This window comes from Rana temporaria, chromosome 5 (genome assembly GCF_905171775.1).
Source record: "Rana temporaria chromosome 5, aRanTem1.1, whole genome shotgun sequence".
In the NCBI taxonomy this organism is placed as follows: domain Eukaryota; kingdom Metazoa; phylum Chordata; class Amphibia; order Anura; family Ranidae; genus Rana; species Rana temporaria.
The window spans coordinates 329,836,037-329,980,215 of record NC_053493.1 but is presented as its reverse complement, the minus strand read 5'-3'; the positions used below and the strand labels follow the sequence as shown (position 1 = coordinate 329,980,215).

The 144,179-nt window shown below is 43.4% G+C and overlaps 1 protein-coding gene and 1 long non-coding RNA gene across 6 annotated transcripts; both read right to left on the bottom strand.

Moving 5' to 3' along the window:
• Nucleotides 1–51,802: 51,802 nt before the first annotated feature.
• On the bottom strand, nucleotides 51,803–52,660 carry LOC120939667. Its single transcript, XR_005749345.1, has 3 exons — nucleotides 52,444–52,660; nucleotides 52,099–52,237; nucleotides 51,803–52,010 (listed from the first exon to the last, which is right to left on the bottom strand). It is a non-coding gene; the product is annotated as an uncharacterized LOC120939667 (long non-coding RNA).
• A 26,530-nt stretch (nucleotides 52,661–79,190) lies between these two features.
• Nucleotides 79,191–138,324, bottom strand: YTHDF3 (YTH N6-methyladenosine RNA binding protein 3). Of its 5 annotated transcripts, XM_040354273.1 has the most exons (7): nucleotides 138,242–138,294; nucleotides 123,515–123,604; nucleotides 123,300–123,379; nucleotides 119,887–119,911; nucleotides 108,873–108,958; nucleotides 103,682–105,262; nucleotides 79,191–80,299 (listed from the first exon to the last, which is right to left on the bottom strand). In XM_040354273.1, exons 3-7 carry the CDS (start codon nucleotides 123,306–123,308, stop codon nucleotides 80,276–80,278), a joined length of 1,725 nt encoding a protein of 574 aa, XP_040210207.1. In that variant the 5' UTR covers nucleotides 123,309–123,379; nucleotides 123,515–123,604; nucleotides 138,242–138,294; the 3' UTR covers nucleotides 79,191–80,275. The 5 variants fall into 5 exon arrangements, with proteins under 5 accessions (XP_040210207.1, XP_040210208.1, XP_040210206.1 ...); XM_040354274.1 differs by lacking the exon at nucleotides 123,515–123,604 and having other exon boundaries at nucleotides 119,887–119,945; nucleotides 138,242–138,324; XM_040354272.1 differs by lacking the exon at nucleotides 123,515–123,604 and having other exon boundaries at nucleotides 138,242–138,324.
• Nucleotides 138,325–144,179: the final 5,855 nt, after the last annotated feature.

Sequence of the window (144,179 nt, the reverse complement as noted above, 5' to 3'; positions counted from 1 at the left end):
TGCCGAGGAAACCGGCCGTGTGTACATTTTCATAGAGGAAACTGTCGAGAAACTCGACGAGCCAAAAAGAGAGCAAGTTCTCTATTTCCTTGACGGGAATGGAGAAAATTGGCTTGTCGAGTTTCTCGACAGCCTAACAAGGAACTCGACGAGCAAAACGATGTGTTTCGCCCGTCAAGTTCCTCGGCCGTGTGTACGAGACTTCATCTTTCATAAAATGTTGTTTTTTTTGGGGTTTTTTTTCTATCCCAGGTCAACATGAATCAATTGTAGGTATTTTTTGAATATTCCAGCATATGCACAGCATAACTTTTAGATTTGGCAACTTGGAAATCTGTACATTGAGTTTGACAACCGCAGCCAAATGAAACAAAATATTCTGCCTATATTATTGCATATGGTTCCATGAACATATGGCACCAGATGCAAATGCTAAGCCCACCACTGTGCAGTGGCTTCTGTTGTTTGAAGAGATATGCTCTAAAACCACAAAATACCCAATACTTGCCATTCTGTAGAAGACCATTGCTGTACACACTGCATACTTTCCAATGTTGCAATTTGCAAATGAGGGCCCCTGAAGACTCATCCCTTCAAATTTTAGTTGCTATAAAATACATTTTCTAAAACAAAAACAACCTTTAACATGTTTTACAATGAAACATGAATTTTCCTATGATTTTCCTATGATTAGGGAAAACTTGAGTGATTGCATAGCCAATTTTGTATCCTCTCTACAGCAAGCTCAAACTTTAAAAATCAAATGCAAAAAATGTATGCAACATTGCTATAAAAATAAACCATTTCCCCCCACGGGTTCTCTATATCAGTTTAAGAATGAGACAATTCAGATCACAGATACAAAATCAGCCTTATATAACAACATAAACCGCATCCCAGAGTGAAAATAGGGCACTGGACTTAAGATGCACCTCAAAGAAGGATATCAGTGTAACATACAATATACTGATAAAAACATGTAGTTATCATTTAAAAGACACATATTTGTCATTAAAATTCCATACACAGAGATACCCAGTTTGTTATTTTGTACACCACTTAAAATGTATGCGTTTCCTGATTTAAAATGTCTTGCCAGGCTCTACAGAGAGAAAAAAGTTCATCCACTATATCAAATCTGAAAACAAAATGATATCCATAAATGATCAAACTATGCAATACAAATATAATGTACATAAAATGGCTATGGATAGGCACCAGTGGGGAGCAGGCAGAGTTCTATGGTATACATGGCAGGCGTTTTACATTGGACGCCTGGTTGCCATTTTTTGTAGAGTGATAGATCTTTTTTATTTCTTTCTACATCATCTAGCGATGAGTTAGATTGGTCTTCCATGAAATGTATAATCCTTTAGTGTGTGTACTCTGATTCCACAGTCAATAACTACCTGTGGTTCTTTACATTTATTTTTCAGGACTATGGCCTAGATTCACGTACGGCCGATCTACGTCGCGCGGGCGTAGCGTACCATATTTACACTACGCCGCCGCAACTTAGAGAGGCAAGTGCTGTATTCACAAAGCACTTGCCTCCTAAGTTACGGCGGCGTAGCGTAAATAGGCCGGCGTAAGCGCGAGTAATTCAAAGTAGGCTGTAGGGGGCGTGTTGTATTTAAATGAGGCTTGACCCCATGTAGATGCATGGCCGAACGAACGGCGCATGCGTGCGCATGCTCAGTATCACGTCGTATTTACTCCCAAAGATACGTCGGCTCAATGCCTGTGACGTGAACGTAATTTACGCACAGCCCTATTTGCGTACGACTTACGCAAATGACATAAAAAGATACGCTTGTTCCGACGTCCATACTTTGCATGGGATGCTTTATCTTTACGCCGGCATATCTATAACGTAAACGGCGTAACTAATTGCGACAGGCGCACGTACGTTCGTGAATCGGCGTATCTAGTCATTTGCATATTCTACGCCAAACTCAACGGAAGCGCCACCTAGCGGCCAGCGTAAATATGCACCCTAAGATACGACGGCGTAGGAGACTTACGCCTCTCGTATCTTAGCCTAATTTAAGCGTATCTGGTTTCCAGAATACACTTAAATTTACGATGGCGCAAATTCGGACTTACGACGGCGTATCTACTGATACGCAGACGTAAGTCTCTGAGAATCTGGCCCTATGTCTTGGGCATTCAATTTTAAGAAAATCATCCATGGCTTGAGTTATATCTCTTGGTAACCCCTTTACCCCCTTCCTACCAAGGCCAATTTTCAGCTTTCAGAGCAGTCACACTTTGAATGACAATTGCACGGTCATGCAACACTGTTCCCAAGCTAAATTTTTACCATTTTGTTCACACAAATGAAGCTTTCGTTTGGTGGTATTTAACCACTTCAGCCCCGGAAGATTTGGCAGCTCAGTGACCAGGCCATTTTTTGCGATACAGCACTGCGTCGATTTAACTGACAATTGCGCGGTCGTACAAGGCTGTACCCAAACAAAATTGATGTCCTTTTTTTCCCACAAATAGAGATTTCTTTTGGTGGTGCTATAAACAAAAAAATACGACAATTGTGAAAAAAAACACAATATTTTGTACTTTTTGCTATAATAAATATCTCCAATTTTTTCCCCTCAGTTTAGGCTCATATGTATTCTTCTACATATTTTTGGTAAAAAAAAATGCAATAAGCGTATATTGATTGGTTTGCGCAAAAGTTAAAGCGCCTACAAAATAGGGGATAGATTTATGGCATTTTTAATGACGGCGATCTGCAATTTTTATCGACTGCGATATTGCAGTGGACACATCGGACACTTTTCACACATTTTTGGGACCATTGACAATTATTGATATAAAAATGCACTGATTACTGTATAAATGTCACTGACAGGGAAGGGATTAACACTGGGGGGGCAATCAATGGGTTAACTGTGTTCCCTCACTGTGTTTTAACTGTAGAGGGATCGGACTAACTAGGGGAAGAGAGAGATCGGTGTTCATATATTGTATACATTGGTCAGTCTCCTCTCCCCTAAAAAAACTGGGATCCGTGTGTTTACACACACGGATCCCGGTTCTCGCTCTGTCACCATCAATCGCATCAGCTCTGGCGGCGAGCGCGCCCCTAGTGGCCAATAGGTAAAGCAACGTAAGGTAATGTCGCTTCGCCCAGACCTGCCATTCTGCCGCAATAAAACTGCGGCGGCTGGCCGGCAAGCAGTTTATCACCCCTGTTTTTTTTATATTTTGATAAATCAATTTAAAAAGTCTAAAAAAAAAAAAAAATTGTTTTTCTTCAGTTCTGTTATAAAATGTTGCAAATAAATAGTTGTTTTTCATAATTTTAGGCCAAAATGTATTTTGCTAAATTTCATTGGTGAAAATAACCCAAATCAGTGTATATTATTTAGTTTGTAGGAAAGTTATACAGTCCACAATTAATGGTATATATATCAGACAATTTAGTAATCCTGATGTACTGACAGCCTATCTCATTTCTCGAGGCCCTAAAATGCCAGGACAGTACCAATATTTCCAAATAAGCCCTTTTTGGAAAGTAGACAGTCCAAGGTATTTAGTAAGAGGCATATCAGGTTTTTTAAGTTATGGCAGGTTTTTGAAGTTGTAATTATTTGTCATATACATACAGTCTGAATTACATTGCTCCCCTTATTTCTGATGTTTATATAAAACTGAAAGGCTATGTTCTGAAAGTGTGCTTTGGCCCTTACCCTGCTGGGGAGAGGTTGTAGGTAAGAGGTCCCCTATTGGGAAGGTTGTATGTCTGGTTTTGAGGCTCCAGGGCTGTAACCTAAGCTTAAAGGGTATCACCCTCTGTGTGAGTAGCTACAGCCATCACTGGTCAACAGAAACACACACCTGAATCCCCTGGTTAGTAGCTGCTGCACTTTGAAAACGTTCTGTGTGATTCTCAAAGATGCAGAAACCCAACCTGTGAATGCTAGCCAGGGAGTTGTAGAAGCCCTCTGTGATTTTTGATATTCCACCTCCTTAGTCCTTTTGTCCTATTTATTAAAGTAACTTATTTCCCTCAAGGTTAAGTAAGCACAACATGTGCAATTTGTCCTGGGGATTAGAAATGTTCTAAGAGGAAGTCCCACCTTTTCTTTACAAGACATAGAAGGAGGCACTAGAGAGTTAAAATATTGGGACAGTTTTTGTAAACTCCCAATTAACAAAGGCTCCTTTAAAAGTGGTTGTAAACCCTTACAAACCACTTTTCACTAAAGGTAACCCTTTAATAAGGCTTACCTGTAGGTACCGTGAATATCTCATAAACCTGCACGGCTTAGGAGATGTATCAGCATGTGCCGACTTTACCGGCACATGGGCATTAAAGTAACGGCTCATTCGTGCCCTAGCATTTTGGCATTTAGATTGAAAATATATCAGATCATGCCAAAAAACTGTTTTACTGTGGTTACCTGTGGGTTTTTCTTTGTATCCCGAACAATTGCAGTGGCAGTTGCAGTTGTGGCTGAAATCTTTCTTGATCTACCTGACCTTGGCTTGGTATCAAGAGATCCCCAAATTGTCCACTTCTTATTAAATGATTGAACAGCACTGACCGGCATATTCAAGGATTTGGATATCTTTTTATATCCTTTTCCATCTTTATAAAGCAGGTCTTTTGATTGTTCTTTTCTGTACACACCATCAAACCGAAATCCGCGCAGACAGAGAACGCGGTGACGTAGACGACACCGATGTTCTCTATCGCGTGAGTTCAATGCTTTCACGCATGCGTCGACTCAATTAGACGTACTAACCAGCGGACATGTCTGCCGGACAGCTTCCCAGCGGACATGTTTCTTAGCATGCTAAGAAACATTTGTCCGCTGGAAATCTGTCCGCTAGCCTGTACACACGATCGGATCTGTCCGCTGACACTGGTCGGCGGACCAGTTTCAGCGGACATATCCGGTCGTGTGTACGAGGCCTCTTTCACACTGGGGGCGGCGTCGGCCGTAAAACGCTGCTATTTTTAGTGGCGCTTTACCGCCGTTTTTGTGAAGGTTTTCGGCCGCTAGCGGGACGCTTTTAACCCCCGCTAGTGGACGAAAAAGTGTTAAAACCACCCTGCAAAGCGCCCCCGTATTGGCTCTTTGCCGGTGGTATAGCTGCAGTGCCCCATTGATTTCAGTGGCCAGGAGTGGTGGAGGAGCGGTATACACACCGCTCCTTCACCGCACCAAAGATGCTGCCAGTAGGACTTGTTTTACTGTCCTGCTAGCGCACCGCTCCAGTGTGAAAGCCCTTGTAGATTCAGGTTGGTTTGCAGGCACTATTTTTAGCACTATAGCGCATGCAAAGCGACCAAGTGGGAAAGAGGTCTAAGATGATTATTAACATACCGTACACACAACTGATGAAAATATATTAATTACTGAAAACTTTTAAGAAAACATTTGCCATGTTTTGAAACAACATTAATTCTTTTTTTAAAACGGCAGTTTGCCATCTTCGACCCTGGGCACCAAATGGCCTTGTCCCTGCACTGGGTGCTAACATTTAATATAAGCAGACTTATAGGATACTGTCATTCACAAGTTGTAGGATATTGTGCAAAATGCAGTAACCTATGGCAGCCAATCAAATGTAACCTTTTTCTTAATTTTCACTTAATCTTTTCCACTGTATAACCTTATTTAAAAAAATCCCTTAAGGCCTCGTACTCACGACCAAACATGTCTGCTGAAACTGGTCCGCGGACCAGTTTCAGTGGACATGTTCGTTCGTGTGTAGGCAGTAACGTACAGAATTCCAGCAAACAATCGTCGGCCAGACCGTTTTCCAACGAACAACTGTTTCCTGGTCTTGCTTTAAAACAGTCTGCTGGAATCGTGTCCGTCAGACATGTTCGGTCGTCTGTACACAAAAGCAGCGTACAAAAACCCCGCGCATGCTCAGTCCAAATGAGGAGACGGGAGCGCTCGTTCAGGTAAAACTCGCGTTTCTTTGGGATATGGCACATTCGTCATTAGAAACCTTTTATTCTAGCAAGAGAACAATGTCTTAAAAAGGCGCACTAAACCACATTTTAAAGCCTCGTTTTATTAATTCTTCTCTTGCTAGAATAACCCCGTTCTCTTGCTGATGCAATTTCAATAGAGTTGTCCCATACTGAAATGTCACATTTCTTGCTTGTGATGTAATCCTTTAATAATGTTTTCTATGCCAGACGTGTGTTTTGGTTGGTGGTCCTCCATAATTTAGAGTAGTCATTTTTGTAAAGGAATGTGCATTTTTTTAATTTCTTTTTTTGTTTCTAGTTATGTCACCATTTAAACTTTTTTTTTTTTACATGTTTTTTTAAATTTTTTTTTTTTTGTTGGTGTTTCATTAGAGAATATTAAACCATGTTGGCACACCAAATGTCCCCCCCCCCCCAAGGAGTGTGTCCTTTGTAAATTACCCATTGTATATTTATTAAAGGTTTGCTGCCTAATAATCCCCACAGTATATCAAACAATAGACATGTTTTCAAATGAAAGCAAAAGGCCTTTTATTCAGGCAAATGTCATCACAAAAAATAAAAAGAACAGCAGCACTAGAATAGATAGCAAACTATATGCAAACTTGCATTTCCAACATGGTGAAGGATAAACTTCCAAGCCTCAGGAGCCAAACACAAAAATATGAAGCAGCAGCACACAAACAAAGGAACCCAAACTGTGGTAGTACAAACAAGATGTCCTTTATGTGGAAGGAAATGGAAGGCAGAAAATCAACGTTTCCTCCTCTTTCCAGCCTTCCCTCCAGGCAGCCTTCCAGCGGATCGAACACGGGGTCTTGCAGGTGGGGTTGATGTGGCAGCAGGAGGATGGTGTTCCGCAAGCCGGGCCGGGTCACATAGCCCAGTGTCTGGGGTCAGCAGGCCCCTCTGCATCCACCAAAGGACCTGGTTCATCAGGGCCTTTGCCAGTCTTCTCTGGTCCTCCTCCCCTTCATTTAAATCATGGGCCAATGAAGCACTGAAGGCCTCTGTGGGGTTGAGGGGGGCCCTCATGATGGCGCTTGCCTCCTGGATCATGCGGAGGCTTGCCTCCTCCACAGGCCTCAACTGCCTCCTTCGGCCTGATGGCCTCACCTGGGGGGGAGAAGACTGGCTGGTGGTGGTTCTCCTGGCCGGGTGGACCTGCTGCAGGCCACTGGGCCCAGCCTCCTCCTGGCTGCCACTGACCCCGGCCTCCTCCTGGCTGCCACTGACCCCGGCCTCCTCCTGGCTGCCACTGACCCCGGCCTCCTCCTGGCTGCCACTGACCCCGGCCTCCTCCTGGCTGACAGACACCTGAGGATCTGCCACCTCCTGGCTGATCTCTTCTTCCTGTGTGGAAAAAAAAAGAATTTTTTTACAATTTCGCTAAATAAAACCACACTCATTTTCATGTTTTTCGTTCAGTATTTTCTGTTCATTATTACTTGAATACACTCTACTTCTGACCCCTGCAGTTGTCATCCCTGACACCTATTTGTCTGTACACCTTTTTGTTTGCTTTTTTCCAGCTTGGTTTTTTTTTTACAATATCTAATCATTAATCCACCAAGAATTATTTACGCCATAAATATAGAGGAAACTACTATACCTCCTCATCGAAGGGTGGCAGATCTGCATCTCTGTCAGCCAGGCCCTCTTCCTCCGACTCTGCAGGGCTGTGGTCATCTGGGGAATGTCCGCTGGAAGGTAGCATGGAGGAAAGGTTGGAAGAAAGACTGGACATCGTTTTCCTGCCTTCCATTTCGTCCCGCAAAAAAGCCATCTGTTTATAATACCACAGTTTGGGTTCCTTTGCTTGTCTTGCTGCTGCTCCCGATTTTTTGATTTTATTAGCTTTGTATGCTCTCCTGTATGTGCTTCTGAGGTTGGCAAGTTTATCCTTCACCATGTTGGCAGTGCATCCTGGCACCCAAGTTTGCATATAATTTGCTAGCTCTTCTAGTGCTGCCGCTCGTACCTCTTTATTGCAATATAACGAGTGTTTTGAATTCCACAGGATGGGCGTGTCCTGGTATTTTTGAAGTAAGGCCTCTATAGATTCCTTGCTTTGTAGGAGGTCCATTGCAATTTTTGCAAAATTATATTTCTTTTTGAGTCTAGATTACAAAAACATAAACCACAGAAAAATAAATATTCCAAAGGATCAGCGTTGACCTTGATCTAATATGTGTCTTCAAATTTATTACCTATATCTAATTCCAAACACAGTCTCTCTTGTTTAAACAATGATTGGCAGCTCGGCCGCATTGCTTGTACCAAACATTGATTTGCTAGATGCAGAGCCATTGTTCACATTGCAGTAAATATTTTAAATATATTAAATTAAACAATGCTTACAAATGACAGTTTTCATCTAGGCACTCTTTCATGTGTAAATCTCATACCCCTGACAATGGATGACATAAAAGACACTTCCTAATGACCTCTGTACAACCAACACTTGAACAATACTTTGCCTGATCTGAATACACCATTCAAAAACTTGTCAATGAGGTACAGCATTGTTCACATCTCTATTTTGTGAGGTGTCCAAAAGCATTTGGATACCAAAATAACATTGTGGTACCCCATAGACAGAATAGCTTAAAAAGGGTGCAACCAACAGCCCAAACCCCCATCCCATGTGTCTACATTTTCAAGGCCTCTGCTGATCACATTTTTAATTTCCTTACCTTCCTGTCTCTCGCTCCTCGTTTCTCACGCTCGCCTAATTACCGCGTAAGATGCGTAATCACGGCGTAAACCTTTTAAACACTCCGCGTATTTATGAAACCCCGCCCTCGTCACCTTTGCGAGGCCCCTAATCAATGAGTTTAGGAAATATGGCGTTAACTGTGTATGTTCTGGATGCGCTCGAAGATTCTCCGCGTAACGGACGTAAACACGTTGTTTGCATTCTCTACACTCCGCGTATGTATTAAACGCCGCCCTCTTCTCCGCCCATGGCGTAAGAATTCATCTTTTCCACGCCCATAATCTCTGTGGGAAAGGAAAGATGGCGATGTCACACGAGCGGGCACGATGCTCTCATGCCACAAGTGAAGGGACAGAGGCAGGGACGTCCCGATCAAGGAAAAGAAGATATAAAGCCACTAATATGCGGTTCCAGGAAATGGTGGAGTTAGTTTACATCATGCGAAAAAAGGACTATGATGGTGAATTAGGGCCATACAAGACCCCTAACCGCCGAAAGGCACATATTATGGACAAGGTGGCGAGGAGAATGCAGAGGATGTTTGGGATCACCAGGTCCAAGGAACAGCTGAGGAAACGCTGGTCAGACTTAAAATTGAGGGAGCCACATCAGATGAAGAAAATACTTAAAATTCTGCGTAAAAGTAAGTAAATATATATTGGGGTTGGGGGGGGGGGGGTGGTGATTGTCTGCAATAATGTGTTGCCATGTATATTTCACCATCTGCCTCCTTGGCCTGCTTGTAATTTTAAAGACATGTTGTTATTTATTTTTTAGAACATAAATAACTACATATTTACAAACAGTGTTCTTAGTAAACAACGTAACATCACATAGTTTATCAGAAAGGCTCGGTTATTCCAGGAACAACACACCTGGACATGGCTCACTGGCCAAAAACTTTGTTTGTAAACATTGTGTAAAAGCTAGTTCTAGAAATAATATGGTAATAAAGCAGATGTTTTCACATCTGCAATGCAGAGCACCTGTGTCTCCCCAAATCAAAAATGGGTTTTGGTAGGGTCTCCCAGAAATACAGTTTAGGGGGGACATCCATGTGTGTCACTTTGCTAAAAAGGGGCAGGATCAGAGCTTGCCATATAGAAGTAATTGCAAAATGTAGGTTTGGTGAAAGATAAAAGTAACTAAATGAAAGCATCTTCTAAGCAATGTGTGCGATTTATGCTCTCCAATATCTGTGTGCTGATGAGTCTACATTTTTTTTGGTTTATTTCAGGGGAAAGAAGTCGCCAGCATTTGGAGGAGGCAGAGAGGGCCAGACAAGGCCAAAATCTGCCATCTCAACATGTGGAGGAGGAGGAGGATGTGGAAGGAGAAGAGGATGTGGAAGGAGAGGAGGATGTGGAAGGAGAGGAGGATGTGGAAGGAGAGGAGGATGTGGAAGGAGAGGAGAATGTGGAAGGAGAAGAGGATGTGGAAGGAGAGGAGGATGTGGAAGGAGAGGAGGATGTGGAAGGAGAGGAGGAAGGAAGAAAGGAGGAAGGAAGAGAGGAGGAAGAAGTAATTTTGGACTTAGAAGTCATAGCAGATGAAGGGCAAGTGGCGGAAGAACAATTTGGCGAATTGAAAGAAGGTGGATTGATGGATGAAGGAGGAGTCCAAGATGATGGGGAAGTGGTGGAAGAAGGAGGAGTGATTGAAGATGATGGGGAGGTGGTGGAAGAAGGAGGAGTGATAGAAGATGTCGAAGAGGTGGAAAGGAGAAGCCCATCAGGTCAGTGTCACCCTAGCTTGATTCAAAAAAACATATGTAGATAGGCCTCATTGAAAAATAATATTGTAAATGCCATTTTTTTTTTTTGTTTTAGGGGAGGAGGATGGTGTGCCAATATTTTCACGTGCAAGTGCTGCTATAATTATTCAGCAGGTAATGGAGTGCAGCACTGAAATGCACAATATGCGTGAAAGGATGTTTCTCATGGAACAGAATGTAACAAATGTCCTTTTGGAATGCAGCACGGAAATGGACAATATGCGGCAAAGAATGATGGTCATCGAATCTAATTTTAAGAACATTATTGACATGATGGGCCGTGTCAAAGACTGAAACACCCCCCGCCCATCCCCCGCCCCCACAAACATTTTTACAGTTTGAATAATGAATACGCCAAAATTTGAAGATACACACACAGTGTGCCAACATGTGCTATCTGCCATCACAGAATATCTAATGTCTGTGCTTTGTGGGTCCAACCCCCTCCTCCATCCTCAAGTAGTTGAGAGGAAGGGTTTGCTCCCACAAAACACAGACATTGATCACCCATGATGTCAGATAGCACATGTGGCCATTTGTCTGTTGAACCAATGACATTTGGCGAGTTTGCACTGAATGTGTGTATCTTCCAATTTTGGCGTGTTCCAGTGTGAAAGCACACCATGACTGACTGCTGTTGTGAGTTTTTATATTTTTGGAATTGGATTTTGTTACTTTTTGACCATGTTGAACATTTTGGGATACTATAAAGTTTAGACCATAAAGAATAAACAACGCCAAAAATTTTTAAAAATATATATATAGAATTATAAATCTCTCTAATCACTGAATTTAGTGAAGTAGAGATTTGACTCCAAATTCTCACCTAAAAATTTTCTTTTAGAAAAACACACCAAAAACAAAAAAAATGGTTAAAAAATTATTGTTTTTTGTGCCTAAAAAATATGGCCAAAAAAAAATTTAAGGCGGTAAACACCCCACCAAATATAATCTATATATATATATATATGTAAACAATAAATCTAACTATATTTGAGTAAAAAAAAAGTGAACTTGTTAATAAATGTATAATCTGCATAATATTTTTGGTTGAATTACCTGAAAAAAAAAAAAAAGTTTAAAAAATTTTTGAAGACTCCTAAGTACAAAAGCAGGGAGTAATGAAAAAAATATAAAATTATTTTTGGGGTCATGAACAAGCAAAAATTAAAAAAACTTGACCTCAACATTTACAAATGGAGTTGCTTCTTATTTCTAGACTCAATACCCTGTTTGTAGATGAGTGAATACTGTGCAAAATGTGGTTAGTTACTAAAAGTGGAGAAATCAATTATGCATTACAATTGAAGAAGTTAGTTAGAGAACCAGGAAGACAGAAAAAGAGAAAAAGCATTAATGACAAACAACTGTATAAAGTCCAATGGTCTAATTATTTATTATTTTTTAGAATATTCCTTTCTTTGGGGGCCGAATTAGAAAGAAATATGATCTGGCATAGCAATGGCCCCCCGACCCATGAAGTACTCAACATATTTGTCGCGTACCTCACGAGCTGATTGGGGGGCCAAGCCAGCGCGACCAGTGTCCAGCCCGGGAAGGGGATCTGAGGGTAGTCTTGCCTCAGAACCGATGTCGGGTAGGTACGTCTGGGAGTGCCTGCGTAAAAAGTTGTGCAAAATGCAGCAGGCAAATACAACGGTGTCCAATTTATATTCCGCCAGATGTATCGATGTCCTGAACAGGCGGAACCGGTTGGTGAGTATCCCAAAGGCATTCTCGACTACCCTCCGAGCCCTGGCCAACCGAAAATTAAACACACTCCTCTCTGAGGTGAGGGTCCTCTGGGGAAAAGGCCGCATGAGGTGAGGACCAAGCCCGAAAGCCTCGTCCGCTAGGAACACAAACGGAAGTCCTTCCACATTATCTTCATCTGGTGGCAATGCCAGACCACCAGCTTGGAGACGATCATAGAAATCAGTCCGTGCGAACACTCCCCCATCAGACATCCGGCCGTTCTTCCCCACGTCCACATATAGAAACTCATACTGTGCCGACACCACCGCCATCAACACAATACTATGATAACCCTTGTAATTATAATAGTAGGACCCCGAGCGGGGTGGGGGCACAATGCGGACGTGTTTCCCATCTATTGCTCCACCGCAGTTTGGAAAATCACACCGCTGGGCAAATTGGGAAGCCACAGACTGCCATTCCTGTGGTGTGGAGGGTAGCTGTGGGGACAAACAAAATTAGAGATTTAGTACTTTGTAACAAATACATCCTACAAGCATCCTTGTGACAGTTCACAGTATTAAAATTGCATTAGAAAAATGTGCATGGAGAATTTGGGAAATGAAATATATAGGGCCACTTCATTAAGAGACTCCACAGCCCTCTGATGGGGACAATAAAAGTTTGAAGGGGGGGACACAAAAACCAAAAAGTCCTGTTTGAAAAAATGGCAAGGTGGGTTTGTCCCTAGGATAGCATGCTGGACAGGTTAATATTGGGTAAGGGACAAATATGCAGGTAGGCCAAGAATAAAACATGTAAAGCTGATATCAACATGCATAGGGAGAAAAGGTAACGTTAGTTAAACACACAGCATATCTGGGAAAATAAAAATAAAGTTAGTTGGCCACATTATTAGAGCCAGGAAACTTACCTTAATATACTCCTCATGCATAACTTTGATGATGGCAGCACACGTGTCCGGTATGATGACCCCAAGCGCCTGCGGAGAGATGCCTGTCGAGAACTTGAGGTCCTGCAGGCTCCTCCCAGTCGCCAGGTACCGCAACGTGGCAATAAGCCTCTGCTCGGCCGTGATGGCTTGGCGCATCACAGTGTCCTGCCTCGTGATATAGGGGGACAGAAGATCCAGCAGACGGTTGAATACGGGGTCCGTCATGCGGAGAAAATTCCTAAAGTCATTAGGATTATTCTCCTGGAGTTCCCTAAGCAGAGGCATATGTGAGAACTGGTCACGCTGGCGCAACCAATTCTTGGTCCAGAAACGCCTCCGCCCCCTGTTTCTGGCCAAAGTACTGGACAAATGAACATATCCAGCAGCCATCCCATAAACAGCACCAACTCGCGAAAATTGACGCTGCTGCTCCATCATGGCTTCAAACCGGCCGGCTGGTCAGTCAAGAACACACTGAAACAGAAAGCACTCGCAAATCCAGCACTACCTGCGACAAACGCGTGACAAACAGATACGAGCGCACAGGATGCAACTGCTAAAGCAGAAACAACCTGCTTGCCTATAGCCGAATGACAACTACGTTACCGCAAGCACACGCACTGAACCCGTGAATACACGCTGTCAAAGCCTGGAGACCGAGAAGCGCGAATCAGCTCTAACCAAACCTTCACTAACACGAGCAAACACGTAACTAGCAAAAGAGGAACAGAGGGCGGCGCCATTAACTTTGGTCTTCCCCTTTATAGTGACGTCGTACGTAGTTTACGTGCACGCGTTCCGGTACGACGGGAATTTGGTCCGCTGGTGTGTACACGCCAGCGGAACAAAACACAAATCAGCCTTGTACGCCGGAAACTGTCGGGCAGACAGTTTCCAGCGCACAGATCCGGTCGTGAGTACAAGGCCTAAGACTCATGGCGAATTATTCAGCAAGAGATGATAATTTTGTGCTGCTGTCTTTCACATGCTGGCTGATCCAGGACAGCTGCATGCCCAGCTCCAATATGCTGTAGGCGGCTGTCTTTTCTCTTTTGGAATTGTTCAGGCCTTCTGTACTATTGTAATGCATTAACAAAGTCAATCTGCCCTGTCAGACCTCCTCAGCAGTCCTGAGAGGAGAGAATGAAATCACTTCTATTGACCTGCTGACATATTTATGTGATCACTCTTTTTGCTGAGCACACTAGTTATCACTTTCGATCTCAGGACTGTGTTTATTCAGCAGCAAAGTAAATCACATCTGTGCTTATGTGCAACATTAATCAGCGAGAGTAAGCCGCAAATAAAGGCTGCCAAACCTATATAATTGTTCCATGCGTGGGGAAAACTCATTTGAATTCAGACAGGACTGTTTGGCTCTTCACTGAGATAATGGGCTCCTTATTATAATTGTCTATTTCTCACTGATGGTCTAAGTTATCAGATAGATACACATTTAACATCTATATATTTCTTTAAATTACAGACATTTTAACACTACAGATAATTTAAATATAGAAAAACTAGTAACGATTACCGATATGACAGAAAGGTGCCAAGAAAACATGTATGGATATTTAGCATCTTGGGCCTTCAGCCTGGATGTTTTGAAGATTTATTTTTCTTTTTGTATTTAGCTTGTATTGATTGTCTTGATTGTTGTTTCTAATTAACCTTAAAAAAATAAAAAACACAATAAATGAAACTATAATGGTTTTATGTCTATTTTATTTTAACTTTTTTTTTTTTTTGTAACATTGTTGTATATTGTTGTAATATTGTATATCATTAATATATAAGATAACAAAAGGTGTCCCCAGCACACTTTCAACCTAGCCAGCAAACCCTAACCAATCTGTTAAAAACAGAGGGCCAGATTCATGTAGAATTACGGCGGCGTAACGTATCCCGTTTACGTTACGCCGCCGCAAGTTTTCAGCGTAAGTGCTTGATTCACAAAGCACTTGCCTGTAAACTTGCGGCGGCGTAGCGTAAAGCCCCATCCGGCGCAAGCCTGCCTAATTCAAATGGGGCGTGTACCATTTAAATTAGGCGCGTTCCCACGCCGAACGTTCTGCGCATGCTCCGTTAGGAAATTTCCCGCCGTGCTTTACGGCGCCCCGATGTGTTTTTTGAACGGCGACGTGTGTTACGTCCTTTCGTATTCCCGACCGTCTTACGTAAAAAAAAAAAAAAATTGAAATTCGACGCAGGATGACGGCTATACTTTAACATGGGCTGTCTAATATTACACCACCTAAATAGCAAGTGCAACTTTACGATGGGAAAAACCGACTAGCGACGACGTAAGAGAATGCGACGAACGCGCGTACCTTCGTGGATCGCCGTAAACAGCTAATTTGCATACCCGACGCGGAAAACGACGCAAACTCCACCCAGCGGTCGCCGAAGTATTGCATCCTAAGATCCGAAGGCGTAAGAAGCCGTACGCCTGTCGGATCTTAGTCAAATGCCGTTGTATCTTGGTTTGTGAATTACAAATAAAGATACGACGCAGCAAATTTGAAAGTACGTCGGAGTATCAGCAGATACTCCGGCGTACTTTTTCTGTGAATCTGGCCCAGAGGTTTTAGTAGCATACATTTTCAGATACAGGCATACTCCAATTTTAAGTACACAATGGGCTTTATTTACTAAAGCTGAAGAGTGCAAAATCAGTCTCACTTCTGCATAGAAACCAATGAGCTTCTAACACCAGCTTGTTAAATTAAGCTTTGGTAATAAAACCTGGAAGTGGAAGCTCATTGTTTTTTATGCAGAAGTGAGCCTGATTTTGCACTTTCCAGCAATAGTAAATGATCCCCATTGTGTACTAGGGATGAGCTTCGTATTCGAGTAGAACTCATGTTCGACTTGAACATCGTATGTTTGATCGTTCGTCGAAATACGAACAAAACGGGTCGTTCGCGCCAAATTCGAGTTACGTTTCACAGACCATAATTCACTGCGGCATCGCTGGCTGATGATTGGCCAAGCATGCAGGGCGGCCTTGTGTAGTGTGTTGCGGCAGTTAACAGAGAACAGAGAGAGAGACAGAGAGAGTGTCATTTTTTGCAGGTAGATAGAGCAGGCAGGCCAGTTAATGTTACAGTGTGTAGAGGATATATATATATACATCCCAGGTGTTGTACATAAATTTATACACTGTATAGTTTAGCTAGATCAGTTATTCCTAATTTACTGGCAGGCAGGTGATTGTGCTATTTAAAGACGTTATCACAGGCAAACTATAGACACCCAGCAGGTACAATATTTAAAGGAATTTTTCATTTTTTTTTTTTTTATTATTTAAGCATCATTAAAATCGCTGCTCCAGAAAAAACGACCGTTCTTAAAACTTTTTTTCCATTGATACATGTTCCCAGGGGCAAGACCCGGGTTCTCAAAGACGTTTTTCGACAATAACTTGCATATTAGGCTTTAAAATGAGCACTTTTGAATTCGAACGTTCGAGTCCCATAGACGTCAATGGGGTTCTAAATGTTCGCGCAAACGTTCGGTCCGTTCGAAGGTTTTGGTGTGAACCGAACGGGGGGGTGTTCGGCTCATCACTATTGTGTACTTAAACGTGGTGTATGCCTGTGTATATGTGGTAGCTACTGTATCTCTCTCTCTCTCTATATATATATATATATATATATATATATATATATATATATATACAGCCCTCAAAATTTCCACTCGCCTACTAGTATTTGGCGAGTGGATTTAAGCTGGGCGCGAGTGATGACAGGGCTGCATGACCAATCTCCCTCCAATCTGTGCCTACACTTAGAGTCCCGATGAGATTGGCGGCCCAAGAGGTGCATGCTCGGGAAAAGTAGTCTGTTAAGCCGCGCACAGGCAGAGCAGTACACAGGTGCTCTTCTTACAATTCTCATTAAGCCATGGGACCTAACAGTATGACCTCTCTGAGCCTGCCCCCCTCCCCCGCGCCCCGACCAATGTAGCTGGAGAGCAAAAAGTAATGAGTGAGGTGGAGGATTGCAAAAATTACCACTCCGGTGCAGCGTTCACTGAAAGTTGCCCTGACATGAGAGCGTCAGCCTTCCAGTTTGTGCAGTTTTCTTCTCCTTGTGCTCTATGTATTTGTCCAACAGTTTAGCCTGAGCACTGTGAACAGACTGGTCTCAATGTGTGCTGTGCGCTGTCAGTGTGCACTGTGCTATGGTGTCAATCGCTGTGCAGTTGTGTGGATCTCAGCGCTGGATTGTACTCCCTCCCGCTGTGCTGCAGCTCCTCTCCTCTCTGCCAGCCTGAATAAAAGGGGGAAGTGGGGACATGCAAGCGTGGAGCCGGATACACAAACTCCTGATGATGAGATGAATGGGGGAGAGGATGGATGGGAGTTGCAGAGGAGACAGCAAGAGAATGGGGAAGAGACCCAGTTCTAGTGCCCTGTCCCTCTGGTCTGCCCCCAGTGCCCTGTCCCTCTGGTCTGCCCCCAGTGCCCTGTCCCTCTGGTCTACCCCCAGTGCCCTGTCCCTCTGGTCTACCCCCAGTGCCTTGTCCCGTTTTGTTAAAGTTGTTGTTGGTAATATTTAATTGTGTTACTTGATTCTGCATAAAACATTGTCATTCCATGAGATAATCTACAAGGGCGTAATTATGGGTGCAATTAGGCGCAGGGCAGTGTATGAATTAGGTGGGGCAACTGGTGGCGAGTAACTCTTGAGGCCTGGCTAGTGGCTCAGGACTTGAAATTGTGAGCCCTGTATATATATATATATATATATATATATATATATATAATTAGGGCTGTGGAAATTAAAGATTAATTCCTCGATTAATCGTTAATTTTTTTGATCGATCAAAATTCTTTTGATCCGTACTTGTGGTGCAACGGATCGTAAATGAAAGGAAATAGGAAAGGCCAAAGGAAAGGCAATAGACCATAGGAAAGACCATAGGCCATAGGTGATTGTGGATTACAGTGAGGAGATGTCTGTGCTGTGGATATTACAGTGGGGGGAGATGTCTGTGGATATTACAGTGGGGGAGATGTCTGTGGATATTACAGTGGGGCAGATGTCTGTGGATATTACAGTGGGGGAGATGTCTGTGGAAATTACAGTGGGGACTATATATGGTGGTGATCTGAAAAATGTATGTGCACACATGCGCGGGAGTGACATCATCGAGGCTCCAGCCAATCACAGCGCCGCAGCCCGCAAACCCAGAAGTAACACCAGTGAAAGATGTCTGTCGTGGGAGCAGAGTGTGGTAAGTAAGTATCTCATAATGAGCTAGTATGTGATGCATACTAGCTCATTATGCCTTTGTCTTACAGTTTTTTTTTTAGGTTTACAACCTGTTTAACCTCTTCAGCCTCGGAAGGTTAACCCTCCTTCATGACTAGGCCATTTTTTGCAATATGGCACTGCGTTACTTTGACAATTGTGACGCTGTACCCAAATAAAAGTGATGCCCTTTTTTTCCCATAAATAGAGCTTTCTTTTGGTGGTATTTGATCACCTCTGCGGTTTTTATTTTTTGCACTATAAACAAAAAATGTCAATTTTGAAAAAAAAAACTCAATAAGCATATATTGATTGGTTTGCGCAAAAGTTATAGCATCTACAAACTATGGGATTTATTTATAGATTTTTTTTTATTTTTTTTTATACACAGTATATAAAAACCTTTCATATAAGGAACTTTCATGATTAAAGATTTGTCATGTCACTATTTGCATTTTTACAGAAACAGGTAGTGCTTCTGTCACACTATACTATACAGTATATACATTATACAGTGGGTATAGAAAGTAATCACCCACCTTTAACCTCTTCAGCCCCGGAAGGTTTACCCCCTTCATGACCAGGCCATTTTTTTGCAATATGGCACTGCGTTATTTTACCTTTACAATTGCACAGTCATGTGACTCTGTACCCAAATAAAATTTATGTCCCCTTTTCCCACAAATAGAGCTTATTTTGGGGGTATTTGATCACCTCTGCGGTTTTTACTTTTTGCGCTATAAACAAAAAACGTAAATTTTGAAAAAAGTGTATATTGATTGGTTTGCGCAAAAGTTATAACATCTATAAACTATGGGATATATTTATGGATTTATTTTTCTTATTGTTCTTACTAGGAATAGCAGCGATCCACAATATTTAGCGGGACTGATATTGCAGCGGACAGATCTGACACTAAGTGACACTTTTTGGGGACCAGTGATACAATACAATGATCAGTGCCAAAAAAAATGCACTGTCACTGTACTAATGACACTGGAAGGGAAGGGATTAACATATGGGGAAATCAAAGGGTTAAATGTGCTCCTAGGGAGTGCTTTCTAACTGTTTGGGGGATGCTTTGCCTGGGTGAAGAGAGAGATCTGTGTTTCTGTTTTGCACAGAATCTCGATCTTCCCCTCTCACAGAATAGCAGTCTGCCTTGTTTACATAGACAGAATGCCATTCTGCCTCTCCCGAAAACGATCGAGAGGTGCCAGTGAATATCGGGTCCGCTGGACCCGCTGATTGGCTCACAATCAGTGGTTCGAATCTCGGCCTGTTACTGCTGAGGTGGCCCATATTCAAACCATCTATGGTCGGCTTGCAAAGTTTCTTTTTACAATGCTTAGAAGCCGACTCTGAAATGTACAATCACAACTGAATGAGTCACAGTCAGATAATAACACATCCTCCCTCCCTCTCCCTATTTAGAAGGTGCACATGAAGAAAAGGTCAGCTAACAAAAAACTTGAGAGGTGCCTGCCCGGCACTGGGACTGTGTGCGTGTTAAATCCTCAGTGGAGAACCTCGCTCAGCAGCGTGGGGCTGGCGTCTTGTTGTCCTGGACTGTGACTAGCTTGTCGGGTGCCAGGATCAGCTGGAGCAGGCACCTCTCAAGTAAGAGGCCAATCAGCTGTATGTTTTTAATGTCTTTTAATTAAACGGTATCACGCTATGGGTTCCCATTTGTTTTTTCTGGTTTGGCAAATGCCATTGGAGTCCTTGTTCCAGTCCATGCCGCAGAGTGTGCAGGCACTAATCCTGCCCAGCGTACATGACCTACTTTTTCATTAAAGGGGTCTATGTGTTGTGGTAAGCGCAATATTATTCCAAGAGCACTTCGGGTGAAACTGATTAGATGGTAAAGGCTGTTACTACCACCTGGGAGTGAGACTGCATGACAAGCTCCAGAAGATTAATCTATATATGTTATTTCATCAAGAATTGATTGCTGGACTTTTTATTTATATTTCTTTTATTATTGGGACTTTCACTTAATTCACAGCTGTTATTTAATTGTTGGTTTTATCCACCCAATTTTTTATTGCATCTGTCATTGGATTCACCTATCCAGGCGAATCGCACCCACAAGTGTAAATCACTTTGTGATCACTACTGGTCCCCCTATAGGGACCCTAGCGCCCTCACCCCCCTTTTCTTATTACGAATTACACAGCTCACCCCTGTAATTTTGAGGAGCAGCTATTGGTTAAATATTTGTATTGTGCTAGATTCATATAGAGCGCCGCAACTTTAAGGCGACGTAGCATATCGTATTTACGCTACGCCGCCTTAAGTCAGAGAGGCAAGTACTGTATTCACAAAGTACTTGCCTCCTAACTTACGGCGGCATAGCATAAATAGGGCCGGCGTAAGCGCGCCTAATTCAAATTAGGATGAGGGGGCGTGTTTTATGCTAATGTGGTGTGACCTGACGTGATTGACTGTTTTTACGAACGGCGCATGCGCCGTCCGTGTACATATCCCAGTGTGCATTGTGCCAAAGTACGCCGCAAGGACGTATTGGTTTCGCCGTGAACGTAAATTACGTCCAGCCCTATTCACGGACGACTTACACAAACAACGTAAAATTTTCAAATTTCGACGCGGGAACGACGGCCATACTTAACATTGACTAGTCCAGCTATTTGATGGAATAACTTTATGCCTGAAAACGCCTTACGTGAACGGCGTATCTTTACTGCGACGGGCGCATGTACGTTCGTGAATAGGCGTATCTAGTCATTTACATATTCTACGCCGAACTCAACGGAAGCGCCACCTAAATATTGCACCCTAAGATACAACGGCGCAGGCTGTCGTATCTTAGCTAGGTTTATATGTATCTCAGTTTGAGAATACACTTAAACTTAGGACGGTGCAGATTCCGAGTTAGGTCGGCGTATCTACTGATACACCGGCCTAACTCTCTCTGAATCCACCTAATAGTATTATCAATTTATTATTTGGCGCGGAAAATACCCCTTCTTATTTCACAACTCAAGGTAACCATTTGTTTACATAATTTACTGTGGTGTGATAGGAGATTGTGCCCTCCAACATCTATTGGGGTCCACAATTCCCACTGATACCAGTTGTGCCAAGGGAGGGTTCTGGCCAGTTTCAGGGGTTGATAGCCAGAGTAACAAACCCAAAACCAACCAGCAGCTCCTTTGGGGGTAGTGCTACATATACATTTAGGTAAAGGGATGTATATTAAACTTTAAAACTTCTTTAAACTCCTGCAAAAGAATGTTTAATATTTTGACTTGTATCTCGGTACAGACTTTTGTGATAACCACACAAGCGGGAAACGACATGGATGTGCATTCCATAAATCGGTCATTTTGAGAGGAAGCAACTTTCAACAGAAAATTACACTGGTTGCATATTGAAATGGGAAGGTAATTTTACATTTTAAAATGTAGCAATTATTTATGTTATATGTTTTAATTTAAAAACAATGTATTTCTTTTCAGCTTTTTATGAGCTTCTTCAATAGCAACAACATAATGGAGAAGCCAAAATGTATCTCACACAAGAGAGCAACTGTGTAAAACAATTCTTTAAAGTTACTCAATAAATCACCCATAAATGTAGGCTTTTGTGTATCACATTCAATCTGAGGATACGTGTAAATTAACAGTAATTAGGCCATGGTCTCAATTCTGTTCACGAAGAAAACAAAAATGAAGGTCTAAACTACCAAATAAAATAAAAAAAATCTTCTTTTCTACATTCGTAGGAAAATCTTTTATTACAGGCGAGTTTATTAGTGAGAACCCCAGAGAATGTTTCATCCTCTTAGGAGAAGTGTTTCCCACAAATAACTTCACATAGATTAGTCTGTTTTGTTTTGACTGATTAGCTATACAAATAGTGTGCTTTGCATCTCAGAAATAAATCCTTGAAGAGGGAAAAAAAATACAATTTAAATTTCATATGCTTTAGAGTGCTATTTTAATTCAATTAATATGAAAAGCATAGGTTAATTGCCTCCCCTGTTAATGGGTGAGTATTATGCATGCAGACATAGTTTATTTATAGAGTCTGTGTTTGATGTACACAATCAATTCCAAAAAGGGATAACAAAGATGTGGTTGTCCCTGCGCAGAATAATAATTAGGGATTCTGGTGATTTTAAGTTTTATTTACTAAATAGTTTTAGAAACTTATGATTTTAATGGTTTTGATATTATTTGAAATAATTCTGTCATAGCAGAATTTTAGTCAATATTGTCTACATCTGGGCACAGACTACAAGTTATTATTGTGCTAGATATGAATTATTTGAGGCAAAGTAGGTTATGTCACTGTCCCCAATATACATAAGGTACAACTTCAGCAATTGACCATTAAACTGGTATTAAACTAATAACCCATAAATCTGTGGTTGGAAAGCTGTAGATCGGGAACAGAGTCCTTCCCCCAGCATCCGCCGCTCTGCTCTTCGCTGAAAAGTGGAGAGCGGGCAGGGGCGGGAGCTGCTAGAATTAACTTGTTATAAGTAAGTGTGAAACGCATCAACCCTGTCCCTGTGTAATTGGCTGGTTTGGCAACAATAAAGAACCTTCAAAAGTTTGATTTCACTGTGGTGTGCTACCATTTTCCTTTTTCTATTGCTTTCGTTGGTGGCTAACCTGGGGGTGAGCACCTTCAGCAGTCAATTACTCACTAAATTGCCTGAGCTGTGCATACTTTGTGGTTGGATTGGAATTAACTTTTCACATTAACCAGCAGGTGATTGGTTGCCGGGCAGTCCTAGCAACCAATCACCAGCTGGCTAATGTAAAAAGTTAACTCTGGCAGCTCCCACCCTCTATCCAGTATTTCATACTGTCATACTTTCTGCAATACACCAGTGTAAGGTAGGAAAGTGCTACCTATACACTGGTGTAAAGAGCACAGAGGACAGTACAGTGGGGGAAGGTGTGTGTAGGGAAAAACGGACACTAAAGTGGGGTGGGGGCAATGTAAAGGGGACAGAGGACACTACAGTTGGGGGGGGGTGAGGGGGACAAAGGACACTGTATAAAGGAAGTGTGAAGGGGACCGAGGACATCACATTGGGGAGATAGAGGATACTACAGCAGAGGACACTGCATTGGGGGAGCACAGAGGACACTACAGTAGAGGGGTGTAAAGGGGACAAAAGACATTGCTTTGGGGAGGCAGAGGACACTATAGTGGGGGGGGTGTGAAAAGGACAGAGGATATTGCTTTGGGGGGCAGAGGACACTACAGTGGGGGGAAGAGGGTGAAGGGGACTGAAGACATTGCACGGGGGAGTCAGCAGAGACTACAGTGGGGGTGTGTGAAGGGGGCAGAGGACACTGCTATGGGGGTGCAGATGACACTACAATGGGGGTGTTGGGAAGTTAAGGGGACAGAGGACACTGCTATGGAGGGGCAGAGGACACTACAGTGGGGGGTTGCGATATGAAGGGGACAGACAACACTGCTATCGAGGGGCAGAGGACACCACAGTTAAAGTCTGTGATATGAAGGGGACAGACAACACTGCTATGGGGGCTGAGGACACTACAATTTGGGAGGTTGTGATATATTAGGGACAGAGGGCACCGCTATGGGGGACAGAGGACACTACAGTTGGGGGGGGATGATGTGAAGGGGGACAGAAGAAATTGCTTTGAGGGGCATAGGACACTGCAATAGTAGGAGGGGGGTGTTGTGAAGGGAGGCAGGACACTGCTATGGGGAGGCAGAGGACACTACTATATGATGGGGCAGAGGTCCCTACTGTGGGAGAGGGGGAGGAAAACTACTGTGGAGGGGGGGGCAGTGGACACGACTGTGAGAGGGATGATGTGAAGGGGAGTGGAAGATACTAGTGGGAGTGGGGGCACAGGACAATATGCTGTGTTTTTATTGGGCAATTGATCTTTTTTTTTAAAGGACACCCAAAGAGAAGATGACAGCCGCTGGCAAGGTATGTAACTGATGCATCCCTGAAAGCTTGAGGTAAGTATATTCAGGAGTTTAGTTTCACTTTAGGGCTAGGTTCACATATGTAAGCACAGCAGAGATAAAACTCCAGTAGGAGTAATTATTCACTTTAATGCCAAATCACAATTCTATGCAGTCACAGCAACCAAAATCCTACTCAAAACCTCCAAAGCAGACCAGGGTATAGACACCTTGGTCCATGAAAGAAGTTGCTGAAAGTGACACATGTAGCTTATTAACCACTTTCCCACCACCTTATAGCAGATATGCTGCTCCAGGGCAGCCATTCTGTGCCGAATCACATATATATATATGTTATTATGCACTTCCGCCTAGGGGGTACGCACACGCTGCTGGCAGGCCACTTCTGCTGTGATTACTCACAGCAGAAACAGATCTGCGGGTGCTGGGCAATGGATGTCCACCAGCACCTGACAATCATCAGGTAGAGGATGGAGCTCTACCTATGTAAACAAGACAGAGCTCTATTCTGACAGGGAAAAGTGAGTAATTGTGTGTCCCTGCAAAGCAAGGAATAATCCATTACTTCCCTTAGTAAAAGCAGCAGATTTTTAACAGGTTCCCAGCCAGCTCACCTATATTTACTGCGGCAGAATGGCTCTCCTGGGCGAAATCCCGTATATATAAGGCTTCGCCCAGGAAAGCCACCAGAGGGCACGCCAGCGGCCGCGATCGCCACCGGCCACGCGTGATCGCGTGCACGAGCGGGAGCACGGGGGTTTGTGTGTGTAAACACACAAATCCCTGTGCTATCTGAGGAGACCAGACAGATAGTGTCTTTCTACAAAGTAGAAAACACGATCTGTCATCTCCTCTAGTCAGTCCCCATCCCCTCACAGTTAGAACACACAATAGGGTACACCCCTTGATCGCCCCCTAGTGTTAACCCCTTCCCTGCCAGTGACATTTCCATAGTAATCAGTGCATATTTAGAGGACCGATTACTCTGTAAATGTCAATGGTCCCAAAAATGTGTCAAAAGTGTCCGATGTGTCCGCCACAACGTCGAAATACCGCAAATCACCGAAATTACGAGTAAAAAAATAAAAACGCCATATAAATGCCATACATCTTTCCCATAGTTTGAAGATGCTATAACTTTTGCGCAAACCAATCAATAAACGCTTATTGCGATTTTTTTACCAAAAATATGTAGAAGAATACGTATCGGCCTAAACTGAGGAAAAAATTGTTTTTTGTTTTTTTTTTAATTGGGATATTTACTATAGCAAAAAGTAAAAGATATTGGGGGTTATTTACTAAAGGCCAGTCCACTTTGCACTACAAGTGCAGTCACTGCAGATTGCTGTAGATCTGACGGGAAACTCTGAAATGTGGGGAGGTCTGCTGATTTTATCATCCAATCATGTGCAAGCTAAAATGCTATTTTTTCTTTTCCTTGCATGTCCCCCTCAGATCTACAGTGGCTTCACTCCAAGTACTCTTTCAGTGCACTTTAAAGTGCATTTTGACTTTCATAAATAACCCTCATTGTGCTTTTTTCAAAATTGTTGCTATTTTTTTGTTTATAGCGCCAAAAAAAACGCAGAGGTGATCAAATACCACCAAAAGAAAGCTCTATTTGTGGGGAAAAAAAGGACGTCAATTTTGTTTGGGTACAACATCGCACAACCACGCAATTGTCCGTTAAAGCGACGCAGTGCCTTATCACAAAAAAACGGCCCGGTCATTGAGCAGCCAAATCTTCCGGGGCTGAAGTGGTTAAGCCAAGTTGATTGTAAAATAAAAACAAGTCCCCATAGCCAAAAATTTGCCACTAAAGTACATTATAGCCGAGTTACTCTGTGAAAATCATGCTGTTTCATAACATCTCATAGCTTTAAGATATTCCCTAAGCCTGTAATTTAAAGATTTGTGTATTTTCAATGCTGCCCTCAAAGCCATGTGAAAAGGCCCTCTTTCTGCTGTACAGAATTTTTTCGGTATTATTCTGTAAGGCAGAGTGTGGCTTCCCATGCCTTTTGTTTCACAACAGTTTGTTCATTAGCCCCTACTTAGACTTTAATAGAGTTCAGATCGAAGTTCCGATTTTCTGTATATTAAAAGCATTTTGTCTAACTGGCTAAACGTAGAACCCAGGTATATTCGCATATCGCTAGAAAATAAATACAGCCAAACCATTACATAAATCATGCAGGGTACCGGAAGCCTAATGCAAGATAACAATGACCTTCAAGCTATTCTTATGAAACACAAAATCAAGGGCAACCTAAATTTTGTAGCGTATTCATCCTCTGCAACACCTAAGGGAAGAGGAGTGTGAAAAAGGACATTGAGCTGGCGCTCTGCTGGTACATGGATTAACGTGTCAGCTCTGTTCCCAGAAGCATCGCTCTGAGATTGATGATATGTGACATTATCATAATCAACCTTGAAAGGACTTTGCAACTCACAACATCATAGACTTAAGTCATGGAGTACTTTACCTTGGATAAGGTGATGAACTGCTTGTTCATACCTGATACTATCATCCTCTATCCTTGTAGTTAATGATGGACGAAATTAAACTGTATGTCCAGAACATATTTCATCCTTAACTTGATTTTCTTATGTATAATATACAACTGTGTTTATCCTGTTTATTTAAAAAAAAACAGCATTCATATCATCTTAAATCACATGGATGTTATGAATTATAAAATACTTTATCTTTGCATTCTATTCATGTAAAGTTGGTTTAAAAGGTGAACTTCAACTGTACAGCTAAACAAAAAGTTAATTACTGTAAATATACATGTTAACTGCCTTAACTGCCATAGAATTGACCATTCTGTTCAACCTCTCTTGTAATCCAGGAATCCCTCTCAGACAGCATAGCAGAACAGTGACCTAATTTTTCTCCACTTTAGCTAAGGCCAGCCATAGACAGCTCAAAACTCAGCTGGTTCAGCAGGAACCGGCTGAGATTTGAACCATGTGTGGGCAGGCTGAATGTACCAAGTTGATTGATCGATCAACTTGGGTACAACCAGCCTGTTGGATTAACTTGCAATTATCACTAGCGGCTGCTATGCCAATAATCACTGCTCTCCAAGACTTATGCCGCGTACACACAACTGTCTTTCATGACAAGAAAAATGCAATTTTTTAAATTGGCCGTGAAAAACGGTCGTGTGTAGGCTCCAAAGCATTTTTCTCGACGAGAAAAATGGGCGTTAAAAATTTAGAACCTGCTCTATTTTTTATCGTCGTTGTTTTTCACGTTGTGAAAAATGGTCGTATGTACGCTTTAACGAGGGGGAAAAAACGCACATGCTCAGAAGCAAGTTATGAGACGGGGAAATTAGCATAAGCAGCCCAAAGGGTGGCACCATTCGAATGGAACTTCCTCTTTATAGTGCCATCGTACGTGTTGTACGTCACCACGCTTTTTACATGATCGTGTGTTTGCAAGGCAGGCTTGAGAGGAATCACGTAGAGAAAAACGTTGTTTTTTTGCCATTACATGAATAACGGTCACGTGTACACGGCATAAGAAAAAAGGCAATATTGTCATTGAAAACCGCCAAACAGAATTGGGAATGCTTCAAAACGACTGTATGGGAACACAATGCAAAATATGTTCCCATGAGCAATAAGTTTAGAATTCTATGTGGCTCACAGCCATTGTTAAAATTACTATAAATATTAAGAAAAGAGCATTTCAAAAATATAAAAATGAAGGAACACTATCATCACTTAAAAGTTACAAAAAGTATAACACAAAATGTAAAAAGGAAATCAAGGCCCCAAAAATTCAACAAGAATTGTAGTTGCAAAAGAGAGCAGGACAAACCCCCAAAAAATCTTCAAATATATTAAAAGTAAATATAAAACTAATAAATAAAAAAAAGGGACTATTATATGAAACGTGTCTAAAGACAAAAGTTTTTAGATTTGATTTTATTGAGTTTAGAGAAGATAAAACAGAGTGAGAACAATCAGCGCAATTGGGAGCTAACAGTAATGATAAACTAAATGTGAATCAGTAAAAAATTATTACTATAAAATTATATGTGTTGCAGGCTGTAACACTAAAAGGTGTTTTCACCACAACAATACAAATAGTTTAATATAGTACAATTAGTGAAGCGCAAAACTCTTATCTCCAACTGCATCACAACTTTAAACCACAAAAAAACTGTGAGCCATAAAATAGTGATAATAAACTCTCTAATTAAAAAAATCCATATAAAAATCCATATACCGTAACTCACAAAGTCTAATATATTATCAAGTGTCCACAAAGCGTTAAAAAAAAAAACACAGTGCATTCTGTATTACTTCACACTCCTGTGCTTATTCACCACCAGCTGAAAAACCTGCCCACCTCAAGGGTATAGAAGGCATGCATTTGACATCTAATCCCCACTGCTGGAATCCTCAGGAACCGGCTTCCTATTCCTTCACAGTCTGTTGGCAGGCAGCCACCTCCTCCCCTTTCTCCGATCTAATTATGCTCCCACACATAGGTTATAAAAGATAAAGGTACCAACATAGTGTAGTCTACTTTAAAAACTGTATTACCCCACAAAGTAGCACACTTACATCAAATCCAAATTCACAGCGCAAAATAGTACAAGTCAAACTCTGACTAACCACCTCCGCAGACAGGCGGCTTGAAGTCACAGGCTCGGCTGCTCCCTCCTAGTTGCATTGCACCCCGCGAATGGGCTTCTTCAGTAGGTGTGGAGCAGTCCTGATGAGCCCTTATATACCTTTAGCACATTTACTGCGTCGGCCGCGCGTACGTTCGGGAATTCGCGTATCTAGCTAATTTGCATACTCGATGCAGAAATCGACGGAAGCACCACCTAGCGGGCAAAAAAAAAATGTGCAGTTTAGATCCGACGGCGTAAGAGACTTACGCCTGTCGGATCTAATGGATATCTATGCGTAACTGATTCTAAGAATCAGTCGCATAGATACGACGGGCCAGATTAGGACTTACAACGGCGTACATGGCGCTGCGCCGTCGTAAGTCCTTTGAGAATCTGGCCCTGTGTGTTTTAGGTTTAGCCCAATGCAGGGCTCATAGTTCATGTTTTGTTCACTACAATGTATGATTCTTATTTGTTTTTTTGCATATAGGTCTACATTATGCCCTATTTCATGATTTGCTAATTTACGTTTGTGTATTGTTTATCCAAACAGGTATTTTAACTTAATTCATGATTCACGTTTATTCATATAATTTTCACATTTATGGTCACCTTTTTCGCAAAGGTTTCTTTTGATATTAGCGCAACTATATATATATTTTTTTCACTTCTTTACACTGTTATGTTTTTAGGTTAGTTGCTGCTTACGTTTGTAGAGCTTCAGGCCACCATCATTTTTAGTTATCCTAGCGCAGTTTCTTTTTACCATTTTCTAATATGCAGACTTGTGTCCGCCCGCTCCGCTCACTGTGGCCCGTGACCGGTTACCAAAAGGTTGGGCACCCCTGGTCTAGATGTTCAAAGCTGAACTGTTCACACACTCAAACTCAAGGCAGTGATCACTAATAAAAGGTGCATTTATAAAATAAGTAGTGTACATTCAGTTATTTTGTGATTTTTATTGAAATGAATTGATATCTCTTTGAGATGACAGAGTATTTCTGTTCATTGTACACGAGAACACTGATTTAATGTGCTATAACAATAAATCAAACAAAAGGAATTTGGGAGTTTGAATACTTTTTATACAAACTGTATTGTACAGCCAACAAATTTAGCTGATTAGACTGATCAGACTTCAACTATAACTTTGAAGTGGACTGACCTTTCATCAGCTGCAAACACAGCTTTGTACAGGCCAAACTTTATGGCATAACAATTTTGCAAAGTTTATTGAATCGGTAGCTGAAATAATGTACTCTTAGGCCCCATACACACGATAGAATCCATCCGCGGATAAATCCGCACAAATGGGTTTCAGCGGATATATTCTATGGTGTGTACACTCCAGCGGATCTGTTTCCGCGGATATTTATCCGTCGAATGGCTTTTCAGCAGATCGAATATTTGTTGAGATGTTAAACAAATCTATCCGCTGCGAATCTATCCGACGGATAGATCCGTTGGTTAGTACACATTATCCGCGGATAAGAACCACGCGCATGCTCAGACAAAATAAGGGGATGGGAGCACTCGTTCAGGTAAAACTCTCGTTTGTTTGTGATATGGCACATTCGTCATTTTAACTATATAGTGTGTCGTTTATTTCCTCTTGTTTTTTCAGCGTTCTCTTGCTAGAATAAACCCGTTCTCTTGCTGATGCTATCTATCCAGATGTTTGAACTTTATTTTTTGCATCCACATGTGAATGTCTTTGTTTTTCTTTTCCAATTTATGTCCCCATTCTTTTTTCTTGGCCATTTTTTTACCCTTTTTTTTTGGTTTAGCTAATTATGTCCCCATTCTTTTTCCTTGGCCATTTTTTTACCCTTTTTTTTTGGTTTAGCTAATTATGTCCCCATTCTTTTTTCTTGGCCATTTTTTTACCCTTTTTTTTTGTTTAGTAAATTATGTCCCCATTCTTTTTTCTTGGCCATTTTTTTACCCTTTTTTTTTGGTTTAGCTAATTATGTCCCCATTCTTTTTTCTTGGCCATTTTTTTACCCTTTTTTTTTGGTTTAGCTAATTATGTCCCCATTCTTTTTTCTTGGCCATTTTTTTACCCTTTTTTTTTTGTTTAGCTAATTATGTCCCCATTCTTTTTTCTTGGCCATTTTTTTACCCTTTTTTTTTGGTTTAGCTAATTATGTCCCCATTCTTTTTTCTTGGCCATTTTTTTACCCTTTTTTTTTGGTTTAGCTAATTATGTCCCCATTCTTTTTTCTTGGCCATTTTTTTACCCTTTTTTTTTTGTTTAGCTAATTATGTCCCCATTCTTTTTTCTTGGCCATTTTTTTACCCTTTTTTTTTTGTTTAGCTAATTATGTCCCCATTCTTTTTTCTTGGCCATTTTTTTACCCTTTTTTTTTTGTTTAGCTAATTATGTCCCCATTCTTTTTTCTTGGCCATTTTTTTACCCTTTTTTTTTGGTTTAGCTAATTATGTCCCCATTCTTTTTTCTTGGCCATTTTTTTACCCTTTTTTTTTGGTTTAGCTAATTATGTCCCCATTCTTTTTTCTTGGCCATTTTTTTACCCTTTTTTTTTTGTTTAGTAAATTATTTTCCCCATTCTTTTTTCTTGGCCATTTTTTTACCCTTTTTTTTTGGTTTAGTAAATTATTTTCCCCATTCTTTTTTCTTGGCCATTTTTTTTACCCTTTTTTTTTGGTTTAGCTAATTATGTCCCCATTATTTTTTCTTGGCCATTTTTTTACCCTTTTTTTTTGGTTTAGCTAATTATGTCCCCATTCTTTTTTCTTGGCCATTTTTTTACCCTTTTTTTTTGGTTTAGCTAATTATGTCCCCATTCTTTTTTCTTGGCCATTTTTTTACCCTTTTTTTTTGGTTTAGCTAATTATGTCCCCATTCTTTTTTCTTGGCCATTTTTTTACCCTTTTTTTTTGGTTTAGCTAATTATGTCCCCATTCTTTTTTCTTGGCCATTTTTTTAACCTTTTTTTTTTGTTTCGTTTTGGTAAAGTTATGTCACCATTTTATGTAGGCGTGTGTTTTTCCTCTTTTGTTTTCCCAAGTTGGTACGCCAAATTTCCCCCCCCCCCCCCAAGGAGTTGGTGTCCTTTCTAAATGACACATATTATTTGCTAAAATGTTTCATGCCTAATCACCACAGTATTAAAACACAATAGACAAGGTCTTTCAGTAAATCAAATAACCATTTATTTGGTACATAAACAAAATTAAATTACCAAGAAGGGCAGCACTTGCTGAGATAGCAACATACATGCAGACTTGTGTTCCAGACTGCACAGGCAACATAGTCAAGGACAAAATGAAGAACCTTGAGGACCGCATACCGAGAACTAAAAAAGAACAACAAAAACAAAAACCAGGAGCAGCAGCAAGTGAGCCAATGGAGCCCAGGCTGTGGTACTCCAAAAAACATGAAGTTTTTGGGGGATCAAATGGAAGGCCGGCAATCATCTTCTCCTGTTCCTTGGAACACTCCTTGCAGCAGATCTTCCACGGACCCGTCCACGGCCCCTTGCAGGTCGGGATGATGTGGCAGCAGGAGGAGTTAGCAGGTGTTGTGCAGGATAGGCCGGGTCACTCAGCTCAGTGTCATCGGTCAGCCAGCCCTGGTGCAGCCATAAAAGCACCTGGTTCATGAGGTTCCTGGCACGCCTCTGACCGTCCTCCCCCGCTTGGGACAATTCATGGGCCACATAGGCACTGTAGGCCTCAGTGGGGTTGAGGGGGGCCCTCATTAAGGCGCTAGCTTCCCTAATCATTCGGAGGCTCTCATCCTCCACCTGCCTCCTGCGCCTCATTAGGCCAGTTTGCCTGACCCTGGGGGGAGGGAGTTGCCTGGTGGGGCTGACCGTGGGCCTGGGGCCCTCCTGGCTGGTGCTGGGCCCGGCCTCCTCCTCCTGGCTGACAATGACCCCTTCCTCCTGGCTGGCAGGCAGCTCAGCATCATTAGCCAATCTTTCCTGGTTGCTCCCTTCTTCCTGTGTAAAATAAAGTCACATGTTTAAAAATTTGGCACAAGCAAATCACACACATTTTCATGCTCTAGACTGGTTTGTTTTATCTTACTTTAAACTTGAATAGACTCTCCTTCTGATCCCTGTACTTGGCATCCATCACCCCTATTTTTATGACCATGACTTTTCTAGTCCATTTTTTTGTTTGGGATTACAATATCAACTCAATAAACAAACAAGAATTAGCAGGCCAAAAACATTTTTTAAAATACTCTACCTCATCAGAAGTGGAGAATCGCAGATTTTCCTGCCTGCCAGCCAGCCCCTCACCGTCCTCCTCCTGGCTGGGGTGATCTGTGGAAGGTCTGCTGCCCTGCTGTCTGGGTGGAAGGCTTGACATTGATTGCCGGCCCTCCATTTGATCCCCCAAAAACTCCATCTCCTGGTAGTACCACAGACTTGGCAACGTGGACTGTCTTGCTGCTGCTCCTGATCTTTGCTCCCGAAGTTCTCTTCTTTTTGCTCGGTATGCGGCCCTCAGGTTATTCATTTTGTTCTTCACCATGTTGCCTGTGCAGCCGGGAACCCATGTCTGCATATATCTAGCTATTTCAGCAAGTGCTGCCTTTCGTTGGTCCCGGTTTGAATAATGAGGATGTTTTGAATCCCAAAGTAGGGGCATTTCCCTAAACTTCTCTATGAGACGAGAAATTATCTCCTTTCCCACGATATTTTCCATTTGGGAGTTTTAGAATGTAAATTTCTGATGAACACTGTTAAACCAAAAAAAAAAAAATGCCCATCATTCACATTGTATTCATATGTGGCCCCAGATTGATCTTGTACTATGCAAACACAGTGTCTCCTGCAGCCAAAATGCTGGCCAGCTCTGCCCCATTGTTGTGACCCAAAATTAGTTCACATGCAGACCCTTTTTAAAATCATTTTGCTAAATACGTGTAATCTAGACCCATCCACAAATTTACAGATTGAGACCTTTCATGAAGGCAGTATTTAATGTGTACTTAGCCTGCCACTCATCATTCCGGAGATCTAAATACACTTCCTAATAACCTCTGGCCAACCAACACAGAACAATACTTGCATGATCACAATACACCTGGCAAAAACTAAAACTAGGTAGAGCATTCTTCACATCTAGATTTAAGTGATGTGTAAAAGCATTGTGAGAATTTAATTCAGTTTGGGGGACACAATAAACATACTAAGTTGCGTTAAAAGGCTGCAAACAACAGACAAAACCACAATCCCATGGCTCTCAAGTTTCTAGGCCTCTGCTGATCCCATGTTTCAAGTTTGTACCTTATCTCTAGCTCCTCGTGCAGCTCAATGAAATAATCTCCGCGTAAGCAACGTAATCACGTCGGTTCCCTTTTATAGACTCCGCGTGTGCGTGACACATCGTCACCATTGCCATGCCCCCTAATCAATGTTAATTTTTAAAATCTGGCGTTAACTGTGTTACTGCTGTCAAATGTTCTACAAATCTCCGCGTAAGCAACGTAATCACGTAGGTTCCCTTTAAAAGACTCCGCGTGTGCGTGACACATCGTCATGCCCCCTACTCAATGTTAATTCTGTAAATCTGGCGTTAACTGTGTTACTGCAGTCAAATGTTTTACTAATCTCCGCGTAAGCAACTGAGCAGAAACGGGCGCATAATCTCCGCGTAACCTACGTAATCACGTCGGTTCCCTTTTATAGACTCCGCGTGTGCGTGACACATTGCCATGCCCCCTACTCAATGTTAATTCTGTAAATCTGGCGTTAACTGTGTTACTGCAGTCAAATGTTTTACTAATCTCCGCGTAAGCAACTGAGCAGAAACGGGCGCATAATCTCCGCGTAACCTACGTAATCACGTCTTATTCATTCTCTAGACTCCGCGTATGTAGTACCCGCCGCCCTGGTCCCCGCCCATGACGGGACATTTCCAGATTTCCACGCCCCTAATCTCTGTGGGGATGAAAGATGGCGATGACAGGCGAGCATGCACGGAGCTCTCAGGCCAGAAGTGAGGGGACAGAGGCAGGAACGTCCCGATCCCGGCCTAAACGTTATAAGGCAACTAATATGTCTTTTGACGAAATGGTGGAGCTGGTAGAGATTATGCGGAGGAAGGACTATAATGGGCAATATGGCCCATACAAGACCCCCAACCGCAGGAAGGGGAAAATTATGGAGAAGGTGGCACGTAAAATGCAGAGGATGTTTGGCATCGCAAGGTCCAAGGAGCAGCTACGGAAGCGGTGGTCCGACTTAAAGCTTCGTGAGCCACATCAACTCAAGAAAATCAAAAAAATACTCAAAAAACGTAAGTTATTTTTTGGTTTGAGGGGTGGGGACAATTTTATTCTTTGAATGTTTGGTCAGGTACATTTCTACATCTGTATCCTTGGCCTGGTTGTACTTCTGAAAATCTGTTTAAATAATTGTATTTCTCAAAATCTCATTTGCTTGGCCAACGACTGTTAATAGGAAACCTTGTTCACATCAGGTTGCTTCTCAAAAATACGATGTTGGCCCAGGAACAACACACCTGGACATGCCTCTCTTGCCAAAAACATTGTTTGTAAACATTGTGGTCAAATTTATTAATCGAACAATTAAATCCAAGAATGGGAAATGCAAACAGTGCTACTAAGCAGGTGTTTCCATATCTGTAATCCATAGCACCTGTGTCTCCCCCAAAATCTTACACGAAAATTTGGATGGTCTCAGCTCTAAATTAGAAGGGGGGGACATCCATGTGTGTCACTTTGCTAAAAATGGAATTAATCAGAGCTTGGCCTAGAAGTCATCCTAAAATATAGGTTTGTGTTGATAAGACAACTAAATATTTTAAAAAAAAAGCCTCTAAACTTCTATGCAATGTGTGCGATTTATGCTCTACAATATCTTTTGTTTTGTTATTTTTTCTAGGGGAAAGAAGACGCCAGCAATTTGAGGAGGCAGAGAGGGCCAGACATGCCCGGGATCTGCCATCTGGCCATGTGGAGGAGGAGGAAGGAATAGATGAGGATGTTGAGGAGGAGGTGGAAGGAAGAGATGAGGATGTTGAGGAGGAGGTGGAAGGAAGAGATGAGGATGTTGAGGAGGAGGTGGAAGGAAGAGAGGAGGATGTGGAGGAGGAGGAGGAAGGAAGAGAGGATGATGGCGTAATTTTAGATCTGGTAGTTGTTGAGGAGGAAGATGAAATTGAAGAAGAAGATTTTGCTGATTTTGAAGATGGTGGATTGGTGGAAGAAGAAGAAGGAGGAGTTATTGAAGATGGAGAAGTGGTGGAGGAGGAGGAAATCAACACGACATCAGGTCAGTGTCATCCCAGCTTGATAGGGCAAAACAGATGTAGATAGGGTTGCCACCTCATCCCTTTAATCCAGAACACATATGGATTACACATGTTCTGTGGCTAATGTAATGCAGATATGGCACCAGGTGAGTAAAATTACCACCTTTAAATCAGCCACAGAACCTGTGTAATTAATATGTGTTCTGGTTTAAAGTGATGAGGTGGCAACCCTAGATGTATCTCGGCCGGTCAAATGTCTAATTTTATATTTTTTACTAATTTTGTAGGGGATGAAGATGCTGTTCCCCATTTTTCTCGGGCAAGTGCGGGAATTATAATCCAGCAAGTAATGGAGTGCAGCAGCGAAATGGCAAATATGCGTCAACAGATGGTTCAGATGGAACAGAATGTGCGCAATATAATAGTCGACTGCTGTGCCGAGCTGGACACTATGCGGCAAAGAATGGTGGTTATAGAGCAAAACTATAAGAACATCATTGACATGATGGGCCGTGTGAAAGACTAAACCAACCCCCCCCGCCCATCCCCCAACCTGTTTTTATGTCTGACTCAGCAACACGCCAAAATTTGAAGATGCACACACAGTGTGTCAACATGTGCTATCTGCCATCACAGAATATAGAATATCTGTGCTTTGTGGGTACAACCCCCTCCTCGATTATTAAATATTTTTCGAGGAAAGGTTTGCTCCCACAAAACCCAGACATTGTTCACCCATGATGGCAGATAGCACATGTCGCCATTTTAAAGTCTTTTGGTGTGGTATAACTGACATTTGGCGAAAAGCACTGAATGTGTGCATCTTCAAATTTTGGCGTGTTCCGGTGTGACCTCACACCATGACTGTTTTTGGGAATGCAAAAGTGACACATTTGGGGTTGTATTTTTTGGGACATGTTTTCTATTGTATAGTTTAAAAATGGCTTCCATTCAACAAGCCATACAAAACAGAAAAAGTAAACAAAAAAAAACAAAAAAAAAAAAAAAAAGATTGGTTAACACATCGATCCCAAAAATCTGATCAATCTTTTTAATTGATTTCCAAAAAACACAACACCCAAAAAATAAAAAAATAAATAAAAAAACCAAAAATATTGTTTTAAAATATTTCCCAAAAAAAAAAAAAAAAGATTATTTGGTGAACAAATATGTTTAACAAATGTGTAAAATATTTTTAGACAAAATTACGCCAAAAAATATTGAAGAAATTGTTTGGAACCAAAAAAAATCAAAAATGGATACTTAATAAAAAAAAAAAAAAAAAAAATAAACGTGAAAATTAAAAATGTTGGCATGTTTAAGAGCAAAAAAAAACCTTTTTGCAAAAAACCAGGAAAAAGCTGACAATAAAAAAAGTTGGTTTAAAAACATTACAAGGAGTGGCTTGATTATTTAAGATGCTGAATACCCAGTTTGGAGATGAGTGAATAATGTGCAATTGTGTTTATTTACTAAAACCTGAACCCTACATTTGGCACTAGAAGTGCACTATTTTTTGGGCTAACCAGGAAGACAGAAAAAAATACAAAAAGCAGTAATGACAAACAACTGTATAAAGTCCAATGGTCTAATTATTTATTATTTCTGTGAATATTCCTTTCTTTGGGGGGCCAAATTAGAAAGAAATATGATCTGGCATAGCAATGGCCCCCCGACCCATGAAGTACTCAACATATTTGTCGCGTACCTCACGAGCAGATTGGGTGCCAATGCCAGCGCGACCAGTGACCAGCCCAGGGAGAGGATCTGAGAGTAGTCTTGCCTCAGAAACGCTGTCGGATAGGTACGTCTGGGAATGCCTGCGTAAAAAGTTGTGCAAAATGCAGCAGGCAAATACAACGGTGTTCAATTTATATTCCGCCAAATGTATCGATGTCAGGAACAGGCGGAACCGGTTGCTGAGGATCCCAAAGGCATTCTCGACTACCCTCCGAGCCCTGGACAACCGATAATTAAACACACTCCTCTCTGAGGTGAGGGTCCTCTGGGGAAAAGGCCGCATTAGGTGAGGTCCAAGCCCGAAAGCCTCGTCCGCTAGGAACACAAACGGAAGTCCTTCCACATTGTCTTCATCTGGTGGCAGTGCCAGATCACCAGTTTGGAGACGATCGTAGAATTCAGTCCGTGAGAACACTCCCCCATCTGACATCCGGCCATTCTTCCCCACGTCCACATATAGAAACTCATACTGTGCCGACACCACCGCCATCAACACAATACTATGATAACCCTTGTAGTTAAAATAGTAGGACCCCGAGTGGCGTGGGGGCACAATGCGGACGTGTTTCCCATCTATTGCTCCACCGCAGTTAGGAAAATCCCACCGCTGGGCAAATTGGGAAGCCACAGACTGCCATTCCTGTGGGGTGGAGGGTAGCTGTGGGGACAAACAAAAAATGAGATTTACTACTTTGGCACATAAACATTGCAAACATAATCGAAAATCCATCATTGTGCAACATCAACAACAGGATTCACATTTCACACAAGCATTGTGAAGTGATTTATTTTTTGTCAAAATATAGACCCACTTAATTATCAGACTCCACATCCCTCTGATGATAGAGCAAGAAACTATTTTGGGGGGGGGGGAGGGGCAGAGCTACAATTGATTATCCAAAAAATAACCAACAATTTAGGCTAGGTGGGTTTGGGCCTAGGAAAGCATGCTGGACAGGTTTATGGTGGGTAAGGACAAAATATGCAGCTAGGCCCAAAACAAACATGTAAAGGTTAACAACATGCCTGGGGAGAAAAGGGAACATCCCACACACAGCAGATTACAATCTCATGGTTATTAGGGAAGAAAAAAAAAATGACTTTCTCACACATTTAAAAAAAAACAATTGTGTTGTTCAAATTAGGGAACTTACCTTAAGATACTCCTCCTGCAGAACATGTATGATGGCAGTACACGTCTCCGGTATGATGACCCCAAGTGACTGGGGAGAGATGCCTGTCGAGAACTTGAGGTCCTGCAGGCTCCTCCCAGTCGCCAGGTACCGCAACGTGGCAATAAGCCTCTGCTCGGCCGTGATGGCATCGCGCATCACAGTGTCCTGCCTCGTGATATAGGGGGACAGAAGATCCAGCAGACGGTTGAATACGGGGTCCGTCATGCGGAGAAAATTCCGAAAATCATCCGGATTATTCTCCTGGAGTTCCCTAAGCAGAGGCATATGAGAAAACTGGTCACGCTGGCGCAACCAATTCTTGGCCCAGAAACGCCTCCTCCCACTGTTCCTGGCCAAACAACTGATTCGCTGAGCCTGTCCATAAGCAATCCCATAACCAGCACCAATTCGCGAGAATCGACGCTGCTGCTCCATCATGGATTCAAACCGGCCGGCTGGTCAGTCAAGAACACACTCCAACAGAAAGCACTCGCAAATCCAGCACAACCTGCTAAGCCCGCACGACACACAGATACGAGCGCACAGTACGCGGAAACGTGCTGAAAGCCTGTGCCCGAATGCCAACTGCAAACCCGCAAGCAAACGCACTGAACCCGAGAATACCTACTGTCAAAACGCGGAGAATGAAAAGCACGAATCGGCTCTAACCAAACCTTCACTAGCACGCGGTCACACGGAACTAGCAAAAGCGGAACAGAGGGCGGCGCCGTTGACTTTGGTCTTCCCCTTTATAGTGACGTCTTACGTGGTTTACGTTGCATACGTTCTGGTTCGCGGAGATTTTTGGGCGCTAGTGTGTACGTTCCAGCGGATCAACAGATAAATCCGTCGATCCGCTGAAACCGATCCGCGGATAAATTTCAGCGGATGGATTCTATCGTGTGTATGGGGCCTTACACAATTGAGTGTTACAATAGGGAAACATGAGAGGTGAGAAGAGAAGAGTGGGAAGACGAGACAGCAAAGAAGAATGCAATGTGCGGGTCATTGTTAAGTCTCATTCTCTTTTATTAGATTCTTTTATGATGTCGCAGCACAGTAACAACAACTAGCAATTTAGAGGAGGCATTTGTGATTATACTTATTTATAGTGTTAGCGGCTCTATATTCATCCATACAAAGTGAAACTGGAGAAAGAGAATGATAAAGAATGCATGCTTCTTCAATTAGCTTGTCTCTGACTTAGGATCGCTCCATAAATTAATGTGTAAAAAGGAACAGTTTTGAAATTTCAAAGCAATGCCAGAATAATTGCTGAGCAAAATAAAAAAAAATAAAAAAAGGGCACCCTTCTTTAGAAGGGAACAGAAACACTCTTTGCAAGCCATTATTAATTACTTTCTTCATGTAACCACAGTGTGTTTGTAGAATGTGAGTCTTGATGGCATTCTTGTGATATACTAGTATTAGTATGGACACATTTTTAGTTTATAATTGGTATTTTTCATATTTTTTTTCCCTGAGAAGTATGTTTGAGTTACTGGTCACTTATGAGCTTTTGTTTCTAATTATACTTACATAAAAAAATATTAGGGAATTATTCTAGCTCCATATTTTATATTTTCCATTACCACTATCCTGACATTTGAATGTTTATTTAAGTACATTTAATTGGTGCAAAAATGTGATGACAGGACATGAGAAAACTAGTAAGATGGGGCGAGGGTGGCCTACATTTTTAGCCTCATGGATCAATCCCTTTGGAGTGCTCTGATACTCCCATAGCTTCCAGTGTTTTTTAAGCTTTTACAGCATCGGTGGGCTATGAGAGCAGGTACTGTTAAAGTTTAGACAGCCCTTACCAATATAAGCACTTGCAAGTCCTGGATAGAAGGCTTACAGTGTGGGCAGTGGCAGATTCATCTATGCAAACATCTAGGAAGAAACCAGAACAGAGTCTGCAATCCAATACATTTATTATAAGTGCAATAGATATATTGAAGATAAATAGTGTCAGCTGTTTTGTTGCTTTATATACACAGTGGTTGATTTTGGGTGAAAGGTGTGCCAAGTGAAATATACTAGCTTCACCTATGTGCCACAAAAACTATTGCACTGAGGCTTGTTATTGGTAAGTCAGACAGGTCTACTCAAACACTTTTAAGCCCTGTACACACGCTCGGTTTTCACGGCGGTAAAAAGTCTGCCGTGAAAACCGAGGGGAAAGCCGAGAACCCGGCAGGAAAACTGCTCCATGGGCACTGCCTCGCAGTGTTTCCCATAGAGTATTAGAAAATCTGGCGGCAAAAAAGCAGCCAGGAATCCCGACGGGAAAATAGAGAGCAGGTTCTCTATTTTCCTGTCGGGATTCCCATCCATTTTCCTGATGGGAAAACTGCTAGGAAGCATACACACGTCCGGTTTTCCCAGCCAAAAGCTCTCTTGGCAGTTTTCCTGGCAGGAAAACAGGTCGTGTGTACGAGGCTTTAGCCTTCAGCTTATCGGAAAGCATATAAACTGTGAAAAGGCACAACAATGAGATAGCTAATAGGTTTTCATGGGACAAATAACTTACTTTAGACCTTCTGTTACTCAATGTTTATCCACCTTAGCAAGATTGTAAACATAGCTTTTTGACTTACCACTAAAACCCATATTCCTAAACTACAGTAAAGGGCACAGCCTCTTATAAATAAGCTATAAGCAACTATCTTAAAGGGGTTGTAAAGGTAAAAAAAAAAAAATCCTAAATAGCTTCCTTTACCTTAGTGCAGTCCTCCTTCACTTACCTCATCCTTCAAGTTTTCTTTTAAATGTCCTTATTTCTTCTGAGAAATCCTCACTTCCTGTTCTTCTGTCTGTAACTCCACATAGTAATGCAAGGCTTTCTCCCTGGTGTGTCGTGTCGTGCTCGCCCCCCTCCCTTGGACCACAGGAGAGTCAGGACGCCCGCTAACACACAGCTCCTTTCTCTATCTGCAACGTAGAGAGTGTCCTGACTCTCCTGTAGTCCAAGGGAGGGGGCGAGCACGACACTCCACACCAGGGAGAAAGCCTTGAATTACTGTGTGGAGTTAGGCCCCTTTCAGACTGAGGCAGGAGCTGCGGTGGCGGTATAACGCCGCTAAAAAGAGCGGCGCTATACCGCCGGGATTGCCGCGGGATTCGGCCGCTAGCGGTGCGGTATTAACCCCCGCTAGCGGCCGATAAAGGGTTAATACGGTATTGCCGCGGTTTCCCATTGTTTTCAATGGGAAGGAGCGGTGAAGGAGCGGTATACATGCCGCTCCTCTCACCGCTCCAAAGATGCTGCTGACAGGAGATTTTTTTGTCTCCCGCCAGCGCATCGCCTCAGTGTGAAAGCCCTCGGGCTTTCACATTGAGTCTGCAGTGAAGGAGTTTTTCAGGCGGGATAGCAGCGCTATTTTTAGCGCTGTACTGCCTGAAAAACTCCTCAATGTGAAAGGGGCCTTACAGACAGAAGAACAGGAAGTGAGGATTTCTCAGAAGAAATAAGGACATTTAAAAGCAAAATCGAAGGATGAGGTAAGTGAAGGAGGACTGCACTAAGGTAAACAAAGCTATTTAGGAAAAAAAAATTGTACCTTTACAACCCCTTTAAGGTAATACAGGGCCATAGATAATTTGTTGTTTTGGGGTACTGAGTACTAACCATCAAAATTATAAAGACTGAAAAAAAAAAAAGGAAAAACAATGTGTCTTCCAGTTTTTATGAATGCTGTTGGCTATTGTCCAGTATTAGTGTCCAAACTGAATAGGTGCAAAGTGAGTGTGCTGCCTAACTACAAGGAGATTGTACTCTTTGCACCTCCTCAGTAAGGTTGGCTATTATGGTGTAAAATGCGCCATGTTATGTCAGACAGAACACTCACTGACTTTTACAGATTTAAAAAAAGGGGGGGTGATATAATGCCTACCACAGGATGGTGCACTGTAATAGCCAATCTTACTGGGCAGGAAAGGGCACCATCTTGTGGAAAACAGCACACTCACTGTGTTCACATTAGCTTCATTTTCAAATAATCACAGGATAAAAAAATAAAAAAATTCAACTTGAAAATTACCAGCCTTGAATACACTGACTTTTTTTTGGGCTAGGTTCACATCTAAGCGGGTGAGAGAAGGTGTGTAATTGCACACCTTCCTGCGCTGGCAGAGGAAAAACACACTACTGCTTAGGAGATATGCGGAGGTACATTACAATGCGGCAAACCCTCAATCCATGCATGTGTCATGCACCTCATTGCAATCTGCAGTGGGTGTCAGTGCTATCTTAAAAATCTTAACAACACCCCAAAGGTTGCAAAACATAGTGTGTTTGCCATCACCAGGTCGCATTCGCAAAACGACCATGCGAACTGGTTCCAGTGTGGTTCCAAAATTAGTGAATGCATGACTTTGGTGCGATTTGAGCTCATTCAAAATGAATTGGCTTTGATTGCACCGCAATCAACACAGTGGGGCAGATTTAGATAGAGATACGACGGCGTATCTCCTGATAAGCAGTCGTATCTCTGAGATCCGATGGTCGGATCTATGCGCCTGATTCATAGAAGTGACTTACACCGTCGGATCTTAGGCTGCAATCTCCCGCTGGCCGCTAGGTGGCGGTTCTGTTTGTCTACGCGACGAATATGCAAATGAGGAGATCCGCCGATTCAGAAACGAACGCCCGCCCGTCGCTTTTTTTTTACGTCGCTTGTGTTCGGCTTTTTCCAGCGTATAGTTACCCCTGCTATGTGAGGCGTATCCTATGTTAAGTATGGCCGTCGTTCCCGCGCCGAGTTTTGAATTTTTACGTTGTTTGCGTAAGTCGATTCAGAATACGGCCGGACGCAATTTACGCTCACGCCGAAACCAATGATGTCCTAGCGACGTCATTTGGAGCAATGCACGCTGGGAAATTTAGCCGGCGGCACATGCGCAGTACGATCGGCACGGGGACGCGCCTGATTTAAATAGTAAACTCCCTCTAGCCGCGGAATTTGAATTCCGCCGGGGGATTTACGATCCGCCGGCGCAACTTTAGAGGCAAGTGCTTTCTGAATACAGCACTTGCCTCAAAAACATGCGCTGGCGGATCGTAAATAAGATAGATTACGCGGATAAAGATCCGCTGATCTATCTGAATCTACCCCAGTAAGCCTGTTTTTTCCTGTGCAATTCATATGCGATTCTGTGTGGTGGCATTTGAGACCATTTTGAATGGGCTGATCGCACCACATCGCACCAAAGAAGTGCAGGCACCTTTTTTTGAAAACCAACCATGCGATCTGGTTCAAATAAACACTGCATTTGCGACCTTCTTTTGGGGAGTTGTTAACTTTGACTTGACAGCTGCAGCAGATCAAAAACACATTGTGAATGCAATGCAGTGCAGGAAACGCACATGGATCACAGCGTTTCCTGTACCATATATGTATGAACCAGGAGTTAAACAGGGCAAAGGCATGCCACTGAGGGTAGCAGAAAACAGCCTGGCTCTGGCATTGGCAGACATGTTGTGGTGTCAACTGCTGAATCAGTAAGCCAGTGAGGGGGGGCGTGTCTGGATGGCAGAGGGAGCAGACGTGTGAGACTTTAGCTCTGTCTTCCGAGTGGCATCCTACAGGCATCCTAAGTCCGATTTGCTCCGGACTAACTTCTAAATACTCCCCACGGTAGTGGGAACATTCCAGGCTGGCATCCATGGTGAAATACGGGCCACCTGTGCCAGCATCCGCGGTGGAACAGCCAGCCCGATTCAGATGGCAAGATGGCTCCAGGACACAGGCAGAGCAGCATGGCATGCTGCTGCAGCCACCCATCTCCACTCCTCACAATAAATCACAGGCTCTGGTGAGTGAATCCGCCCATGTTCCCCACGGTGCACAACCAGACCCCCTGCAGTCTCAGGACTTCCCCATAGGCAGTGAGGATGGCTCAGGCCCTGATTCCCCTCCTGCTGAATCCACCCTGGCCACCATCATGCATGCTATACAGGACTGCAAGGCCTCTCTCACTGCACAGATTGCATCAGTCCGCATGGACTTTTCTCTCCTGAAGCAAGATGTGCAAAATTTAAGGGACAGAGTTGGGGAGGCTGAAGAACGTATCAGCTCCCTTAAGGATGTTGTCCACCCCTTAGCTGTTACAGCGAGGGACCTAATGGGGGAAATGGCGGCCCTCCGCGCCAAAATCGACGATTTGGAAAATCGTTCGAGGAGGAACAACCTCCACTTTGTTGGTTTCCCTGAAAGGGCGGAGGGCTCCCACCCAGAAAAATCCATATATAATTGGCTGAGAGACATTTTTGGGACTGACGCACCATCCTTTTCACATGTCATTAAGCGTGACCACTGCACCCCTCTGCATCCCCCACCTTCTGGAGCACCCCCATGATCCATTATAGCAAGGATCCTCAACTTCCAAGACAAAGTTGCTATTCTGCACCTGGCCCGGGAGAAGGGTCCACTTAAATACAATGGCAACACCATCTCAGTATACCCCGATTTTTTGGCAGATGTCCAGCGACAACGCACCTCCTTTGCGGCAGTGAAGGCCTGCCTGCGTACGGAGGGCCTCTCCTACGCCATGCTTTTTCCGGCCAAGATGCGCATAATTTATGAGGGTAAAGCGCACTTCTACAACAACCCCAAGGAGGCTATGGCCTGGCTCAATGATCGATACAGAGTTCCTCCTAGGCACAGGGTTGCCTAATATCTGTGGTCCTAGGCCCCTGCATTCTCCTCTATGTTTGCCTTGAACTGATTATGGATATGTCCATACTTCCATTTTGGAGAACTCATTTGCCTTGACTGCACTTTCTGATCCATATTTAAATGAAGGTATGGTACGCCTCCCTGCAATAAGCCTGAGAACAATTACCCTGCCATCTTTAATCCTAATAGACTGAACTTCCTCCTTATTAACAGGTCTGTCCCCCTACAACTTCTGCCAGTTGTTTACTCTGCAATCTACTGCATCCGCTATTGGACAGTGATGCTTTTCACCCCTACAATGCTGCTCGGAAGTCACTCTGGACTACACTACACCCCCATACCAGTTAGTGGCGAGGCCACGGTATAGCTTTACCTCAGTTTAAGGAGGGGGGTTTTCGTTTTATAGTTTAGGATCCAAGGCTCGCTATGTTGGGGTTGGCCGAGCGGGGAGGGGGGCAAGGGATTTTATCTAGACTTTCTGGGACTTTGTTGGTGTTTTTTTCTCTTTTTTTTTCTATGTTTCTTTTTGCACTTTTTGACTCCTATATAATTTTCTCAGGTTGCTGCCTATGGCGGACTTTTAATGTTTTTTATTATTTCATTGCTGGCTCATGATATCCTGATGGCGGATCCATGCACTTTTTTTTTACTCATGTGCATGTATGTGCTTCGGGTGGCGTGGCCTGTCTGGTCATTTATATTCTTGTATGCATGTTACTTTGTGCTTATTTACTACTGTATGTTTTACAATGGCAAAGCCCCTAAGGATAGTCTCCTGGAATTCTAGAGGTCTGAATGCGTCCCAGAAGAGATGCCTGGTCTTTTCAGTATTAAAAAAATTTCTCCCTCACATCATCTGCCTCCAAGAGACTCACCTTACAGGCTCTAAAACAAGGGCCCTAAAACGCCCGTGGTTGTCTAACTCCTATCATGCCACTCATACTAATTACTCCAGGGGGGTTTCCATCCTTCTAGCCAAATCTCTCCCGGCTGACACAGTACAAGTTAAAACCGACCCTGACAGGCGGTTTATTGTTCTTACTTTGCAAATTTCTACTGTGACCTTTACCCTGGTGAACATTTATGTCGTCCCCCCCCCCCGTTTTCGGTGGAGGTACTCTCTAGACTGTCAATTCAGCTGCTGACTAGACCCCCTGGCCCCTTACTTTATGTGGGGGACTTTAATGCTATATTAGATCCAACTATGGACCGCCTGGGTGGTGGAGGTAGACCCTTTCCCTCTTTTCTAGACTGGGCACAGGTTTGTGGCCTTACAGAGGTGTGGCGATGGAAACATCAGGATGTACGCCACTTTTCCTGCCACTCGGATTCTTTCCACACCATGTCCAGACTGGATATGGCGTTTGCTCCAGCTGAGACCCTCCCTGTTGTCTCTAGCCTTTCATATCTGCCTAGAGGGGTTTCTGATCATGCCCTTCTCTTAGTGGACCTCCTCCTCCTCCTCCCAGGTTCGGGACCTGCTATTTGGCGCCTGAACTCATACTGGTTGGAGGACGAGGTAGTGCGGGGAGAATGCAGGTCAGGCATCACAAACTATTGGAGGGATAATCTGGGAAAAGCAGACCCTTCCACTGAATGGGACGCGTTTAAGACAACTCTGAGGGGCACTTTCATGTCCATCACAGGGGTCTTGCGCAAAAATAACCGGATGCTTACAGAAGAACTTGAGACTGTTATGGTATGCGCTTAGTCTGCTTATGCCTCTAACCCTGCCTCCGACACAAAGGAGGCATGGTTACAGAGCCGTAGGGAGTATGAACTCTGTCTGTTAGATCTCACGCAAAAACGCATGTTGCATGCCACACAAAAATCGTTTGAACATGATAATAAAGCCGGACGTCTCTTGGCATATCTGACTAGACCTGACCCTTCTCCTATTTCCATCCCACGTATCCTTACTGCTCAAGGCCCCATCAGTGACAACCCAGGGGATATCCTAGACTCCTTTTTATGCTTTTGCAAAGACCTGTATACCTCTAGGGTTGACTACTTGGCTGACATATCTCTCCCCTTCTTGTCAACGGAGGAGCGTGAAGTGCTGAATGCACCTATCTTGGTTGAGGAAATTGCTGCAGCCATTCCACAAATGCCTGCACATAAGACTCCGGGCTTAGACGGTTTCACAATTTAAAGACCTTTTGTGCCCCTTTCTGTTGCGAACCTATAACAAAGCTCTAGATGTCGGGATCCTCCCCCCAATGATGCGAGAGGCTTTGATTGTACTTCTATTAAAACCCTGTAAGGACCCACTTAAATGCGAATCTTACCGTCCAATTTCTCTTATTAATGTGGACATTAAGATTCTGGCCAAAATATTGGCAAACCGTTTGAATACTGTAGTCACGTCCTTGGTCAATAGTGACCAAGGGTGCTTTATCCCCGGCAGGTCCACCAGAATGAATATTCGCAGGCTGTTTCAAAACCTGCAATATCTACACGACTGTCCTCCCACTCGTGCTATTGTGTCTTTGGACACTTGCAAGGCATTCGACAGTGTGGAATGGCCATATCTGCTTCAGGTGTTACAGATGTATGGCTTTGGCCCCCGTACTGTAGCATGGATAAAACTCCTTTACACCTCCCCAGTAGCTCGGTGTGAGTCAATTCCTCTATCACTGGCCCCTTTCCGATTACTAGAGGCACACGACAGGGGTGCCCGATGTCACCCCCCTTGTTTGCCCTGGCCATGGAGCCGCTTGCGGTTCGCATTCGCTCCTCCCCCTCGATTAAAGGACTCCCAATTGCCAATATAGAGAAGCGCATTTCACTTCATGCGGATGACACATTGGTGTATCTGGCTGATACTAATGAATCACTTCAGGCCCTGTTGGTGGAGATTAATACCATTTGAGACTATTCTTGTTTCTGGGTGAATTGGGATAAGTCTAGTCTTTTACTCCTAGATGTGGCTGAGCCTCCCCTGATTCACCCGGATTCCTAGCTTCAAGTGGTATCCTCCTTTAGGTACCTTGGGGTTCTGGTGCAGACCCCTTTATCTTTATATGTCGCCAATAACTTAGATCCTCTATTGGTCCGCCTTCAGGAGCAGACCAAGCAGTGGATGGATCTGACTCTGGATCTTATGGGGAGCCAACGTCCTCAAAATGATCTACCTACCGAGATTACTATATCCTTGCCAATTCCCCTTGCAAAATACCTAAATCTATTTTTAAACGCATAGATTCAATATGTACTACTTTCCTGTGGAAGGGTGGCTCCCCCAGGGTAGCACTTGAAACACTACGGTTGCCAGCGCACTTGGCAGGCCTGGCATTTCCCAACTTCTTTCTATATTATTTGGCATCCCAGTTGGTGCACATCCATGATTGGCTGTGCCCGGTTCCGGCCAATGCCTGTACCTCCACTGAGAGAGCCATTGCATCTTCTCTGAAAACCCTACATAATATTATCTACAGATGCCGGGTCCCCGATCGCCCCAGAACCTCCCTTCTTGCCACTTCCCTTTCCTCTTTCCGTTATATTGTCACAAAAATATCAAGGCACACCTGGCTGAAATCTCCCAACAACCCCCTGTGGTTTATTCCTAATCTGCAGGAACTATACTCCCTTCCTGATCCCAATCGCTGATACTCCAGGGGGGTTAAATATTTATGTCACCTGTACAACGCTCAAAGCTTTAAATCTTTTTCTTAGCTACGTTTAGACTTCGATCTACCAAGATCGTACCTATTTTATTACTACCAGCTCAGGCACGCTATTCGTGCCCAGTTTGGCTCCCTGGATGATCCCACTGACCTGCCCCCATTGGAAAAACTGCTCAGACAGCCAGATCCCAGTAAACTTGTCTCCACCGATTATGCAGCCCTAATGACTGACTTTAACCCCAGATTTCACAAAGCTCAGGTAAAATGGACCTCTCTGTACATATCCCTGATAGACGAGGACTGGTCAGAATTTTGTGATACGTATAAAACCTCTGTTATTGCTTCCCGGGACCACATCATACAGGTCAAATTTTTCCATCAAACCCATCTCACTCCGGCTAGGTTACACAAGATGGGTCTCCTGCCCTTAGCTGTCTGTTTCCCGCGGCTGTGGCCAGGAGGCTGATTTCTTACACTGGACATGCCCGATTTCTTGCCTCTGGACATGCCCGGTAGTCCAGGACTTCTGGGAAGAAGTGGGTGCTTTCATCTCATCGGCGCTAGGCCTCCCAAACATAATCCACCCCAAGAACTGCCTATTAGGCATTTTTGGCGAATTACACCTATCATCACATGCCAAGAGACTGCTCCTTATACTCTTCTTCTATGTTAAAAAAGCTATTTTACTGTCCTGGAAGGGCGCACAGACCTCTCTGAAATTCCTCTGGTTAAAACTTATTAATGACGCTATTCCCACTGTATAAACTTACTTTTGAACTCTGGAAACGGAACAAAACCTTCCACAAAATTTGGGGTAGATGGTTGGCTAGTCGGCTAACCCTCTCCCAGCACTGATTGTACTACTCTTGCTTGACCATTGATGGGCTGTGCCTCACGGATCTCTAATGTCTGGACCTCTGCCTTTGCTATATCCTGGTATTATACCTGATCGTTTTACCACTGTGCCTACTTTATATTTTGCACTGATGTCAGTTTATTTTTCTATGTTTGAGTGTATTGCCTAACGTTTATGACCAGGTTGTCTGGTGTTTTTTTTTTGTATGTTTCTTTCTGTTTGTTGGTTTGTCTTAAACCTAATAAAAATATCTTTAAAAAAAAAAAAAGTAAGCCAGTGAGCACCACAACAAGCTGGCCTGTCAGTAACACAAGCAATAGAAAACTCAGTCAACTGTCAGTAACACAAGCAATGCAAAATTTAGCCCAGCCAGCCTCAATCACATACTTTGCCAATTGCCACACAGAGTAACAGACAGTCTCTCACTGACTCACGATTACCTAGTATGAACAGCACAATGTCGGCAGCTTCACAGCAGTCTGAGCAGTGGTAAGTCTGAGGAAACTCTCTGAGACTAGGCCATAAGAGAAAGAGGGACATACCTAGACAGGACAGCAGCAGTTGATCCATGTGAGGGGCTGGCGGTTAAACAGCACTTTACAAGCACTATGCACTCCGTGGCCCAGGCAAAGCTCCTCTCCCAAGCCCAAGGTGGGAGTGGCACTGCAAGCCAACGGGAATACATGGTGTGCAGTGGGCAGGACTACACACACTACCAGCTCCCACTGTGCTACTTAGTGATAGATCTGTCAGCCTTCTCACTAAACCCAATAGACCGGCCTGGCAGTGTACCACAAGATGCGTGCGGATATGCCTAATAATTTATTACACTTGCTGCAGCAGAATTATTACACTCTGTGTGCCACTGACTGCAGTGCTGCCTGTCCCTGGTGCCATGTGCAACTGCAGAGCAGGGACATGCTCATTTTGGCCCTGGGGGGGTTGAACACTACTGACCCCCCCTTATCTACGCCCTTGAGGTTATAAGACACTGTAAAAAATAAGGCTGTAGAAACATCTCCCTATATAACCCCCCCCCCCCCCACTCCCAGCTTGCTTCTGTTATGTAGCAAGCAACAGGGATATGATAAGCACAGTGGGAGGGACCTGTGTCCTGTACTTTACTCCAGGAAATGTTTTTTACTGGTAAATCGAAAATCCTACTTTCCTAGTTGTATAGCACAGGACACTGGCTTTTTAATCATTACAACTGAAACATCCAAAAGCAGTGGAAAAAGAGAGTTTGGTCAGCAGGACTTTAAATAAGGCCAATCACCATGTGGAGTAAGCATATAAGGTATACAGTATTGCTTAATTAGGTTCCAACACAAAAAGGGGGAGTTGGTTGAGGACTTACAATGAGAGGTGTATAACAAAAATAAGTCTTGGCAAAGAGCATTTTATTATGCCTTGTGATATAATATAAAGCATACTGAATGACAAAAATTGCATCCACAAAATCGCATAAACATGCTACAAATTACATATGCATAATAACACCATGGTACTTGGCATATCGTGGAGTAAGGACAAGTCCTGCACAAAATGAACCACTGGAGGGGCTTGATAGTATAATGAGAATCTGGGAGTAAAACAGTATAAAAAACATAAAATCATCTGTATGAACATCATGCATCTATGTATTCCCGACGCGTTTCATTGGGATATACCAACTCTTCAGGGGCGAATGCAGTGGTGATCTATAAAGAGACATAACCGTGTGGTATAATTGTGTAGTAGAATAATAAAAATATACAGAACAAGATAACTAAACCTATAAATACTCACGTCAACTGTATAGATGTGAGCACGGGACCAGAGCCGTTAAGATTGTCTGGCATGGGAGCTGAGGTAGGGACATGTGGACAAACAGGGAGCACTGTGGATTCCCCAATGTGTGCATGTGGAAGACAGTGGGCCGACACTTCTGTGGATTGAGATCAGTGGTATATAATGAATGTATGGTATTATTAAGAAGTGTGAAAAAAAAACATGCACCAGGTCAGATGAAAGGGCTGAGCAAACACCAAGTATGAGGTGAGTGACAAAAAAGAGAAAGGATGATGAAGAAACCATAAAGATGAATAAATAAAGTGCTAAGGTATAGGGAGAAACCTGTAAAAATATTTTTACCTTGTTGGATCACATGGAGTTAAGGAGCCAAGCATAAGTAAGAGCTTGCATATGAAGGTGTTGCCAGAGAGACAGCTAGACACCAAGTGAGGGGAATTTAAATGCTCCCAGCTGAACCAATGTGTCCCGCCCAGCGTCACGTGGGCGTGGCAGGGAAGGGGAGGCATCTGTGCATGAACGAGTGAATCCACCCTTACAGGCCCAGTCATCTACCCAATGTCAGCCTAGATGGAAAGAAAAACCTGCTTGTGCGGTGTGGCATAAAAAATGTATTGTCACACACATCAAGCAGTAACGTGGCGCCGATGCGGTAAGGAGCACCCGCCCAGACCCACCAACTCCATCTGAGGGGGTGCTCCTTACCGCATCGGCACCACGTTACTGCTTGGTGTGTGCGACAATACATGTTTTATGTCGCACCGCACAAGCAGGTTTTTCTTTCCATCTAGGCTGACATTGGGTAGATGACTGGGCCTGTAAGGGTGGATTCACTCGTTCAGGCACAGATGCCTCCCCGTCCCTGCCACGCCCACGTGACGCTGGGCGGGACACATTGGTTCAGCTGGGAGCATTTAAATTCCCCTCACTTGGTGTCTAGCTGTCTCTCTGGCAACACCTTCATATGCAAGCTCTCACTTATGCTTGGCTCCTTAACTCCATGTGATACAACAAGGTAAAAATATTTTTACATGTTTCTCCCTATGCCTTAGCACTTTATTTATTCATCTTTATGGTTAGGCTGCTAATTCAGAGGCCACATGTTCAGAGGTACTAGCAACAAAAAACTATACCTTGTGAGCACTGTAAGGTTAGATAAGGTATTATCCTTAAAAGGGTTGCAAAGTCAGAAGTTTTTTATCTTAATGCACGAATATATGATCCGTGGTTTTGATCAATGACAAAAGTCTCGCTTGTCATTGATCAAAACCACGGATCATATATTTGTGTGCGTTTAGTATATGGCATTTCTTTTACTGGATATTCCCTGTAGAGGGAGTTTTTTGCCTTATAATTATCTCTACTTCATCTGTTTGCAGAGCTTTTGATATATTCACATATATCACTTCTACTATTCTTCCTATTCTACTATTCTTCCTATGGAACATCTTCTGTATATGTAGAATTTCCGATATTCGGATATGTATATATATCGGGCTTTTTCCATCCCAAGATAGTGAGATTTGTTCTTTGTTCTTGTTCCCTCTTGTTGTTCGTCCTAAAGAATACGCACAGAGAAATGCATTGATGTACAAGGGACTTAATTCATATATTTCAATATCTTGTATGGTTTTTATTCATGAACACTGTGTTTATTTGTTTGTACTTTTTGTAATAAATATATTTTTTGCTATTTCTATTGTTGTCTTGCCTTTAAAGTCCGACCGTTGGTTACCCCTTCTGAGTAATCCTCTATGTTTTCCTCTCATTTATACAGATGTGGCATCGTGAGTGCTTCCCTTTTTTTCCTTATCATTAAGCTTCAAAATAAAGTTTCGTAAGAACAGAGAAAACCAGATTAGGTCCCAAGGGGACAGGAGAGAGAAAGAGAGAGAGAGAAACATGTCTTACACCCAAAACAAAGGACTTACCCAAAGAATGAGAGGCCAAAGGTCTCAGAATGATAAACTTCGACATTTGTACATTGATGGAAGGAAAGACAGAATACATCCCACAGAGTATTTTCTAGGATGAATATTATAGAAGGGGTTGACTGAGTCTGAAAGGCCCCTACACCTCAGGATCATGGCTTCAACATGCCCTCAAACAGTGATCAAGAAGCAGGATGGGACACTGGCCCTTGGGACAAAAAGTCCAGACAATCTGGAAGGGCCAAGAGAGCATCTGGTTTGGGTAAGTATAAGTACCACATCCTCCTGGTGCAATTGTTGTGCCATTAGCCTCCAATTTGTTCACAGTACTAAAGCCAAATTGGAGTATTCATCTTATTCTGGACTTAAATCCCCACAACAAATACCTTCAAACTAAAAAAATTCACATGGAATCCATAGGGTTGGTAATTGCCTTTCTTGAAGGGGGAATAAATGGCATCTGTTGACATCAAAGATGCTTATCTGCATGTTCCCATTTAACCACCTCATTAGCGATTTCTGGTTGGACAGTGGCAATCACTTCCAGGTTTTTGCAATCCTCTTTGGCTTAGCCTCTGCTCCCAAAGTATTAACAATGGTCCTATCATCTCTTCTTATACTAGAAAGAATATATAGGTTATCCAGACAACTTTCTGCTTAAGAACTCTTCTCACTTTCAGCTGTCGGGAAACATATACAAGATTAATAAAATCTGCTCTCCAGCCTTCTCTTTATCTAGATTACCTAAGTCTGGTCCTGGATGTGTCCTAATCAAAGATTTTCCTTTGGGGAAAAAAATTCTCTCTCGCAGCCTATGCTTAAGAAAAGGAGACATAACACAATTATATTCTCCTTAATAGTTCTAGGCCCCAGAGTAGCCTGCTTGAGGCTGCACCACTGGACCAATTTCATTCAAGAACTCTAAAAAAAAAACATCTTGTCAACCTGCAACAAGCATGGTCCATCTTTTGACCTACTCATGCTCCTCTCCAGCCAAGTCAGGAATTACCTGTCTTGGTGGATCTTAAGCCCAGCCTTAACAATAGGGAAGTCTTGGAAAGTGATACCAACAGGTGCCAGTCTATTGGGCTAGGAAGGAGTGTTCCATTCCCTTACAGTCAAGGTAACATGGTAACCTGTGGAAGGTAAGCTCCCCATGAACATCCTGGAGCTTAGAGCCGTTTGGATGGTTCTGTAACACTGAACCCTCCATTCTGCAGGGATGCCCAATTTGGGTGCCGTCAGACAATGCCACAGTTGTGGCTTACATCAACCACCAAGGGGGCACTAGGAGCCTTGAAGGGAAGGAAGCAAACCAGATAATCTGATGTATGGAAACTCACTGTCCAGCGATCTCTGCAGTCCACATCCCAGGAGTGAAAACCTGAGAAGTTGACTACCTCTGCCTAGATCAGGAGGAATGGGTCCCCAATGGGTGATCCAAAATGTAGATATCATAGCCTCCAAATTTAACAACAACTCTGTTTGTAGCTAGGACCAATGATCCTCTAGCGCTAACCTTGTTCAGGCTAATCTACACGTTCAGTGTCAATTCTTCCTTGTCTGTTCAAAACGAAAGAGCAAAAGAGGAAAATAGTAATTCTCATTGAACTGAACTGGCTCAAAAGAATCTGGTGCACAGACATACTCGGATGTCTAGCAGATGATTCTTTGCCTCTTCCCAACAGGCCAGATCTGCAATCTCAGGACCCTCTATTCCATCCTGTTTCTCAGTGTCTGGCTTTAAAGGCATGACTGTCAAAGTCCAGATCTTAAAAGACAGAGTGACATCATATGTTGGAAATGCCAATACAAAGAGACATGTTTCTGGGGGAGCTCCCCTTTCATCAAGCTTAGTCTCACTCAGGATTACTAATGACTGTACTTATACCCAACTGTGCTAGCAGTGCTCCAAACATTAATTCATCGGGGACAGCTGCAAAGCAGCCATGTTATCTACTCTAGCGACAACATATATGGCTTAACAGGAACCCAAAGGTGCAGTCAAACTGTCACCAACTACCTCCCTGGGGACATTAAACCTAATAAGACTAAGTGGAGCTGCGGTGGCTCAACGCGATTGGCACTGCGCTGACAAGCCATTCACCTCTGCAGCTAGGGGTTCGGATCACGGTCTCGGCTACATGTGAATTGAGTTTGGTGGTCTCAGCCCGGCTCCCGGTGGGTGTGCTATGCGAGGTAAGCCTGCGCTTAGTACGCCCACCCCCCTCCCACAAAAACCACCACACTTACACGCACTCGAAATTGGGTTAACATCACGCACTTTGACCACGCGGTCTCTAAAAAGAGAGGCGAAGGACTAACGGGGCTGGTTGAGCGGGCTAATCCTCTCACTCCCTTATAGGGAGTCCCTCTGCCCCGTTGGGCTTCAAAGCGGAGCAGGTAGAAAGGTGGCAGATTGCCTCTGGGGGAGGCCTGCCTACTCCCAACTCCTGCAGTCCGGCTCCTCTCTCGAGTACACGCACAAAATACACTTTAAAAAAAAAAAAAACCTAATAAGACTTAACCACATTGAAAAACACCTAAGATAACACAGACTAGTGTTTTAAAAATGGGATACATAATGATATTAATGATAATATTAACAGTAATAGCACCCATCTAGTGCAAGAATAATTAATCATTCACACTCCTGATATCCTACCTATCCTACAGAGTAGAACAGAGAAAAATGTTATATACATATACAGGGAGTGCAGAATTATTAGGCAAGTTGTATTTTTGAGGATTAATTTTATTATTGAACAAGAACCATGTTCTCAATGAACCCAAAAAACTCATTAATATCAAAGCTGAATATTTTTGGAAGTAGTTTTTAGTTTGTTTTTAGTTTTAGCTATTTTAGGGGGATATCTGTGTGTGCAGGTGACTATTACTGTGCATAATTATTAGGCAACTTAACAAAAAACAAATATATATACCCATTTCAATTATTTATTTTTACCAGTGAAACCAATATAACATCTCAACATTCACAAATATACATTTCTGACATTCAAAAACAAAACAAAAACAAATCAGTGACCAATATAGCCACCTTTCTTTGCAAGGACACTCAAAGGCCTGCCATCCATGGATTCTGTCAGTGTTTTGATCTGTTCACCATCAACATTGCGTGCAGCAGCAACCACAGCCTCCCAGACACTGTTCAGAGAGGTGTACTGTTTTCCCTCCTTGTAAATCTCACATTTGATGATGGACCACAGGTTCTCAATGGGGTTCAGATCAGGTGAACAAGGAGGCCATGTCATTAGTTTTTCTTCTTTTATACCCTTTCTTGCCAGCCACGCTGTGGAGTACTTGGACGCGTGTGATGGAGCATTGTCCTGCATGAAAATCATGTTTTTCTTGAAGGATGCAGACTTCTTCCTGTACCACTGCTTGAAAAAGGTGTCTTCCAGAAACTGGCAGTAGGACTGGGAGTTGAGCTTGACTCCATCCTCAACCCGAAAAGGCCCCACAAGCTCATCTTTGATGATACCAGCCCAAACCAGTACTCCACCTCCACCTTGCTGGCGTCTGAGTCGGACTGGAGCTCTCTGCCCTTTACCAATCCAGCCACGGGCCCATCCAGACTCACTCTCATTTCATCAGTCCATAAAACCTTAGAAAAATCAGTCTTGAGTTATTTCTTGGCCCAGTCTTGACGTTTCAGCTTGTGTGTCTTGTTCAGTGGTGGTCGTCTTTCAGCCTTTCTTACCTTGGCCATGTCTCTGAGTATTGTACACCTTGTGCTTTGCAGCTCTGAAATATGGCCAAACTGGTGGCAAGTGGCATCTTGGCAGCTGCACGCTTGACTTTTCTCAGTTTATGGGCAGTTATTTTGCGCCTTGGTTTTTCCACACGCTTCTTGCGACCCTGTTGACTATTTTGAATGAAACGCTTGATTGTTCGATGATCACGCTTCAGAAGCTTTGCAATTTTAAGAGTGCTGCATCCCTCTGCAAGATATCTCACTATTTTTGACTTTTCTGAGCCTGTCAAGTCCTTCTTTTGACCCATTTTGCCAAAGGAAAGGAAGTTGACTAATAATTATGCACACCTGATATAGGGTGTTGATGTCATTAGACCACTCACCTTCTCATTACAGAGATGCACATCACCTAATATGCTTAATTGGTAGTAGGCTTTCGAGCCTATACAGCTTGGAGTAAGACAACATGCATAAAGAGGATGATGTGGTCAAAATACTAATTTGCCTAATAATTCTGCACTCCCTGTAATGGTTAGTGGGTGAATAACTATAAAACACTGGGGTAGATTCAGAAAGAATTTACGCCGGCGTATCTACTGATACGCCGCGTAAATTCAAATCTGCGCCGGCGTATCTTCTTTCTGTATTCAGAAAGCAAGATACGCCGACATTAGCCTAAGATCCGACTGGCGTAATTCTCTTACGCCGTCGTATCTTAGGGTACATTCTCACGCTGGCCGCTAGGTGGCGCTTCCGCCGTTTTTGGCGTAGAGTATGCAAATTACCCAGATACGCGATTCACAAACGTACGTGCGCCCGGCGGTAGTTTGTTACGTCGTTTGCGTAAGGCTTTTTCCGGCGTAACGTTGCTCCTGCTTCTATGAGGCGCACGCAATGTTAAGTATGGACGTCGTTCCCACTTCGATTTTTGAATTTTTTACGTCGTTTGCGTAAGTCGTTCGCGAATAGGGCTGGACGTAATTTACGTTCACGTCGAAACCAATACGTTGTGGAGCTGCGGTGGCTCAACGCGATTGGCACTGCGCTGACAAGCCATTCACCTCTGCAGCTAGGGGTTCGGATCCCGGTCTCGGCTACATGTGAATTGAGTTTGGTGGTCTCAGCCCGGCTCCCGGTGGGTGTGCTATGCGAGGTAAGCCTGCGCTTAGTACGCCCACCCCCCTCCCACAAAAACCACCACACTTACACGCACTCGAAATTGGGTTAACATCACGCACTTTGACCACGCGGTCTCTAAAAAGAGAGGCGAAGGACTAACGGGGCTGGTTGAGCGGGCTAATCCTCTCACTCCCTTATAGGGAGTCCCTCTGCCCCGTTGGGCTTCAAAGCGGAGCAGGTAGGGCGGGCTGTGTGGGAGGACCCCCTCACACACCTGCCATTGCCACCCGGGGCATGGAGAAAGGTGGCAGATTGCCTCTGGGGGAGGCCTGCCTACTCCCAACTCCTGCAGTCCGGCTCCTCTCTCGAGTACACGCACAAAATACACAAAAAAAAAAAAAAAGAAACCAATACGTTGTTGCGGCGTACTTGGGAGCAATGCACACTGGGATATGTACACGGACGGCGCATGCGCCGTTCGTACAAAACGTCAATCACGTCAGGTCATTATAGATTTACATAAAACACGCCCCCCTTCCACATTTGAATTACGCGCGCTTACGCCGGCCCCATTTACGCTACGCCGCCGCAACTTACGGAGCAAGTGCTTTGTGAATACTGCACTTGCTCCTGTAAGTTGCGGCGGCGTAGCGTAAATACGATACGCTGCGCCGCCGTAAGATCAAGCGCAGCTACCTGAATCTAGCCCACTGTATATAACAATCATGATCATATCAAACAGTTGGGTTAGTAATGCTTAAAAGGTACGTAAGTAAATGAATTGCATAACTATTTGTAAATCTGGATGTAACAGAGATCTCAGACATGCACATAAATCTATCCCCTATTTGTAGATGCTATAACTTTTGCGCAAACCAATCAATATACGCGTATTGCGATTTTTATTACCAAATATGTAAAATAATACACATCGACCTAAGCTGAGAAAAAAATACCTTTTTAAAAAAAAAATTGGGATATTTATTATAGTAAAAAGTACAAAATATATATATATATTTTTAAATTATCGCTCTTTTTTTCGTCGATAGCGCAAAAAAATAGGATTTTATGCTCACCGTAAAATCTCTTTCTTTGAGTTCATGGACGGACACAGCCTTAATCTTGACTTAGTGGGTATTAGCCTTCCTTTAGGAGTTGACTAGGCAGAAACTTATATAAAAGGTTAACTTACCATACACACCCTATAGCCCCGCCCAGGGGGCGGGCGCTCTGGGTGTAACCCCTCTTTCTGCATCTCCCAGATCAGTTCGTCAAAAAGTAGTACAAACATAAAAAGGAGGGGAGGGTGCTGTGTCCGTCCATGAACTCAGAGAAAGAGATTTTACGGTGAGCATAAAATCCTATTTTCTCTTTCGTCCATGGACGGACACAGCCTTATGTCGCGTACACACGATCATTTTTCAGCATGAAGAAAACGTCGTTTTCTGAAAAACGACAATTTTTTTTTTTTCGAACATGCTGCATTTTTTAACGTCGTTTTAAACTATATGTCGTTTTTCGGGTTGTAAAAAATGATCGTGTGTGGACTAAAACGACGAAAAAAACCTGCGCATGCTCAGAAGCAAGTTCTGAGACAGGAGCGCGCGTTCTGGTAAAACTACCGTTCATAATGGAGTAAGCACATTCATCACGCTCTAACAGACAAAAAAGCGCAAATCGTCTTTTACTAACACGGAATCAGCTAAAGCAGCCCAAAGGCGAATGGAACTTCCCCTTTAAAGTGCCATCGTACGTGTTGTACGTCACCGCGCTTTGCTAGATAATTTTTTTAAAACGATGGTATGTGGGCAACGTCGTTTTAATGATGAAGTTGGGAAAACGTTGTTGATCTGTCGGCTCCACCTCGAAATGGTGGCCGATGAGACCACTGGACCCTCCTTGGGACCAGCCACCGAAACAAACACTGAGTCTGAACTCCGGAACGGAGCCGTAACAGACAGGTATCTTCTCGGAGCTCGGACAGCGGCCAAGGAATGCCACGTCGTCTCCTTAGGATTTGACAAATGAGGACACAAGTATGGCAGTACAATGTCTTCCTTGAGATGGAAGGTCGAATGACCTTAGGAAGAAAAAAGGCTGCGGATGCAGCACCACCTTATCCTTGTGGAAGATCAGATAGGGAGCCTGTGGTCTTTTACCCGCCGTACTGGGCGGACGAAAAAAAACATTTGTGTGCGGTAAAGAAGGGCCCTTGCCTATGGCTTGGCTTCTTCCCCCTTTTTGGACTGTGGGAGCAGTGTGCTCTACCTCCTGTAGCATCTTTAATTATGTCATCCAGGGGAGTTCCAAAAAGTCTGTCGCCCTTAAAAGGCAAGTCCATCAGGGCTTTCTTGGAAGATTGGTTGGCGGACCAAATCTTAACCAAAGTAGACGGCGTAACGCCACAGCCTGACCTGAAGCTCTGGCCAGCAGAGGAATAGTGATCAAGGCTGGTTCACAAATGATTTTTAGGCCTTGTACTAGTAGGTCAGCTAGGGCTACCTCGTTCGAAGAAGCCTGATGCTTGTAAACCATAGAGCAGCATCTTTGCCCCTTCCGTGCGTGTCTGAGACACCAGGGCCCCAATTATGGTTGAGCATACCGTCAACACACTACTATGTACAGGTTGCGGGTGATCGCCTCAGCCTTCTCGTCTGCAGAGTCTTTGAAGGCCGGAGCCCCCTCCACTGGTATGGTGGAGCTTGTTTAATCTGGAAACAGGAGGGTCCACCATCTTCAGATACCTCAGGGCCTGGGTCATGAGTGCTAGCTGGACCTGGCAACGCATCTGAGTTGTCCCCAGCAGATGGCGGAGGGAGGGGGCGCTTTCTAGCCCCTATTCTCCCACGCGCTGCTTCCACCTTGGCTACGAAGGCATCTAGGATTGCCGCCTAGTGCCCACCGATAAATCGGGTGCAGGGGCATGAATTTCCAGCTCAGGTGTCTCAGGGGAAAAAGCGTCTGCTTCTGATGCCATGTTGTCCACACACCTGACACAGGGACCCCCAAACAAGTAACCCACCACTCCTGGCTGCAGCAGAGACGAGGGGTCCCCCCCCCTGAGGACTCACCACCCAGGAACCGTAACAGATGGTTTAGCTAGCAGAGCTGCTGCCTGCAGAGTGTGTCTGTCAATCTGTGCTCTCCAAAGCTGGGATCAAAGGCTGTTTGTGAGGCTGCGATTTTTGTCAGTCTTTCAGACTGCTCAGTCGCAGCGTGTATCTGTTCATCTGCCGTTTTTAAAATGGTCTGATCCATGGTACAATGGCCGCTGATCTGACACTAGAGGCCAACAGGGCAGAAAACCACAGTGCAGCAGAGTAATGCAGCAGTCAGTACACCTCAGCAGAAATCACCAAAAAGCGGCTTACAAGAAGATGGCCGCCAGTGAGAATACAGCATCAGATCAAAAACTGATATGCAAAATGCAGAGAGAGGGGTTACACCTGGGCGGGGCTATAGGGTGTGTATGATAAGTTAACCTTTTATATAAGTTTCTGCCTAGTCAACTCCTAAAGGAAGGTTAATAGGCACTAAGTCAAGATTAAGGCTGTGTCCGTCCATGAACGAAAGAGAAATAAAAATTGCAGAGATGATCAAATACCACCAAAAGAAAGCTCTATTTGTAGGGAAAAAAAGGACATCATTTTTGTTTGGGTACATCATCACACGACCACGCAATTTTCAGTTAAATCGATGCAGTGCCGAAACGCAAAAAATGGCTTGGTCATTGAGCAGCCAATTCTTCGGGGGCAGAAGTAGTTAACATTGAAAATATGACTGATCATGCCAAAAAATATATATATATTTAAGGATAGCAATCACATGAAGCCATTTATTATCACATAGTTTTTTGGGATCCTTTTTAAATCATAATGATAACAGAAATCACCCAAATGGCCCTGATAAACAGTTAACATTTTTGTATAAATTCTGGGGCCTCTGTTACATGCAGATTTACATTCAGTTATCCAATTCATTTACTAACCTTTTAAGCATTACTAGCCCAATTGTTTGATATGATCATTATATACAGTTTTTTTATATTAATTCACGCACTAACCATTACATGTCTATTACATTTTCCCCTGATGTACTGTAGGATAGGATAGCAAGGGTTTGCATGATCATTATTCTTGCACTAGGTGGGTGCTATTACTATTATCATTGTTATTTATCCCATTTTTAACAGTAGTCTGTGTTGTTTTTTGCTGTTTTTATATGTGGTTAAAATTAGCTTTTATGTCCCCAGGGAGGCAATTGGTGACAGTCTGACTCTCCTTTGGCACCCTTGGTTTCCCATTTGGTTATATATGTTGCCACTAGAGTAGACAACATGGAAGCTGTCCTGCAATAGATTCATGTTTCGCTGCTAGCAGTCAGACAAAGGTTCAGTGACAGTGACTGATGAAAGGGGAACTCCTCCAGAAACGTGTCTCTCCATATTGGCATCCCCAATGTATAATGTCACTTGGGAGGTGTGTCTGCACTGAAAGCAGCTGGTCTCTCTTCCTCCAGCAAAGAACCAGTGTTTCCCCAGCAAGCTGCAGCATTCCATCCAGCTTGGCTGTGCCTTGATGCAGATCGAGTGACCTTTGGCTGCTTCGCTTTAGGACTACTACATGCTTCTTCCACCTTGTTTATGAGTGCATTTTTATTTATTAAAATTTGAATATTTGATCTACTACACAATGAGCTCTTTGCGTTGGATTTTTTTTTTCTGTTCAAGGGTACAGAACAGGAACACCCTACTTCCAAGTCCACCAAAAATCTGATCACTAGAGCTTATAGTCTAAAGGACAAATATCCTCCTGTACTTTTATGTGCCCATTCCAAAAGATCAGTGGGAGTTTCCTGGGGGTTTTGGCACCAGGCCTCTGTAGCCGAGGTGTGTAAGGCCACACCCTGGTCCTCTGTTCATACTTTATCAAAGTTCTACCAGCTGGATGTCCAATCTTCTGCAGCTGCAAGATACTTGCAGCGACACTCTGAAGTTGGGTCTGTTGACCCCTCTTATTGGGCCTTTTGGCACAGTTGTTTGCCACATTTTTTCCTATCCTTCTCATTCACTGCTTGGGGACATTCCTGGATCTATGAATACTTTTCCTGTGTCCTGTACTGTACAATTTAGATAAGATGAATTTTGACTTACCTGAAAAATTCCTATCTTAGAGTACAGTACAGATACAGGCCACCTTTCCATTCCTTGCTTACTCTACATTGCTCAATACCAAACTGAGGACTCACAGAATGAGGTAGGGTTATAAGGAAGCCCCCAAAATGGGCATATCAGCAAAAGCTTGCCAGTGTCCAATCACTTGAAGATACAAGCTTATAACCCAGGGTCTATGACTACTTGTATCCTGAACTGTACTCCCAAGATATGGAATTTACAGACAAGCCAAAACTCCAGAATGTAATATGGTTTGGAGAGGGATTTATATTTATTGATTCACTTAAATTGTACATTGAAACCATAATTGTGCTAATCTCCACTTTTACAAAAGATTTTTGCATACCAATCACGTAAAAACTTTAGCATGGTGGAAGATTCCCAATGTGTTCAAATTTGTGTTGTACCAGACTTTTTCCTTTTTTTTTTCAGATCAATTTGATCATCTCTAACTACATGCGACGTTGAAGCACCAAATGTTTATGGTAATTATTACCTCCTGCTGACCACAGACATTCAGTAAATAAAAGAATGGCCACTATTAGATTTTAGTATTTTCCATCTCTGTAAGTACTGCTTTTCTCTGCGATATTTGCATACAGTATATGGGATTTCTAATTTTTAAATTGCATACATAAAATTCAGTTTACAAGACTGGGTCGGCACAGTTCTCACAAGAGGCAGAGTGACTGCAGAGGCACAAATGTGTAATACATCTGGGTATTTCCTGTAATCTGAGCTTCAAAACATACATTGTTACAAAGAGAAAAAAAGGTTTTATTCCATTTCGTGCAGTGCAACTAGATATGTTCTTCTGTACCCTAGGGCAGTGGTGATCAACCCTGTCCTGCAGGGCCCACTAACAGGCCAGGTTTTATGTATTACCTTGGGGAGATGCAGTCTAGAATACTGCAATCACTGGGGAGCAAATGATATCAGCTGTGATGTATTTCAGTTATCTTGCAAACCTGGCCTGTTAGTGGGCCCTGCAGGACAGGGTTGATGACCACTGCCCTAGGGGCAAAAATCTAGCCCCCCCCCCCCTGATGTGAAATGTTACTTGTAGTGATAGGTTTTATATCCCCACCAGCCAAACAAGATTCCTTACTGCAGTGTTTCCCAACTCCAGTCCTCAAGGCACACCAACAGGTCATGTTTTCAGGATTTCCCTCAGATGAAACGGCTGTGGTAATTACTAAGGCAGTGAAACTGATCAAATCACCTGTGCAAAATAATGGAAAGCCTGAAAACACGACCTGTTGGTGTGCCTTGAGGACTGGAGTTGGGAAACACTGCCTTACTGCATGACACTAAAGAATTCTGCTACACATTTCTTTACCTAAATGACATATCCAGATTGATTTCAACCCAAATGTCAGTTTATATATGCATTAATGCTTTTAATTTCGGTATAAATTTCTGTTTTTATTCAACCTGACCAAATATGTTTAGAAAGATTATAACTGTTAATCAGTAGCATAGCTAGATTTTATACTTTGGACAGAGAAGTGTTTAACAATAATTACTGTAATAAACAGGATATTTATACAATCATTAAAAATATACCTTTAAGAGAACGGACAAGCAGTTTTAAAGCTGCAGTTAATACTAGAATAGCACTTGGGGATTTTACTAAAAATCAAATAAAATAAAAAGTTGGTGCATCTTTGAATCAAGGTTTTTTCCCAGCAACTCACCACTGCGTATCTCAAACTATAAAACAATACACTATTCAAACTCTGAAAAATACTCTGGGCACATGATCACGCACGGTTTCTTTGTTGTGAAGTTGTTTAGTGTTCTGGTTGTCAGAGAACTGCCTTTAGGGTATAGAGAAATATGTTTTCTGTAACCTTACTTAAAAGTCAGCTTGTTCATATAGGGTAGTGGTTTCCAAACTGTGGACTTTTGCTTGCCTTTATCCGGCCCTTGGTACTATTCCACCCACCGACAGCAACGATGGGACACGATTCCGTACACTGACAGCAACAATGGGACACTATTCCACCCACTGACACCAATGATGGGGCATTGCTACCGACGCCAGGACACTTTATACTCCCAATGGCCACTGTCCGACCCTTTTAAAGTCGGAAAGATAGTAAACTAGCCCTTTGTTTAGAAAGTTTGGAGACCCCTGATATAGCGAAGCAGGTTTACGCCAATGCTGGTCCAAAAGCTGCACATACTTACCATTTCTTTGCTCCTCCACTGTTTTGTGTTGCACACAGGGCTGAGGAATCGCACTGCCCTTATAAGTGGGAGTGCTGGGTGCTCGAACATCAAATCACTAACATCATGGGGAAAGAGGGGGTATGTGTCACATGCTCCCCTACCCTAAAATTACTAGGTATTTTTCTTCATTCTTGGTGGTCAAGCATAAAATAGTGGAAAAGCAGAGGGCCATCATGTAACAGATGAGTTAAATTCGACATACCCCCTATATGGTGGGTATCCCATTTAAATGTTTAGGTAGTAAGGCCGTTTTGTAGTGAATAATATAACCTACGTGATACATGCAATTTACATATATCTCTACACAACAAAAAAGTGCTCACTGAAAATACACAATACTTTTTTATTTTCAGTATACCCTGTTCTATTTGATTATATTTTTACAGGAGTAAGCTGAAGTGCAAAGTACATAGAAGATGGGTCTCGTATAGTGCTTGAGGGCACTATAATTTGCAAATTGGTTTAATATAAACAGGTGGATCAGGAAGAATACACTTAACTCTTGTGCTATGGCAAAATTATATACCTACATTATAACTTTATTAATGCTTGAATGTTTCCCTTTCAGCGACTCAACAGATGGGCACTTGCAGTTTAAGTAGAGGTGTTGGATACACTGTACACCTAGTGTTTGATTTGGCTGTTTATGGCATTTCTAAAGTGATGTTACATTTCATGCAAAGACAAAGATTAAATTCAGGATAGGAGATACAGTCAGTGTATTCCTTCATACTTTTAGGCTGACTTCACAACTATACATAGTGGAAACACGGGGTAAAATGAGCATGGTTTACCAGGGGCGGACTGACAACTCATGGGGCCCCCGGGCAATAGAAGATTATGGGGCCCCTCTGGCTTACAGATGGCCACCACGCCAGGAGGTAGTGCAGAGGCGGGCAGCTAAAATCTTGGGATATTCACATTAAAAGCATGTCATTTTCGGACATATCAGGGACAGATCTAAAAAAAAAAACACAGATTTTTACATACTGTCCCTGGTTTTACTGAGCCTGGCAACCCGGATGGGGCCCCCTAGTGGCATGGGGCCCTCGGGCAGTGCCCGAGTGACTCAATGGTCAGTCCGCCCCTGTGGTTTACTGCAATACAGGGTAAGTCAGGGCACTTTAAGTGTTGCAGTGTCATTCATTAAGAATGGCACCTCAACACGCAACCACAATAGGTTCTTTAAATATAGCTCCATCTAAATAAATGGACTGCTATAATGGAACACATGCAGTAAAATGATAATAGACAGCTATAGTGTGAAGCAGAAAGAAAAAAACATGCAACTATATATTGTTCCATATTTTTAATAATTGTTATGTTTTCTGTAGCACATTTGTGATATGGAAATAAGAATTTAAGTAATTCCCCTAGCTGCATAGCAGACACCCTCCAATGCCACACCTTCCACTGAAAGATTCCTATCCGATGTATAATTTTTCATCGGCAGTCACCTAAAATACCCCAAATTCCAGATATGGTGCAAAAATATACACTCTAGCTGTATAGAAGTACAATTTTTCAGAAGGCCATATATCTACGTATATGAGGAATGGGGGGTGTTGGGGTGCTTACCAATAATTACAAAAATAAATAACCTAGCAAATAAAGTGCAATGTGCTCACTGGTGATATATATAAAATTAATGACCAATGAATATACCAGTGATAACATCAATAAAACTAGAAAATGCATTCCCTGAGGAAAATGCGAGTGGGAATGCTGAATTGCTGAGCCCGCACCAAAGCCATTCACCATAACCACTACACTATCTTTAGGACACACAGCTCCTTTCTCTATCTGCAAAGTAGAGAGTATCCTGACTTCCTGGTCGCCCCTCCCCCCTCAAGAGGTTTCCCCTCCCCCAGGTCAGTGAGGAGGAATATTGCACTGAGGTAAGGAAAGCTATTTATGGAAAGAAATTCCATTACAAACGCCTTTTAATTCACAGACCAATACATTAATTACGCCTCCAAACAAAACGTAATAAATCCACAACCGTACATGCGATCGATACAGCGACTTCACCGTTTGAAAGACACGGCCCTTGTGAACGCATCGATATGAAATTTATGTTGATAAACTTAAAATTGTGGCCATGCCAGCGATTTAGAAAAGAGCGTCTTTGTGTGTTTGCAGGAATTTTTTTTAGACTTTTTAACATGACGGTCAATGGGAGGGCGTTTGAGGCACTTGTCCTTTAGAAGCTCCTGGAACTAAAAGTCAAATGCCTATCGCAAAACTGATCACATTGCCTGAAACCAGACAAGCATACCTACGTTTTGATATATAAATTGTGTATGACAAGTAGATCTTGTGGGCGTGAGAGCAATTTGTTCGCCCTTTTTTTAAAAATAATTTTTGTTTTCAAAGATCTCCACTCTAAAGGTCACATGACACACTCTAAACCTGCTCCATAGGATTACATTATAACCGATAAAAAAATCACTAAACGTAAATTGCGTTTTCACAAAAACCGTATAAGATATCAATCTAAAAAGTCATGTTTGGATAGCTGAATATTTTGTGACCGCTTTAAAGTTTGTTTGGTGTCTGTAAGTGAAAGTATGAAGGAGCTGAAACTTTTGGCAGAACGTGTGTTTTGAAGCAGGAAAAAGGATGTTCTCATTGACTTCAATGTTAAAAAAAAGTGTCTAAAAGCTTAATATTTTAAAAAGTATAAATAGTACAAAAAAACTTGAAGAAGTCCCATCGTTAGCTGAACGAGACGAACATTTTAATAGTTGAATGGTCTCAATAGCTCAAAGTATGCAGAAGTTACGCAGAGCCAAAAAACGTACGGAATAATAAAATTAAAATTAAAATTAAGAAGAAGAAGAATAACTAGAAAATGCATTCCCTGAGGAAAATGCGAGTGGGAATGCTGAATTGCTGAGCCCGCACCAAAGCCATTCACCATAACCACTACACTATCTTTAGGACACACAGCTCCTTTCTCTATCTGCAAAGTAGAGAGTATCCTGACTTCCTGGTCGCCCCTCCCCCCTCAAGAGGTTTCCCCTCCCCCCAGGTCAGTGAGGAGGAATATTGCACTGAGGTAGAAAGCTATTTATGGAAAGAAATTCCATTACAAACGCCTTTTAATTCACAGACCAATACATTAATTACGCCTCCAAACAAAACGTAATAAATCCACAACCGTACATGCGATCGATACAGCGACTTCACCGTTTGAAAGACACGGCCCTTGTGAACGCATCGATATGAAATTTATGTTGATAAACTTAAAATTGTGGCCATGCCAGCGATTTAGAAAAGAGCGTCTTTGTGTGTTTTGCAGGAAAATTTTTAAAATTTTTAACATGGACGGTCAATGAGAGTGGTTTTGTCGCTCTTGTCCTTTAGAAGCTCCTGGAACTAAAACTAAAATACGTATCACAAAACTGATCACATTGCCTGAAACCAGACAAGCATACCTACGTTTTGATATATAAATTGTGTATGACAAGTAGATCTTGTGGGCGTGAGAGCAATTTGTTCGCCCCTTTTTTAAAGATAATTTTTGTTTTCAAAGATCTCCACTGTAAAGGTCACATGACACACTCTAAATCCCTTCCATAGGGTTACATTATAACCGATTCCATTTTCTGAAAAAATCGCTAAACGTAAATTGCGTTTTCACAAAAACCGTAAAAGATATCAATCTGAAAAGTCATGATTGGATAGCTGAATATTTTGTGACCGCTTTAAAGTTTGTTTGGTGTCTGTAAGTGAAAGTATGAAGGAGCTGAAACTTTTGGCAGAACGTGTGTTTTGAAGCAGGAAAAAGGATGTTCTCATTGACTTCAATGTTAAAAAAAAGTGTCTAAAAGCTTAATATTTTAAAAAGTATAAATAGTACAAAAAAACTTGAAGAAGTCCCATCGTTAGCTGAATGAGACGAACATTTTAAAAGTTAAATGGTCTCAATAGCTGAAAGTATGCAGAAGTTACGCAGAGCCAAAAAACGTACGGAATAAAATTAAAATTAAAATTAAGAAGAAGAATAATAAAAAACGAATATCAATACTGGGAATGCTTATTAAAGCATTCCCACTAATAAAAAACGAATATCAATACTGGGAATGCTTATTAAAGCATTCCCACTAAATATACAATAAATAAATATGTGCAGCAATAAATATATAAAGTGCATAAAGTGATAGGTGCTATTAAAGTGCAACAAAGCTGATTTCATCCAATAATTAATTCAATATCATTGAAGTCCAAACATAATTAAAAAAATATAATGAAAAAAAGTCTTCATAAGGATTATCCTTGAGCACTGCACTTTAATAATAATTCTGTGGACATTTACTACCTTCGGGCTGCACGTTTTGGATTTTTTCCCTGGATTGTTATCCTGCACATTATTATGTCACAATTGCATGAAGACTTTTTTTCATTATATTTTTTTAATTATGTTTGGACTTCAGTTATATTGAATAAATTATTGGATGAAATCAGCTTTGTTGCACTTTAATAGCACCCATCACTTTATATATTTATTGCTGCACATATTTATTTATTGTATATTTTTATTGATGTTATCACTGGTATATTCATTGGTCATTAATTTTATATATATCATCAGTGAGCACATTGCACTTTATTTGCTAGGTTATTTATTTTTGTAATTATTGGTAAGCGCCCCCCCCCCCCCCCCCCATTCCTCATATACTATTAGTGTGCGAACATTACTTAGTTGTGGCGGCTGCCTAGTTTAAATCATTAGTTCACCATATTCTGGTGCATTTATATTTATTATTTAATATTTTTAGTAGCTATTCTCAGTTATTAGTGTGGTTTGCGCATTAGTTTCCCCCATTGCTCATATATCTACGTAGCATCTTTAGAATGCTGCAGCATCAGATTGGGGGGTGCCAATGTGAATGCCAATTTAATAAAGGAGCTTTAACACTACAGTTAAAAAAAATGATTAAGGGGAAAACTAAGCGAGAAAGTGGAGAGTCAGTACCAATATGAATTAATCTTATTGTCTTGCATTCTGCACTTGCTCTGAATAGCTTTTTTAAAAATAAATTGAATGTGCACTCAGTGGGCATGCAAGGCATCACAAATCCCAACAAGGCCAACCACTATACTGCAAGTCTAGACGTGAATCATCATACATGCTAGTGCACTAAAACCACCAGACTCTACAATAAAGCGGACTCTTCACTCAAAATGGAAAAAACACATAGGCCCGGATTCACGTAGGAGATACGACGGCGTATCTCTGAGTCTGCGGCGTCATATCTTGGCGCCTGATTCAAAGAATCAGATACGCCAAAATGTCTCTAAGATACGACCAGCGTAAGTCTCCTACGCCGTCGTATCTTAACTGCATATGTACGCTGGCCGCTAGGGGCGTGTACGCTGATTTACACCTAGAAATATGTAAATCAGCTAGATACGCCAATTCACGAACGTACGCCCGGATGACGCAGTACAGATACGCCGTTTACGTTATGCTTTTTCCGGCGTAAAGTTACCCCTACTATATGAGGCGTACCAATGTTAGGCATGGACGTCGGGCCAGCGTCGAATTTTCCGTCGATTACGTCGTTTGCATAAGTCGTTCGCGAATAGGGCTGTGCGTAATTCACGTTCACGTCGAAAGCATTGGCTTTACGTGGGGTCACAATACATTTACATAATACACGCCCACATCTTCCACATTTGAATTAGGCGGGCTTACGCCGACCTATTTACGCTACGCCGCCGCAACTTTGCTTAGAGAATATTGCACTTGCCTGTCAAAAGTTGCGGAGGCGTAACGTAAATAGGATACGTTACGCCCGCACAAAGATGCGCTCTCGTACATGAATCCGGGCCATAAGCTTTAAATAAAGCACATATAGTATTAAAAAATGAATAGAATTTGTGCTACTAATAATACACTGTATACTATTAGAAAAACGATATTGTTGTGCTAGAAATTTAAAATATGACTAGTAAAAATGCTGTATTTCCAGAAATCTGCTGCCTCCATCTGCGAATATTGGAAGATTAAACTATTCAATAGGTTTGTCAGGAACAACCACCATAAAACTAAAAATAAATATACAGAAGTCACAAACTTAAAGCACGACTGCTGCAAATGATTGTGGAAAAGTACTATAACAGGAAAAAAAAATGGGATTCATTATCCTTTTTCAGTGGACCAATTGCTAAATTCATCTCCAAGCCCAATAAATTGGTCCTAAACAGGAAGCTCATTAGCAAGCCAAACTTAGATTTCAAACTGTCAGCACAGCCAGCAAATGTAAAGTTTTCCAGGTAAACTAGAAATCTTGTTTGTGATTGACCACTCCATAATACAAAACAACCCCCCTCCTGCAACTCATGCAATATTAAGGCCATTCTTTATGCAGAACCACTGGCAGATGTGTGTGCATCCATCTTAGAACTCCATGCATGCAGCTTATACAAGTGGATGCACAAGTAGCGTCTGCATGGAGAAAAACGCATGTCATGAAATTTGACAAGCAGTGGTGTCCAGTTCTGCTTATGCATCCACTACTCTTGGTTGTCTGCAAGCATATGCTAGCAAATTAATTCTGAATAAAATCAGAAGTCTCCCAAACTGATGTCATTGACAAGAATCTAAAGCTCGGAGACAGCTCACACCAAGGCATTTTAGTGCTAAAAATAGCGCCTAAATAACGCCTGAAAGTCCAAAAGTTTTGGAGTGCGCTCCAAAAGTCCTGCTAGCCACATCTTTGGAGCAGTGTGTTTACTAATGCTGCTGCCCATTAAAATCAATGGAAAAGCGCGGCTATACCACCTGCAAACTGCTGGTTTGTGGGCGGTTTTAACATTTTTCGCCCGCTAGCAGGGGTTAAAACCACCGGTATACCGCCAGCGCACAGTGTGAAAGGAGCCTCTATGATAATTTATCATACTCAAAAGGTCCAAGAATCTTTGGTGGGTTTATCATTCACTTTTGGGCAGAAAGTCCAATTTCTAAAACAAAAGTTTGCCAATGAATCTAAAATGACCTCACATTTTGCATCATGTATGCCAACTACAATATAAAATGATACAACAGGCTCAATTCATGAAGCTTACAAAAATAAGGTGCTTTATTTTAAAGTGAAAGTTGAGTGTGATTGTTCCATGTTAAAAATAAAAATGATTATTTTCTGCTGTGCTAAAGCTTTGTGAATTTTCTCCTAATGTTTGTAAATGGTCCTGCACCAAAAGCCCAGTGCAAAGTTAAGCACACCTGAACCTGCGAGTTTACTGTAGCAATAGCGGATGTATTGTATTGTTAGCTGTACTGATTTGGCCAACAAAATGCCAGGCTTCTTTTTCTTTAAAATGGTCTGTCCGCCCAAAAGTGTTTAACGGAAGAGTAAAATCACCAATATTTTTTATACTCACGCTTCTGCTGGTCTGCACATCTGCCACATTAATTAAAATACAAAAAAAAATTTCAGTATTCTAATCCCCCCTTCATTATTCTTCCAATATTTTTTATTTACCATTTCTTCTTTTCCTGCTGGACCCACTACTCCCTGTCTTCATTATTGCCTTATCAAAAAGAACATTTCACTTTTCTCCTACAACCTCCTGGGGTACCATTTTCAGGAGATATTATTTACCATTCATTTAAACAGAGACATCTGCAGATCTCACACATGTACAGACGGAGCTAGCCAATTAATATACTAGTCCATGAATGGTGAAAAGTAATGCCTTCTGGGATATGCAACGTCCATCACATATCCCAATAAGAAAGTAATGCCTCTTGGAATATTGACATCAGATATCCAGGAGGCATTGCTAGCCTCCATTAATAAAATATGTAAACTAAAACAACGCCAAATCTTTATCTGGTGCTACATCATTAGAGGCCAGCATCAAGAACCAAAAATACAGTAGATGGCCAACTCCCTGACATAAAAATGAAATATGGTGGTGCAGGACGGGAGCTGTACAGGACAGCAAGTCGGAAAAAAGAGAACAATTCTGGATCCATTCAAAGTGTTAGTAACATAAAAAAAGAGCAGTAAAGGTAATTGTGAAAAAGGGGGACATTTTGATTAGAGGATGAAGCTCCTCCTTGAAGAAGGCTCCTACGTTCTGTTAAGCTAATGCAGCAGAAAAAGTGAGAACAAAGACAAAAGATCATTCACTGAAAGTAAGTCTTGTGGGTAGACTAAAGCCCCATACGCCTTAGATTTTCTGCAAATTTTTAACTTCAGATTTACCAAAATCATATAATATGAAGGCCCATACACACGATTTGATTTTCCTACAACAAATGTGTGATGGCAGGGTTTTGTTGGAAAATCCAACCGTTTGTATGCTCCATTGTACAATTGTTGTTGAATTTTCCGACAACCAATGTGTGATGTTGGATTATCCGGTCGTGTGTACACAAGTCAGTAAAAAAAAAATCCAAAGTACAAACACGCATGCTCAGAAGCAATGCTAACCATAGCACAACATTAGCAGAAATTGCCCAAAGGGTGGCGCTAAAGAGCTGAAAAAACACGTAGTTTTGAATTTGTTGGCTGACAAAGTTTTGCCGTCTGTACCCAGAAGTTCACGCCCTTCGGACAAAGTTTCCACGGCTTTGTTCGATGAAAATTTGATGTGTGTTTAGAGTTTCAATTTGTATGCAATCGGGCAGGCCCTTGCACTACATGGTATTGGTAAATCTGAAGACAAAAATTTGCAGCAAATCAAATGGTGTGTATAGGGTTCCAAGGCTTATGTACCAAGCATATACTTACCAAAAAAAGAGAAAAAACCCACACATTACACCGAAAACAATGGAAATAGGAAGCGGTAAAACAGCTGCAGTGAAATCTTTTGGTGTAATGCTTTTTGATCTTAAATTTATTTTTTATATGGAAATACATATATACTTTTTTCTCTCCATTCAATAAAGAAGCATCAACTACAATTATGTGAAATCATTCTAGGTCATTAAAATTTGTTTCCGAAGTTTAGATGTGTTAACCATTTTTTCTTTTTTCTTAACTAAGAAACCAGAGGACAAAAATAACTGTATGACAGCAAATAATCTTTAGTATTTATGATGGACAGACATGTTTAGCATAAAAAACATTTCTACGGCATGGTGACCCCAAGTTTGCACTACATTAGGATACGCTAGAAAGCAGCTTTCGAGAGAATGCACAATTACTGCCATTTTAGTGAGGCTCATATACTTTACATTAATACATTTGTATCTGCAATACATTACCAAGTTTTTTTTTTTATTATCTAAACTAGGATGAAAACTAAAAAAAAAAAAAATAGAAATGAAATGAAATGAAAGAGGCACTTAAAATAAATCAAAGCGGGCAATTAAAGTAAATCAAGACTGTATTTAGACAGGGCCCACAAGAGTAAAGAGCTGGAGTAGGAAAGCTGAAAGAATTACTCGGGGCTACAAAATAGAAAAGTGCCAAACTTCATGAATATGTTTCTAATCAAAAATGTTTATTAAGCTAGTAAATTAGTTAGAGAAATTGATTAATATCTCATGAGAGCACTTGGTCAGGCTTGCAAACACCCAGGAATATGAATTTAAATGCAATTATAATAAGGTCTTAACTGGACCAAGGTACCTGTTCTCAAAACTGAGATCTGTGACACTGAGTGGTATCAAACAAGAACTTCTTTATGGCTCTTCATTACAGCTGTGTAAGTAGAGTTATTACTTTTGACAGTAAGGTCTCATAACCACCAGAGTGCTTCCACCAGCATGCATCTGCCACCGTCTAAGAATGTCGCAATTTACCAGCTCCCAGTAACACGTAGTTCACTATAGAAACCACCACGGTTCATGGTGGAAATAGGTATCAGTACTCAATGGCAATTTGCTACATGCATTTAATCATATCTATCTAGTGGTCAGCAAAGTGTTTATGATTACTGATAACATCATCATTTTTAGAAATCAGCCAACAATATAGTAAACACTATAGGGCACACAAAAGAACTGATGTTCCCTTTTCCCATTTTGTTTAATGTGAATCCATCCCCCCAAAAAACTACTGGGTTAGAAATAGTTAAATCTCAAGAGATGCATGCGACCTCAAGGAAGGCTGATATTTTTTTCACTATACGTCCTGCACTCCAACAGGAGACTTGTGGCTCTCCTACAACCAAGCTGTTCTTTCTGCCCCTTCACACAAGGCTTTGTATTCTGTAAACCGTTCTCAAAATAGGCCCTATTCTGTGAATGGACAAAAGGATAGGCGTGTGCACAAGAAAGCCCCAAGTCTGCTGTCTGAGCACCACAAGTAAATGTATATTTCCCGGCTTCAATTAAATTATAAAGAACAGGCAGCGATAAAGAAGGTCGCACACTCCACCTGCAATATAACTATTTGTAACCCAGGAAGTTTCTACAAAAGGTTTTTCTTTCTGGAGTTCTTTAACTTGTTTGGATGCATAAAAAGGGAAACAAAAGGGCAACCTTTGCTGGACAACATACTATATAGAGCTTCTGGCAGTACTTGTGAGGACCAGCACTGGGAAAAAGTTTTTGATAACAATTCTGCTAGAATGAAGGATCAGCCAATGTGAACGGATATTCTCCCCTTTAGTAGAGGTTACAAAACCTAGAGCCTTTGCTCATGTGCACAGCACTAGACAACCCCAACATCAGCATTTTGTCAAGGAAGTGAAGTCCTTCTATTGGTGTTAACATACTTTTAATAAAAAATCTATAGCCTTTTTGATATTTTCTACAAAAAGTTGTACTTAAGTTTAAAAGGTGTTTGCATGTTTACAACTGAAAGTTAGGGGTTTGTTTTTTTAGTTTGTGATTATTCAAATATGCGGGAGCAGACATTTTGATCATTACAAAATCAGAGTCTTGCTGATCCTCCTATATGGGCACTGTAATCTCTACTGATGTCAAACAATCGCAACTCTCGCGGTAGCTTGTAGCAGGAGTAGAACTTAAATTACAGCAAGAAAAAGGGTACGGTTTTTACTGCCAAGATGCCCTTTAGAATTATGTAAATAAGTTTTAAAGTATATCTCCACTTTTGCTTCCAAATTGGGATAACACCTACTTTATACTTGTTACGTATTCTCTCCTTTACATAGCAAAAAAAGAAATGCAGCTTATCTTTTTAGATACCCTTTAAATAAAACTCCAGCTCTAAAAAATAGTATGTATTCATTAATTCTCTTTGTTTATGAAGGGGCCAGAGGGCTGCATTTGTCATAATTAATCTTTATACCGTGCAAGCAGATCTTTATTATCACTTGTAGGGTTAAAAGTTTATAAGCTGGGCTTTTGGCATTGTATGTGAATGAGAGAAAACTCAGCCTGTTTTCAGAACACGTTCACTCAGACATTGCTCAAAAACCCTTGCAGTCAACCCTGAGAAACATCCAAGGCTGGCCAAAGATGGAGCAAAATTTCCTTCCTGCAACCACGGGTGTGCAATTACAATGTTGACAGGGGAATCCCTCCCATCAAGCCATTGTGTTCTCCCGGCGGTGGGGTGGGGGCCACGATAACAGCCACTAGCGATTATCGCATGTAAAATCCAGCTGGTTGTACCAAAATTGATCCATTAATTTGTGTACATTCAGCATTCCCATACATGGTTTGAATCTCAGGCGGGTCCTGCTTAACCAGTTCCCGACCCCCGCATGTACATATACGTCCACAATATGGCACGTACAGGCACATGGGCGTACATGTACGTCCTCGCCTATTAGCGGGTGGGGGGTCCGATCGGGACCCCCCCCCGCTACATGCGGAGGTCGGGTCCGCTCGGGGAGCGATCCGGGACCACGGCGCGGCTATTTGTTTATAGCCGCTCCGTCGCGATCGCTCCCCGGAGCTGAAGAACGGGGAGAGCCGTGTGTAAACACGGCTTCCCCGTGCTTCACTGTGTCAGCGCATCGATCGCGTCATTCCCTTTATAGAGAAGACACAATCGATGACGTCATTCCTACAGCCACACCCCCCTACAGTTGTAAACACATACTAGGTGCACCCTAACTCCTACAGCGCCACCTGTGGTTAACTCCCAAACTGCAACTGTCATTTTCACAATAAAGAATGCAATTTAAATGCATTTTTTGCTGTGAAAATGACAATGGTCCCAAAAATGTGTCAAAATTGTCCGAAGTGTCCGCCATAATGTCGCAGTCACGAAAAAAATTGCTGATCGCCGCCATTAGTAGTAAAAAAAAAAAAATTAATAAAAATGCAATAAAACTATCCCCTATTTTGTAAACGCTATAAATTTTGCGCAAACCAATCGATAAACGCTTATTGCGATTTTTTTTACTAAAAATAGGTAGAAGAATACGTATCGGCCTAAACTGAGGAAAAAAAATGTTTTTATATATGTTTTTGGGGGATATTTATTACAGCAAAAAGTAAAAAATATTGCATTTTTTTCAAAATTGTCGCTCTATTTTTGTTTATAGCGCAAAAACTTAAAACCGCAGATGTGATCAAATACCACCAAAAGAAAGCTCTATTTGTGGGGGGAAAAAGGACGCCAATTTTGTTTGGGAGCCACGTCGCACGACCGCGCAATTGTCTGTTAAAGCGACGCAGTCCCGAACTGTAAAAACACCTTGGGTCTTTAGGCCGCATATTGGTCCGGGGCTTAACTGGTTAACTTGCCGAGATTGGAAACGTCTTTGGCTGATTTAAATGTTGCAAAGCTCTCGCCGGTAATTGTAACTGTACTGTCTGCCCTTGTGTTGTAAAGTGTTGCGCAAATTGTTGGCGCTATATAAATCCTGTATAATAATAATAAAAGTAATTTTTTGGTATGCTGTGTAAAAAGTAACATAAAAAAAACTTAGTGGAATTTTCCTAAATTTGACTGCATAACTGAAAAATTTAAAGGTTAGGCTGACATTAACATGTGTATGTGTTGTTTTTTTGGTAGGTTTGCTCCCCCACCCCCCCCCCCCCCCTGAATTTACTTTTTAAACATCATGGATGTAGGTGTACAGCATCTGTCTCTACTTGTGACACATAAGGGAAATGGGATATATTTGCACTAAGGGTATTATCTCCACAGCAATGGGAGTTTCTTACATTCATAAAATATAGTTTGACATCTCAAGTACATTGAAGAGCGCAGTGCCACTACGGCAGCCCCTGACTATACACAAAAGAGGTGTGCTGGGGGGGCAGACATGAACAAAGTGTCATGCAACATCTCATTCAGGTCTCTGCACTGGAAAGAGTCCTGTATATTGATAAACTGGGTTGGCAAGACCAACAATTTCATGTGACAATCACTGTGTCTGAGAGCAGGTAAATAAAAACACATTCCAAATCACACAGAAGTATCCATGCTTGTGGATATGAGTCCTATGCTATATCAAACAATGTTAAAGAAGCTTACATGTGCATTAAAAGGGAGGTGGCCACAAAGCTGAATTTAAACATTCTTACACCAAAACAGCCGATACATAAATCTCTACTAAATCTGCAGTCTTAAAACTTGGTTTGCCATATCAATGCCACTATAATAATCTTAATAGACAACTAGAGTGTACTCCTGAATTAAATATGGCATGATTCAATTTTTAAACTAAGAAAAAAGAGACAATAAAAAAAATAGAATAAAAGAAGACATGTGAAACTCACATCAGTGACTAACCAATTTTCTAATAGTTGTTAGTATTGAACAAACCAAAACAAGGGAAGGATCCTTGCGTTTAGAACAAGTCTCCTGCGTCTTTGCTAGAATGCTGGATTACAAAAAGACAGCAGATACTGGTAAAAGCTTCAGGACAGAAAGTGCTTGACAAAGTTAAAGTTCTCAGGTGTGTTTGGTGAGATACAAACGGCAGATGCACTGATGAAAACAATTATGCGAAAAAAAATAAAAAATAAAAGTCAAATTTATGTTAACGTGTTCAAAGATGATGCCTTAAGCAGAAATAAAAAGCATTAATTATGTGTTCTTCAACAAAGTAGGCGAATTCCAGAGTCTGCATCATTAGTGTTGTTTTTAGAGGATTTACTCCACACAATTATTGTTTGTTTCGATTTCTCTCCTGCAAAAAGAAAAAACGACTATTAGATTATGCCAAAATCCTCCACAGGACATGATCTAAAGACACAACGCAGTAATTCTTCAAAAGAGGTTTGTATTGTCTCCTAACAAACATTCTCACGTTTTGGGCGACAGAACTCTTATTTGGTAAAAATCTGGTTTGATTTTGGAAATACGGTGTTGCTTAAAAAAATTAAATAAAAAATGTATTTTTTTTTCCATTTTGACCAAAGTACAAATTAAAAAAGTAGTTTTATTGTAAAAAGAGCACACATTTTTAAATTATATAATCTGAAAAAAAACTTTTTTTTAAAGGAATGAGAACAAACTAAATAGGAAAAAATAAAATAAAAATCATAGCCATGGGTTCAGGGGATTAAATTAAAGCAAAGGAGTAATAAGAGGTAAATAGGAATACATTTTATGAAAAGGATTTTTATTTTTTAATTATATACATATACACACATATACATTATATCATTTTTATCAATTTACATAATGCAATGTGAGTGAACAGAAGAAAAATCTAAATCAAAATTGGTTTCACTACCACCATTACTCTTTGGGGAGTAGGGGTGCAGTTTGGAAATTTTAAGGCCCCAGCTTAAATCTGCGAATATATAGTTTTTCCAATGTCATTATACATCTGCTATTACTACGGTATATGGATATCCAAGAGAACACCCATTACTAATATGTATTTTTTCACATCCAGCACCCTTTAGATCAGGGCTCGACAAATCCTGGGCGCCATGGCGACTAGAAATAGCGTCCTGGCGACTTGGCTTGGAAGGTGGGCAAAAAAATAAATAAAATTTGTTCCATAGGACGGGTGCTCCGCGGACTAGGCCGAAGCCGCGGCCTTCGCCTAAAACATCCTGCCCGCAGCCATCCTGGAAAAAGGCCGCGAGCGGCTTTTAGGTGAGGCCGCGGCTTCGGCCTAGTTCGCGGAGCGCCTTTTCCTCAGGATCGCGGCGGACTAGGCCCTTACCTCTCGATCGCGGGGGGCCCGTGATGTCCGATAATTGAAGCCGCGGCTTTGCGGCCTTGTGAAGTCCCCAGCTCTTCCTGGTGGTGGCCGTTGGTATTACAAGTTAAGCATTACAAGTTAAACAGCAATTCTAATGACATGTTTCACTATTTTCACTGCCATCTTCTTCCCTCTAATTAGAACCCCCAAACATTATATATATTTTTTATCCTAACACCCTAGAGAATAAAATGGCGATCGTTGCAATACTTTCTGTCACGCCGTATTTGCGCAGTGGTCTTACAAGCGCACTTTTTTGGGAGAAAATTACACTTTTTTTAATAAAAAAATAAGACAACAGCAAAGTTATCTCCATTTTTTTTAATATTATGAAAGATAATGTTACGCCGAGTAAATTCATACTCTACATGCCACGCTTCAAAATTGCGTCCACTCGTGGAATGCCGACAAACTTTTACCCTTTAAAATCTTCATAGGCGACGTTTAAAAAAAATCTACAGGTTGCATGTTTTGAGTTACAGAGGAGGTCTAGGGCTAGAATTATTGCTCTCGCTCTACCAATCGCGGCGATACCTTACATGTGTGGATTGAACACCGTTTACATATGCGGGAGCTGCTCACGTATGTGTTCGATTCTGCGCGCAAGCTCGTCGGGACAGGGCGCGTTTTCTGGCTACTAACTTTTAGCTGGCTCCTAGATTCCAAGCAAATTTGTCAAACCCTGCTTTAGATGCTTCAAAGGCTTCATGTACACTGGACGTTGTTCAACCTCTCCTGAACGATTTAACTTGACAGCTAGAAACCAGCATCTAAAAACGTTTAGCCGCGTTTACATGCTGCGCTTGCGTCTAGAAGTATTTAAAATATATATATATATATTTTTTTCAAATGAAAAAAGTCTGTAAACAAAAAGTTGCTAAACGCATGTTGGCTCTAAAACACAACTTCTGAACAGTTTTTTGGGTTCCAGAAAAAGCCTCTAAACTCAACTGCCTAAAAACTACCCTCTGTACATGTTCTGATAAGATAACACAGAGGAGAGTTCAGGAGCAGTTGGAAAAAAAAATGCCCAACTGCTCCTAAACGTCCGTTTACCAGCAGCAGTGTACATGAGGCCTTAGAAATTCAGATGTCAAGTTTAAAGGTTCTATACTGGACCAATACAAGATGGACTGATCTATCGTTTTCAGAAGATTACAATTATTGGTCATATGTTTATCAGGATTGTCTCATATATGGTAGACAGATACATAGAGCATGTGTTTTGTCAAGCGCAAGATGTATCTACAAATAGATTTGTACAAATCTAGTCTGACAAATATTTTCTTAATTTTTTTAGAGCATGCCTGTAGTCATCTTCCTGATGAAGCGGGCATTGACCCGAAAAATGTGTTAAAGTCAGAGCAAGCAGCCCATTACCCAATTCTGGCAATGACAAGGAGGAAACTACCATACGATTCATAATACAGTCTTGTGTACACATGATTACTATATTATATTCTTGTTCGTAAAAGAGGAAGTAAACGCTCATGGGTTTTACTTCTTTTTTGTTCCCTGCAAAGTAAAAGCATAACGTGCTAGTATGCATCGCACACTAGCACATTATGCAACACCTGCAAACAAAGCCTGCGCTGTCCCCGCTGGAGGCTGCATCCATGCTCTTCCTTCCGGGGGCCGCGGACTCAGGCTCTGTGACTGGCCGAAGTTGCGTGACATCACTCCCGCTCATGAGCCGCTAATCACGGCACATGCTAGTGAAGAAACAGCACATGCACCGATGACATGATCGGTGCAGTAAAAGTAAATATCTCCTAAACTGCGCATGTTTAGGAGATATTTACGGTACCTTATTATAGGCTTACCTACAGGCACAACTTGAAAATGGAGGTTTGAATGTTTTTGACATTTGTATAAACACTTGATATTTGATCATACTTGATGTGGTATCGTTAAAGTTCTTGATTTCATTATTACTATTTGCAAGTGTTATTTTACTTGTGGTGTAATACAAAGTGGCTGCCAGCTGTAATTTTGACAGCTGGCAATTGTTGGCAATATTAGCAGCAAGAGAAGGCGAGGAGCTGAACATTAGAGATCCAACCTAAAAACAGTTGAATTTTATTAAGATGCATCTCTAAGGCTCTAAATCCTAAACTGGTTATGTATACAACTATACAATATTTTCTGTAAGCACGTCTTTAAAACTACATACATTTTTTTGCACTCTGAAATATTCTTCCTTTTGACTTTCTCCGAAGCGCTGTCTTTGTGCTTTGCCTTCCTAGGTGGTATACATAAGATATTGAACCACATAAGGTTCATAATACCTAGAGGGCGGCTATTTAGGAGAGGATGCATTGCCGTGCAGCCAGTCCCTGTGACTAATTCGGAAGGACGAAACACGTTGGGGCATTGCTACATAAAAACCAGAACTTTAGAACATTGAAAAAGGAAATGCTTATTGAGGGTTGTTTTAATTATGCTTGTGAGTGAGTTTAATCGTTAAGTGCTTTTACAGTATTATGGTATGGAAGTTCCTTTCCTTTTCCTTGTCTTTGGAACAATGTGAAAAGAATTGGCAGCCTGTGAACTTGAGTGGTGGGGGACCCCACAATTAGAGAAACGATTTATGGTGATCAGTAACGCGAGAGTAATATTGCATTAGCGAGTGCTTAAAACAGACGGGAGTGGTAACACTACAGGTAACACTACAGCAGCGTGGCGATTAGAAGATTCACTTGGTGGATACCAAGTGAATGTTGAGGACAACGGTTTTAATTTGTCACACAACGTGTTTATTCGAGTTGCTGGCTACATCTTTCTTGGAGCATCTTATGTATACCACCACAGAACTCATTGAATGGTAACAGATATATACTGTGAGTGAATATGGTGGACAATTTTTTTTATTTTGCCACCAGTTTACGTGTAACGAAAAAAAAAAAAAAAAAAAAAACGCAGAGATGATAAAAAAAACAAACACACATGCAGAGATGATCAAATACCACCAAAAGAAAGCTATATTTGTGGGAAAATGCAGTGCCGTATGGCAAAAATGGCCTGGTCAATGAGCAGCCAAATCTTCCGGGGCTGAAGTGGTTAAACCATGGAGTAGGTGAGAAGAATACTCTGATCCCCTTTTCTCTTTCCCCCCACTCCCCTATAATTAAAATGCTCTAGACCCAGATTGCCTCACCCCACTGCCTTTTTTTTACCTTTCTGCCTGGCTTTTGGTTTTGCATGAATCCCCTTATTCATTTCCCACATCTTTTCCCGTACCTGGTATTGCCTATAGACAGACCATAACTTTTGCGCAAACCAATCTATATACATGCTTATCGTGTTTGTTTATTTTTACCGAAAATATGTAGAATACATATCGGCCTAAACTGAAGAAATGTGGGATATTTATTATAGCAAAAAGTTAATTTTGACGCTCTTTTGTTTATAGCGCAAAAAATAAACTGCAGAGGTGATCAAACACCACCAAAAAATTTTGCGCAATTTTGCTTGGGTTTAGCGTCGCACGACGAATCGCTTTTTTAAAGATATCGGCATTGGCCGATTATTGTGTCAAAACGGGCCGATTGTGAGGGATCAGAAGCAGTGGCGTTCTGGGTGGAAACTCCACCCCCCCCCCCCGGCCGCCCACCGTCTATTCTAAATGGCTATCACGGCCGCTGTTTGCTGATTTTTATTTCCCCAGTGGAGGAAGTCTGCAGCTGCGGCCGCTGATTGGCTGTTACTGGCCGCACTGCATTCTGGGGTTTGTAGTGTAGAGGCGGGGCGCGCAGCACGTTAGGGGACAAATGGCCAGGCGAGGGGATGGAACAGCGCCAAGCGCTCTGGTGGTGAGCACTGACATATATTAATGACGTTCTTGAGCTGTACTGTGGGCACTGAGGAGCGCTTTACTGGTGGGCACTGAGGAGCGCTGTACTGGTGGGCACTGAGGAGATGGGCACCGATGTGATGCACTGGTTGGCATTTACTGAGATGCACTGGTGAGGTGGCACTGATGGACACTGATAGGTTGCACTGGTGGGCACTAATGAGGTAGCACTGGTGAGCACTGATAGGCTCTACTGGTGGGCACTGAAAAGGTAGCACTGTGGGTTGCACCAATGGACACTAATGTTGCATTGGTGGGCACTAATGGATACTGATAGGCTGCACTGGTGGGTACCGACAGGCTGAACTGGTGGGCACTAATAGGCTGCACACCACCGCGCCACCCTAAACAATAACAACCTCCCCACCTTTTCACCCTAGATTTGCTAAAATGAAGAAAAAAATAAATAAATCGGCCTAAAATATCAGCCATTGGCCGGTCCGATTTCTAAATATCGGCACCGGCCAGAGAAAAACCCATATCGGTCGACCTCTACTCACAAGCTGCAATTCCTAAACCCGTTTCTTCGATTTAGATGTACATACCCTCAAATTAAACCCTGTGTGCACTTTCAGCCCATATCCATTGTATAACTATAGCTTGAATATGTTTTGGTAAATGCCTGAAAAAACTAAAAGTGTCCGTGTGTGTGCGCGTGCCAATACAAAACATCAATCCTACTTATTTTCCATTCTGGGAGAAAAAAATAAATAAAGATCTGAACAAGTGGATTGGGACCCTTATTTAGTCCCTCGGACAAGTAGATTTTTGTAAAAAAAAAAAAAAAAAAATCCACACCCGTCTTACTAGGGATGCCATCATGTGCTCCATGTGCGACGAGACCATTAAGAACATTAGCATTATTTTTCCACATCTTTTTTTTTTTTTTTTTTAACAACAAGGTTGGTCTTTATTAAGGCAAAAGCGGTACAGTATAAGGTACATTAGTCAAAAATACATAACAGCATCGTAGGCAGACATGAAATACAGGAATCACAGCCGAGGATGAACATTCCGTAGGTCAAACTACGACAAGAGAACAGCTAAGCATGCCAATCATGAGAATTACCAATCATAGTAGGCCGGGAACAGGGAGGGGGGGGGGGGGGGGGGGCGGGAGGGGGAGACAACCAGCAGAGGGCAGCAATGCAATAGTCAGGCTCGATCAGAGAGGATTTATCCACGGCCCCCACACCTGCTTAAATTTTAACGGGCAGCCCCTGTTCATGCAAGTCATTTTATATAGTGGGAGAACTGCATTGACCGCATCCATCCACCCACCCACCGTAGGGGGGGCCCTAGAGGTCCATTTCAGTAGAATCGCCTTCTTTGCATAGAAAAATAGTAACGACATCAACAGCTTAACATACCGAGGTCTCTGCTCATCATCCTGCACCCCCAGGAGCGCCAGCTCCGGGGAGATCGGAAGACTCAGGTGGAGACGAACATTGACAGTCTCAAAGACAGCGGACCAAAAGTCCAACAGTCTAGAACAGGTCCAGAACATATGCATATATGTTCCCTCCGAGGTGCGGCACCTCGGGCAATTAGGGGAACACTGCGGATATATCCCATGCAGTCTCTGAGGGGTGAAGTACACCCTGTGCAGGAACTTAGCCTGAATCAATTTATCCCTAGAGGAGATCACCAGCTTATACCCGTCGTCAAAGCACTCCTCCCACACCCCTCTGTCCAGGGACGGGACATCCACCACCCACTTGCTCCACAGGGCATCTATCTTAGGGGATTTCTTGCTGAGGATCGTCAAGTACAGAGTGGAGAGTGCTTTCTTAAGAGAGCTCTGGGCCAGCAAGTCCTCAACCAGGTCAGCCTGAAGGTCAGGGGGGGCAGGGAACTGGGCCCTGAAAGCATGCCGCAGCTGATGATAGCGGAACAGCATCCAGGGCGCCAGACCAAATCGACTGGACAGGGTCGAGAAGGGATCCTCCACTGACAATATCGCGCAGGACCTTCATACCCGAGCGCGCCCACACCTGCGGATCCGGTATGGTACGGAAGTGTTTGAGGTTGGGGTTACCCCACAACGGGGTAAAGGGGGACCATCTGCCAGGGGACTGAAAGCGACGCCTAGCCACTATTTTTCCACATCTTAACGATTCAAGCATCATATTGTAAAATCTCACCCAATGTAGCAAAAATTAGCTCAGAGGTCTAAAAAGTATGGATCATGCTCACTTTTATTTATCGAGAGTAAATCCTGAATTTCAGGGCAAGGAGCTAAAAACACCCAGATGTAACAGGACTGCCATCTGACAAAGAATTTATAATTCTATGCTGCCTGTTTCGCACTGAAGGTACTTCCGCCAAATGGCATGGCCTGGTCCTTGACTTCAGTTGCAGTAGCACAGTTTAATTAGCAAGTACTAGCTCTATTCAGTAGGCTGGGGTAGTGTTTTGACAATGCCTCACAGGGTACCGCTGAGCTGTCTCTATCATTGCTCCCTCCTACTGTCATGTTCCATGTCAACACATTCACACATGTCTGACTTCAAATGCATCCCTTCACTTTTTGATGCTGATGAGATTACTGGAGCTGAATATCAAGGCCGACTCTGATGCTTACACTAGCTACTTTTATTTTCAATACACAACTGCAGAAATGTTTTTCTAGAGTTTAAAGAATTACATTTTACTAGAGGTGCACAGAAAGGAAATTTTGGTTTTGAAACCAAAACAGCAGGACGCACTTGGCCGAAACTGAAAACGTCAGGTATTAATTTTTTTTTTTTAATATATATATACACACATTACGATTATATTCTTAATATCATGAATCTAAATAATTATGAATTTGTTAGCGGCTATTATTGGCACCTTTAGCGCCAATAAAGGTGCCATTGCGCTTCCGTTGTGGTGTTAAAAATCTTGCTTGCTGCATTTTTGGTAGAAAAAAAAAAAGGCACCAAAAATGCACTTGAAAATGCAGGAAGAACAAACACACCAGTGTTACATTTTTATGTGGTTTGAGTCATGATTGTAATCCGCATACACAATATTCTCATTCAAGGGGAAGGATGACAAAGAGAATTTCATGGGGTTAAACCACTCCATAACATTTAATAATAAAATACAGAATTACACTCACTTCTAGTGTCTTAAAACCTGGCACCTGGTATAAAACAGCTTTTGTTTGTATGTGGGGAATGATGACCAAGCCTCACATCATTAATGGAGTGGATTTACGCAATGAAATTCTCTCATATACATCTTGGAGGGTCAGCACGTCCCAGAAGTAATGGACAGAGGTTCCCAATCTAAAAACATGCGTCTTAAAACAGTTTTAGAATGTTCCTTAATGTAAATTTGCAAAGACTTGAAATCGTACAGTACATAATATCAAGAGATTCCAAGAATTTGGCGGGATCTCTGTGTGCAGGGGACAAGGCCAAAAGCACAATATTGGATGCCCATGATCTTCGGGTCCTCAGATGGCGCTGCATCGAAAACAGAAAAACTACATCACTGCATGGGCTCAAGAATACTTCCAAAACACAGTTCACCACGTGCCATCCAAGAATGCAAAGTAAAGCTCCATCATGCAAAGAAGAGGCCAAATCTGAACATCATCCAAAAATGCTGCAGTCTCTGGGCCAAAGCTCATTTAAAATGGTATGTTGCAAAGTGGAAAAACGTATGTGGTTAGACAAATCTAAATTTGACATTCTTTTCGGAAACCATGGGTGCTGTGTCCTCCGGACTAAAGGACCTTCCAGCTTGTTATTGGCACTCCATTAAAAAGCCTGCATCTCTGATGGTGCAATAGTAGTGCATATGGAATGGGCAGCTTGCACAGCTGGAAAGGCACCATCAATGCTGAATGATATATCCAGGTTTTAGAGCAGCATATGCTTCTATCCAGATGGCATCTGCCTCAGAAAAGGCCTTGCCTATTTCAGCAGAACAATGCTAAACTGCATACTGCATCTATTATCACAACACTGCTTCATAGTAGAAGAATCCAGGTTCTTAAAGGGTCACTAAAGGAATTTATTTTTTTCGCTAAATAGCTTCCTTTACCTTACTGCAGTCCTGGTTTCATGTCCTCATTGTTCGTTTTAGCTCTGATGTTGCTGTAATTCCTCTCTGTTCTGGACACTTCCTGGTTGTCTGTTTCCTGATCACCACAGTACTGGGAGATTTCTCACTGTGGTGAATAATCCAGGAGGTGTGATTACTGTGTGTCTATAACCCCACAGCACCAATTCAGTTTCGTTTTGCAAAACCTTCACTGCCCTCTATTGGCTCTCTGGCTCTGTACATCAGAGAACCAGGAAACAGCAAAAATTAAACTAAACTGTAGGTACATTATATGATTGAATTTTATCTATTTTTAATCATTTTTTAAAGGAATCAGTTAACTATTATGTCTCCATACCCTGTAAACAGTCATTTCAGCAAAAAAATGTTTTCCTTTAGTGACCCTTTAACTTGCCTTCTTGTGTTTTGGCCTTGTCCCTTGGCGCACAGATTTCTCCAGATTCCCGAAATCTTTTGATATTATATATTGTAGATGATTATATATTTAAAGTCTTTACAATTTTACGTTGAACATTATTCTGAACCTTTGACAATTTTTTAGATGTACCATTTCCCATTAACGAAACTCTAAAAATCTTTCTTCTGAGACACGAACGCTCTAAGGTTTTTATACCCAATCATGTTACTACCCTTTTGCCAATTAACCTCTTTGCGCCAGCTAGGGGGCCACATTAATGCATACCAGAATGTAAGCAGAGCTGTCAGGAGCATGCACCCAGCGCACTCCCGGCACAGTTACTGGCGGCCAACGGACAGCTGTCGATCTCTACTTGCGATCGGGAGCTATCCGATCATGTGACTGCCAATAATAGTGGTCACATGTTTAGAAACTCCACCCTGCCTCCAGGGATCAGAAACCTCAAAGGGAAAAGAAAAATGTGAATCTGCGCTACAGAATATTTAAATATAATAATTACGCTCTCAGGTTTGAAAGGTATATAGTATAATGAGTATGAGGGGCTGCCCCTGCAGAAAAATCCCCACAAAATGGAGAAAGGTGTGAAATAATATTTAAAGCAGGTGGTGGCGCCAACCTAAAGTGTAGACTAAATGTCAAATAATAATTAATGTTGTATGGGTGATACAATAAAAAATGTTGTATGGGTGATACAATAAAAACAAAAAACCAAAAATGTTGCGTGGTGATCCAAATAACAACCAGAGTAATTCAAAATACAAATAAACTCAAAAAGTGTTCCAGTGCTAAAATCTCATTCCATCTCTGCTTCATGCAAAAATTAAGTGAATCAATGAAATTAAATATATATATAGTGCAGTGTGCTTTCAACAAACAGTTTTCATACTGTAAGTAAAAAAGTCTTTATGCAAAAGAGTTCCATGCAGTAAATAAATAAATAAATAATTGAAAGTGCTGTGTGCTTCTTCCACGTGAGAACAACGTAGATATAAATCTTCTGTGCAAAAATCGTGCTCACTCCCTGTGGTCCCGCACTCACCAGATACTTGAACCCCTGCAGGGGTAACAGGCGTTCACAGTATAATATACTGACAAATCCCTGGATCTTCCCAGAATCTAAAAAACTCCACCGCTCAGAAGAGGAGACAAATAGATTGCCCAATAGCGTGATACCGTTTAAAAATGATGAACAATTTTATTCACATTTAACAGGGTACTCACATTTGGTAGAAAGGTTAATACACATAAAACATAAAAACGTGCTGTAGCTTAGAGTAGCGTCTGCTCTACCGGTTTCGTCGATCTGACGTCATCTGGAGCGCGCCCAGATGACGTCAGATCGACGAAACCGGTAGAGCAGACGCTACTCTAAGCTACAGCACGTTTTTATGTTTTATGTGTATTAACCTTTCTACCAAATGTGAGTACCCTGTTAAATGTGAATAAAATTGTTCATCATTTTTAAACGGTATCACGCTATTGGGCAATCTATTTGTCTCCTCTTCTGAGCGGTGGAGTTTTTTAGATTCTGGGAAGATCCAGGGATTTGTCAGTATATTATACTGTGAACGCCTGTTACCCCTGCAGGGGTTCAAGTATCTGGTGAGTGCGGGACCACAGGGAGTGAGCACGATTTTTGCACAGAAGATTTATATCTACGTTGTTCTCACGTGGAAGAAGCACACAGCACTTTCAATTATTTATTTATTTATTTACTGCATGGAACTCTTTTGCATAAAGACTTTTTTACTTACAGTATGAAAACTGTTTGTTGAAAGCACACTGCACTATATATATATTTAATTTCATTGATTCACTTAATTTTTGCATGAAGCAGAGATGGAATGAGATTTTAGCACTGGAACACTTTTTGAGTTTATTTGTATTTTGAATTACTCTGGTTGTTATTTGGATCACCACGCAACATTTTTGGTTTTTTGTTTTTATTGTATCACCCATACAACATTTTTTATTGTATCACCCATACAACATTAATTATTATTTGACATTTAGTCTACACTTTAGGTTGGCGCCACCACCTGCTTTCTATATTACAGAAACCTCAAAGGGCCAGGAGGCACCAGCGTTAAGAGATTAACCCAATTAGTTGCAAAATGTTTTTACAGTGAGGAGAAAAAAGTATTTGATCCCCTGCTGATTTTGCACATTTGCCCACTGACAAAGAAATGATCAATCTATAAATTTTAATGGTAGGTATATTTTAACAGTGAGAGACAGAAGAACAAAAATATCCAGAAAAACGCATTTCAAAAAAGTTATAAATTGATTTGCATTTTAAATTAGTAAAATATCAAATAATATTTGATCCCCTATCAGCAAGATTTCTGGCTCCCAGGTGTCTTTTATAGAGGTAACAAGCCGAGATTAGAAGCACCATCTAATAGAGCGTTGCTCCTATAATCTCAGCTTGTTACCTGCATAAGACACCTGTCCACAGAAGCAATCAGATTCCAATCTCACCACCATTGCCCAGACCAAAGAGCTTTCCAAGTAGGTCATGAACAAGATTGTAGACCCACACAAGGCTGGAATGGGCTACAAGACCAAGCAGCTTGGTGAGAGGTTGACAACAGTTGGTGCGATTATTCGCAAATTTAGGAAACATAAAAACACAGTCAGGCCGGGTTCACACCTATGCGAATTGAGTGCGGCTTAAACCGCATCCAATAGGCAGAACATTTCTAAATACATTGTTTTCAATGAGGCTGGTTCACATATGTGCGATGCATTCGCACTGCGCATTGCCGAAAAAACGTGTGCGTATTTTAGGCATTGCGGTGCGGCTCAGGTGTGAATTCAGGCCCATTATCTTCTATGGGTACGCAGCTGATTCGCAGATGTGTTCATTTCTCTTCAGTATTTGTCTTATTCAACTCAATACACTTCCCCCCCCTCCCCTCTCCCATGTCTCCAAATTCGCAGCTAATCTGCAGCTAAAATGCAGTGGATCTGCTGAACAGTTCTCTTATCTCTCTGCAGAGATAAGAGAGCTGAAATTTGCACCACACTAGTGTGAATCCGGCCTCAATCTCCCTCGGTCTGGGGCTCCATGCAAGATCTCACCTCGTGAGGTTTCAATGATCATGAGAACGGTGAGGAATCCGCTCAGAACTACACGGGAGAATCTTGTCAATGATCTCAAGGCAGCTGGGAACATAGTCAACAAGAAAACAATTGGTAACACACTATGCCGTGAAGGACCCACCAAGGCCCCCCTGCTCAAGAAAAGCACAAGTACAGGCACATCAGAAGTATGCTAATGAACCTCAGATGAGACCAAATTTGAGCTCTCTGGTATCAACTCAACTAGCCATGTTTGGAGGAGGAATGCTGCCTATGACCCCAAAAACACCATCCCCACCGTCACACATGCTTTGGGGGTGTCTTTCTGCCAAAGGGGACAATGGACGGGCTGTGTACCATCAAATCGTGGACGGGAACCTCCTTCCCTCAGCCAGGGCATTGAAAATGGGTAGTGGATGGGTATTCCAGCATGACAATAACCCAAAATACACGGACAAGTCAACAAAGGCGTGGCTCAAGAAGAATCACATTAAAAAAGGTCCTGGAGTGGTCTAGCCAGTCTCCAGACCTTAATCCCATAGAAAATATTTGGAGGAAGCTGAAGGTTCGAGTTACCAAACGTCAGCCTCAAAAACCTTAATGAACTTGGAGAAGATCTGCAAAGAGAAGCGGGACAAAATCCCTCCCGAGATGTGTGCAAACTTGGTAGTCAGCTACAAGAAATGTCTGACCTCTGACTGGCAGCAAGGTACTAAGTCATGTTTCGCAAAGGGGTCAAAATCAAATACTCCCCCCCCCCCCTCACTGTATAGCGCTTTGTTCGTACCACTTACTTTGCCAACTTTGAGACATGTTTCTGTCATCAATTTCAAAATTACCACATTTTTTTTCTTAAAATTGTACATTTGCTTAGTTTAAACAGTTTGTAGCTTTTCTATTGTGAATAAAATATGGGTTTATGAGGTTTGCAAATCATTGCATTTTGATTACGTAGATTTTTCAGTGTCCCAACTTTTTTTTTTAAACAGCCTAAGAGTGAGAATACGGTTGAGGTGCTTCTTCTAAATATGTGAGGTGCCATGAGTTGGTCATTTTCACCAGAGTCCGTATTTAGCAGGTTGGGGCCTAGTAATATAGGCATATGAAGGAAATATCACTAGAAACCATGCCTTCCCAGCACTCTGCCGCATTGGTCATCATCCTTCTTCATGATAATCCCATGCGCTTGTATGCAATATTGTATAAAGGAAATAAATTCAACTTTATCCTAAGGCAGGGTTTGACAAATTTGCTTGGAATCTAGGAGCCAGCTAAAAAAGTTAGGAGCCAAAAAACGCGCCCGTCCTGCCGAGCTCGCGCGCAGAAGCGAACGCATACGTGAGTAGTGCCCGCATATGTAAACGGTATTCAAACCAACACATGTGAGGTATCGCCGCAATTGGTAGAGCGGGAGCAATAATTCTAGCCCTAGACCTCCTCTGTAACGCAAAACATGCAACCTGTAGAATTTTTTAAACGTGGCCTATGGAGATTTTAAAGGGTAAAAGTTTGTCGCCATTCCATGGGCGGACGCAATTTTGAAGCATGACATGTTGGGTATCAATTTACTCGGCGTAACATTATCTTTCACAATATTTAAAAAAAATTGGGCTAACTTTACTGTTGTCTTATTTAATTAAAAATAGTGTATTTTTTCCCAAAAAAAGTGCGCTTGTAAGACCGCTGTGCAAATACGGTGTGACAGAAAGTATTGCAATGACCGCCATTTTATTCTCTAGGGTGTTACAATCTAGAAATATATATTTTTTATTCTAAGCTCTAACGAGCAGGGCTCTCTGATCCCTCCTGTATTGATTTGCGCCTACTACGCAGACTTATTCCATGTATCCCTAAGGAAGACGTAGCAGTCGTGGTAGGAACAATTGTGAACTCCAGACTGGATTATGCAAATGCCCTTTACCTCGAATTGCCAAAATACCAAATCACTCGTCTGCAAGTCGTTCAGAATACGGCCGCCAGACTTGTGACTGGGAAAAAAACATGGGAATCAATCTCACCTTCGCTGAGAACCCTTCACTGGTTGCCAGTAAAGGACAGAATTGCTTTTAAAGCACTCTGTCTGACACATAAGTGCATCCATGGGAAGGCTCCGCAATATCTTTGCGACAAGATAGAACCCCACAATTCCAATCGCCTCCTGCGATCCACTAACCAAAACCTGGTCAAGGTACCCAAAACCAGATACAAGTCCAAAGGAGAAAGAAGGTTTGCATTCCAAGGTCCAAGACTATGGAACGCTTTACCAACCAGCATTCGGTTGGAGGAAAACCACTTAGCATTCAGAAGACAGATTAAAACTCTGCTCTTTTGATGTCAAGAGACAGGAACAATCAAGCGCCCAGAAGCGATTCAGTTCGCATGTGCCGCGCTAAATAAGTTTTTCATTCATTCATTCATTTGTATTGTGGCTGTACTGTCTTCCCTGATGTAAAGCGCTGCGCAAACTGTTGGCGCTATATAAATCCTGTATAACAATAATAACGTTTGGGGGTTCTAGTTAGAAGGAAGGAGATGGCAATGAAAACACGGTGGAAGCTTCATTAGAATTGCTGATTTACTTGTCATGCCAACGGCCACCACAAAATGGCGCCAGATCACAGAAGGAAGCTTAGGCCTGCAGAAGGCAGCGGCCTCAATTACCGGCCGGCGCGGCCTGCTGCAGGGAGGTGGGGGCGCACGGAGACACAGGATGGGGTATCACAGGATACCCCATCCTGTGTCTCCGTGCGCCCCCACCTCCCCTGCCGCACGATCGCGTCGGGATGCGCGGGCTGGTAATTGAGGCCGCTGCTTTGCGGCTTTCTGCAGGCCTAAGTTTCCCCGGGCACCAGGTCACGAATTCTAGTCGCAATTGCGACCGGGTGCCCGGATTTTGTCGAGCCATGTCCTAAGCCTCCATTCACACTTGTACGACTCCAAAGTTGCGCCTACTTTGGAGTGCAACTTTGACGCAACTTTGGATGGGTGCAACTTGGATACTACTTTTGCTTTGACCAGTAAAAATGGACAACTGTTGCACTGTATAACATTCAGGTACGATTCATGAAACTTTTGATGGTCAAGATTGAACTCCATGGTACTTAACCACTTAAGGACCGCCTCCTGCACATATACATCGGCAGAATGGCACGGCTGGGCACAAGCACATACCTGTACGTCCTCTTTAAGTGCCCAGCCATGGGTCACGAGGGCGCGCCAGTCCGAAGCTCCGTGACCCAATCGCCGCTGGAGTCCCGCAATCAGTCCCCGGAGCTGAAGAACGAGGAGAGCCGTGTGTAAAAACAGCTTCCCCGTTTTTCACTGTGGCGCTGTCATTGATCGTGTGTTTCCCTGATATAGGGAAGCATGTCCAGTTCCGCCCCCCTACAGTTAGAAACACATATGAGGTCACACATAATCCCTTCAGCGCCCCCTAGTGGTTAACTCCTAAACTGCAATTGTAATTTTCACAGTAAACAATGCATTTTTATAGCATTTTTTGCTGTGAAAATGACAAGTGTCCCAAAAATGTGTCAAAATTGTCCGATGTGTCCGCCATAATGTCGCGGTCACAAAAAAATAAAAAAATAAATAAAAAATAAATAAAAACAAAATCGCTGATCGCCGCCATTAGTAGTAAAAAAAAAATGCAATAAAACTATCCCCTATTTTGTAAACACTATAAATTTTGTGCAAACCAATCGATAAACCCTTATTGCGATTTTTTTTACCAAAAATATGTAGAAGAATACGTATCGGCCTAAACTGAGGGGAAAAAAACTTTTTTTTTATATATATTTTTGGGGGATATTTATTATAGCAAAAAAGGAAAAAAATATTGCATTTGTTTCAAAATTGTCGCTCTATTTTTGTTCATAACGCAAAAAAAAAAAACCCACAGAGGTGATCAAATACCACCAAAAGAAAGCTCTGTGTGGAAAAAAAAAAAAGGACGCAAATTTTGTTTGGGAGCCACGTCGCACGACCACGCAATTGTCAGTTAAAGCGACGTAGTGCCAAATCACAAAAACTGGCCGGGTCCTTTACCTGCATTTAGGTCCGGATCTTAAGTGGTTAAAGCAGAGTTCCAGCCATGTTTTAGTTTATTAAAAGTCAGTAGCTACAAAAAGCATAGCTGCTGACTTTTAATAAACACTTACCTGCCCCACAATCCAGCGATGCGGCCACTCGCTCCTCTCCTCTGGGCCGTCTTCGTAACTGTGGGCACCTGGCCATGACAGCTTACGGCTAGGCACGCACTGTGCATGTCACTCTGCGCTCTCCTATTGGCCAGCCGATCTTCTGGGACCTGAGCCGTGTGCCAGAAGATCGCTGGCAGGGAGGGGCCACCTAGGGCGAGAGGAGTCGCCGCCTAGGCGGACGAAAAAAAAGGAAGGAGGAAATGGGACAGGAAGTCCCACTAAAAAGAGGTTACACCCCGGCATGTCAGGGGGCGAGCAGTGCTTAAAGCGGAAGTTCCACTTTTGGGTGGAACGCCGCTTAAAGTTGCATTAAAGTCAGACCAACGTAGTGCATAAACTACTTTGAAGTTGTCGCAACTTTAAAGGGGTTGTAAAAGTAAAAAATTTTTTTCCTAAATAGCTTCCTTTACCTTAGTGCAGTCCTCCTTCACTTACCTCATCCTTCCATTTTGCTTTTAAATGTCCTTATTTCTTCTGAGAAATTCTCACTTCCTGTTCTTCTGTTTGTAACTCCACACCGTAATGCAAAGCTTTCTCCCTGGTGTGGAGTGTTGTGCTCGTCCCTTCTCTTGGACTACAGGAGAGTCAGGACGCTCTCTACGTTGCAGATAGAGGAAGGAACTGTGTGTTATGGGCATCCCGACTCTTCTGTAGTCCAAGGGAGGGGGCGAGCACGACACTCCACACCAGGGATAAAGCCTTGCATTACTGTGTGTAGTTACAGACAGAAGAACAGGAAGTGAAGATTTCTCAGAAGAAATAAGGACATGTAAAAGCAAAATGGAAGGATGAGGTAAGTGAAGGAGGACTGCACTAAGGTAAAGGAAGCTATTTAGGGAAAAAAAAATTGTACCTTTGCAACCCCTTTAAAGTGGCTATAAACATTTTACAACCACTTTAACCTATAGGTAAGCCTAGATGATTAAGGCTTACCTGTAGGTGCAAGAAATATGTCCCAAACCTAAAAGGTTTAGGAGATATTTGCAAACAGACAGGCGCACCGAGCGTGTCACTACTAATGGCATCATGCCCTGTTAGTGGCGGCTCCCGCGTGCATGTGCGGGAATCACGTCATCGCTGCGCCGGCCAGTCACAGTGCGGAAGCGACGATACCCGGAAGTCACTCCAGGTATCATGGCGGCGTCAGAGGAGGCAAACGAGGGCTTCAATCTCAGGTAGGAAAATCATAATGAGCTAGTATGCTATGCACATTGTGTTATAAAAAGTATCTTCTTGGACCGATTATAAAGTGCTTAGGTAAGGATACCTTTATACACGTTAAGTTCAGAAAACAGTCAGTTCTAGGAAACACTTTCAGAAATAGAATACTGCAAATAGAGAACACATGGCAGTTTTTCCCCTCATTTTCATTTTATTTGCAGACCTACAATGAATTTCATGCAAAAGGTCTGCCAGCAGACAATCGGCCCCATAACATTCCCAGAAAACCACGCATATTTAAACATGAATACAGCTGAAAGGAGCGGAGTTGAGAGCCACCTGCTGGTATATAATAAAAATAGCAGTATAAGTATTCCAACAACAAGATTTCTAAATGTTGGTCCATTCCTTAAGGTGGTGAACCCTTCACTGTGCCACAAAATAGGGTTGCATTTCAGCTCAGAAAAAAAAAAAAAAGGGAAGGCCATTATTCACCAACCAGATTTATCTGCACAAAGCCATATAAGAATTGTGCAATTCAAAACATCTTAAGCATTTACACCTTGCAAAAGCAAGGGCTGCCTGTGGAGCATTTTTCTTCTGTGTTTATGCAATGACCATTCATAGACAGTTGGGTGAAAGCAACACAAAAACAGTTTTGTGTGCATTAAAAAAAAATTTTTTGCGCTTACTAAAAGCCAAGCAAAAAAATGTTTATTCCCCCGAATGCACGGGGAAAATATTATATACTGTATATCAGGGATCCTCAAACTACGGCCCTCCAGCTGTTGCAGAACTACACATCGCATTAGGCAGGGCTCACAATGTCAAGTCCTGAGCTACTAGCCAGGCCTCAAGGCGTACTCGCCACCAGTTGCCCCGCCCAATCGCTACCATGTCCCGCCCCCTAATCCCACCCTCATAAATCTCATGAAATATTACTTAAATGTTTTATGCAGAATTAAGTTATAAAAATAAATATTAACAACAACTTTATCCATGCCCAAAAATGCAGCCTGCCCATGTCTACCAATGCAGCATGTGTCTACCAATGCAGCAAAATGTCCCCATTGCAGCCAGAGTTCCCCACATTGCAGCCTACATGTGCTGGGTAAGAGAGAGGAGAGGAGCCGCTGCCGCCTCGGCCTGGTTTTTCAAAGCGCAGGGAACAGAACAGCTTTCAATTCAATAGCTGTGTTCCCCGCCGCGAGCCGCCAAATACAGCCCCTCCCCCCCTTGTCTGGGAAACTTTGATAGACAGATCACCCGTCCAATCCTGGGATGGGTGATCTGTCTATCAAAGTGCTTGGACAAGGGGGAGGGGCTGTATATGGCGGCTTGCGGGGGGGGGGGAACACAGCTATTGAATTGAAAGCTGTTCTGTTCGCTGCGCTTTGAACAACCAGGCGGCGGCGGCTCCTCTCCTTGCTCGCCCCCTCTGCTCCCAGGCAGCCCACTCGCCAGCCCTCAAAATGTATTCGCAAAATGCAAGCAGGCGGGGCTTTCTTACAAAGGACGGATTATACAGCGGCAGACACCCGCTGTTTTACTAATGAAAAGGTACCGCTGCATATGGATTACACAGCGGCAGACCCGGCTGGTTCAGCAGGGACCGACTGAGTTTAGGACCATCTATGGGCAAGTTAAATGTACCCAAGTTGACCCATCGATTGAGCTGGTAAAACCAGCATGTTGGCTTTCTAGCATGTGAACATTGCCAGCAGCTATAGCGACTAGCAATCATTGTGTTCTCACAGCAAGGACGGCTTCCCGCACTGGCAGAACGCAAAAGCTTTGTGGGAGGGATTCCCCCATCATCATTGATTGTTAATGGGAGAATTTAGTGATTTTCTCTTTCTTGCAACCTCAGGTTGCAAGAAAATTGCATAACCTATAGCCGGCTTAAGTAATTACCCTTATGTTTATTTCGTATTTTTTTTTCTGTAGGTAAACCTAAGCTTTTACCCAACTTTGCCAGAACCAGGTTGGCAAAACTTATGCGGTCTCTCAATATCACAGTTGAATCGTTGCCCTGTGAGCAAGCAAATAGGAAGCTGAAATAGTAAATAATATTGTCACCTGCTTATCTGTAGTGAGTCGCAGACATGTGAATCACAAGACTGCTGAACAGAATTACAAATCCTTTAGCAAGTAATAGTTTAAATGTTTTTTCAACCTTGTATTTAGCCATTAGACTGGTGGCTATAAACCGCTTTTGTGTCGTGTACTTTGTAGAGGTCAATAAACTGTTCTCAGTTGTTGGACATGTCTCTGTGGTAGCAAAGTTTGTGATTCAGAGGGTAGAAAACAAAAAACAACACTGACTGGTTCTTTTATAGTCATTTATCTTGGACTTGTTTTGATAGCTCATAGGTCCTCATGATGCAATTTGTTCAGAAATGTTCTCCAAAGAATTCAACTTAATTTAAAGATGAACTCTTGGGGGGAAAAAAAATGTTATTTCCCCATGCAGTGGGGTTGTGCTTCTAGGGGATTGTAGGGCGGAGATATACTTACCTAATCTGCCAATCATCTGAGCACAGGACCGGTCCCTGCCGCTCTTACCTTCACACACTAGCAGTCTTTTCAATGGACTGTTCCTGACACCGGCTCACGATGCGAGGATGGCAGGAACAGTCCACTGCTGTATGCGGGGAGCGCGGTTTTCCAGGGGATCGAAGGATTGGGTATGTATAGCTTCTCCTTGTGCCCCTAGACAAAACGAGAAGTTAACCCCTGCATGGGAAAATAAAAAATGTGCCCATAGCTTTTTAAAATGCACACATTTGGGGCCAGATCCACGTACAGCGGGCGCAACTTAATTTTTGGGATTTAAGTTACACCGCCGCAAAATTTCTACCCAAGTGCCCGATCCACAAAGCACTTACCTAGAAATTTTCAGCGGTGTAACTTAAATCCGTCCGGCGCAAGGTGTGCCCAATCTAATGGGGCGAGTCCCATTTAAATTATCTCAAAAATATTCCGATTGCACACCTTCCGGCAAAATAGCCAAGTAGTAAAAGGGTGCTGAAACGATCACCGGCTGGGAACCGGAAAGCAAATCATATATATATATATATATATTCGCCAGCACACCAGGGATCATCTTAAAACAACGTCCAAAGATTTAATGCATATCTATTGATCCAAAAAGAGCAACGTTTCGAGGCCACGCAGGACCTCTTCGTCAGGCAAAAAGATTTAAATTTAAATTAGGCGCGCTCCCGCGCTGGACGTACTGCGCATGCTCCCGACGCGATTTTCCCGACATGCTTTGCGTGAAGTTACGTTGCGCCGAGTTTTGTGAATCGCGCTGGGTAAAAAAAGTTGCGTCGGGGAAAAAAAGAGATGCGGCGGAAAAAAAAAATAAATAAAAGAAAAATTGACAGCGTCGCGGGAAAGAAGGGTGTACTTTTACATGGTGTACTAACTTTACACTTTGTAAAAGTAGCCCTAATTTTGCGTTTGCAAACTAATAACTTACGGAGACTTCACGAAGGGAAACCGCTTCGTGGATCTCCGTAAGTGCTAATTTGCATACCCGACGCGGAATTTCAACAAGAAATGCCCCCAGCGGCGGCCGAGGTACTGTATCCTAAGATCCGACAGTGTAAAACTATTACACCTGCCGGATCTTAGGAATATCTATGCGTAACTGATTCTATGAATCAGTCGCATAGATAGAAACAGGGATACGACGGCGTATCAGTAGATACGCCTGCGTATCCCTTTTGTGGATCTGGCCCTTGGACTCCAATTATTACTCCTGACTGCAATAATATGCACAAAAAAAATTAAATTACAATGCTTAAGCAATCAAGAGACACTTGACTATCTGTTCATAACTTGGTAAACTATGCATTTTTTTTTTTTTTTTAAACAGTAAAGTAAAGTAGAAGTTCACCCCAACACTAAAATCTGTAAATCTAAAAAAGCATCCACAATCTAAGACTAACCTATCTAGCCCTGTAAAAGCTATACATACCTTTTCTGAAGCCGTTTTGGGCCAGTCCCACGCTGAGCTGTCAGCTGCGACTTCACTGTGGAGGCGGGTGCAGAGGAGGCAGCCAACAACGAAAGCCCCATGGTAACTGGGTGACGTCACTTCCCAGGCATTTCACAACCGTTGCGAGCTGTCTCCTGCACAGAGCTTCCGCCGCTGGAGACTGAAGGCTTCAAAAAATAAATAAAAAAGGGTACAGCAATTTCTTCTTTACAGGGCTAGGATAGGTTAGTCTGAGGCCGCGTACACACGGTCGGTCCATCCGATGAAGCGGACTGATGGTCTGATGTGCGTACACACCATCAGTTAAAAAACCGATCGAGTCCAACGTGGTGACGTCAAACACAACGACGTGCTGAGAAAAATGGAAGTTCAATGCTTCCATGCATGCGTCGACTTGATTCTGAGCATGCGCGGGTTTTTAACCGATGCTTTTGCATACTAACCGTCGGTTTTTACCCATCGGTTAGGCGTCCATCGGTTCAATTTTAAAGCAAGTTCTACAATTTTTGACCAAAGGATAACTGACCGATGGGGCCCATACACCATCGGTTTGAACCGATAAAACGGTCCTTCAGTCCGTTTCCATCGGTTTTGACCGACCGTGTGTACGCGGCCTTAGATTACGGATGCCAGTAAAATTACATAGGTAGATTCAGGTAAAATAGTGCAAAATTACGGCGGCGTAGCTTAGCCTGTTTAGGCTACGCCGCCGTAAATTAGCTAGGCTAGTAATGATTCTCAATATACTTGCCTGCTAATATACGGCGGCGTAGCCTAAAGCGGGCGGGCGTAAGGGTGCCGAATTCAAATGACTTGGAGGGGGGCGTGTTTGATGGTAATGAGGCTTGAGCTCACGTTTTTTTTCACTGCACATGCGCCGGGCGACTACATTTCCCAGTGTGCATTGCGGTTACGTACGCCACACGGGCATATTGATTTCGACGTGGACGTAAGCGACGTAAATCCCGATTCGCGGACGACTTACGCAAACGACGTTAAAAATTCGAATCTCGCAGCGGGAACGGCGGCCATACTTTAACATTGTTATTCCACCTAATAGATGGAATAACTTTAGGCCTGTAATGCGCTACGGAAACGGCGTAAATCGACTGCGGCGGCCGGGCGTACATTCGTGAATCGGCGTATAAACTCATTTACATATTCTACGCCGGCCGCAATGGAAGCGCCACCTAGCGGCCATCCAAAATATTGCAACCTAAGATAGGACGGCGCAAGCCGTCGTATCTTAGATATGTTTAAGCGTATCTCTGTTTGAGCATACGCTTAAACATAGGTCGGCGTAGATTCTGAGTTAGGTCGACTTATCTACTGATAAGTCAGCCTAACTCTTACTGAATCTACCTAACAGATTTTAGTTTTAAGGTGAATTTCTACTTTAAAAAGAACAATTGTCTATAGATCAGTGACATTCAATGGCTTGGGGGGACATATGCCAACAGCATTTATGATGAGAATGGCGTGTCAAATAGCTCAATATGTGGTCCCAAAATATAAGATAATCTGGAAGCACACAGCCACGTGATGTAGTCAAAACCGGTCAGTCACTTACCCTACGCATGGCTTCCTCCTCTTCTTGACGCTTCTCATAATGTGCAAAGTCATCAAAGATAGAGGTTGTATGCTTGAAAGTTGCAATAATTTTAAGAACTTGCTTGGCTTTTTCTAGGGGTACCTCTTGAGTGTCCCTTGAGTTGGTAACAGGCTTATTATCGTTGTTTTCCAAACGAATGTGTCGCAGTTGGTTATTGGGAACGTCTTTCACAAAGACCCATTTGACTTCAAACTTTCCCTTCCATTTGTCTTGGGACCAAACTCCAGCATATGCATTGTAGTCCACTACAGACTTCATTTCTGCAACTCCACAAAAATGTCCACTTCCATTTACGCTGAAGAGTAAATAAAGCGGGCCTTTCCCATTCAAAGATCGATAAGCAGCATCCAAACGCTTATTGCCATGTTCAGTACTGCACCAAATTGAGTACTTGATAGAACGGTGAATGTCATCCTCAGAGTAGCTTTTGATTATAAACACTCGCCCGTTTTTCAGACTCCAATCAAAGTCTTTGGGATTATAGTTGTTTATGGCCTTCAGTTTCTCCAGTACAGGGTGAACCTCAACACCAGAAGGTGAGGAGCTAACAGGCACAACACCTAAGCTAAAGTTCTCATTCCCAGAGACATTGTTCTGATTGAAGCCCACTCCCCTGTTCCTAGGTGCCACCCAGCGGTTTTGAAGCTGTTGCTGCACCTGATGTGTTGGGGCCTGCTGCTGAGGTCCTTGTTGCTGCTGTGGTTGCTGCTGTAGCTGCTGTTGAGGCAGTTGGTTTTGCACCATTGGTAGAGGTTGATTTAATGGCTGAGGCTGTTGAATTACAGGCTGAGGTGGCATAACTGGTTGAGATAGTGGGGCCTTTACAACAGCCCCCTTATCATCCCAAGTTCCAATATTAATGTTGTGTTTTATAGGCGGAGGAGGAACTGCAGTACTACCAACACCCACATTGCCCTTGGGTTTTAGTTTAGGCTGAGGTTTCGCTGGTTTTCGAGCAATGGCAGCCCATGAGGTTGGCTTCGGTGCTGAACTGCTAACTGGGGGCACGTTGTTTGCAGCTATACTAGTCATCCCTGCACTAGTCAATGCTGACCCAACCGTTTTTGTCACAGCAGCTGTCATGTCTCCACCGATTTTCAGTCCCGTCATTCCTTGCTCAATGCTGTTAATGCCCGGCACTTTGCTCAGAGTATCGCTGCCAAAACCAGCTTGTCCGTCAGCGATGGCTCTACCAAGGGAACTAGGAGGATATCCATAGCTGCTGCTATATGCAGAACTTTGTGTTGATTGTCCCTGAGATCCACTAGTCCCCCATGTGGAGAAATCTGCATTCCCAGGAAAAAAATTAAACCCATGCTGGCTAAGGAAAGGAGGAGTGTTCCCCAAAGCTCCAGGCTGACTAAACACTCCATCCGGTATGTAGTGGTGTTCTCCATTGCTCATCTGTCCATACAAGTACGGCATTGGTGGGTCTCCAGCAGTTGACCATGCTGCCTCACCAAGGGAATAAGGAAATCCAATGGATGGAGCATAATAACTAGGCATATATGGGTCTGACATTGGTGGATAGCTATTACTCTGCAACAGAAAACAAAAAAGGTAGGTTTAAAGTTCATTGGACAAAATTAAGGCATGCGTATAAAACAGTAAATAGCAGCAAACAAGCACCAAAACCTATTAAATATTATAAAGGGTTTTAGACAGTTTTGGTCATATAAACAAAATAAAGTTTTAAAACAAAAATCACATCTCGTTTAGCAGGATGTCCCGGTATGCCTGGACTAAAGTGCTCTCCATTAGAGAGAATTCAGTGGGGCCTGGAAACTAAACACTGATTGCCAATCGAATCCCAATCATACCAGCATCATGTGTTGATTTTGAAATGCAGCAAAAAGGACTCTACTCATTAAGACCCCTTTCACACAGGCTTGCGGATCAGGTCTGCCTGTCAGTTTTTCAGGCAGACCCGATCGGACGATCCATTCACCCCTATAGGGCAGTGGATGTCAGCGGTGAAATATCTGCCGACACCCACTGCTATCCGATCCAGTCTGCCAAATCCAGACAGATTGTGGCCCTATTTTCCATCCATCTGGCGTATCAGAAGGGATCAAATGAAAAAACAGACAGGCAGTCCATTTTCATCAGATTTCCCCATAGAGGAGAGCGGGACTCTGACAGATCCGTCTAAGCACAGTGAGCGGGGACGGACCTGTCATCTGCCTGCTCAGCGGATCCGCCTGTCAGTTTTGACGGTGGACCTGAACGGCCGCTCCATGCATCCCTATGGAGCGTCGGATGTCAGCGGAGACATGTCCGCTGACATCCGACCCGCTAAAAACAGATGTCCCCATCCGTCCATGGCGGATCGGATAAGATCTGATGAAAACGGACATGCTGTCCGTTTTCGTCAGATCGCTCCATAGGAGACAGCAGTGCCCGACAAGCCCCTCCCCGCTCAGTGAGCAGAGAGGAGCTTGTCATCCGTCGGCTCAGCGGAGATCTGCGGACTAATCTCCCGCTGAGCTGGCGGGAGCAGGCGTAGCAATGGAGTCCGCCTCGTGTGAATGAGGCCATAGTCTCTAGAACAGTGGTCTCCAAACTGCGGCAACTAGTGACACCAATAATAGGGCACTATATTCCTCCCCACCGACACCAATGATGGAGCACCATTTCTCCCACTGATAGCAACAATGGGGCACCATTTCTCCCACGAACACCAACAGGGTGCCATTCCTCCCTCAATACCAAAGATACATTGCTTACTCCCACTGATGCCAGGACACTTTATACTCCCAATGGCCACAGTCTGGCCCTCCTTAAAGTCTGAAGGAAAATAACCTGGCCCTTTGTTTAGAAAATTTGGAGACCAATGCTCTAGAAAACCATACATATGTATTATTTCAACTTCAGCAAAAATTTGGGCATTGGAAGGGTCCAGACATTCCTTTAGCTGCCATCATCTCCAGACCTACTAAACGACAGGGCTTTAGCCAAAGATAACTTATGCAAAGTATACTCTTGGTAGTCACTAAACATTGTATCTCAAAATGTATGCAATTTTTTTTCCATATTTTCTTTATTTTCTATGGGCCGGATTCAGAAAGACTTACGACGGGCTTATTAGTAGATATGCCGTCGTAAGTCCGAATCCGCGCCGTTGCAACTTTAAGCGTATGCTCAAACTGAAATACGCTTAAATGTTGCTAAGATATGACCGGCGTAAGTCTCCTACGCCGTCGTATCTTAAATGCATATTTACGCTGGCCGCTAGGGGCGTGTACGCCGATTTACGCCTAGAATATGTAAATCAGCTAGATACGCCTATTCACGAACGTACGCCCGGCCGTCGCAGTACAGATACGCCGTTTACGTAAGGCTTTTTCCGGCGTGAAGTTACCCCTGCTATATGAGGCGCAGCCAATGTTAAGTATTCTAGATTTTACAGAATTAAAACATGGCTGCTTTTTAGGCTGACTCAGTTTTGAGGGTGCAGGTACCAGGGCTTTAATTCTTATAGATACACAGTTGTACCTGTAAAGACGACAGTAAATACCTCTCTACTGGACATTGCTTTGAGAAATCACTGTCACAAGTCAGTTCAGAAACCAACACTCTGGGAGTGTCACTCTACTGTGCCCCCCCTCCCCAGCACTAAGTGGTTCCTCCTACCCATCTTTACATCACCACTGCGTCTAATAATTCAGGGTTTGGTGGGAAGAACCAACAAGTCCAGTGTGTGTGGGGCGTGGGGCACAGAAGATCGACACTTCCAGGAGTGTCGATCTCTGAGCAGACTACAGGCAGCAATTCCTCCAGTTGAAAAAGTAGTTTAGTGGCATGGGCAGCAGGAGCTTTATCTACTCTCATATGCTTAGCTACAGGCACATCTGTTAATTAAAGCAGAACTGAATTTCCGCTGTAACAAATGGCGAGCATAAAAAATGGAGGGTTGGGACTTATTATGGAAACAATTTTTATATATATATATATATATATATATATATATATATATATATATATATATATATATATATATATATATATATATATATATATATATATATATATATCGCATACTGCTATAATCACATCTCATTTAAAGTCCCAACCCTTCATTTTTTATACCCTTACAGGGATGGAGGCCTGTGGTGGTGCATACCACATGCCTCATACAAAGTCCCAACCCCATTTTATTTTTCTAACAAATGGCGAGCAGGCAGGTTTTTATTGCAGGAGAGACCTGCAATGTATCTTCTGCACTAAAAATTTCCCCTACCTGCTCGCTGTCGTCTCTGGCGCTGTAAACAGAGCCGAGCATACGCAGCTTAGCTTACAGCTTCGGGCAAGTCTCCGAGTGCCAGACTGACTGCCTACTGCACAGGAGTGACGTCATCCTGTGCCAGCCAATGAAGATGGCTGAAAGCTGGCACAGAGAAGATGCTTTCAATGGACCACTGGAAAAGTGGATTGAAGGATTACTGTACCAACAGAAGTTATGTTGGTGACCGTAGGGAGGCTCAACCTCCTAGCTGCAAGCACTGATCGAATGCTGGTTTTCCAGCATAACCTTTCAACAGAAGCCGACAGACAACTGTACACACGTACCAGAAGTCGTCAAAAGTTGTCCAGTTCCTGCCGTCAGGGCTTTATACACCCTTCTCCCCAGATTAACAATGCAACTGTCTACTGTGCCCCCCATTCTCCTTCATCCAGAGCTGTGTTAATGGCCAGATCACCAGGTAATAACAGAGGGAAAAAGGCTAAAAAAATATATATATATAAAATATATACAAAAAGGGAAGAAGAATGCAGTGACCAGTTCTAATGATTGGTAAGCTGCAATACATTAGGATTTTAGGGTCAATACTGCGTTAAAGGAAAGTAAAGCAATTACTTAGGAGGTTAATCAGAGATTTACAGGTCTCACCTTCAGAACAGGACAGCGCTATGTAAACTCTGAGCCCTTTTGGAGTAAGCCATGCTACCAAAAGGTGGTTTCAGGACTAAAAAATGTATTACCCTAATAACTGGTTTGCCTCGGCACCTTTGACCCAAGGAATGGAATTAGCATTGATAAAGCCCTGGTAGCTCCCATATTCCTAAACATTAATAAGCTGAATCCTAGAAGTCACTAACAGCAACAAATTTAATGCGTTCAACTTCACAAGCTGCAATGTTAACCAACCTGATTCGTCTGGCTAGTTAGATATGGCTCAAAGTCGTCATCGTTTACTGCATCTTTCTGATGCATTGAACCGTTCTGCACTGCAACTGAAAAAAAAAAAAAGAAGTTAAAATCATAAAGCAGCACAAAGTGTTCATTTATACACATCTATAATTCAATAGGAGGCAACCAAAACAGTGACAAATGTGTTACCTCTTAGGAAAAACCTTTTAGCAGGATCATCAAACCCGACAGACCGTCTGTTTTTACAATACCTGCACTTGTGAATGTGCTAATGGACACCTTCGCAGATAGACATACTGTACAAGCCAACTGAAACCGGTCACAATGTATATTTCGCAATAAACATCGCTAAACACATTTTTAATTCGGCCCATCAACTTAACAAGTCTAGTCTGTAAACTTAGCAAAAACTAACTTGCTCAGAACACTAACTGCTCAATGAGAGAAAAAGCTGTAGCTGGCGATTTTTAACCACTTCCATACCAGGCCTATTCTGGCACTTCATGTAAAAAATAAAAATAAAAAAAATAACAATTTTTTTGCTAGAAAATTACTCAGAACCCCTAAACATTATATATATAATTACATATATTACACACACACACACACACACGGTTTCATGAATAAAAAAACAGTAAAAAGTTAGCCCAATTTTTTTGTATAATGTGAAAGATGATGTTATGACAAGTAAATAGATGCCCAACTTGTCACGCTCTAGAATTGCGCACACTCATGGAATGGCTCCAAACTTAAAAATCTCCATAGGCGATGCATTAATTTTTTTTACAGGTTACCATTTTAGAGTTACAGAGTAGGTCTAGTGCTAGAATTATTGCTCCAACGCATGCGGCGATAGCTCATGTGTGGTTTGAATGCTGTTTACATATGTGGGCGGGACTTACGTGCGTGTTCGCTTCTGAGCGCGAGCTACTGGGGACAGGGGCGTTTTAAAATATATATATTTTATTTTTTACTTACATTTTTTTTTTACATTTTTATTTTTTTGATCACTTTTATTCCCAATCACAAGGAATGTAAACATCCGTTGTAATAGGAATAGTGTGCGACAGGACCTCTTTATGGAGAGATGCGGGGTCAATGTCAATAAGACCCCACATCTCTCCTTCAGGCTGGAAAGCATGAGACGAGGAAAAAAAAGACAAATCTCTATCCTCCGCAAGCAGGGAGGGGGGGGTTCGTCCCCTTTCCGCCGCCTATAAGAACGATCAAGCGGTGGAACCGGCGCCATGATCATTCTTATGGTGCGCAGGATCGCTGCCTGAAAAGGAGAATATCTGAATGATGCCTGTAGCTGCAGGCATCATTCAGATATCCCCCACTAAAGTCCAGGACGTCATATGACGTCCTACGGTAGGGAAGTGGTTAATATTAGGGCACTTACCAGGGAATCAGGGCGATCTCGGCCCCAAAGGCCAATCATCGGGTGCTTCCACCACCATTCCTGGTGAGGGAACCAGGCAGTGAAGCCTTTCGGCTTTACTGATAGTTCCCTACTGCACATGCGAAGTGAGCTGCGCTTTCCAAGTGGCCCGGCGGGCGAGGGAAGGAGGAGACAGGCTGTGGCCAGTCTCCCAGATATGGGGAAAGGGACATGTCAAAAACTGGTCCCCGTTTCCCCTTTCCCTCCTGGTATTCAAGGAGTTTAAATGCTTTCCACCAAGCCTATTGTCACATGACATCCTCCCAGGATGGGACCTGCAGTGGCATGATCTGCAGGTCAGCAGATGACAAATCCTTGTACCAGCCTCTGACGATACAAAGTAATCACAGCGATCACATGACAGCTGTACACAATAAACGGCTTTCAATCATAGCCATTCATTGTGTATTATTGTGTTGATCTCCGATTGGCCACAATGATCACATGGTACATATATGGCCAATCACAGTGCATCTGTACCATGTGATATCTCTGGTCATTTGTATAAAAAAATAATCGCCACTTGTTTTTATATACCACCAAAGGAAAGCTCTATCTGCTAAAACATTTTTTTTTATAAAAAATGTTTTATTCAAAGTACAGTGTTGCCCGAGTAATTGTCATTCAAAGTGTAACAGCACTGAAATCAGACAATTGGCCTGGGCAGGAAGGTGGTGAAAGTGTCAGTACTGAAGTGGTTAAACTGGTAACGGCTGCTACAGCAGTGAGCTTGATACTGATTTTTACAGCCAACTCTCGGCTTTCAGGCAAAAGTAATCCAGGCCCAATCACTTTAACAGGACTCTAAAACTAAACCCAAGCTAGTAAACTCCCCTCTGATTTTACATACAAGTAAGCTTATAATAAAACGTATCTGTATGTAAAATTAATATCTCCTAAAGGGGCATACACACACACACACACACATATATACACACATATACATACACGAAAAATTATTGTGCGTCTATTGCATCGGTGATTTATTAAAATACTGTTCACTTGTGATTGACCGCAACTTTCTATTGGGTGTCTATTGAGGAGAGCAGCAAAGGTTAAAACACAAAAAAAATACTGGTTCATAAAAATTAAAGGCTTTCGATAGTCGATTACATGCAAAAGGAATAAAGACCTTCCCCACTACCCCAATCTAAAAGGTTCTAGCTAGAATTAGGTTTGAAGTCATTTTGTGTTTTTTTTTTTTTTTTTTATACAGGCTCTCCTCACTTAAAGAGAAAGTAAATCCCTTTTTTTTTCCCCTCCAAGCACCCTGCAAGACAAAAGCATGATGAGCTAGTATGCATAGCATACTAACTCATTATGAAGTACTTACCTGAGATCGAAGCCCCCGCAGCGGTGCTTCTTGCCCTCCTCAGTCTGCGCAATCTCTCCAGGACTTACTCCTGCATATCTTGGCTCCAGCGCTGTGATGAGCAGGAGCAGCGAAGATGTCACTCCCGCGTGAGCCGTCCGCAATGGCTATTAAACGAGGAGCCACAAGTAATCAATATTTTAAAGCAGGGTTCCACCCAGATTTTTTTGCTCTGTAAATACCGTATTACTGCCGTTTCAAGATAGCTCTGGAGCTAAGGACTCCGACGTCATCACACTCCAGCTGGTTCGGTGTGAGCCGCCGCTGGCAGTCTGTTTTTTGTATTCATTTTTATCTGGATGTCAGTAACCCGGTATTTTAATAAAGGGTGTGTTTTTTGATATACTGCACCATGACGTTTTCCTCTCTTTTTCATTTTTAATATGCTCAAACCTGCTCTTTGAACGCCTTTACCTATAAATATCCCTGGAGGAGATAAGTGTATATGTCCTGGGAGAAACATCCAGCTGATCCTAAGGTTGTTTGGTATCCCATGGAGAGGTGAAAAAAGATCGCGAAGAGCCTGGTGAATTAACACCTATGTGCTGAGCCCATTTGATCTCCGTAGCAGAGATCCACCTGAGTCGGTAAGCGGACAATTTATCTACCTTTACCTGATGGAAGCATAAACTGAAGATTTGTACCCCTGCTCCTGTGTTTAATCGAATCTTTGCAGTTTTTTCCATATGGTATATACAGTGCCTTGCGAAAGTATTCGGCCCCCTTGAACTTTGCGACCTTTTGCCACATTTCAGGCTTCAAACAAAGATATAAAACAAATTTTTTTTGAAGAATCAACAACAAGTGGGACACAATCATGAGGTGGAACAAAATTTATTGGATATTTCAAACCTTTTTAACAAATAAAAAACTGAAAAATTGGGCGTGCAAAATTATTCAGCCCCCTTAAGTAAATACTTTGTAGCGCCACCTTTTGCTGCGATTACAGCTGTAAGTCGCTTGGGGTATGTCTCTATCAGTTTTGCACATCGAGAGACTGAAATTTTTGCCCATTCCTCCTTGCAAAACAGCTCGAGCTCAGTGAGGTTGGATGGAGAGCGTTTGTGAACAGCAGTTTTCAGTTCTTTCCACAGATTCTCGATTGGATTCAGGTCTGGACTTTGACTTGGCCATTCTAACACCTGGATATGTTTTTTTGTGAACCATTCCATTGTAGATTTGGCAACATTGTCTTGTTTGAAGACAAATCTCCGTCCCAGTCTCAGGTCTTTTGCAGACCCCATCAGGTTTTCTTCCAGAAGGAGCCAAATACAGGACCAATCCATCTTCCCATCAATTTTAACCATCTTCCCTGTCCCTGCTGAAGAAAAGCAGGCCCAAACCATGATGCTGCCACCACCACCATGTTTGACAGTGGGGATGGTGTGTTTAGGGTGTTGCTTTTACGCCAAACATAACGTTTTGCATTGTTGCCAAAAAGTTCAATTTTTGTTTCATCTGACCAGAGCACCTTCTTCCACATGCTTGGTGTGTCTCCCAGGTGGCTTGTGGCAAACTTTAACCACTTACCCCCCGGACCATATTGCTGCCCAAAGACCAGAGTACTTTTTGCGATTCGGGACTGCGTCGCTTTAACAGACAATTGCGCGGTCGTGCGACGTGGCTCCCAAACAAAATTGGCGTCCTTTTTTTCCCACAAATAGAGCTTTCTTTTGGTGGTATTTGATCACCTCTGCGTTTTTTATTTTTTGCGCTATAAACAAAAATAGAACGACAATTTTGAAAAAAATGAATATTTTTTACTTTTTGCTGTAATAAATATCCCCCAAAAATATATAAAAAAACATTTTTTTTCCTCAGTTTAGGCCGATACGTATTCTTCTACATATTTTTCGTAAAAAAAAATCGCAATAAGCGTTTATTGATTGGTTTGCGCAAAAGTTATAGCGTTTACAAAATAGGGGGTATTTTTATGGCATTTTTATTAATATTTTTTTTACTAGTAATGGCGGCGATCAGCTATTTTTTTTTCGGTATTGCGACATTATGGCGGACACTTTGGACATTTTTGACACATTTTTGGGACCATTGGCATTTTTATAGCGATCAGTGCTATAAAAATGCATTTGATTACTATAAAAATGCCACTGGCAGTGAAGGGGTTAACACTAGGGGGCGGGGAAGGGGTTAAGTATGCCTGGGTGTGTTCTTACTGTGGGGGGGGGGTGGCCTCACTAGGGGAAACACTGATCCTCGGTTCATACAGTGTATGAACCGAAGAAAAGCATTTCCCCTGCTGACAGGAACGAGAGCTGTGTGTTTACACACACAGCTCCCGTTCCCCGCTCTGTACCGAGCGATCGCGTGTGCCCGGCGGCGATCGCGCCCGCCGGGCACACGCACGGGAGTCGGGGGCGAGCGGGGGGCGCGCGCGCGCGCCTCCGGCGGCGCGCGTACGCCCCTAGTGGCGGCTAAAAGGTAGGACGTCATAATACGTGATCTCGCCTAGGAGAGCCACCTTGTGGACGTATTATGACGGTGCGGCGACGGCAAGTGGTTAAACAACACTTTTTATGGATATCTTTAAGAAATGGCTTTCTTCTTGCCACTCTTCCATAAAGGCCAGATTTGTGCAGTATACAGGGACTGATTGTTGTCCTATGGACAGAGTCTCCCACCTCAGCTGTAGATCTCTGCAGTTCATCCAGAGTGATCATGGGCCTCTTGGCTGCATCTCTGAGTCTTCTCCTTGTATGAGCTGAAAGTTTAGAGGGACGGCCAGGTCTTCGTAGATTTGCAGCGGTCTGATACTCCTTCCATTTCAATATTATCGCTTGCACAGTGCTCCTTGGGATGTTTAAAGCTTGGGAAATCTTTTTGTATCCAAATCCGGCTTTAAACTTCTCCACAACAGTATCTCGGACCTGCCTGGTGTGTTCCTTGTTCTTCATGATGCTCTCTGCCATGGGTGCTCAACCTGTTGCTCTCCAGCTGTTGCAAAACTACAATTCCCATAATGCCTCAGCCTTTGGGAGACATGCTTGTACCTGTCAGCGGCTTGCAATGCCTCATGTGAATTGTAGTTCCGCAACAGCTGGAGAGCCACAGGTTGAGCACCCATGCTCTCTGCGCTTTAAACGGACCTCTGAGACTATTACAGTGCAGGTGCATTTATACAGAGACTTGATTACACACATGGGGATTCTATTTATCATCATTAGTCATTTAGGTCAACATTGGATCATTCAGAGATCCTCACTGAACTTCTGAAGAGAGTTTGCTGCACTGAAAGTAAAGGGGCTGAATAGTTTTGCACGCCCAATTTTTCAGTTTTTTATTAGTTAAAAAAGTTTGAAATATCCAATAAAATACATTCCACTTCATGATTGTGTCCCACTTGTTGTTGATTCTTCAAAAAAAAAAAAAAAAAAATAGTTTTATATCTTCATGTTTGAAGCCTGAAATGTGGCAAAAAAGAGATTTTTAATACAGCTTACCTGTAAAATCTTTTTCTTGGAGTACATCACGGGACACAGAGCGGCATTCATTACTATATGGGTTATATGGAGTACCTTCAGGTGTAGACACTGGCAATCTTCAAACAGGAAATGCCCCTCCCTATATAACCCCCTCCCATAGGAGGAGTACCTCAGTTTTGTAGCAAGCAGTATGCCTCCCAAAATGGTCCTCAAAAGAGGGGTGGGAGCTCTGTGTCCCGTGATGTACTCCAAGAAAAAGATTTTACAGGTAAGCTGTATTAAAAATCTCTTTTTCTTTATCGTTACATCACGGGACACAGAGCGGCATTCATTACTATATGGGATGTCCCAAAGCAATGCTTACAATGAGGGGAGGGAGAACATCTCCAAGACAAAAGGATTTAATTTAGAGATATACTCAAATCATAATAAATCCAACTTATTTGAGAAAAATAATCTTAAATTTTAAATTTAACTCAAAAAAAGAGGAGCCCCCGGAATCCGAGGGTCTCAAACTGCAGCCTGCAGCACTGCCTGCCCGAAGGCAGTATCAGTATTCCTTCTTACGTCCAACTTGTAGAATTTTGTAAACGTGTGGACAGAAGACCAGGTTGCCGCCTTGCAAACTTGAGCCATAGAGATCTGGTGGTGTGCTGCCCAGGAGGCGCCCATGGCTCTATAGAATGAGCCTTTAATGATACTGGAGGAGGCAACCCTTTCAAGCCGTAGGCCTGAGTGATTAATTGCTTAATCCACCTAGAAATGGTGGACTTTGCAGCTGCCTGCCCCTTCTTGGGCCCATCCGGTAGAATGAACAGCACATCTGTCTTCCGGATCTTCTTTGTAGCTTTAAGATAGGCCTTCATGGCCCTGACAATATCCAAGGTATGCAGCAACCCTTCCTTTCTGGAAGTAGGTTTAGGGAAGAAGGATGGTAATACCAAATCCTGGTTCAAATGAAAACTGTCTCCGTGGGGATGTCTAGACCTTCAGGCCCTGGGAACCTTCTTCTTCCATGAAGGATCCACTGTCCTGGGCCCATACAGCACCCTGGCAAACAGAAAACATTAGGCGCCCCAAAGGTTTCTAAGTTCTGGGCCCAGGGTCCAGCTCTCTTAAAAAGAAAGCATTATGGGCTATACCCCAAGGGTTTGGGGTCCGGTTACTGACCACTTTAGCGCGCAGGCTTTTTTGGACAGAACCGGTAGCTCACCTAATCCCAAGGATGCGGAGGCAAGCTAAACCATGACTAACACCTAAGACACTGGCGTAAAAACTGAGGTACTCCTCCTATGGGAGGGGGTTATATAGGGAGGGGCATTTCCTGTTTGAAGATTGCCAGTGTCTACACCTGAAGGTACTCCATATAACCCATATAGTAATGAATGCCGCTCTGTGTCCCGTGATGTAACGATAAAGAAAGGTCGCAAAGTTCAAGGGGGGCGAATACTTTCGCAAGGCACTGTGTGTGTGTGTGTGTGTGTATGTATGTGTGTATATATATATATATATATATATATATATATTATATATACACACACACACACACACACACATATATACATATACATATATACACACACACACACACTTTTATACTCGCCTGTTAATGCGATTTTTTTTAGGTTGCGCATTATTTTCACTCTATTATGTGGGATATTTCATGACAAACGAGTAAGTATTTATAATGCGAAAACCTATTGAACACCAAAAAAAACAATTTGCTGCAGGACCTCCTCTTTAAAGAGGAAGTAAACCCTCTCAATTTTTTTTTTTTTTAAATAAACCCTTGCAATAGAAAGGCATAATGAGCTAGTATGCACAGCAAACTAGCTCATTATGTGGCACTTACCTGAGAACGAAGCCCCCGAAGTCCTCCTCGGTCCCGTCCACCGCCATGTCCCCTCGGAGCTTCTTCTGGTTATCGCCGCTCCGGCCCTGTGATCGGCGAGGACGCCACTGCCGTGCATGCGCGCGGGAATACGGCATCAACACTGTAATGCCATTCAGAAAAAACAGCACGGTCAGTGCGCCTGCACCGTAGACATCGGTGCATTCCTTATTGCAAATATCTCCTTAACCGTGTAGGTTAAGGAGATATTTCTTTCACCTTGCAGGTGCACCCTGTAGGTGCAAGGGGGGTTTACAACCACTTTAAGCATTCTTAGGGTGTAGATTTCCTCTCACTTCCTGTTGTCTCCCTTTGTTTGTAAGTCAGATGTTTGTAACTAAGGGGCTGCCTGTACTATTGAATACATGGGATCTCTTACAAATATTAACCCTTTTAGACACAAAGTGATTTTTACCATTTTTATTTGGTCAGAAAACCTAGTCTGGCATTGTGCAAATAAGCCGTAAAGAACTGATAGCACTGCAAAACAGGAAGCAGGGCCTACCTACCCCAGGCAAAAATGGCTGCCTCTGTGTAGAAATACATTTCTGAACTTTGCAAATGTCTGCATAGAACCAGGCTTCTTTGTACAGTGTCATATTTTTTTTTATGTCAAACAGAATCCTCTCACACGTTTATTGTATAACACTGAAGAAAATATGTTTGCTTTAAGTAAAACCGGACAAAAAAAAGGCTACTAGTACCTCCTTTACATAACAGTGTGCTTAGAAACATGTTGGTCGCTGAAGCAGTTTTGGCAGATTCTCATATTGAACTATGGCTTACACCACCTACATTTGTCTTATTCATTTTGTACTGAGTAAATATTGTTTACTATTGCAACACGGGAACTTGAATCAGAAAGACCATGTGAAAACAAAGGCTTGCAGCTGGGAACACTCATAGACAAAGAAGACTATTTCCCCATAGCTGCAACACAAGAACACCATGTATCTGGGAGATACGGAACAATTTGATGAAGAAATGTCTGAGATAATCAGAATTTCTCGTCAAGAAAGCAACATAAAAAGGAGATAAGCAGGATAATCACCCATTCCTGCTATTCAGTACAGGAAACCAAGAATACAAGCAGTAGGAAAAAAGGGGCATGTAAAACAAACTACTATCGACTTTAACCACTAGGGTACCGCACGCCATCAAATGACGGCGGGCGGAATACCCTATTGTTCTGACAGGACGTCATTTGACGTCCTGTCATTTAAAGCCTCTAGGGGGCGCGCGCGTGCGCCGCCCGTCGCGTCACTGGGAACACAATGCGCGTGCCCGATGGCCGCCAGGCACCCGCGATTGCACAGTAGCTGAGCAGGGACGTGGAGCTCTGTGTATAAACACAGAGCTCCACATCCTGTCAGGGATAGGAGACCGATGCTGTGTCCCTTGTACATAGGGACACAGATCGGTCACCTCCCCCAGTCACCCCCCTCCCCCTACAGTTAGAACACTCCAAGGCTACACATTTAGCCCCTTCCCTGCCCCCCAGTGGTTAACCCCTTCCCTGCCAGTCACATTTATACAGTAATCAATGCATATTTATAGCAGTGTTCACTGTATAAATGTGAATGGTCCCAAAAATGTGTCAAAAGTGTCCGCTATAATGTCGCAGTCCCGAAAAAAAATAAAATAAATAAATAAAAAATATTTATTTTTTTAAAAAATCATAATTATGCCCCCTATTTTGTAGGCAATATAACTTTTGCGCAAACCAGTCACTATACGGTTATTGCGATTTCATTTATTATTTATTTTATTTTTTTTACCAAAAATATGTAGAAGAATACGTATCGGCCTAAACTGAGATAAAAAATTTTTATTTTTTTTTTTTAAATGGGATATTTATTATAGCAAAAAGCACAAATACTGTGTTTTTTTTCAAAACTTATGCTCCTTTTTTTGTTTATAGCCCAAAAAATAAAAACCGTACAGGCAAACAAATACCACCAAAAGAAAGCTCTATTTGTGGGGAAAAAAAGGACGTCAAATTTGTTTGGGAGCCACGTCGCACAATTGTCAGTTAAAGCGACGCAGTGCCGGAAGCTAAAATTTTGTCTGGGCAGGAAGGGGGTGTAGATGCACAGTAGGCAAGTGGTTAAAGTGGTTTGTAAACCCCACACAGGAAATTACAAACAAAGCCTCTGTAGCGTGTACTTGTCACATTTAGGAGAACCAAATGTCATTTATGCTGCTTCATTCCTCTGCCATCTGCTGACCAGTTTTCCTGACGCCAAGAGAAAAAAGGTGACAGGGGAGGGACCTCCAGCTGATTGATAGCATCTGCTTTGTCCCTGTGAGACGTGTAAAAGGGAGGTGTCGCTCTTCCCTCCAATCAGCTCTTAGAGCTCTCCTTACTGAGCTCTGCAGAGTGTGACTTCAGCTCTCTGCCACCTTTTTTCTGTCAGCTCAGACAAGCTTTATAAATTCTGGACTTTGAACAGATGTAGAGAAAAAGAGAGCTGTAGATTAACAGGTACAACGTATGTAGGAGGATTTCTTTCATTTCTGTGCATCACCAGAGGCCAGTCCCTTCATTGGGTATTGTAAAGCCTGCAAACGATGGCTTGCAACTCAGTTCAGGGCTCTGAAGTCCCCCTTGCCTCCCTCAATGTATTGTTCTAATAGGGAGGATCGGACTAGAGAAGAAGTTTAAATTTGTATCCAATGTACCTGCTTTTCCCCAAGTGAAATAAATCAGGTTTATGACAGGTTTATAATTGAACCATTTCAGTAAACTCAATCCTAAGGAAAAGTCACAAAATAAGCCAAGATCAATCACTAAAGTTCTTTTTTTTTTTTAGTCCTGTTTGTCAAAAATACTGTAATACAAAACATAAATAAAAAGGCAGACGTACCTTTGTTTCCCTGTCCTTTAGGTCTCTGCAACAACGTAGAAAAAGAAAGAAAAAGGTCACTGGAATTAAATACACAGAGAATTCTTTAGAAGTTAGAACAATCAATCCTACACTTACAAGCATCATCAACAGAATATTGTGATAACCCCGTTTTTAGGGCACAGAGTCTATAGCACAATTTATTAACATTATGGACCACAAAACACACAAATGTGTTAAATTAAAAAAAAAAAAAAATGCAGTTATGACCAGAAAAGTTCTAATTCTAGAAGAACAAATTTAAAGTTAAAATAAACCTAAAAGTATTCATCTATACAAAAAACACTTACATTATTCCAAAAACCCAAATAAAATATTTTTCTAGGCCATGCTAAAATAAAACTAACTTTCTGACGCTACAATTTTTACATTAAAAAAATAAAAACATGACAAATTTTATATACAATACACCGGGCTATGAGAAATTCTTAAAGTGGAACTCCAAGTGGGAATTTTTTATATATATATATATATATATATATATATATATATATATATAAATAATTTTTTGTGTGATGTGTATTGGTTTGCCAGCTACATCCAGATGTTGAAGGAGGAGTGTGGGATTGGAAAGCAATTACCATACATATACTCATCTAGGATGGCTGCAGCTGTCCCCCATCAGCTCTAATCACATGACCGCTCAGCTCTCAGTCTTCGCTGTCAGTAACTGGCTCTCTGCTCTGCCCCTCCAGCGCTCACTGGAGTGCTGGGCAGTGAAGGGACGGGAGTGGCAGTCTGAGGCTCCCAGTGGTGCACAGAGGCCCCGCCAGCTACTGGTCAGGTATTTGCATGGATCCCAAACATTATTGTCAAGATCCCTGCAGAGCCTGGACATGCAGGCAGATACAAGTGCACTCCTATGACCTGAAAATTGAAGCATGGCCAAAAAAAGCTTTGGCTACACTTCTCTTTTAATTATATTCTGCCAGATACTAGCACCAGCTGTAGGCTTTGGCTGCTTCGACTTAAAGTTCTGGGTCTTGTATGGTGACAACAGTGGGTCACGTGCTCTACACCTTGACCATTAGGCCTCGTTCAAAAAAGCAATTGGATTGCAGCAAAAATGTGCAGTTGAGCCACGTTTTAGCAGCTCGCTAACCGCCACCCTTAAAGTGTTACTAAACCCAGTAATAAGAAAATAGTTCATCCGCCACCCGCCAGTTTATAAATCCTTTTACATTAAAATATTGCCACTATATACCTTTTTGGATGACCTGTATACCACGGTTACATGATAAACTGCACAGTTTCTCCAGTGCTGAGAGGTCAGGTAGGAGGAGATTTCCACTACAGACTATATACACACCCACATGTGATGTCAAGATCATGTGACCCGTCTAGTTCCGAGAACAAGGAAATGTTCTCTCCAGCAAAAAAGACAACTGAGCATGTGCAGGTTGGCTACCATGCCTGTGTTAGCCAGCCTTCCCCAAATGGACAGTGGAGGAGGAGGGGAATCTGTGCATACAGGATAAAACTGCCTTTTTACACAATGCAGAGGATTAACCCCTTAGGTTCCACAGCGGGTATAAAAAGCATGCAACAAACCGGCCTAAATTTACCATTAACAAAATATCCTGTATTCTTTTCACTGAAAACAAGGTGCTCTGTAAACAGATGGAATGAGATCCCATGGCCCCTCCTCACCTATAATACATTCAACGCATTTCACATATCTTCTCTGGACCCATCACTAAAGTACTTTTTTCCTGGAGCGCCACTTTAAAAATTCAAAACACACACATAGGAACCTTAATAACTATACAGTATATACAGTATATGCAGAGAACGGCTCTAACAAGCAATACTGTTCATGAGCCAGTCAATACCTTAGTCTGTATGTGTGCCTGGGGGGGGGGGGGAGTATTGAAGAGTTAGAAACCCTGTAAGGTTTTAACTGCCATCTCCGGCTTAATTAGAAAAATCTAAATCACAAATGAGACAAAATTAATATTTTAGTAGATTTAGAAAAATCTAAATCACAAATCAGACAAAATTAATATTTTAGTAGATTAATATCTGCAATTGGGATCCAACAGGGGTTATACTCATTTCCCACTCTTTCCAAAACTAAAAAGAAAACATTTTTTTTGCTGAACGTGCACTTTTAATCTTAAATGCCTGCCATGTTTTTCTTCATTTTTCTGGCTTCAAAGTGTGAAGGGTTAAAAACTCAGCACAGGGTTTTGCCGGGATAAATGTGAGGAGATTCTCCCCAATGTGACAGGCTTCTAACCTTTCCCTAAAGTGTTACTAAACTCACAAGAGTAAAATAAATCTGTATATGCAGCATAGCATGCTTGTTATACTCACTGTGAAACTTAAAGCGGTAGTTCCCCCTCCAAAAAATGTTTACCCTTAGTCTGATGCTCATTTTGTCTAGGGGAATCGGCTAGTTGTTTTAAAATCAACGCTGTACTTACCGTTGTAGAGAGCGATCTTCTCCGCCACTTCCGGGTTTGGTCTTCGGGGATGGGCGTTCCTTCTTGTTTGACAGGCTTCCGACGGTCGCATCCATCACGTCCCGATTTTCCGAAAGTAGCCGAACGTCGGTGCGCAGGCGCCGTATAGAGCCGCGCCGACGTTCGGCTTCTTTCGGCTACTCGTGACGCGATGGATGCGACCGTCGGAAGCCTGTCAATCAAGAAGGAACGCCCATCCCCGAAGACCAATCCCGGAAGTGGCGGAGAAGATCGCTCTCTACAACGGTAAGTACAGCCTCAATTTTAAAACAACTAGCCGATTCCCCTAGACAAAATGAGCATCAGACTAAGGGTAAAAAAAATTTGGAGGGGGAACTACCGCTTTAAGGGGTTAATCCTCGGCATTGTGTAAAAAGGCAGTTTTATCCTGTATGCACAGATCCTCCCCCTCCTGCACTGTCTATCTTGGGAAGGCTGGCTAACACAGGCAGGGTAGCCAACCTGCACATGCTCAGTTGTGACTTTTATGCTAGAGAGAACATTTCCTTGTTCTCAGAGCTAGCCAGGTCACATGATATTGACATCACACATGTGGGCGTGTATACAGGCTGAAGTAAAAATCTCCTCCTTCCTGAACTCCAAGTACTGGAGAAACTGTGCAGTTTATCAATGACCGTGGTATGCAGATCAGACAAAAAGGTATATAGTGGCAACATTTTAATGTAAAAATAAGATTTATAAGCTGTGGGCACTGTGGGGGGCAGTGGGATGTGTGTCTCTGTTGGAAATCTTTTTCTTAATTTCACACTACAGGAATATAGAAACAAAATCAGAAAACTGCTACACTAACAGCAATAAACACCCGACAATGACTCATTTTCCCCCAATCTTTAAAAAAAAAATTAAACAATATCTTAAGTTGGGTTTTAGCTGTTGTAATAGGCAAACCTTATCCATAAGAAGTTCTGCCTATCCTTGAAGGGCGCTGTCAATCCTAATTTGGTTCAACACATGGACAGTGAATAGATCTAATAATGAAAGCAAGAAATTAATTCTAGAGTACTTTTCAAACCCTTTTAAGTCCCACCAACAGCTCATGCAGACAGTAAAACCACAATACCAAGACACAAATTACTCCCCCCCGACCCTACATCTGAGATTACCTTCAAACATGCACTGCTGGTGGGTCTTCAGGATGGGCTTTAGGGCTCATTCACACCAGCAGATGCTTATACAGTGCCAGATGATGTGTGCTGTAACGGGAGCAATGCCAATGCATTGGAAGGATGGACTGCAATATTTACTTTTCTTTTTCGCCTTTATTACAATGTCACAAAATGATTTTTCTTCATCTTTATGCACCACTTTTTGTCACAATAAAGCATAGTGCGTCACGTCATTCTGTGCTGAAAAAAGAAGAGCATGTCCTACTTTTTTCAGTACAAACGACTGCAGCACAATGGTGTGAACTCATACGACTCATGGCAAACTGCCTTGTCTATACATTAGGAATACACAGCCCACTGCATACAGTGTGAATGGGCCCTAAATGGTTATATGTGTATTTTAGGTGGCCATTTATAAAATGAGTGCAAATGTTGGTAGAATGTGAAATGTCTCTTATGTGACAAGTGTAAAATCCCCAAGGCTTTGTCGCACCCAGGAAGCTGCAGGTGTTGCATATAGCCGACAACACAAATAACTGTACACAGCCAAACTTCTGCATAAGCATTTACCCACATATGCACACGCCGTATTTTTCCTAAAAAAAAAGTTGCACATTTAAAGCGGGGTTCACCCTAAAAAAATTTTTTTAACATTACATCCAACATACTAACGACATGTAAAGTATGCTGGTATTTTTTTTTTTCTCCGTACATACCGTTTAATTGTTTTTTCTCCCAGGCTTCCAGGTTCTGATTCCCGTGGGACTGGGCGTTCCTATTGAAAGCTTAGCTGATTGACGTCTGGTGAAAATCTTCCCATGTCGCATAAAGCGTGTCACCAGTTTTCCGTAAATAGCCGACCTGCGAGTCGGCGCTATACAGCGCCTGCGCAGTCAGCTCTACATGGCGGGCGCAGGCGCCGTATAGCTCCGACTCGCAGGTAGGCTATTAACGGAAAACTGGTGACGCGCTTCGTGCGCCATGGGAAGATTTTCACCAGACATCAATCAGCTAAGCTTTCAATAGGAATGCCCAGTCCCACGGGAATCAGAACCCGGAAGCCTGGGCGAAAACAACAATTAAACGGTATGTACGGAGAAAAAATAAATACCAGCATACTTTACATGTCGTTAGTATGCTGGATGTAATGTTGGATTTTTTTTTTAGGGTGAACCTCCACTTTAAGAAAATCCATCATACGCGCTGGACACAGCAGCTAATGCCCGTGTACAGGAGGTCTGATTCAGAAGGCACAACTAGGCAACAGAAAAATGCAAGTTAAGCCTCATACACACGATTGGATTTTCTGCAGACAAAGCGTAGGACTTTTGTCCGAAGGGCGTTGGCCAGGAATTTTTCTTGATTACAAACAGCACACAATTGCCGGCCAACAAACACGAATCTACATTTTTTAGCTCTTTAGTGCCACCCTTCGGGCACCTTCTGCTAATGTCATGTTTGGCGAGTATTGATTCCGAGCATGCGTGTTTGTACTTTCGACGTTTGTCCGACGGACACGCTCGGAAAATCCCACAAAAGACAATTGTCCAAGAAAATTTTAAAGCATGCCATCCAACATTTGTCTGCGGAAAACCCGACAATTGTCTGATGGAGCATACAAACGGTCGGATTCTCCGCCAACAGCCTGCCATCACGCAATTCCCTTTGGAAAATCCGATGGCATGTATGAGGCTTTAGACTAAAGCTGGCCATAGATGGTTAGAATTTCAGCCGGTTCAGCAGGGACCAGCTGAGATTCTAACCCTACACGGGCAGATTCTAACCCTACACGGGCAGGCTGAATGTACCTGTTGATCGATCAACTTCGGTACAACCAGTGTGTCCGGTTTTATATGAGATTACTGCTGGTGGCCATTATCTCTCCTGGCAGAGACAGCTCCCTCCTTCCCCTGTGGTTGCAGCAAAATAAAGATTTTTCTAAGTCCAAAACATCGGGCTGACTGCGGTTACCCAAGTCTGTTATTCTAGCAGTTCTTCTATACTTTGTTTAGGATTCTTACATTGTGCAATTTGAGTAATATGAGAATAACTCTGGACACAATGATCCCATGTGGATAACAAACCAATCTCCTTGGGAAGCAAAACACTGATGACACACAAAGACAAAACACAGATTTAATGGAACTCAATGTAGAACATCCCAAGATAAAGACTTTGTCAGGTCCATCTTCTGAAGGGAAGTCACCCCAAAGAACTCTGCATTAGCTGCAAAAAACAAATATGTTCTCCTATGACTGCTGTCACTTTACAAGGGTGCCCATAGAAAGGTTAAAAGTAAGTCTAAAGCCCATTCTTTAAGATCCCTTTCACACCGGGGCGGGGCTGCGTTGCGTTAGCGGTAAAGCGCCGCTAGTTTTTGCAGTCCTTTTTGTCCACTAGCAGGGCACTTTTAGGGAGATTTGCACTCTCTTCCTGCCCTGTGGACTAAACAGGCAATGAAAGACATACAGCGGGGCAAATAATTACTTGATCCCCTGCAGATTTTGTAAGTTTGCCCCATTACAAAGAAATGGTCCATAATTTTTATAATAGGTGTATTTTCGTGCCCCAGACGACGTCATTTGTGTGACGAAACGCGCGTCGGGAGAGGTGCTGACTGTCCGACGTGACAGTCCGAGCGGACGGGCGTTCGTTTAAGCCGGCCGGCTTTATTTAATGCTTCTATGTGATCGATCTTTTGTAAGTGTTTTATCTCATTAAATTTTACACTTTATACTACGGTATTTCACTATTGTGAGTCCCATTATTTTTTTGGGTATCCTATGCATCTGGTGACATCTGTGCCCTGAGGATCCATTTCCACTGGTGTGTGCTGCAGTCCATGACTAAGGCCCCTTTCACATTGAGGCGTTTTTTTCATGCGGTACAGCGCTAAAAATAGCACTGCCCTGTAGTGTTCAATGTGAAAGCCCGAAGGCTTTCACACTGAAGCGGTGCGCTAGCAGGAGCGCTCCAAAAGTCCTGCTAGCCGCATCTTTACCGCGGTATAGGAGCGGTGTGTTCACCGCTCCTATACCGCGCCTTCCCATTGAAATCAATGGGAAAGTGCGGTAATAGCGCAGTATTAACCCTTTTTCGGCCAGTAGCGGGGGTTAAAACCTCACCGCTAGCACCCGAATATCGCGGTAAATACAACGGTATAGCCACGCTACAAATAGCGCGGCTATACCGTCACCGCGACTCCACGCCTCAATGTGAAAGAGGTCTAAAGGCCCGGGCTGGGGTTTACAGCCGCAAGCCATCTTTGCTTGCCATCTGGTAAGCCTGCATTTCTTGTGGGGTCTTCACTTTTGGTGGTGGATTTTTTCAACATTTTGAATTATACTTTGAACCACTGAAGAATTTACTTCAATTGTGTTTTTATCTTTGGGACTTCACTGAACACATGATTAACACAGCTGTCATTCATTTAATATTTCTTGTCACTTGTTTAGTTTATATAGTTTTTAAAGTGCAACTACATTTTTTCTATAGGTGTATTTTAACTGAGACGGAATATCAACCGAAAATCCTGAAAAAACATACAATACAAAAGTTATAAATTGAGTTGCAGTTCAGCGAGTAGATTAAGTATTTCATCCCCAAGCAAAACAGGACTTGGTACTTGGTGGGGAAACCCTTGTTGGCAAGCACAGAGGTAAGACATTTCTTGTAGTTAGTGACCAGGTTTTCAAACATCTCAGGAGGGATTTTGGTACACGCAGATTTATAACTCTTCTCTAAGGCCCCTTTCACACTGGGGCATTATTCGAGCGAAGCCTCATCTACAATCCCAATGTGAAAGCTTTCAGAGCCCTTTCACACTGCCAGCGCCCGAAAAACACTGGTAAAGCACCGCTAAGACCCTAATGTTTTAGGGCGTTTTTGCAGTACCTCAGTGTGAAAGGGCAAAGGCGTTTTTTACAGCGCTTTTAATTAATTTCAATGAAGAGGGGCATTTTTGGAGCATTTTTTACAGCGCCCAAAAGCTGCTCCAAAGCAGGACTCAGTGTGAAAGGGTCCATCGAGATGCATGGAGAGTGTTTTATGAGCGCTTTTTTTAACACTAAATCGCTGTAAAAACACTTCAGTGTCAAAAGGGTTTAAATCTTTAAAGGGGTTGTAAAGGTTTGTTTTTTATTTTCCTTTAAGCTAGTGCATTGTTGGTTCACTTACCTTTTCCTTCGATTTCCCTTCTAAATGTTTATTTTTCTGTCTGAATTTCTCACTTCCTGTTTCTCCTCCGTAAGCTTTCCACCATCATCTGAGCGGTGTTAAGTCAGCCAGAAAGGCTTACTGAGGAGGAACAGGAAGTGAGAAGTTCAGACAAAACATTTAGAAGGGAAATCGAAGGAAAAGGTAAGTGAACCAACAATGCACTAGTTTAAAATGAACCTATTTAGATATTAAAAAACAAACCTTTACAACCCCTTTAAGGTTTCTTGGTAACTCAAAGCTTCACCTCCTTCCATACATTTTCTATAGGATTAAGGTCTGGACACTGGCTAGGCCACTCAATGAGCTTAATGTGCTTCCACTCATTTGTTGCCATGGCAAACATTGTCATGCTGGAAGACCCATCCACGACCCATCTTCAGTGTTCTGGCCTCGTCCATTGGCCCCTCAATGCGGCAAAGTCAGCCTGTACCTTTAGCAGAGAAACAGCCCCAAAGCATAATGTTTCCACCTCTGTGCTTGACTGTAGGGATCTGTTCTTAGTAGGGATGAACCGATGCCATTTTTTTTTTTAACACTGAGTACTAGTGCCGAAACTTTACCTCAGGTATTCGTCTATAGTATTACTGATACCTATCGTGTAGGTAGGAGGGTGGTTTGGCAGGGAGTTGTTAGGGAGAGGCTGTGATGATGATGGCAGGGTGGGAAGTAGAGGGGCAAGTGAGGGCAGCCTGTGTCCCCCCTCATCCAGCCTGTGTCCCCCTGTAATCCCTCACCCAGCCTGTGTCCCCCCTCATCCAGCCTGTGTCCCCCTGTAACCCCTCATCCAGTCTGTGTCCCCCTGTATCACTCCTCATCCAGCCAGTGTCCCCCCCTCATCCAATCTGTCTCCCCTCATCCAGCCTGTGTCCCCCCTCATCCAGTCTGTCTCCCCTCATCCAGCCTGTGTCCCCCCTCATCCAGTCTGTCTCCCCTCATCCAGCCTGTGTCCCCCCTCATCCAGTCTGTCTCCCCTCATCCAGCCTGTGTCCCCCCTCATCCAGCCTGTGTCCTCCTGTATCACTCCTCATCCAGCCTGTGTCCCCCCCTCATCCAGTCTGTCTCCCCTCATCCAGCCTGTGTCCCCCCTCATCCAGCCTGTGTCCTCCTGTATCACTCCTCATCCAGCCTGTGCCCCCCCCTCATCCAGTCTGTCCCTGTGTCACCCCTCATCCACAGTGTGTCCCACCTTATCCAGCCTGTTTTCCCCTTGTGTAACCCCTCATCTAGCCTCTGTCTCCCTGTGTAACCCCTCATCCAGCCTGTGTTCCTGTGTGTAACACCTCATCCAGCCTGTGTCACCCCTTCATTTAGGGTGTGTCTCACAGATACCAGCCTGTGTCTCGCCGTGTCCCACTTGCATCCAGATCCAGCCTGTGGCTTTAAAATCCAGCCAATCCCTCGGCATGTAAGGGGGTTAATTCACCACAGTTGTGTTTGGCTGCAGCAGCTCTGTGCTCGGCTTCACGCGGGATACCAATACTGCTACACCAGCCGCCATGCCCGTGTAACCCGGCCTGACTTCCTAGCCCTACAGAAGGTTTCCCGCCCCAACTGACGTCACTTCTGGTATCTGAGCATTTTCGCGAGTAGCGACACTCGTGAAAATGCCTAGAATCGGCACCGAGTATGCATCCCTAGTCAGCATGTTTCTTCCTTCAAACACGGCAAGTCGAGTTAAAGGAGTTGTAAAGGAAAAAAAATGTTTTTGCTGAAATGACTGTTTACAGGGTATAGAGACATAATAGTTAACTGTTTCTTTTTAAAATTGATTAAAAATAGATAAAAAATCAATCATAATGTACCTCTAGTTTCGTTTTTGCATCTAGTTTCGTTTTTGCACGTTATCCTGCCTCTGTGCTAGACAGAGCCATAGAGCAGTGATGGTTTGGAAAATGAAACTAGAATCTCTTAGTACTGTGGTCCTCAGGAAACAGACAACCAGGAAGTGTCCAGAACAGAGAAGAATTACAGCAACATCAGAGCAAAAACGAACAATGAGGACATGAAACCAGGACTTCAGTAAGGTTAAGGAAGCTATTTAGCTAAAAAAAATATGTTTTCCTTTAGTGACCCTTTAATGCCAAAAGGCACAATTTTGATCTTATCTGACCACAGCACTTTCTCCCAATCCTTTTCTGATTTAAATGTTAATTGGCAGACTTCAGACAGGCATGTACACCATGTGCCTTCTTGAGGAGGGGGATCTTGCGGGTGGTTTTAATCCATGGTGGCGTATTGCGTTATAATGATTTATTTGGCGACTGTGGTCCCAACTTCATTCACAAGCTCCTCCCGTGTAGCTCTGGGCTGATCCCTCACTTTTCTCATGTTCATCCTTACCCCATGAGGTGAAATTTAGCACGAAGTGCCTGACAGAGGGCAATTGATGGTTATTTTGCATTTCTTCCATTTGCGAATAATCATTCCAACAGTTGTTTCCTTCTCACCAAACTTCTTGCTGATGGCCTTGTAGCCCATGCCAGCCATGAGAAGGTCTACAATCCTGCCCCCGAGGTGCTTTGACAGCTCTTTGGTCTTGCCCATGATGGTGAGGTCTGAATGGAAGAAATACCTGTCCATAGAATCTCTTTTATACACATAACGAGTTGTCGTTAGGGGCACCTTCTTAAATTGACAGGACCAATCTGTGTACCACATGAGCACATACCGTAGCCGGTCTGTGGGAGTCAGAATTATGGTTGGTTGGTTGGGAAATCAAATACTTATTTTACTCACTGAACTGTAACTAAACTTATAACAATTTTTATCATACGCTTTTGTTTTTTGGTTGAAATTCTGTCTCCATCATTTAAAATACACCTATGATAAACAATTATAGACCTTTAATTTCTTTGTAAGAGGGTAAACTTACAACATTTGGAGGGGATCAAATACTTTGTTTCCCCACTGTATTTACAATGTGATGAAAATCCCCCTTAAACTGGCCATATACTGCTCAGATTTTGGTTAATTTGAGCGGAAGCTGCCCCCATAAGCACTACCTGGCTGGACAAAACTCATTGGCCCAGATTCAAGAAGCGGTTGCGCGGCGCAATAGCTGTTTTGCTCCCGCGTAGCGAATGCCCCTGATTCAGGAACATCGCTACGCGGACTGCAGCCTAGGATATGACAGGCATAAGCCTCCTTATGCCTTCATATCCCAGGCTGCATTCTTGCGTTGTCCGCTAGGGGGCGCGGCCATTGTGATCGGCGTATAGTATGCAAATTGCATACTACCACCGATTCACAAAAGTTGCGCGGGCCCTGCGCACGCAAGGTACGGAGTTTCCGTACGGCGACTTTAGCGCAAGGTTGCTCCTGCTATAGCAGGGGCAACCATTGCAACCAATGCTAAAGTATAGCCGCCCTTCCCGCTCGTGAAATTTAAATTTCACGTCGTTTACGTTCACTTAGAAGCAAATGACGTCCTTGCGACGTCATTTGCCGCAATGCACGTCGGGAAAGTTTCCCGACGGAGCATGCGCTGTTTGCTCGGCGCGGGAGCGCGCCTAATTTAAATGATTCCCGCCCCCGGCAGGGATCATTTACATTAGGCGCCCTTACGCCGGGCTATTTAGCATAGCGCCCGCGCAATTTACGGAGCTACTGCTCCGTGAATCGCGGGCATATCAAAATATTTGCGTGGGCGCAGAGCAAAAATCGTTGCCCTTTGCCCACGCAAATATTGCGCGGATCTACCTGAATCTGGCCCATTGATTTCTCTAATTTAGCCTGTGAGGCTCTCAATAGACAGAAATCTAAAAACAATGGCCCGGATTCAAAGAGAATTGCGCTTTTTTGCGGAGGCGCAGGGCAACGATTTTGCCCTGCTCCCCCGCAAATTTGCTCCACTGCCCTCGATTCACGGAGCAGTAGCTCCGTAAATTGCGAGGGCGCGCCGGCAAAATTTCCCGGCGCTAGAGCACGCAATTTAAATGATCCCGTAGGGGGCGGGAATCATTTAAATTAGGCGAGCTCCCGCGCCGAGCGTACAGCGCATGCTCCGTCGGGAAACTTTCCCGACGTGCATTGCGGCAAATGACGTCGCAAGGACGTCATTTTCTTCAGAGTGAACGTGAATGGCGTCCAGCGCCATTCACGAATCACTTACGCAAACGACGTAACATTCAAATATCGCGACGCGGGAACGACGGGTATCCTTTAGCATTGGCTGCCCCTACTATTAGAAGGGGCAGCCTTACGCTAAAGACGCCGTACGGAAACGACGTAATTTGCGTATGCAGGGCTCGCGCAACATTGTGAATCGGTGTTAGTATGCAATTTTCATACTATACACTGAGCACAATGGGAGCGCCCCCTAGCAGGCATCGCAAGAATGCAGCCTAAAATATGCGTGGCATAAGAGCCTTATGCCACGCAGATTTTAGGCTGCAGTCGGCGTTACTATGGTTACGCAGGCGCAATTTCTCTCTGAATCGAGGCCAGTATCGCTAGCTAAAAGGCCGGGTTCACACATATGCAAATTGAACGCGCATTCAATTTGTATAGCAGGAGAATGAGACTGGCTCTCTACGGAGAGCCAGTTTTTTAATTTTTATTTACATTTTTATTATTTAAAAAAAATATATATATTTATTACAATTTTTAATCAGCCCTGTTCTTAACAGACCTCTGAAATCTCCCCTTTAAGACAGAGAAAGGGAATAAGGACACAGATTCCCCAGTCCCTTTCTCTGCAGCCTCAGCTAAAATGAATGGAGAGAAGCTTGTCTCCATTCATAAACTGAAGCATCGTAAACACAGGTTACGATGTTCAGTTATGTGAATGGACAGTCAGTGATCACTGACTGTTCATTCAGAAAAAGGTAAGAGCCGGGTTTAGCGGCTCCTACCGCCACTCTCCATCCTGACAAATTGAGGGGGGAAGGGAACATGGAGGGGGGGGGGGGGGGGGGAGTTACAAGCACCGATCACCGCTGTATAACTTTAACCAACACAGCTGAAAAGGGGGCTTGCAACTCCCCTGCCGCACCGATCACCCAGACTGCCCAGGTATCGGGTGAAGCACCGGAGCATTTCCCCGAGTACAAGTACCGATACTAGTATATTATTACCGATCCCTAGTTATTATACCGGTTTGCTTATTTTTGTCATCTGTGTCCCATTGGGGAGATTTTCCCTTCAATTCTTGTCTCTTAGCCAAAACAGGAAGTGAGAGTAAATCCCTGCAAATTAAAGTGTTACTAAACCCAGAACTCTGCATTCACTATATCTGGTTTTCCACGGAACGTGGAAATGTAATTATTTTAGTAAATATAAGCTGCCAAATACCTTCTCTCATCAGCAGTATATGGCAGTCTTGTGACTTCTATCAGTGTCTGGCCAAGCTCTGGTTTACACGATTTTGTGCACGTGCAGACACACCTCAGATCTTTCGCAGGTCCCGAAGAGACTCGTGATGTGCCTGTATGTGCAGGATATCAGTCTAAGATGGCAGGCAGTATGGGAGAAGTGCGATAAAGAAGAATTGTGGATGGAAGGACAATGCTGCACTATATAGACCAGTATGTATCATTTAAATTTTTAACTACAGAAACCTTTTGCCTATACCGCCCGCCCCCACCACCAAAGAAAAACAAATTGGCTTTAGAAGGTAGCGTTCCTTAACTTGTCCAGCCCTGTTTCAGTTATACCTTAACATAATACTTTCACGGGTACACCACTGAGGATTCCATGGTTTACCTCTCCTGAAAATGTTCATTGCCTGGCTGTCATGCTTATCCACTTGCTTGACCTGAAACAAGGGGTCCACCCAAACCAAGACTCAGCCAAAAAGAGCTTAAAATGGAGTTCCACCCGAAAATGTAATGTCCACTTTTTGGAATCCTCCCTCCCCTCCGGTGTCACATTTGGGGGAGGGGGTAGCAGATACAGGCATTTACGCCCACTTCCAGGTATAGATGAAAAAAATCAATGAAAAGGAATTCATGGACAGCCGCACACCAAAATAAACCTAAAAAGGTAGCCTTTACTGGTGTAAAAAGGATAAAAAGCACTACAGAACACAGCACAGCAAGCAGTGGGGTAAAAAAATCTGACATGTTTCGCACAATCAGTGCTTAGTCATGAGCTATGACTAAGCACTGATTGTGCAAAACGCGTCAGTTTTTTACCCCACTGCTTGCTGTGCACTGTAGTGCTTTTTATCCTTTTTACACCAGTAAAGGCTACCTTTTTAGGTTTATTTTGGTGTGCGGCTGTCCATGAATTCCTTTCATTGATTTTTTGCCTTGTGCATTGCCAGCATCCATAGTCTTTGAGGAGGACATTGATTGCTTATTGCATTTGCCTGGAGCGGCGGTCTCTTTTTCTCCAGGCATAGATGCCCGTGGATATCTACGCCGCGTCCGGCGCCCCCCCCCCCTGCTGTCTTCTGGGAGACGCACAGGTCCCAGAAGACAGCAGGGACTATTTAGATCGTGCAGCGCGACTCGTGCATGCGCAGTAGTGAACCAAGAAGTGAAGCCGCAAGGCTTCACGTCCTGATTCCCTTACCGAAGATGGCAGCAGCAGCATCTGACAGCCGAGTGATAGATCGGCTTTGGGCGCCGACATCGCAGGCGCTCTAGACAGGAAAGTGTCCATATTTTAAAAGTCATTAGCTGCAGTATTTGTAGCTGCTGGCTTTTAAATAATATATATATACTTTGGCAGAACTTCACTTTAAAAAGGCAATGTTCACTGTTTTTTAAATGGGCCAGCAAAGTTTTGTACCAACGATCAGCAGGTCACAGGTACAATTTCAGCCCTCTACCTCTGTACGTACTGTCAGCGTGCAAGCTAGGAGTGTGAATAAACTATGAGCGAGCAAATCCATATGCTTGTGGTCCAATCAAACAAGTTCCTGTGTGGTGATGGCAGATGGCACTTGTAGCTTTCTCATTGGCAGATCCCTGTGAATAAAAGGAGTGGCTCTGTGAGAGCGGAGCCCTTTCTAAATGTGACAGCGGTTGCAAGGAGAGGACTGCTTGCTGTCACAGAAAGGGTTTGGGGGGGGGTCTGGAGCACGTTACACTACACCCTAGCTATGGGTGTAACATGTAAAATGCTCCAGAAAGAAGGTGAACTTATCCTACAATCATGGATCTCTCTGTGAATAACCCCGTTTGGGTGAAACATGTGAGGCTTGGTCTGGGTGGACTCTTGTGTTCTTGTCCTGGAATAATAAAGCTTTGTGAAGGCCGTTTGTTCCCATTGGAGGATCTTATCCAATCATCTCTATCCCATCAGGCAGGCCTCTAGACATCATCACTCGCTTACTTGGGCAGTGCCGCCCTTTACATGCCTGTTCTTTGTATGATGTCAGTACCTTCCCCTTATGTAATAAAAGGTGCACTGTGGAGCTTCTTCCTTATTCTCTATATATTGGATACTGTTGTTGGATGACTGAAGAGGGGGAGATCTATTGAGGATGCCAAGATCATAGCCAGGTGTTGGTAAAAGTGCTGTCAGACCACCTATAGTCTCCAGTAAGCTGTGTGTATATATGAAGGTGGTGGGCACTGAAGACAGCACACTACTGGTTTTTATCCGACAGACGCGATGTCCACCACCCATCCGCAGAGAGCCAAAACGGGGACCTGCCAATGTAAACTAACAGATCCCCGTTTTGTCAGGGGAGGAGAGAGAGAGATCGTCTGTTCCTAGTGATCAGGAACAGCGATCTCTCTACTCCCAGTCAGTCCCCTCCCCCCAAAGTTAGAAACACCTCCCAGGGAACACATTGCCCCTAGTGTTCCCTGCCCGTGACATTTATACAGTAATCAGGGCATTTTTATAGCACCAATTGCTGTATGAATGTCACTGGTCCCAAAAATGCATCAAAAGTGTCTAATCTGTCTGCCAATATACGTTTATTGTGATATATATATATATTTTTTTAAATATGTAGAAGAATACACATTGGCCTAAACTGATGAAGAATTTTTTTTTTTTGGGGGGGATATTTATTATAGCAAAAATTGTTGGTCTTTTTGTTTATACACAGAGGTGATCAAATACCACCAAAAGTTCAATTTGTGGGGAAAAAGGATGTCAATTTTGTCTGCATACAGCGTCACATGACCGCGCAATTGTCAGTTACAGCGACGCAAAAATGGCCTGGTCATTCATGGGGAAAATCTTCCGGGGCTAAAGTGGTTAATCTCCAAAAGGTACTCCATCAGGAGGCATGTTTAGAAGCATTCTAATTGGACAGCGCTGACTAATCAGAACCCGCGTCCTGTCAGCGGGGAAGAAGAGTAAAAACCGAGGGGATTTCTAAGCCCCAGACCCATGACGTGGCTATAGCAGGGGTCCTAGAGAGATATGCTGGACCCCCCCAGACCTAAGTGACTAAAGCCTGCTGTCGGCTGACATCACTGAGCCACCCATATGCCAGGACTGGCAGCATCCCCTGTGACTAAAGCCTGCTGTCGGCTGACGTCACTGAGCCACCCATATGCCAGGACTGGCAGCATCCCCTGTGACTAAAGCCTGCTGTCGGCTGACGTCACTGAGCCATCTAGATGCCAGGGCCGGCAGCATTCCCTGTGACTAAAGCCTGCTGTCGGCTGATGTCACTGAGCCACCCAGATGCCAGGACTGGCAGCATCCCCTGTGACTAAAGCCTGCTGTCGGCTGACGTCACTGAGCCACCCAGATGCCAGGACTGGCAGCATCCCCTGTGACTAAAGCCTGCTGTCGGCTGATGTCACTGAGCCACCCAGATGTCAGGACTGGCAGCATCCCCTGTGACTAAAGCCTGCTGTCGGCTGATGTCACTGAGCCACCCAGATGCCAGGACTGGCAGCATCCCCTGTGACTAAAGCCTGCTGTCGGCTGATGTCACTGAGCCACCCAGATGCCAGGACTGGCAGCATCCCCTGTGACTAAAGCCTGCTGTCGGCTGATGTCACTGAGCCACCCAGATGCCAGGACTGGCAGCATCCCCTGTGACTAAAGCCTGCTGTCGGCTGACGTCACTGAGCCACCCATATGCCAGGACTGGCAGCATCCCCTGTGACTAAAGCCTGCTGTCGGCTGACGTCACTGAGCCATCTAGATGCCAGGGCCGGCAGCATTCCCTGTGACTAAAGCCTGCTGTCGGCTGATGTCACTGAGCCACCCAGATGCCAGGACTGGCAGCATCCCCTGTGACTAAAGCCTGCTGTCGGCTGACGTCACTGAGCCACCCAGATGCCAGGACTGGCAGCATCCCCTGTGACTAAAGCCTGCTGTCGGCTGATGTCACTGAGCCACCCAGATGTCAGGACTGGCAGCATCCCCTGTGACTAAAGCCTGCTGTCGGCTGATGTCACTGAGCCACCCAGATGCCAGGACTGGCAGCATCCCCTGTGACTAAAGCCTGCTGTCGGCTGACGTCACTGAGCCACCCATATGCCAGGACTGGCAGCTGGCTCAGCCTCTCATCGAGCCGCTGGGAACATGAATGTTGGAGCAGAGTGCCTGCAACCAACAGTCACAGACTCACTGGAGACCAGGAACTGAGCAATCCGTGTTGTTTGATCGCTCAGTTCTTGGTCTGAGGGGGAAAGATGCAGCAGTCACCTAGGAGAGTATAAATGTTTGTTATATCCACATGCCCTCCGGGAAGATTTACCTCCTTTCATAACCAGGTCCACTTTTGCAATACGGCACTTCAATAATTTAACTGGCAATTGCGCGGTCATGCAACGCTGTACCCAAGTAAAAACGTATGCCATGTTCTTCCCACAAATAGAGATTTTGGTGGTTTTTCATCACCTCTGCGTTTTTATTTTTTGTGCTATAAATAAAAAATAAAAAGATCTACAATTATGAAAAAAAAAATACTACTTTATGCTATAAAGCAGGGGCAGGCAACCTGGGGCCCTGCAGCTGTTGCAGAACTACAAGTCCCATCATGCCTCTGGGAGTAATTGTGACTAAAAGGTGTATGGGGAACCTGCGTGAGATTGTCCAATCAGATTATAAAGGTGTATGGGGAACCTGTGGGAGATTGTCCAATCAGATTATAAAGGTGTATGGGGAACCTGCGTGAGATTGTCCAATCAGATTACCGGTATAAAGGTGTATGGGGAACCTGTGTGAGATTGTCCAATCAGATTACCGGTATAAAGGTGTATGGGGAACCTGTGTGAAATTGCCCAATCAGATTGTGAGGTGTATGGGGAACCTGTGTGTGATTGTCCAATCAGATTGTGAGGTGTATGGGGAAGCTGTGTGTGATTGCCCAATCAGATTGTAAGGTGTATGGGGAACCTGTGGGAGATTGTCCAATCAGATTGTGAGGTGTTTGGGGAACTTGTGTGTGATTGTCCAATCAGATTGTGAGGTGTATGGGGAACCTGTGTGAAATTGCCCAATCAGATTGTGAGGTGTATGGGAAGCTGTGTGTGATTGCCCAATCAGATTGTAAGGTGTATGATAAGACAGATGTGATCCCCTATGGAAGGTTGTGTGATGATCTCCCCCATCCCCCCGGCCTCCTCCTCCCGGGGTTACCTGATCCACGCTGGTGGCAGACATTCTCCCGCGGAGCGGCCTGTGCTCCGTACGATGTCGGTGTGTATGTGGGGGGGGGGGGGGGGGGGTGTGCACAGAGGGGGTGGGGGTATCGCAGCGTCTATAGGCCCGCAGAGGGCTGATCGTTCATGTAGAGGGGGATCGCACACATCCGTAGTCTATAGATGGGGCTCCTTGGACACGTCCCGGGTTCTGTATACGGGGAGCGGGGATGGGGGGGGAGGGGCTCCGCCTCCTGTCTCTGGCGCTCCTCGGCCCCGGCTCGCCTTCTTCTTCTTCTCCGGACAGGATCTCTCTTCTCCACAATGGCGGACGAGGCCTCGCACTCTCACTTCCTCTCCCAGCCTCTCTGACCTTCCGCCGTGACGTCAATACTCAACCACTTCCCTGTCATGTGATCGCGGGGAAGGGGGTGGGGCTCGAGTTGTTGTGAGGATGGAGGGCCCCGTATATATATATACAGTGACTAGGAGGATGGAGGGGCCCCTTGTATACAGTGACTAGGAGGATGGAGGGGCCCCGTGTATACAGTGACTAGGAGGATGGAGGGCCCCGTGTATACAGTGACTAGGAGGATGGAGGGCCCCGTGTATACAGTGACTAGGAGGATGAAGGGGCCCGTGTATATACAGTGACTGGGAAAGGGATGTGGCCCCATGTATACAGTGACTAGAAGGATGGAGGGCCCCGTGTATACAGTGACTAGGAGGATGGAGGGGCCCATTGTATACAGTGACTAGGAGGATGGAGGGGCCCCTTGTATACAGTGACTAGGAGGGGGATGGAGAGGCCCCGTGTATACAGTGACTAGGAGGATGGAGGGCCCCGTGTATATACAGTGACTAGGAAAGGGATGTGGCCCCATGTATACAGTGACTAGAAGGATGGAGGGCCCCGTGTATACAGTGACTAGGAGGATGGAGGGGCCCATTGTATACAGTGACTAGGAGGATGGAGGGGCCCCTTGTATACAGTGACTAGGAGGGGGATGGAGAGGCCCGTGTATACAGTGACTAGAAGGATGGAGGGCCCCGTGTATATACAGTGACTAGGAAAGGGATGTGGCCCCATGTATACAGTGACTAGGAGCAGGATGTGGCCCCATGTATACAGTGACTAGAAGGATGGAGGGGCCCCTTGTATACAGTCACTAGGAGGATGGAGGGGCCCCTTGTATACAGTGACTAGAAGGATGGAGGGCCCATTGTATACAGTGACTAGGAGCAGGATGTGGCCCCGTGTATACAGTGACTAGGAGGATGGAGGGCCCCGTGTATACAGTGACTAGGAGCAGGATGTGGCCCCGTGTATACAGTGACTAGGAGGATGGAGGGCCACGTGTATACAGTGACTAGGAGCAGGATGTGGCCCCGTGTATACAGTGACTAGGAGGATGGAGGGGCCCCGTGTATACAGTGACTAGGAGGATGAAGGGGCCCATTGTATACAGTGACTAGGAGCAGGATGTGGCCCCGTGTATACAGTGACTAGGAGGATGGAGGGGCCCGTGTATACAGTGACTAGGAGGATGAAGGGGCCCATTGTATACAGTGACTAGAAGCAGGATGTGGCCCCGTGTATACAGTGACTAGGAGAATGGAGGGCCCCGTGTATACAGTGACTAGGAGGGGGATGGAGAGGCCCCATGTATACAGTGACTAGGAGGGGGATGGAGAGGCCCATGTATACAGTGACTAGGAGGGGGATGGAGGGGCCCGTGTATACAGTGACTAGGAGAATGGAGGGCCCCGTGTATACAGTGACTAGGAGGGGGGTGGAGAGGCCCCATGTATACAGTGACTAGGAGGGGGATGGAGAGGCCCATGTATACAGTGACTAGGAGGATGGAGGGCCCCGTGTATATACAGTGACTAGGAAAGGGATGTGGCCCCATGTATACAGTGACTAGAAGGATGGAGGGCCCCGTGTATACAGTGACTAGGAGGATGGAGGGGCCCATTGTATACAGTGACTAGGAGGATGGAGGGGCCCCTTGTATACAGTGACTAGGAGGGGGATGGAGAGGCCCGTGTATACAGTGACTAGAAGGATGGAGGGCCCCGTGTATATACAGTGACTAGGAAAGGGATGTGGCCCCATGTATACAGTGACTAGGAGCAGGATGTGGCCCCATGTATACAGTGACTAGAAGGATGGAGGGGCCCCTTGTATACAGTCACTAGGAGGATGGAGGGGCCCCTTGTATACAGTGACTAGAAGGATGGAGGGCCCATTGTATACAGTGACTAGGAGCAGGATGTGGCCCCGTGTATACAGTGACTAGGAGGATGGAGGGCCCCGTGTATACAGTGACTAGGAGCAGGATGTGGCCCCGTGTATACAGTGACTAGGAGGATGGAGGGCCACGTGTATACAGTGACTAGGAGCAGGATGTGGCCCCGTGTATACAGTGACTAGGAGGATGGAGGGGCCCCGTGTATACAGTGACTAGGAGGATGAAGGGGCCCATTGTATACAGTGACTAGGAGCAGGATGTGGCCCCGTGTATACAGTGACTAGGAGGATGGAGGGGCCCGTGTATACAGTGACTAGGAGGATGAAGGGGCCCATTGTATACAGTGACTAGAAGCAGGATGTGGCCCCGTGTATACAGTGACTAGGAGAATGGAGGGCCCCGTGTATACAGTGACTAGGAGGGGGATGGAGAGGCCCCATGTATACAGTGACTAGGAGGGGGATGGAGAGGCCCATGTATACAGTGACTAGGAGGGGGATGGAGGGGCCCGTGTATACAGTGACTAGGAGAATGGAGGGCCCCGTGTATACAGTGACTAGGAGGGGGGTGGAGAGGCCCCATGTATACAGTGACTAGGAGGGGGATGGAGAGGCCCATGTATACAGTGACTAGGAGGGGGATGGAGGGGCCCGTGTATACAGTGACTAGGAGGGGGATGGAGAGGCCCTGTGTATACAGTGACTAGGAGGATGAAGGGGCCCCTTGTATACAGTGACTAGGAGAGGGATGGAGAGGCCCCGTGTATACAGTGACTAGAAGGATGGAGAGGCCCTGTGTATACAGTGACTAGGAGGATGAAGGGGCCCCTTGTATACAGTGACTAGGAGGGGGATGGAGAGGCCCGTGTATACAGTGACTAGGAGGATGAAGGGGCCCGTGTATACAGTGACTAGGAGGGGGATGGAGAGGCCCCATGTATACAGTGACTAGGAGGATGGAGGGCCCCATGTATACAGTGACTAGGAGGGGGATGGAGAGGCCCGTGTATACAGTGACTAGGAGGAGGATGGAGGGCCCCGTGTATACCGTGACTAGGAGGGGGATGGAGGGGCCCGTGTATACAGTGACTAGGAGGGGGATGGAGAGGCCCCGTGTATACAGTGACTAGGAGGGGGATGGAGAGGCCCCGTGTATACAGTGACTAGGAGGATGGAGGGCCCCATGTATACAGTGACTAGGAGGGGGATGGAGAGGCCCGTGTATACAGTGACTAGGAGGAGGATGGAGGGCCCCGTGTATACAGTGACTAGGAGGATGGAGGGGCCCGTGTATACAGTGACTAGGAGGATGGAGGGGCCCCGTGTATACAGTGACTAGGAGGATGGAGGGCCCCGTGTATACAGTGACTAGGAGGATGGAGGGGCCCCATGTATACAGTGACTAGGAGGGGGATGCACACCCTTCCATAGGCTCCTGAAGTTTTCCATTCTGTCCCATCTTTATTCCCAGCTCTGAGGGCACCTTTATGCAAGCCATTTAACCCTTGCCTTAAACCTAGATAGCTCAGTGGGAAGCATCAGCGCCTTACTTATGTAAAACTTCATTATCACTACTGCCACTCCTCTTGAATCAACCTCTTCCCCTTTGCATTCATGGTGGAATATGGAAAGCTGTGGCTTGGAAACTTTAAGTATGTTTGGACTTCGAAGCCAGTCCTCTGGGTCATCCCATTCCGGGCCTGCTTAACCACCCTAATGAATGATTGAACCCAAGAGGCACTCAAAACCTGCTTAGCCTCTTCAAGGAGGACAATCTTCCTCCTACCTTTGGTGAAGCTAGGTTTAAGGCAAGGGTTAAATGGCTTGCATAAAGGTGCCCTCAGAGCTGGGAATAAAGATGGGCCAGAATGGAAAACTTCCGGAGCCTATTAAAGGGTGTGCATGCAAGTGCATCTTTCTAAAGGACGCACCACCATGGTCCTTTTTCTTTTTCTTTTTTCTTAAATCAAAAGGTTTTTATTTTACATTAAAGCAAAACAAATGTGCAACAATACACTTCCGTTTGTCACGTTACAAACAAGCACAGAACAAAATTACAAGTACAAGAAAATGAACAGGTCACCAAAGCCGCATAGCATACCTCCAGTCTAAGGCCCCTTTCACACTGGGGCGGGAGGCGCGGTGGCGGTATAGCGCTGCTAAAAATAGCGGCGCTATACCGTCGGATTTGCCACGGGATTCGGCCGCTAGCGGTGCAGTTTTAACCCCCGCTAGCGGCCAATAAAGGGTTAATACCGCCCGCAATGCACCTGTGCAGAGGCGTATTGCCACGGTTTCCCATTGTTTTAAATGGGAAGGAGCGGTATACATACCGCCCCAAAGATGCTGCTTGAAGGAGATTTTTTTTCTCTCCTGCCAGCGCATCGCCTCAGTGTGAGGCCCCGTACACCATTTCCGAGGAACTCGACGTGCCAAACACATCAAGTTCCTCGTCGAGTTCAGTGTGGAAGCCGCCGAGATCTCGGCGGGCCGACTTTCCTCATTGAACAACGAGGAAATAGAGAACATGTTCTCTTTTCGGCCCGACGAGTTCCTCGTCGACTTCCTCGCTGAAAAGTGTACACACGACCGAGTTTCTCGGTAGAATCCAGCTCCGATCGAGTTTCTGGCTGAATTCTGCCGAGAAACTCTGTCGTGTGTACGGGGCCTGAGGGCTTTCACATTGAGAAGGCTGAGTGTGAAAAGGGGTCTTATGACAGTACCATGAAAAGCAATTATACCCCCTTGTGTATTTCCCCTTATCACTATAAAACCCTTTATATTTTCAGTGCCCACAGGAACGGTGCATTGCAGAAGCCTCATCTGAACAAGCTTTTTAGGGCTTAGTCCCGGCGTATCAAGCCAGGGGGCCACAGTCTGTCATGTTTGGCAGGCCTCCCTCTATGCTGATATATGGTCCTTTTCAATCCTCTACAAGAGTCTTGTTGATGGGAGACACCCCCCCCTCCCCCCAGGTTAGTGTGGCGGGGGCCAGGGTGGCTAATTGTGCGCACAGGTGGCAAAGCCCATTTTTGTGGATCCATGGGTGCCTTCTACAGTAAAACTCAGTTAGTTTTGGTGGTTCAGACATTACCCTCCAAAACATTTCTTCACCTTGACCATAACAGCAGATTACGCTCAGGAGGGGGATGTCCTCTCTTAGTACATTAGTATTTTTCAACTGCTGTGGGGAATGATTCCCACAGAGAATTACAGGCTTTTATTGTCCTCTGTCTCGTAAAAAGAAGACCGGAGACAAGTGTTGAATTTAACCACTTCCATACCAGGCACTTACGCACCTTCCCGCCCAAGCCAATTTTCAGCTTTCACCACTGTCGCATTTTGAATGGCAATTGCGCGGTCGTGCAACGTGGCTCCCAAACAAAATTGGCGTCCTTTTTTTCCCACCAATAGAGCTTTCTTTTGGTGGTATTTGATCACCTCTGCGATTTTTTTTTTTTGCGCAACAACTAAAAAAAGACTGAAAATTTTGAAAAAAAAATACGTTTTTATTTGTTTCTGTTAATTTTTTTGTAAATAAGTAAGTTTTCTCTTTCAATTACGGGCACTGATATGGCGGCACTGATGGGCACCGATGAGATGGCACTGATGGACATCGATGAGGTGGTACTGATGGGCACAGATGAGGTGGCACTTATTGGTGGCACTGGTATGCGGCACT

Excerpts from the sequence above, each read along its gene's own strand:
- YTHDF3 (XM_040354270.1), bottom strand. The coding sequence starts at position 138,265 with ATGTCTGCCACCAGCGTGGATCAG. Across the intron at positions 105,263-108,872 it reads TAACTAGCCAGACGAATCAG|AGTAATAGCTATCCACCAAT; the intron begins GTTGGTTAACAT and ends TTTCTGTTGCAG. Across the intron at positions 80,300-103,681 it reads AGGAGGAAGCCATGCGTAGG|GAGAGAAATCGAAACAAACA; the intron begins GTAAGTGACTGA and ends TTCTTTTTGCAG.